Consider the following 144,179-nt stretch of genomic DNA (forward strand, 5'->3'; position numbering starts at 1 on the left):
GACCAATCAACACACACAACACCGCAGCCAATCACCAGTTAGAGCACACTCACTATAAAGACAGGGGGCATCAGAGTTCCCGCTCATTCGGGATGCAGCCTCTCAGAAGAACAGAGCTTGCAGCTTACAGCACAGATCTTCACCATGTGCTGAGTGCATAGACTTGTTAGGATAGGCATAGGTCTTTAGTTTAATCTAACATCGTGTTAACCCACAGTGAAAGTATGTTCAACAGTTTCTAGCTTAATAAAATAGTGTTGCACTATTTTAAGTGTTGGTAGCCTGTATGTGTTCCACGGATCCAAAGCACCCAACACATCAGTTAGGTGAATTGGATATTCTGAATTCTCCCTCTGTGTACCCGAACAGGCGCCGGAATGCGGCGACTAGGGGCTTTTCACAGTAACTTCATTGCAGTGTTAATGTAAGCCTACTTGAGACAATAAAGATTATTATTACAAATGCTGACCCGGCAAGCGACGCCCACATACCATGAACGAATAAAGAAAAAAAATTCAGTCATGGCTGATATGTTTTGCATCTCCATTATCCTTCCTTCTCCTCATAACCCCTGATCCTCTTATTAATCAAGAACCTATCTATCTCTGTCTTAAAGACACTCAGTGATTTGGCCTCCACAGCCTTCTACGGCAAAGAGTTCCACAGATTCACCACTCTCTGGCTGAAGAAAGCCCTCCTCATCACTTCATTCTGAGGCTATGCCCTCTGGTTCTAGTTTTTCCGACTAGTGGAAACATCCTCTCCGCATCCACACTAATCAGGCTTCTCAGTATACTGAAAGTTTAAATAAGTTCCCCATCATCTTTCTAAACTCCAACGAGTACAGACCCAGAGTCCTCAACCGTTCCTCATACAACAAGCTGTTCATTCCAGCGATCATTCTTGTGAACCTCCACTGGACCCTTTCCAAGGCCAGCACATCCTTCCTTAGATTTGGAGCCCAAACTGCTCACAGCACTCCAAATGGTGTCTGACCAGAGCCTTATACAGCCTCAGAAGTACATCCCTGGTCTTGTATTCTAGCCCTCTTGACAAGAATGCCAACATTGCATTTGCCTTCCTAACTGCTGACGGAACCTGCACGTTAACCTTAAGAGAATTTTGAACTTGGACTCCTAAGTCCCATTTATGCCCACCCCTCACACCCTTCTGACAGAGCACTGAGGCAGGTTGAAATATTGTGAACAAGTGTTTATTGTGAAAGGTTTGTGCCCTAGCCCCTAGCCCCTGCACCCGTGCCAACTTAACTGGTGTGTACCTTTCTGGCCTTACGGGCCCTAATGCTACGTTTAGGTGGATCCGCATGTGGTACATCAGGAGTGGAGGCTGCGGTTCCCGCCCTGTGACCTGGGTCCCATTTGGCGGCCGTCTTCGGGGGCGACCGGGCCTGGATTGGCCTGGCTGCTACTCGGCTGTCTCAAGTGGCGTGGTGCTGTCCTGTTCTGCCTGCTGCCCATGCGATGAGCCATGGACAGGAGCAGGGGAGTCCAAGGCGCTGTAGCGTTCCGGAACAACCCCTGTGGGAGTCACAGGCACGGGCCCCTCTCTCTGGGTGCCCGATGGCCCCCAAGCTACTCCTTGGGACGGGGATGTGAGCGAAGATAACCCCTGACACTGCTCCACCGCCTGGCGCTGCCAGTAGAGGCTCGATCCCGTCTTGATCAGGACCTCAATGCTCATGGCCATGGAGCACAGGGAGTGACCATCTCCCTCTGGGACTGTGTCACATCAGCCAGTGACTGCGTCACACCCTCTGGGTCTGTGCCACATCAGTCAGTGACTCTGCCATTTCCTTCTGTGCCTGACTCAGGTCGGCCAGTGACCGGATAATGCCACCGATGCTCTCAGCCATGACCCACTGTGTCAGGGCCAAGCTCTGAAGTGCCGCTACAATATCCAGGTGGTCCTTGTACATGGTTGCTTCCAACAGGGCAGCCCTGTCCTGTGCCTCGGCCACACAGTGCCTCGGCACTGTGCCCCAGGCCTTGGACTTCCTGACCTATGGTCGATACCTTCGCCCCCCCAAGGTCTCCACCGCGGACGCCACCCATGTGGTGTTGGCCTGGGTGGCATGCATGGTCGGCACAGCCCCCTATACCTGCAGGCAGTTGGATTCCTCCAACTGCACCTGCAGGCGCTGGATGACTGCTGACAATCCATCATGTAGTCCCCTCGGGGGTTCCTACCTCCACCTGATGTGTGTGGTGCGCATGTGCCCCAGGAGCCTCTTCACTAAAGTGTCCAACCAAGATGAATGTCTCTGGGATGGTGAAGGGTGTTGGAGACAGCTGTGAGGGGAAGTTAGTGTCGGACCCAGACTGGTACGCAGGGGTGTCTCAGGCTGTGGTTCGAGTGCTCATCTCACTGCCCGTTTCCTCTTTCTCACTGCTATCCGCTTGCTTGGGGTTGGGGTTGAGGGGGACACCAGAAGGGGCCGCCTCATCAGCAGCTGAGCCTGCAAGACACAAGACATATGATTAGATTGTGGTTGGGTTGGTGGGTGGTTGTGGCGGCGGCGGGGGGAGGTGGTGTGGGGTGTGTGGGGTAGGGTGGGGGTGGGGTTGTGAGTGGTGGTGGAGGAGGTTTGGGGGTGGTCTGGGTGGTGCTGTGGGGGTGGTGTGGGGGTGGTGGTGGCTGGATGGCAGTGGAGGGGGTGCGGGGGGGTTGTGGGGGTGGTGACACACGTGCCATGGAGAAGTGTAACTCAGTGGGGTCTCACTTGCTCACCTAATGCTGACCCCCACCTCAGCGACTGCCCTTTCTCCAGGTCCACCAATGAGGTCCAGTGCCCGCTGCTCCACTGCAGAGAGGTGTCACAGATCCAGCAGTCCCCCTCCGGTCTTTTCTCCCTCCCGGCGGTTGTGCGTGGCTTTCCTTCGGTCCAGGGGGGAGACAGAAAGCGCACAGTGTTAGGCAGTCAGATGCATTCAGCACAGGGGGTGTGCAGCTGGTGGCTTCGTGGCCATGTCACCTGGCCATGGTGGCTGGTATGGGTGCTGGCATGTGGTGCAGTGTGGGGTGAATGCACACTCCCTCCCGGTGGGGGATTACGAGTGTATGGGACGGGGATTAGTGCCAGGGGTACAGTGCTGCCTATTCATCCTGGCCACCCTGTGGAGGTCGTGCAGCTTCTTCCTGCACTGCTGGCCGGCCCTGGCAGTGGGGCCCACGGTGTTCACTGAGTCTGTCACCTGCACGCAGGCCTGATGTACAGCGGCGGGTGGCAGTCTCCTTCCCGGGGTACATGGTGGCCAGCCTCACCTCCACGGCGTCTAGCAAGGTCTCCGGTTCCACGTCCGCAAACTGGGGTGCCGCTCTCCGTGCTGCCATCTTGTTTGCTGCGTTGAGTGTGTGTGAGGTGTGGAGTGCTAATATGCAGCTGCAGCTTGTCAGCCTCTCGAGTGTCAATCCCGACCCCAGAGAATCAGACACCGTTTTTCATTGGAATCGCTCGTGTTAGAATTTTGTAATTTTCTATTAGACCCCCTCTCACTCTTCTAAACTCCAATGAATATAATCCTAACCCACTTAGTCTCTTCTCATATGCCAGTCCCGTCATCCCAGGAATCAGTCTGGTAAACTTCACTGAACTCCCTCCATAGCAAGAGCATTCTTCCTCCGATAAGAAAACGAAAACTGCACCCAATACTTTAGGTGTAGCCTCACCAATGCCCTATACAATTGCAGTAAAACACCTCTATACCTATACTCAAATCCTCTCACGATGAATGCCAACCATTTACCTTCTTTACTGCCTGCTGTATCTGCACTCTCATTTTCAGCGACTGATGCACAAGGATACAGAGATCTCGCTGAGTATCCACCTCTCTCAATTTACACCCATTCAAATAATACTCTGCCCTCCTATTTTTGTTTTTGAAGTGGATAACCTCACAGTTATCCACATTATACTGCATCTGCCATGCATGCGCCCACTCACTCAGCCTGTCCAAATCCCGCTGAAGCATCTCTGCATCCTCCACACAGATCACCCTCCCACCCAGCGCCAGTGCTAACCCATTAACGGTTGTTGAATTGCTCCTTGAGCGGTGTGAATTTTGCTGTCATAGAAGTCCACTGATTCTGTCCCAACGTCAACACTTAGTCTCTGAAACGGAGAATCCCAACCAAATGTCTAAATGTGCTCCTGTACTCGTGGTGTGTATGTATGTTCCAGTTCAAGTTGCAGTAAAAATCCCAAGTATTTGACACATATTATTTGCATTCATGTGACTCCTAAATCAGTCACACACGAAAGAAGTAAATAACATGGGCTGGATTCTCCGTTAGCCGACGCCGAAATCGCGAACTGCGATCGGGCAGAGAATAGCTTCCGACACCGAAATTGAGCCTGGCGCTGGTTTCACGCTAAATCGGCATTCTCCAATCCCCCCTAAACGCTGTCATCGCGGCACCCGCCATGCGGCCTGAAAGTACAATAGGCATATCATTCGCGGTCCTGACGACCAATTCTCCGGGGCCTTCGTGATTCCGCGCCTCGGATGGGCCGAATTCCCGACGGTGTGTTTCTAATATGCTATGAATTTTCGTGAACCTGGCGTGCTGGCTGCGATGCCAGAGAGAGGACGTAGGGCCCATCACCCTTTGGGACTGTGCCACATCAGCCAGTGACTCAGCCATCTCCTTCTGTGCCTGATTCACCTACCAACCATATAAACGTCTTCAGTTTAGATACTGCATTCATAGAACATACAGTGCAGAAGGAGGCCATTCGGTCCATCGAGTCTGCACCGACCCACTTAAGCCCTCAGTTCCACCCTATCCCCGTAACCCAATAACCCTTCCTAACCTTTTTGGACATTAAGGGCAATTTATCATGGCCAATCCACCTAACTTGCACGTCTTTGGACTGTGGGAGGAAACCGGAGCACCCGCAGGAAACCCACGCAGACACGGGGAGAACGTGCAGACTCCGCACAGACAGTGACCCAGCGGGGAATCGAACCTGGAACCCTGGTGCTGTGAAGCCACAGTGCTAACCACTTGTGCTACCATGCTGCCCCGGTAGCACAAGTGGTAGCACAAGTTTCACAGTAACTTAACTGAAGCTTACTTGTGACAATAAGCGATTATTATTATTATTAAGTGGCGTGGGGTGACTGCGGGCTTCTGGCTCAGACACCGGCCGTGCTTTCTGCGAGGAGAGGGGGTGGGGGCCTCCCAGGGCCAGGGGAGGGGAGGGGAAGGGGAGAGACAGGCGGAGCAGCTGGGAAGCCCCCCAACAGGACAGGGATGGTGCCCAGGCACAGACCGCCATTATGGCGACCATCTTGCTGGCCACCCACCGTGACCCTGGGTGCATGTAGTCACAATAGCCGTATGGATAGGCACCCCCACCGACTACCCCATCCAACCGGCAGCTACCCACCGAGGGACCACCCATGGCCACACTGATGGCAGCCCTCAGTGAAGGCAGTGCCATCCAACGTTACCCTTGGCAGCAGGGACGGGCGCCAGGACCGGGGGCACCGACAGGGCCCGAGTGCGGGGGTGGGGACATGCGTGGGTGGGGTTTGCATTACCAACCGGGGCCATCGTGTAGCAAACGGCACCTGGTTGGGCACGGGTATATGAGCCATGATAAATTGTTTGCCATTCGCCCACTGCAGAAAATAAATGCTTTCGGACATCAACCTGCGGTGGTGGCTGCCATGGCCATGGCTGTGGCCCTGGCCCTGTGGCAGCATGAGCGGGGGCCGCTCAGAGAGGAGGCGGAGGATGGCAGAGGAGTGGGCAGCCGCTCAGGATGGAGGGCAGGCTGCCCAACAGGCCGAGGAGGAGGTGCCAAGAAGGTGCCAGATGAGGCCACCTGTGTACCGCGACTGTATGTCCTTTGAGGACCTTCCGGACAGGGCATGCAGAAGGAAACTGCGGTTGAGCAGGGAGACTGTGTGACACATTTGCCAGATGATGGCACACCTGGCACCGCATGGGTATGGGGGAGGACACCCCCTCCCAGTGGCCGTCAAGGTGATGGTCTCGCTCAACTTCTACGCGACGGGGTCGTTCCAGTCGCCGAGTGGGGACCTGTCCGGCATCTCTCAGGCATCAGCACACAGGTGTATCCATGCCATCACCGACGCTCTGTATGCCCAGGCGGTGCGGTACATCCGGTATCCTGTGGACCGCGCCCATCAGGATGGCCAGGCAACGGGGTTCGCTGCCATCGCCGGGATGCCCCGGATCCAGGGGGTCATCGATGTGATGCATGTCACCCTACTGCCACAGGCGGATAACAGGCCGCTGTTCACCAACATGAAGGGCTACCATTCGATGAACATTGAGGTTGTCTGTGACCATCAGACACGGATCATGCATGCCTGCGCCCGATTCCCGGGCAGTGTACATGGCTCCTTCATCTTGGTGCACTCGGTGATCCACGACATGTTCAAGGGATAACCTTGATGTCGCTGAGTGACGGGTTACCCGTTGCAGCTGTCGCTGAGTGACAGGGGTTACCCGTTGCGGCTGTCGCTGATCACGCCTATATGGAGGCCACAGACCGACGTGGAGACCAGCTACAATGATACCCATTGTGCGACCAGGGGTGTGGTCGAGAGGTGCTTCGGGGACCTGAAGATGCGCTTCAGGTGCCTAGACCACTCTAGAGGGGCCCTCCAGTACGAGGCCCAGAGGATCGCCCGCACCGTGGTGGTAGCTGCGTCCTCCACAATATAGCCCAGCAGAGGAGCGATGCGCTGGAGGGGGATGAGGAGGAAGGGCAGGCCTCGTCAGATGAGGAGGATGAGGGGGAGGGGGACAATGAGCAGGACATGGGGCCTGGCCAGGCAGGGGAGGCCGCACAACACTATCGCCAGGGCCAGCGCGCATGGGACGCCCTCGTCGAGGCACGTTTCACAGACTAGGGGGGGAGGGGGGGTCGCTGGCTAGGGGCACGGACACCACCATACTGTCATATATGCACTCATGCATATATTAAGATACAGACAGGCAGTGACAGACACCCAGTACAGCCAATCAACACACAGGATAGAACACATCCAAACACCAGGCAGAACATTAGAGGGGGGTTTCCCACTACAAAACACACGAGGCATCAGCACTCCGCCTCTTTCCACTGGTGACAACTGTAGTGACAATCAGGGTGTATATATCAGTTAGCACCTTCTACACGTGGCTCAGAGCTAGTCTGGTCTAGTTAGTTATAGTTAGCACACTTAGATTAGTAGAGTGTCAACCCAAAGCAAGCTGTGTGCACTGTTACAGAAGTTCAATAAAACGTATTGAACTAACGTCTAAGTTTGGTGTCTACTTTACAGTACAACTGCATCCAGTTGCAGTCCGTGTTACCCCAGGGTGAATAACCAGTAGTCAACTTTATCTAAGTGGTTTACCTCGAGTGATGACCAGCGAGTGCCTTCCAGCGGCATGAAGAAGATCCAGGCCCCTCCACAGCTCCGGATCTCCGGCAATCCCGGCGCCAACTGGCGGGTCTTCAAGCAGACGTTCCTTCTCTACATTGAGGCCTCGGGCCTCGAGGATGTGTCCGATGCCAGAAAAATCGCGCTGCTCCTATCGACTGCGGGGGACCAAGCCATCCAAATTTTCAACTCACTCACTTTTGCCGACGGCGAGGACAAGACCAAATTCAAAACCTTTTTAGCTAAATTCGACAGTTACAGTGAAGTCGAAACGAGCGAGACCTTTGAGCACTATGTCTTCCAGCAACGCCTTCAGGGTAAGGATGAACCTTTCCAATCCTTTCTAACTCATCTCCGTATATTAGTGCAGTCCTGCAACTATGGTGACACCGCTGATTCCATCATCAGGGATCAGATCGTGTTTGGGGATCCACTCCGACTCTTTGCGGGAGCAGCTCCTCAAAATTAAAAACATGATGCTGCCAGTCGCAATTGAGACGTGTAAAGTGCATGAACAGGTGAGAAATCGGTACTTCCGTTTCAAATCGGCTGAACAAGAACAACTTGCCTCCCATGAGGCAGAGAGTGTACAGGCCATCGGCCGGATGCGGCGCCTCAGTATCGATGAAGGCGGCCATTTCGCGTGCATTTTCCGGGGTCCCACGCATGCGCACCACGAATGGGAGAACGAAGCGGCTGAAGACCAAACAGCGGAAGTGCAAATGTCGGCTGACCACACTGCGCATGTGCGACGTGCTCGGAGCGTAACGACGTAAACGTCATGACATGCCCGAACTGTGTCACCGCCCACTTAAAGTGGCAATGCCCTCAAAAGGCAGGCGATGTTTAAATTGTGGGAAGCCTGGACATTATGCAACCTTGTGCATGTCTGCACCACCGGTCAAGGGCCAGCGATCCCATTTCCAATGCAAACGCGTTTGATGTGCACAGCAAGGTCTACTGGATTCTGATCCTGATAGCATTACAGATCCAGAGGACGACTGCCTGGAGTCCCCATATCGTGTGGGCATCATCACTATATGTGAATATGCCTCCTCAAATTCAGCAAGACGCCTATCTATCCTCAATGTGGATTCTGCGGACGAATGGCGTGCTGTCGTACACATTAACCAATGCAGCATCCGGTTCAAGCTGGACACTGGTGCTTCAGCCAATCTCATCTCTCAAGCTGATTTTGACCGCATTAAAAAGCAACCCAAAATTCTTCCGCCATCCTGCCAGCTCCTTGATTATAATGGTAGTGCCATAACTGCATTAGGATCTTGTCATCTGTTTGTCTCTAACAAGACCATCAATGCCACACTGCGATTCGAAATCGTCAAGCCTGACAAGGCATCCCTGCTTGGTGCCCTTGCATGCAAGCTACTGAACCTCGAACAGCGAGTCCATGCCATGTCCTCTTCCAATGTGGATCTTCAGGCTGACATTGATGACATCCTGGCGCAATACCCGGATGTGTTTAGTGGGATGGGCACGCTGCCGTACTGCTACAAGATCTTACTCAGGCCTGATGCCACGCCTGTAATCCATGCACCACGCCGGGTGCCGGCTCCTCTGAAGGAACGTTTAAAGGCACAGCTACAGGAGCTCGAAGACCAGGGCATCATTTCCAAAGTGACAGAGCTGATTGACTGGGTCAGCTCGATGGTCTGTGTGAAGAAGCCCTCAGGAGTGTTGCGGATATGCATAGATCCAAAAGATCCTAACCTGAACATAATGCGGGAACACTACTCGATCCCGAAGCGGGACGAACTGACCAGTGCGATGGCACACGCCAAATTCTTCACAAAGCTAGATGCATCGCATGGTTTCTGGCAGATACAACTGGACGAGTCCAGCAGGAAGCTCTGCACGTTCAAAACACCTTTTGGAAGGTACTGTTATAACCAGATGACGTTCGACATTGTTTCAGCCTCTGAAATCTTCCACAGGATCATGGAACAGATGCTGGAGGGCATTGAGGGTGTGCGTGTTTACGTAGATGATGTAATCATATGGTCCATGACCCCCAAGGAACACATATCGCGTCTCAAACAAGTCTTTCATAGAATCATAGAATCATAGAATTTACAGTGCAGAAAGAGGCCATTCGGCCCATCGAGTCTGCACCGGCTCTTGGAAAGAGCACCCTACCCAAGCCCACACCCCATCCCCATAACCCAGTAACCCCACCCAACACTAAGGGCAATTTTGGACACTAAGGGCAATTTAGCATGGCCAATCCACCTAACCCGCACATCTTTGAACTGTGGGAGGAAACCGGAGCACCCGGAGGAAACCCACGCACACACGGGGAGGATGTGCAGACTCCGCACAGACAGTGACCCAGCAGGAAATTGAACCTGGGACCCTGGCGCTGTGAAGCAACTGTGCTAACCACTATGCTACCGTGCTGCCCAGGACATGTCCATGCAAACGGCCTCAAGTTGAACAAGGCCAAGTCCTCCTTTGGCATGTCATCCATCAAGTTCTTGGGCGACCAGATATCCCAGGGGGTGTGCAACCAGATTCGGACAAAGTCAAGGCCATTAACGCCACGAAGACCCCGGAAGACAAAAAGGCGGTACTACGCTTCCTCGGTATGGTAAACTTCTTGGGAAAGTTCATTCCCAACCTCGCATCACACACCACGGCTCTCAGGCATCTGGTGAAGAAGTCCACTGCCTTCCAGTGGCTACCCACACATTAAGCGGAGTGGCTCGAGCTAAAGGCAAAGCTCACCACTGCTCCGGTACTAGCGTTTTTTGACCCGGACAGCGAGACAAAAATCTCCACGGACGCAAGCCAGGACGGCATTGGTGCAGTGCTCCTCCAGAAGGATGACTCCTCGTCCTGGGCTCCAGTGGCTTATGCGTCAAGGGCCATGACTCCTACTGAACAGAGGTATGCCCAGAAAGAAAAAGAGTGCCTGGGCCTCCTAACCGGCATTGTAAAGTTCCATGACTACGTTTACGATCTACCAACCTTCACAGTGGAGACTGACCACAGACCCTTGTCCCATATCATTCAAAAGGACTTGGATGACATGATGCACAGGCTTCAGCGCATTCTCCTTCGACTCCGAAGGTACGATTTTGAGTTAGTATACACACCAGGCAAGGAGCTGATAATTGCGGATGCCCTGTCACGCTCCATCACCTCGCCCTGTGAACAGGTTGACTTCATCCGCCAAATTGAGGCGCAGGTGCAACTGTGTGCCAGCAACCTTGCGGCGTCAGATGAAAGAGTGATCAACATTTGAGAAGAGATGCCAAGGACCCTCTTCTGCAGCGTGTAATGCACCACCTCACAAATGGTTGGCAAAATCCTGTTCTTTAATGTCAAGGACGACCTGACAGGCGTCGAGGGGATCCTCCTCAAGCTATATCATATAGTTATTCCTCGCAGTCTCCAGAGCTTAGTGCTCAAACAAATCCACGAGGGACACCTCGGTGTCGAAAAGTGTAGGCGCAGTGCCCGGCAGGCTGTCTATTGGCCTGGAATCAACCAGGACATATCCAACGTTGTCCTCAATTGTGCGACCTGCCAGTGCTTCCAGCCTGTTCAGCCCAAAGAAACACTCCAGCAACACGAGAGCGTGACCTCTACGTGGTCCAAGGTGGGAATCGACCTTTTCCACGCCAATGGGCGTGACTATGCGTTCATCATAGATTACTTCTCAAGTTACCCGGAAGTTGTGAAGTTGTCAGACCTCAATCAAGGACAGTCATCAAGGCCTGCAAGGAGACATTTGCCAGGCATGGTATTCCACTCAATGTCATGAGTGACAATGGTCGCTGCTTCCACAGCCAAGAGTGGTCGAATTTCGCCAAGTCGTACTAATTCAAAAACATTACCTCAAGCCCACACTACCTGCAGTCCAATGGGAAGGTCGATAAAGGGGTCCATATAGTGAAGCAACTGCTCTGCAAGGCTGCGGACTCTGCTTCTGACTTTAACCTTGCGCTGTTGGCAAACAGGGCAACCACTCTGTCCACCGGTATGTCTCCGGCACAATTCCTCATGAATAGAGACCTGCGGACGACTGTTCCGGCCATACACTTACCAGACCTGGATCACCTCCCAGTCCTGCAATAGGTGCAGCAACTCAGAAACCGGCAAAAGCTGACATACGATGCTCATGCTACCGATTTGCCTGTGCTATAGTCATAGTCATAGTATTTACAGTGCAGAAGGAGGCCATTCGGCCCTTCGAGTCTGCACCGGCTTTTGGAAAGAACACCCTACCCAAGGTCAACACCTCCACCCCATCCCCATAATCCAGTAACCCCACCCAACACTAAGGGCAATTTTGGACACTAAGGGCAATTTATCATGGCCAATCCACCTAACCTGCACATCTTTGGACTGTGGGAGGAAACAGGAGCACCCGGAGGAAACCCACGCACACACGGGGAGGATGTGCAGTCTCCGCACAGGCAGTGACCCAAGCTGTAATCGAACCTGGGACCCTGGAGCTGTGAAGCAATTGTGCTATCCACAATGCTACCGTGCTGCCCCGGAAGGAGCCTGCAAGGAGACATTTGCCAGGCATGGTATTCCACTCACTGTCATGAGTGACAATGGTCGCTGCTTCCACAGCCAAGAGTGGTCGAATTTCGCCAAGTCGTACTAATTCAAAAACATTACCTCAAGCCCACACTACCTGCAGTCCAATGGGAAGGTCGATAAAGGGGTCCATATAGTGAAGCAACTGCTCCGGAAGATGCTGTTCGCATCAAGATACCTGATGGAGGCTGGTCAGCCCCAGCTGTTGTTGTTCGACAGGCTGCTCCCAGATCGTTTGTAGTTCGTATGGCTGATGGCTCCATTGTCAGGCGCAACAGAAGGGCACTACGCAAACTTGCCTGCCCACAACCAAATCTCACCTTTCCAGATGTTGTTATGCCTCCTCCGGATACCTCGCACCATGAGGCCACCAATCTAGCAGCAATCCCGCCTGTCAAGGCGCCGTCGTCCCCACCTCTCAGACGGTCGACAAGGATCCGACGCCAGCCCCAAAGATTGGACTTATAGACTTTTATCTTGTAAATATTGTTCTGTATCTGCACGCTAGACACCTTTCATGTACATATTCATTCACTCGCCATTTAATGTAAATAGTTATACATGTACATACAGTCGCATATGCTCTAAGCAACCGACAAATTTATTTTTTAAAAAGGGGGGGATGTCATGATATGCACTCATGCACATAATGAGATACAGACAGGCAGTGACAGACACCCAGTACAGCCAATCAACACACATTACAGAACACAACCAATCACCAGGCAGAACACTTGAGGGGGGTTTCCCACTATAAAACACACAAGGTATCTGCACTCTGCCTCTTTCCACTGGTGACAACTGTAGTGACAGTCAGGGTGTATATATCAGTTAGCACCTTCTACATGTGACTCAGAGCTAGTCTGGTCTAGTTCGTTATAGTTAGCACACTTAGATTAGTAAAGTGTGAACCCACAGCAAGCTGTGTGCACTGCTCGAGAAGTTCAATAAAACCTATTGAACTAACGTCTAAGTTTGGTGTCTACTTTACAGTACAACTGCATCCAGTTGCAGGCAATGTTACCCCAGCCTGAATAACACGACACATACCACACCCCCTCACCTCCCACACCACCGAACACCCACACCTCCCTCACCACCAAACCACCCGCATGCACACCGCCTCCGTTATATATACTTGCGGTCCTACAAGCTCGATGCACTGGGTTGGCAGTGACAGCGGGTCTGGTCCATGGGATGGAGGATGATGACAGCCCACTCTGTGATGAGCTCCGTGCTCAACATCGTTTGACAATGTCTGACTCATGCCCACAGTAGCTTCATCCACCGGGTGATCCCTGGTTGCGAGCTGGCCAGTCCATCACACGGGACGGGATGCTGGGGATGGTTCGGGTGGGGGTGGGGGGCGGGGCTACACGGCCCACCCACTGGGCCTCACTCATCCCATACCCCCACTCCCACCGGCCATCACTGACAGCCCCACCTCCACATCCATCAAACAGAGCACCAGGTCAGGTCTGAACGGTATGAAAGTGTTTATTATGAACAACTATATACAGCCTGTGTGTGTCCCAGCCCCTCTAACTAGACTATGCCCTGCACCCATGCCAACTTAACTAGTGTCTACTTTTCTGGCCTTACGGGCCCTACCACTACCCTTTGTGGTTCCCCAGATGGTACAGCAGGAGTGGAGACAAACTGCTGTGACTCCTGCTCTGCGACGAGGGCCCATGTTGGCGCATGTCTCCTGTGGCGGCCTGGCCTGGATGGGCCCGGCTGCTCCTTGGGTGTGCCGGGTGGCATGGTGCCGCCCTGTTCAGTCCGCTGTCCGCCAGATGCACCAGGGACGGGGGGGGCGGTGGGGGAGTCCGAGCTGTGGCGGTGTTCCAGCACCTCCACTGCTGGAGCCACCAGCACGGGCCCCAGCACCTTCTCCTCCCTTGGAGTGCCCAGTGGCCCCAGGCTTCTCCATGGGATGGGGGTGCGAGCGGAGCCATCCTCTGAGGCCCCCCTGACAACTGGTGCTGCCAGTCCTGGAGACCCTCTCTGATATCGAGAAGGGTCTGAACGCTCGTGGCCATGGAGCACAGGGAGTGGCCCATCTCCGACTGGGACTGCACCACATCACTCTGCGACTGTGCCATCACCCTGAGGGTCGGTGCCACATCAGCCAGTGAGTGGGTCGCGTCCCTCATGGTGTGGGCAACATCCCTCAGAGTGTGGGCCACATCAGCCAGAGCGTGGGCCACATCCCTCTGGGACTGGATCACCTCCCTCTGTGTCTGCGCCACGCCGGCCTGCACCTGGGCATTGCCGCCGATGCTCTCAGCAATGGCCTGCTGTGACTGGGCCACTCTGAGTAACGCCGCTGCAATCTCCAGCTGGCTCTGGCACATGGTTGCCTGTGAGAGGGCAGCCCTGTCCTGGGCCTCGGCCCCCGCCTGCACAGAATGCCCCAAGCCTTGCACGCGTTGACCCATACCCGACACCATCGCCCCCATTGCCTTCACCGCGGATGCCACCCGTGCGGTTTCGGCCTGGGTGGCATCCTGACGAGCACCAACCCTGTTTCTGCTCGCGAATGGATTCCTCCACCTCCCCCTGCAGGTGCTGGAAGCTGGCTGTTATCCCCTCCTGTAGTCCCTGGGGTTCTGACTGCACCTGCACTGTGGCCGGGACTGGATGTTCCAGGAGCCCGGGACCCGTCTCGGCGGCAGCTGGTTCTTGGGGCCGGACGGCCCTCCGACCGTCCGGCACCCCGGCTGCTACTACCTCCTTACCTCCTCCACCTGCTGTACCGGACCGACTGTGATGCGCCTTCTCGATCCTCGCTGGGCGTGATCCAGGTCAGCATATTTAGGCTCATTTAAATACCTGGAAGCTGCATTCACCCAGTACTCTGTCAGGTTGCCTGGATTGCACTGCGAGTGTGCCAGGCTGCCAGTGTTGGCTTTCCAGGTGCCAGTTTTACACTACCAGTGGTTGGGCACGGGAGGGCCTTTCCCATTGGGGTGGGGGTGGAGGGGTGGGGGGGTGGGGGGGGGGGGGGGGGGGGGGGGTGAGAGGATTCCCCAGGTGCCTCAACAATATTGGGGTGGGGAAGGCAGGGTCCATAAAGCAGCTGGGGGGTGCCTGAAAGAAGAATGTGTAGAGATTGAGGCTGCTGTTCAAAATGGCACCCCGATCTGTGGTGAGCCAACTAAAATTGACTGAAGTGTGGCCTCGGCCCAAAAACCACCAAAGTGCTGGTTGAATCATGGGGTGCAGCTGCCGAGAAATGCCCTGCCAAACCTGCCCAAAAGCAGACGTTAATTATTTTCCACAGAATCGCACCCAATAAGTGGAGAATTACTGAGGAAGTGAAGTCATGTATCACATGGGCGGCACAGTGGACAGTGGCACAGTGGTTAGCACTGTTGCATCACAGCGCCAGGGACCCGGGTTCAATTTCGGCTAAAAGCAAATTACTGTGGAAGCTGGAATCTGAAACGAAAGAGAAAATGCTTCAATTCCGGCCTTGGGTGACTGTTGGAGTTTGCACGTTCTCCCCACATCTGCGTAGGTTTCCTGCGGGTACTCCGGTTTCCTCCCATAGTCCAAAGATGTACAGCTTAGGTGGATTGGCCATGATAAATTGCCCCTTAGGGTCCAAAGATGTGCAGGTTAGGAACTTACAGGGATAGGGCAGGGGAGTGGCAGGGGTAGGGTGCTCTTTCGGAGGGTTGGTGCTGACTCGAATGGTCTTCTTCTGCTTTGTAAAAATTCTATGGTTCTATGACCCAAGAGTTCTGGGTATAGACTTACAGTGTAAGAAAAGTGTAAATATGTTCCGTATCTTCATGTTATATGTACATAGTGACATTATCTGGAATCTTGAAGTCAGCTTCTAACATGAATGCCAATAACACCCAACACTTCCTCATTGCTGAATTTATTTATTTTGCCATTAACCGGGCTCATTCTTGGAGATTACTATTTTCATCTTGTAATTTTGTGGGAGAAAAAGGTGATATTTATGGTTCTTACATATTGCTAACTGAACACTAGATGGCTGTCTGATGAGAGCGGTCGCACATTGCAGCAATTACACGTCTACATTCCTTGATGGAATATTCTAAAATGTCTGGAAATAGAAGCAGTTGCAGGTATATAGTACAGCACCTCGCGCTCTGATCCATCCACCCATCTTTTCACTTTCTCCTAAGCTCCACTCACTGGCTCTCTGTGGCTAGGATGAATGCAACATGCAAATCTAATATTGCTCCCTTACTCATAATAGAGGTCAGGTAAAGTTTTCAATAGTTTTTTGCAACTTCCTTTCTCTACAGTCAGCAGAATAGTGATAAAAGATGGCAAGAAACTTCAATGAAACAGCGCAAGCATTTAAAAAAAAAGTAGAGATTTGAACGCAAAAAAACGTGGAAGAAAGGGGCTCCTTTTTTATTTCTTAGCAATCACCCAGCTGCCACTCCTCGATGCTTAGTATTCTGAAAATTACTGGCACACAACATACATGACAAAACCACATATAAACAGATTATCCACCATACCTCTGCTGACGCTAGGGCAGTAAGGCGTGAACAACTCCCAAGAAATTCCTGATCAGCTTCACACTTTAAGTTGACTTAAACACTTAGTCCAATTTGGGGTTATTAAATCTAGTGGTTACACACAGCATTGTGCTGAAAATAGTAGCTAGGTTTTGTGCCGGGAGTAATGGACAGATATTATGCTGGAAATAGTAGGTAGGTTAACAAATAGAAAAGTTTAACACTGTGAATAATTGCAGACATTTGAGAGATAGACACCTTCAAGACAACCATCATTAATTTTACAATTCAAAAGCAGCCTTTACACCCTTGTGAATCCTGAATAACTAAATTCGCTTTCTGAATAATTTCTTCCAAAGTGGCCACCAGGGCAAAGATATCCAGAGGGATCCAGTATTTAGGTAAGAGCACTGATGCAAATTTCTGCACTGCCTCTGTCCCTGTTATATGCAACATGAATAGAAAAAAACTGTATCTCTACCTTCTGAGGAATGTCATATGCCTGCTCTACCCCCTTCTTGCCAGAGTGTGGTAGTATAGTTGTACGAGTTCTGTTGGCCCTCACATACTACTGTTCTGTTTTTTCACATTTATTCCCTTACCGTTGGAATACGAAAATATATTCAGGTCTTCCTTTCACTGATTTTAAAGAGATTTAGGATACCTTTTTGATAAAATATCTCACCATATGCTACCTATACTACAAATTAAATGTTTACAAAATTCTGACCTTGGGAATAGTGAGAATTAATATTTTTGGTAGGCTCGTCAGGTTTGTTTACTTCTCACATGGATGTAAAGTTTAAAAAAATATATTTTTATTCGATAGATTTTCATCATTTTCACCATACAAAAGAAACACAAGCACAACGCAACAAAATATTTAACAAAAACAATCCCAGCCTAACCCAAGAAACCCCCCCACCCCTCCACCCTACCGCCCCCCTCAACAGTCAATGGTAACCAATTCCCGAAAGTCCCTGATGAACAAATCCCATGAATTGTAGAATCCTCCTTTGTCCCCCTCAGCTCATCCTTCACCTTCTCCAGGGCCAAAAACTCCAGCAGGCCCCACCAAGGCACAGGGTGGAGAGACTGACCTCCACCCCAACAGGACCTGCCGACGAGCGATCAGTGAGGCAAGGCTAAAACATCAGCCCCTGCTCCCGCCTGCAACTCGGGCCAGTCCGACACCCCGAATATGGCTTCTAGGGGACCAGGCTCCACATCCAAATCCATACCCCGAGATTGTGCGAAATACCATCCTCCAGAACCTTTCTAGCTTCGGGCAGGACCAAAACATATGAACATGGTTTGGGGCCATCTCCCACATCGCTCACAGACATCCTCCACCCCCTGGAACAGCTGGTTCATCCTTGATTTTGTGAAGTGCGCCCTACACACTACCTTCAGCTGTATCAGCCCCAACCTCACAAACGAGGTTGAGGCATTTACCCTCCACAGCACCTCACACCACAGTTCCTCTTCCAACACCCCCCACCCCCAGGTCATCTTCCCACTTTGTCTTAATCCCATCCATTGACACACTGTCCTCCAGGATTCTCCCGTAGATCACTGAAACAACCCCCTTCTCCAGCCCTCCCGCTGACAGCACCGCCTCCACCAACGAAGAGGCCGGTGTTTTCTTGAAGGTCGGGGAAACCTTTCTTGCGGAATTTCGAACCTGCAGGTACCTAAACCCTTCCCCCTGCACCAATCCATATTTCTCTCCCAACTCCTCCAGGCTCGTGAATCTCCCCCGAAGGAACAATTCCTTCATCTCCTTGATCCCCCTCTCATCCCATCTCTGAAATCATCCTCCCTGGCCTAATCGGCATCCCCACTGACCCCCAGCTTAAAATGTTGCCTTCAAATCTTCAGTTTGGCCACTACCACCGGACTCACCGAGTGCTCTCCTGGAGCCATCGGAAGCGGTGCCATTGCCAGCGCCTGCAACACCGATACCCTGCACGAGCCCGCCTCCATCTTCACCCACTGGGCGACCCCACCTTGCTCTAGCCCCGCATCATCTCCATATTTGCCGCCCAATAACAGTACAGCAAGTTTGGGAAGCCTGTTGACCACTCTGCAGAACCACCCTCCTAATCCTGGCCACCTTCCCCGTACCCCCCAACCCCCCAAGATGAACGAGTAGACCCACTTGTCCACCACCCTGGAGAAGGACTTCAATAAAAAGACCGCAGGCACTGGAATAAGAACAAGGATCACGGAAAAACATTCATTTTAACTGCCTGCACCCGGCCCGCCAACGACAGAGGGAGGTTGTCCCACCTTAACAGGTCAGCTTTCACCCTCCCCACCAAACTAGCACAAATATATTTTCGGAGCCCTACCCAATCCCGGGCCAGCTGTAACCCAAGTACCCAAAATGGGTTGCCACCAAACTAATTGGCAGCCCCCCATCCCCGTCCCGACTCCCAGGAGACCTTAAAATACTCACTCTTGCCCAAATTCAATTTATACCCTGAGAACGCCCCGAATCGCTGGCATCCATTATACTCCCCACCAATGTGCTCAGTTCCAAGATATACAATAGCAGATCATCGGCATATAATGACACCCTATGTTCCCTCCCTTCCACATCCCCAAGCTCTTTAGCACGATGGCCAAGGGCTCTATAGTTAATGGAAACAACAGTGGGGGACATAGGGCACCCCTGTTTTGTACTCCGGTGCAGTGCAAAGTACCCCAAGTTCATGCTGTTAGTGCGAACACTCGCCATCAGTTATTTATACAACAGCTGTACCTATGCCACAAACCTCGGCCCAAAAACCCCAAATCTGGTTCACTAATGTCCTTTAGGGAAGGAAATCTGCCATCCTTACTTCGTCTGGCCTAAATATGACTCCAGACCCACAGCAATGTGGTTGATTCTTAACTGCCCCCTCAAGGTCAATTGGGGATGGACAATAAATGCTGGCACAGCCTGCGACACCCACAACCCATAAATACATTTTTTAAAATTCCAAATCTCTCTAATACCGCCATCAAGTAACCCCACTCTACCCAATCCTGCCCCCCCCCCCCCCCCCCCAGCCCCTCCAAACCTGCCCTAGCCTCCTCACCCAGCCTCGGATACTCCAACCCAGCCAGGAATTCCCTCATCTTCCACTCCTCCCCTGGTGGCTCCGACCTATATAGATCCTTATGAGATTCATCAAGTACTTTATTGATCTGCTCAGGGGCTTCCCCTTCTTGTCCCGTACCTGGACCTCCCTCCGGAGCTGGCTGGCCAATATACGCCCTGCCTTCTCCAGTGCTCGTAAAAAGCCCCCCTCACCCTTCTCATCTGGTGCACCGCTTTTCCTGTGGGCAACTGGTCGAACCTCGCTTGCAACCCATTCCTCTTGGCCAAGAGGCCTGGGTCTGGATCCCCCGCATTCCTCCCATCCGCCCCCAGAATCTCCTCCATCAGTTTTTGGCACTCCTCTCTCTCCTCCTTGGTCACCTTAGGTTTGAATGAGATCAATTCCCCCCTCACCACTGCCTTCAGACCCTCCCAAACTACCGACTGCGAAACCTCTCTGTACAGTTAAACCCCACATATTCCTCGATCACCTTCCCGATCTTATTAAATAAGCTCCAGTCCGTGAGCAACCACACGCCCATTCTGCACCCCAGCCTCTGGGCTTCTCCAAAACGACATCCAACCAATGCGGAGCATGGTCCGAAATTGCTATTACTGAATACTCGCACCTCCTAACCCCAGCCAATAGCGCCTTCCCCATCACGAAAAAATCTATCCTCGAGTACATCTTGTGTACCAGGGAGAAAAACAAGTCCTCCTGTTCCCTTGGGTGCAGGAACCTCCATGGGTCCAGTCCTCCCATCTCCCTCATGAGCCCAGCCAGATCCTTCGCCCCCCCCGACTGGGCCAGCGAGGGCGGCTGAGAACTGTCCACCTGCGGTTCCAACACCATGTTCCAATCCCCCCCTACTACCAACTCTTGGGTGTCCAAATCCGGTTGGCACCCAGCACTCTCTTCACAAACCCTGCATTATCCCAGTTGGGACCATATACGCTCGCTAGAGCACCAACCTCCCCTCTAACGCCCCTGTCACTATCACGTACCTGCTCCCCTGGTTCTCCACCACCTTCTCTATCTGAAACCTCACCCTCTTGCCCACCGATACCGCTACCCCCGAGCCCTGCTATCGACCCCCGAGTGGAAAACCTGACTCACCCAATCCTTCCTAAGCCCCATCTAATCCTTCACCTTCAGATGGGTCTCCTGCAACATTACCATGGCGGCCTTTAAGCTCTTAAAGTGTGTAAAAACCCTTGTTCTCTTCACCCCCCCACCACCACCCCCCACCCCCCCGCCCCCCAACCCCGTCATGTTCCATGTCACTATTCTGACCGGGGGTCTCTCATCCTCCCCGGCCCCTCCTATTCACCATCATCATAGACGTGGGCCCTGCCCATGGGACCTGACCCGCCCTATCTCTTTGTTACCGTCAAACCCCTCCCCCTCCCAGAATCCCCCCATCCACTTCCTCTTGAAAACACCTCTCCCAGTATTAATCCCATCCCCCCACCTTTCACACCTCCCAGGCCCATCGAAAACTGTTCGACCAAATTCCAATGACTGTGGTCCCTCCCCCCACCACACTGCGTTCACTAGTCAACTTTCACCTGCCCAGGGCCCCCCTACTCTCAATTACCTTCACCATGACCCAGTCCCTGAAAACAAAGACAAACAAACAAAACCCATGCAAAAACCACACCCCAGAAAACCGCCATAACCCCAAAGCCCAACATTATTGTAACCAACTGTAGACTATAACAAAGGCAAACTACCCTCCCCCAATCAACCAGCCCAAAATCCCAGCTGTTCCCCCCACAAATACAGAACAAGAAACAACCCAAAACAAGAGATAAAGGCACAGTCCCCATCCCCTCAGTCCAAGCCCCAATCCCAGCCTCATCTTTCATTTCAGTGCCAATTCGTCTGCCTTCACGAAAGCCTCCGCCGCTTCCACCGTCTCAAAGTAGAAGTCTCTCGAACTGTAGGTCACTCTCAGCTTCACCGGGTAGACCACGCCAAACCTCACCGTTGCTGTAGAGTGCCACCTCCACCAAATGTCATCAAACTGTCTTGTTTGCGTTATGACATGATTTCTGCTCGGCCTCAGTGGGAAATGGCACTTACCAAAGTCAGGAATGTGAGGTTGCTTCTCCCAACTCTACCCTATAACTCCCAAGATATCTGCAGTTCTTCCCTCTTCATCATCTCCAAGTTTATTCATGCCATCATTGGCAGCCATGCCATCACCTGCCAAGGCACTTAACCCTATAGTTCCCTCCATAGACCTCTCAGTCTCAGAACCATAGGATTGTTACAGTTGGCCCATCATGTCTACACTGGCTCTCCAAACGAGAATCATGATTTAGTGCCAGTCCCCTAGCTTTTCACCATACCCTGTGCATTGTTTCTATTCAAGTAATCATTTAATGCCCTCTTCGTTGAACATGCCTGCATTAAACTTTCGGGCAGTGCCTTCCAGACCTGAAGCACTCCTGTGAAAACATTCTTTCGCACGTAACATTTGCTTCTTTTGCAAATTACTTTAAATCTGTGCCCTCTCGTTCTTGATTCTTTTGTGAGCGGGAACAATTTCTCCCTATCTACTCTGTCTAGCCCCCTCAAGATTTTAAACAGCTCTATCAAATCTCCTCTTAGCCTCTTCTCGCCAAGGAGAACTGTCCCAACCTACCAAATCTATCCCCATAGCTAAAGTTGCTTATGAGTGAAACCATTCTTGCCCTTCTGCATTTTCTCCAATGTGTTCACATCCTTCCTATAGTGTGGCACCCAGAACTGGACACAATATTCCAGCTGAGGTCTAATTAATGTCTTGTGTAAGTTCAACATAACCACTTTGATCGTTTACTCATTGCCACTATTAATAAAGCCCAGGATACTGTATGCTTTATTAACTGCTCTCTCCGCTTGTCCCGCCACCTTCTATGTGGACAGATACCCAGGTCCCTCTGCTCCTGTACCGCCTTAAAAATGTTACCCCTTTTCCTTCCTCCTTAAAGGCACTCCTTTAAATCTATTTCTTTGACCAAGTTTTTGGTCATCTGCCCAATCTCAATATGTGGTTCAGTGTCAAACATTGTTCTTGCGAAGCACCTTGGAATATTTTACAATGTCAAAGCTGCTATGTAAATTCAAATTGTTATTTTCATCATAATAATTACTTTGTGTGATATTAGTTGGTAACTTAATTTTAACAGAGGGTTAACAGAGGCCAAACAATAAGGGGCAAAGTAGTGTAATATCAATATTTGAATTGTCCTTACACTAATATATCATGCAGTACTTTCTAGGCTGTGGTCATTTTGATAAATGGAGCACATTAATTGTGTAATAACATTAGGATTATTCCCAATTAAAAGCCAGTCAGGATCTTATTTATGATTATTTAAAGATGAAGTGCATAAACATATTTTCATTAATAAACAGAGGGAAATAAAAAAAATGAAATGGTATATATTCACATTCACTGTTACAACTAATAGTCTTTAAGATTTTGCAGTATCGTTCATTTTAACTTAAAAAGCAAAATATCTACATTAGAGGCAAATGTTCATGAAAATTAAATAACACAGAAAGATAAAGAGAACATCCATTTACTGTTACATAAATACTGATTAAATAATGGTTAAAACAGAGAGCACGTGTCGCCAAAATAAATATTAATCTCTTGGATTTCTAATAAAGACCCTTCTTGAATCTATTTATGTGAAGTTTGGAGACACACCAGTTCTGAACAAATATATATGATAAATGATTAATACTTTTCTTGAGCAGTATTGTGGGTGCTGATAGCTAGCCACTGCCCAGGGAAGAGGAGGACAGAACTATTTCAGTTATATTCTTGGTGAGACTTTATAATGAGGTTTAATCAGTCATTATTCACTAGTTTGAAATGGCAAGCATTGTGACAGCTAGAATCTGTAATGTTAAGGTAGCCATTTAGAGGTCGAGGATATGTGCTGATGATCAATGGAGAGTGAGGGCTTCTGGCAGATGAATTAGCATAGCCTCTGGGAAGGATGTGGGACACACTTAGAGGTGAATAGAAAAGGTAACTGGTAGTGGGATGTGATAAGGCAGTGTTGATCAGATCTCAAGGATTGAGCTTTTAAATGAAGGATGTTGCCAAAGGATGCCACATATATATGTTAACACCAAGAACAGTCTCTAAAATTCTGCACCAGTTAGTGAGTTGCTTTGCTAAATTTGTTAGCTGCATCTATGAAGAGCATATGGACGAAGCTCCAGAGCATTCGCGTCTATGACAAATACAGAGTGATCTTCAGCACTGGTCACTATTGAATGGTAACTTAACGGGATCAGCGACATACATGCTATGACTACAAGAGAAGGTCAGTGGATGGATATTCCCCAGCCAGTAACTTAAGTTAACACTTCCCAAAAATCTTTTCACCATTTCTACAAGGCCCAAATTAGGAGTGTGATGGAATACTCTCCATTTGCCTTCATGAGTGCAACTCCAGCAACACTTAAGAAATGAGACATCATCCAGGATAAAGCAGCTGGATTGATGGGCAGCCCACCCACCATTGGATGGCCCCACTACCCCACCACAATGCAAATCCTGACCCCCATCAGAGACCCATCAGGGACCCCTACCAGAGACCCACATCAGAGATTCCAGCAGAGACCACTAACAGAGACCCCCATCGGACACCCCCATCAGAGACCTCCATCAGAGACGTCCAACAGGGTTCCCTATCAGAGCCACCTGCCTCAAGGCTGAAGAGCAGTCTAGGCAGTAGAGTGAAAAATCATTGCATTTTCAATTATCCTTCCCTAACATCTACTGCCTCAGACAAAAGTGTTTAAAGCAGCAGCTGTTACAAGTGTCACAGGTTTCCTCAAAAGCCAAGTACACTTCAAAGAGCTTCAAATCCCTTGACAGCCTTTTAAATGTAAATCTTCCATTCAATTTCACACAACAATATATTGCTTTCACCAGTGATCGACAGTTTTATTACTGCAGAGACAGGTGCCTGGTGGATTGTTAATCTATCTTTCCTTTCATGCTTGAATGCATCACAAGTACCCTGCTTTGAAGCTGACCACAATGGGCGACATTCTCAGTTTAGGAGACTATGGGCTGGTTTCTCCATTTCCCGACTCCAATTTCGTAATCAGCAATCGGGCGGAGAATCCATTTCTACGACCGGATCGGGGGCGGTGCTTGTTTTACGCAGGTTGCAATGCTCCGCCCCCTCCAAAGCGGCATCATTGAGGCGCGTGCCACGCGCCGTTGGGATGGCCTCAGGATGTCACCTGAAGGACCTTCCCCGATGCTCCAACCCCGATGGGCCCAGTTCCCGACGCGGTTAGCGTGTGGTCTCAATGGTCGGGAACCTGGTGTGGTGGCTGCGGACTGTGTCCAGCGCCGCCAGAGTCGGGCAGGAGCTGTGATGCTGGCTGGGGAGGCTTCAGCGAGGACAGGGGGAACTGGTTGTGGGTGGGCAAGGGCTGTCTGACAGGTCGGGTCGCGCATGGCCGCGCCATGTTGTACAGCGCGACCGCTGCAGGTCGTAACCATGCGCATGCGCAGCCATGGACCCGGCAATTCTCAGGCCGTTTATTTTGTGGAGGCCGGGCGTTTTACATGGCATGGCTGCTAGCCCGTCACTGGTCGCTGCTGGGGCAGTGCTGATTTTTCCCACATAAAATGCCACGGATCCTCCGGACATAGCCTCAAAATCGGAAAATCCAGCCCAATGTTCTCCAGCCGGAGTTGAATTGCGTGTGATTTGCGCTCCCGCTGTGAGTGCAATTCAATATGTCTCGCCATTCAAATTTATGCATGGCAAGGAATACAAGGGATTTTCTAGAGAATCCCACTATTGGGCCTCCATTTTGAGCGGCCCAATAGCGTAGTCCCGTGGATGGCCACCCTGAATTTTCTGGATGTCCCCTTCCCCAAATATGAGGCAGAGTGGTGGTGGGGAGGGGGGGATGGTGGGCTGCCACCACCTCCCTCCCCCAGGTATCTTCTAAATAGGGAGACCGTCCACGGAAAACCCCTAAATAGGGAAACCCTCACAGGGACCCCTTAACTAAAGAAACACCCCACAGATGGAAATTAAGGCACTTAACTCTCTTTGGTGTAGTGAACGTTTATAAACATTGTGGGTTCAGCTCATCCGTGGAGGAGATGAATAGGGCAAGGCTCACAGCTGTCAATCACAGCCCACTACCAGAAATGAATGAATGGCTTGCCTCTAATGGATCTGAGGGGTTTAAACACAGGTCACAGATGTTCTCTTTCCAGGAATGGACATGTGGTGCCTCCAGGTAAGCATTATAACTGTAATTTATTGCACTGCCCCTGCCTGGACTGCTCGCTAGCTTCCAGACAGGTGTCTTTTTTATGGGGGTGTCTGTGGATCTTGTCCCTGACCTGAAGTGTGGTAATCCTCAGGTTAAATTACCACCAGTCGAATCGCTCCCTCAAAGGTGCTCCCTGAGCTAGTGCCATCTATGACTGTGGCAGCACGGTAGCATTGTGGATAGCACAATTGCTTCACAGCTCCACGGTCTCAGGTTCTATTCCGGCTTGGGTGACTGTCTGTGCGGAGTCTGCACATCCTCCCCGTGTGTGCGTGGGTTTCCTCCGGGTGCTCCGGTTTCCTCCCACAGTCCAAAGATGTGCAGGTTAGGTGGATTGGCCATGATAAATTGCCCTTAGTGTCCAAAATTGCCCTTAGTGTTGGGTGGGGTTACTGGGTTATGGGGATAGGATGGCGGTGTTGACCTTGGATAGGGTGCTCTTTCCAAGGGCCAGTGCAGACTCGATGGGCCAAATGGCCTCCTTCTGCACTGTAAATTCTATGATTTACTTTTACCTTTAAAAGTCTTATAATAAAGTGGTGTCAAAGTGTCTCCCCTCTTTTCTGTGATTTCATCAAATTTAAATTTCGATATCTGGCTCCTTTGCCTTTTCATTCCTGCCATACAAGAAACTGCCTGAACTCTTGTCTTTTTTCATACAAGAGTTTAGTGCATTACATGTGCAATGTCTGAAGTCATTCATTTTGTGTGCTCCATCTTTATCAAACAATAATCCCTGAATTTATATGCAGAGCAAAGCTAAGACAAAGGCCTTGCACTACATTATCTCACAAGCTCAAAGGTCCTTTTGCAATTTTGTGATAGGTATTTTGTGGTCTAAAATTGTGCAAAATCACGAAATCCTCCAATCATAAGCAAATATTGCGCAATTGCTTCCTGCATATTGTTTTATGGCAATAGCATTTCCTTGGCTTGGCAAGTTGGCAGGAAGGGTTAATCAAGGATAACGGGATGGATTAATTAGAACTTCTATCACTTTCTTATTCCAAAAAATTGCTTTGTATTCACTCTTACCATGTCATCAGCATGTCTTCCAGCTTGATTAATCAAGAGGACTTTGATTGTTGTGAAAAGGCACCTCCGTTGGTCGAGCGTGGCGGGCGGTGAGGAAGATGGCTGCCCCCACTGATAGCACGAGGCTGAGGCATCTGCAGGGGGTGGAGTCGGCAGACACGCTGCCACCCTGCGGGGTCTGCAGGCCTGTGAGTCTGAGGATCGGGTCTGTGAGTTAGAGTTCTTAGACCTGGCCAGGCAGACTTTGGCGAAATGTCCTTTTCTCCCGCAGCTGCTGCAGTTCGCGTTGCGGGCCGGGCAGTACTGTCGGGGGTGTTGAGACTGGCTGAAAAAATAGCAGGGTAGACCCCCATGATGGGCGGGCGGCCGCGCGGCTCAGGCCTGGGGTAGTCTTTGGTCGGGGGCCCACGAGGGGGTCGCGTGTAAGGCTCTGAAACGCAACCTCCAGAGAGGTGGCCAACTTTACCGTGTCGTCCAGATTCTGGGCCCCCTTTTCGAGCTGGCGCTGTCTCATATAATTCGACCGGACTCCCGCCACGTAGATGTCTCGGATGGCGAGTTCCATGTGCTGAGTGGCCGTAACGGCCTGGTAATTACAGTTGCGTGCGAGGGCTTTGAGCTCGCGTAGGTAATCATCTAGTGACTCCCCAGGGCGCTGGCTGCGAGTGGTGAAGATGTGTTGTGCGTAGGCCTCATTCACGGGCCGTACGTATAGGCGTTCGAGCATCGCGAGGGCATTTACATAGGAGGAGGCCTCGTCGAGCTGAACAGAAATGCGATGGCTCACCCATGCGTGGAGGAGGCTCAGCATCCGTTCATTGGTGGCGGATGGCGTGGAAGAGGCAGCGAGATAGGCCTTGAAGCATCGAAGCCAGTGCGAAAAAATTTATTTCGCCTCCGCAGCCTACGGGTCGAGTTCCAGTCGATCAGGTTTGAGGGCTGATTCCATAGTTGTGTTTAAGCTGATTAAATTGATGCGACCATCAATTCACTCAAAGACACGAGTAGAAGTAAACCGTGGTTTTAATCAGCTTAGAACAGTGCCTGCCTGCGACTGGTACAATACTGTGAACCGCCTACAGGTTAACTGGTCTTTATACTTCCTTTCAAGGGGAGGAGTCATGGGCTGAGCCCGTACATGCCCCAACATATCCCCCTGTGGGTGAAGCCACACAATGGCCCATAGGTGGAGCCCACAAGGTCAACAACATAACATAGCTGTAACACAATGGCAGAACATGATACTAATACGCTGGTGAATTACTAGGACTATACATTCACCACACACTAGGACACCCAGGTCTCTCTGCACAGCAGCATGTTTTAATATTTTATCATTTAGATAATAATCCCTTTTGCTGTTATTCCTTCCAAAATGGATAACCTCACATTTGTCAACATTGTATTCCATCTGCCAGACCCTAGCCCATTCACTTAAACTATCCAAATCCCCCTGCAGACTTCCAGTATCCTCTATACTTTTTGCTTTACCACTCACCTTCATGTCGTCTGCAAACCTGGATACACTGCACCACTCAGATGAAGCGCTGCAGTGTCACAGAGAGTCTCCAAGGAAGTTGATGTGCATGAGGGAGTGGATTGTGCGGTTCTAGCTACGGATACCAGGATGGTGGAGTGACAGGTCTCTGACAAGCTAATTGCATCCAGATTCCAGCCAGAATGAGGCACCTGCAAGATCTCTAGATCTCTTCATGAAATTTCACTGTGCAAGTGTCAGCAGATCTGGCACACACCCTCCAGACCAATGCTTGCGGTCTCTGCCACATAGAAAGAAAAATGCTGCAGGTCCTTGGCATGAATAGACCCGTATGTATGGTTCTGTCAAATCCACATAGACTTTTGAATTGCAAGGCAGTCACCCATGAGTCAATGACACGTACTCACTCTGTGTGCTCACCATTTAATAAGATCATGGTTTATTGGGTTTGTGTTTTGAACTCCACATTCCTATCTATCCCCCATAACCCTTGATTGCCTTGCCTAATGAGAATCCATTTACCTCTGTCTTAAAAATATTCATTGACTCCGCCTTCACTGCCTTCCAAAGCAGAAAGTTCCAAAGTCGCATAACCTTCCGAGAGAAACAAATTTTCCTAATCTCTATACTAAAAGGGAGACTCCTGGGCCGAAATTCTCCATCCCGCCGTGCCACATTTCTGCCCCATCCCGCCAGCGGGATGCTCCGTTACACCGGCCGGTCAATGGGGTTTCCCATTGTGGGGCAGCCCCACGCCGTTGGGAAAACCCCGGGCGCCGGCAAAACAGAGACTCCCGCCGGCGGAGAATGACGCCCCAGATTTAAAAGTGGCCCCTAGTTTTGGACCCCTGCACACGAGGAAACATAATTTCCACGTCCACCTTGTCAATACCATTCAAGATCTTAAATACTTCAATCAAGTCATCCCTCAGTTTTCTAAACTCCAGTGGAAACAAGCCCAGTCTTTCCAGCCTTTCCTCATAAGACAACTTGTTCATTCCAGGTAGAAATCTGATAAACTTTAATCTGAACCGATCTCAACACATTTACCACATTCCTTATATAAAGAGACCAAAACTGCACAAAGTATTCAAGAGAATATGCACAGAGAACACCTAGAAAATTAAATTCCTGGGGATGCTGGAATCTGAATCAAAAACGGGGGGCAGAATTCTCTGACCCCCCGCTGGGTCGGAGAATCGGCACAACGCCGCGCGAATCGCGCCACGCTGCCCCGATGCTGGGACGCGACTCTCCGCAGAGTGGAGAATCGGCGCCACTGTGGCCGGCGTGGTCGGCGCACTGCTGGTTGGGGTATGCGCCAACTCTCCGGCCGTCAACAAAATGCCGAGTCCCACCGGCGCCGTTCTAACATCCTCTGAGCCGGCGGGACCTCGGCCTTGAAGGGTCCGGGGGCGGCCTGTGGGGGGGAAGGGGGGGGTCCGACCCCGGGGGTGGCCTCCGTAGTGGCCTGGCCCGCGATCGGGGTCCACCAATCAGCGGGCCGGCCACTCTGTCGGGGGGCCTCCTTTCCTCCGCGCCAGCTCCATTTGGCGTCGGGGCTGGCGTGGGGAAGAAGGCCACTGCACATGCACTAGTTGGCGCCAGGCCAACTGCACATGCGCAGACCCCGTGGCACCGGGTTCACGCAGGGATCGGCAGCTGGAGCGGCGTGGGCCGCTCCAGCGCCGTGCTACCCCACTGTGGTCCGGAGAATCGGGTCTCGGAACGGGCGCCGACGCCAGAGTAAAACACTCCCGTTTTAATGCCGGCGTCGGGACTGAGCCGCCCGATGGGTGAATCCCGCCCAGAAAATACTTGATAATCTCAGTAGGTCTGACAGCATCTGTGGAGAGAGAAGGGAGCTAACGTTTCGAGCCTCGATAATTCTGTCTCTCTACTTTTGACAAAGAGTCACCCAGACTCAAAGCGTTATCTCCCTTCTTTCTCCACAGATGCTTACTTTTATGTTCAATTCAACTTGTAATAAAAGATAGAATTCCATTAGCCTGCTTAATTACTCGCTGTACCTGCGTACTAATATTTGTGACTCATGCAGTAGAACACTTAGATCCCTCTGCATCTCGGAATTCTTCAGTTGCTCTCTGTATAATACTCTGTCTTTTTATTTTTCCTGCCAAAGTGAACAACTTCACATTTTCCCACATTGTACTCCATTTTGTGTATTCACTCAGCCTATCTATGTCCATCTGCAAAGTCCTTTTGTCCTCTTCACAACATAATTTCCTACCTATCTTTGTGTCATCTGCAAATTTCACTACTGCGTCTTCGTTTTCCTCAAATAAGTCATTGGCATAAATTGTAAAACACTGAGGCCCTAGCATAGACTCCTGCGGGACTCCACTTATCACATCCTGCCAATCAGACCAGGACCCATTTATGCATACTCGCTGTTCACTGTCAGCCAACCAATCTTCTATCCATGCTAATATATTAACCCCTATACCATGAGCTCCTACTTTGAGCAATAACTATTTATGTGCCTTCTAGAAATCCAAATACAGTACGCCAACAGGCTTCCTTTATTTACAACTCATCTTACTCCTTCAAAGACCTCAATAAATTGGTTAAACATGATATCCCTTTCCCAGAACCAGGCTGAGTCTTCCCAAATACCTTGAGTTTTATTGTGCTCAGCTATAACTTCCTTGATGGTTCGACAACAACTTCTCATGGATGATGGGGTGAGTATTATGTGCTGGTTTCTCAACCTGGTTCCAAATCCCTTAACCAACAAGGGGTGACAAAAAATAATTTTAAAAAAATTATGGGCAGGATTCACCATTGCGTGACACCGACATCGTCATCGGCGATCGGGCGGAGCATTCCTTCTGATGCCCAAATCGGGGATGACACCGTTTTGAGTCCGGATTTATATCCTCTGCCCCCTCTGAAATGGTGTCATCGCGCCGTATGCCATTGGAACGGCATTGGCGCATCACTTGAAGGCCTTCCCCCGAAGCTCCACCCCCAATGGACTGAGCTCCCGACCGCGCGGCTGATGAGTGGTCTCAGCGGTCGGGAACCCGGTGTGGCTGCTGCGGACTGTGTCCAGCGCTGTCATCGTCGGCCAGGAGCCGTACTGCTAGCTGGCTGGGCTTCCATCAGGGCTGGGGGGACTGGTGGAGGGTGGCCAGGGGGTAGCTATGGGAGTAGTATTTGGCAGGTTGGCTCCGCACATGGCTGGCGCCATATCTTATACCATCACCGCTGCAGGCCGCCACCGTGTGCATGCGCAGCCACGGACCTAGCCAATCTCCAGCTGTTTTTGTCGGGAGAGCTGGGAGTTTTACCCGGCGCAGCTGCTTGCCCCTCACCTGTTGCAGGATCGGTGAGTGTTCGCCGACGACTTTGACGTTGTAAAATGCCAAAGTTCCACACCGGCGTCAGCACTTGGCCTCCAAATCGGTGAATCCAGCCCGATAAATATGTAGTACCCAATTCTTTTTTTACAATTAAGGGGCTATTTAGCATGGCCAATCCACCTATCCTGCACATCCTTTTGGGTTGTGGGGATGAGACCCATGCAGACACGGGGAGAATGTGCAAACTCCCTGGGCCAGGATCGAACCCTGGTCCTCGGCAACGTGAGGCAAAGAAATAAAATTGCACATGTCAAGAGACACAAAGATGCCACTACTTCCAAGGTCCCACAATAAATGGTGTGTAAATGGCCCCACATCATCAATTATTGATTGTCAAGGAAGCGCCACCCCCTTAAAAGCCTCCATCCATTAGCAAAGCTCCAAAATTCATGAATGCTCAACACAGAAACATAGTGATTCTAAATATATTGAAACAACTCAACACATCAAGAAATGAGTGAACACTTATGGCCCCTTTGTGCCATTGCAATTCTTTCAGCTTACATTTACTAATACTACCCATTGATGCAACCACAACATCTGCAATTGAGCGTGGGGGCAGTCTGCTGTGTGCTATTCCCTATTGCATGAGATGACCTTGACTGTTATCCTCTAGTGGTCCGAGGTCTAGAGGGCCCTTGGCTACTGAGGGTCTACTCTTAAATCTCTATTGCTGGAGGCACTGGCGTCACTGGCACATGGGAGAAGGAGCAGCAGTGCACCCTTGGAGTGCCCTGAGAAGACACCCTGGCACTCCTGCTCACTACTGGTGTGCCATGTCACCACCGGCAATCTAGAAGGCAAAGGGGCTCCTGGAGGGTGATCAGGGTCCTTTGTCACTCACTTGCCTCTCCACCGCTATAAACAGGTCCTGGAACAAGTTGGTAAAGGGCTTCCATGTCTTGTGGAAACACTCTTCCAACCCTCGGATAGTGAATTTGATCTTCTCCAGCTGAACTGCTGATCGCCAGCTGATCTGTTTTCTTTGGCGGGCGATTAGGGAGGCAAAGGCAAGGGCGTCGGCCCACCTCCCCATAGAGAGTTCTGGCTGATCCGAACTAGTGGAGTCCACTCTCGGACACAGCTCCACAACCATGGACATCGTATTTGAAGAAGGCTGTTCAGAACCCAACAAGTCTGGGGCATACCTAGAACATGTGGGCGTGGTTGGCCAGGCCTCCCTGGCACTGTTTACATTTGTCCTGCACCTCCGGGAAGAACCTGATCATTCGGGTTTTGGTTAGGTGTTCCCTGTGCACCTCTTGTATTCGGATTAGACTTGTGCATGTGGAGGTGGAGTTGACCCTGTTCAGTGCTTCGCTCCAGAGTCCCCATCCTATTTCAATCGTTAGCTCTGTGGTAATACCAGGTATTGCGGTACCTGAGAGGTGGATGACCATTGGCTAGACCCAGGAGTCTACCATTGGCTGATGTACATAGCCCCGCCCTGAGAGGCGGGGTATAAGAACCAATGCCGTCCCAGCAGCCTTCATTTTCTGCTTCGAAGCTGCTGGGGAACAGTTCTAGCAGATTAAAGCCTGTTAGTTATGACTCACCTTGTCTCGAGAGTAATTGATTGCGCATCAAGCTCTTCCTGCAGTTTTTCTCTCGTCCCGTCCAGTGGGGAGCATGCCTTCCCCAGTAATCCATACAGGTCCCTGCAGTTTCTCCCCGCTAAGTCGTCTAGTCGTTGTTCTAATAGTGATTGTTTTGGCGCCATGGATATGTCTTAGTTTCCCTATGTAGGAAGTTTTTAATTTGCATGTATCTTAGCTCGTTTCGTCGATCACTCGGAACTTCTCTGTCAGTCCCTCTATCAGTAGGTTGTCGGTGTAGAAGTCCTATGATAGTTGCAGGGGCCTTGATGGATATTTCAGTCAGACCGAAGTGTTGTCTCAGGTGGTTCCACGACCAGACCATGCACCATGGGAGCGCTGTACAGGAGTTTCACCCGGGCGGTGAACCCAGCTTCAGGCTGGAACCGCTCCAGTACCTCTATGAGTTACTTCCATTTGGCTCTGTCGAAAGCCTTTTCTGCATCCAGGGAGATGGTCACCTCCAGTGTTCTCTCCGCGGGTGGGGTCATTATCACGTTTAGCAGATGCCTAATATTTGATGTTAGCTGTCTACCCTTAAAAAATCCTCTCTGCCACAACCTCTGATACACAGTTCTCCAGTTGGTTAGCTAGGATATTGGCAAGTATTTTGGGTCTACGTTGAGCAGCGAGATGCGGATAGGACCCGCATTCCGTTAGGTCTTTGTCCTTCTTGGGTATCAGAGAGATTGAGGTTTATTAGCGCAGACAAAGTGCCCCTCGGCAACAAGTCCGTGAACATCTCCCGCTGTGCGGGACCAATGCTGTCAGTAATTTTTTGTAGAAATTCGCTGGGAGTTCATCCAGTCCTGCCGCCTTCCCCGCCTACATGGAGTTGATTGTCTCCATGACTTCTCCCAGTTCTAATGGTGCTTCCAGTCCCCATTTTCTATCCTCCCCCATGACTGGCATGTCTAGTCCATCGAGGAACTGCTTAATCCTAGAGTGGAGGGTGAGACCTCCCTGTTCTGGTTGTTGGTAATATACCCGTCAATGGCCTGTGATATTTTCTCACAGAAAGCTCTGCTGGCGAGGAGGGCAGTGTCCAACCTGCATGGGGCCGTTGGGCATGGCCCGTCTCCAATCTCACATCTATGTAATGTGGAGCATGGTCGGAGATTATGATCGTGGAATATTCCTCTCTTACTATCCCTGGAAGCACTGATTTCCCCACTACAAAGAAGTCAATCCGGGTGTATACATTATGTACCTGGCAGAAAAAGGAGAACTCCTCCTCCCCTGGGTGCATGAACATCCATGGGTCCACTGCCCCCATCTGTTGTATTAATGTGCTGAGTTCTTTCGTCATGCTAGAGGTCTTCCCTGTTTTGGGGTTCGACCTGTCTGTCCTTGGGTCCTGTACACAGTTAAAGTTCCCTCCATGACAAGTCGGTGTGCGCCAATGTCGGAGATTTCCCCATGTTTTGATTTTATAGTTGTGTTCCAGTTGGGAACATACACTTTAACCAGGACCAGTGGCGCCCCGTCCAGGACACCATTGACCATGACGTACTGTCGCCCTTGGTCGGTAACCGTGCTCGTCGCAGTAAATACCGTCCTCTTATTTATCAGTATGGCTGTCATGATATGCAGACATGCAGATAATGATATACAGAAAGGCACAGACAGGCAGCTAATGAACACAGAGAACAGGACATGACCAATGAGCAGGCAGGACACTCAGGGGTGGTATCTCACTATAAAATCACGAGGCACTCACACTCCGCCTCTTTCCACTGATGAATATCGACACAGTGAGTCAGGGTGTATTTACAGTATCACACCTCCAGCACGTGGCTAAGAGCTAGTCTGGTTCAGTCAGACAGAGTAACCACACTTAGATTAGCAGAGAGTCGAACTCATAGAGAACTGTGCTAACTGTGCTACTGGTTCAATAAATCAGATTGAACTAACTTCAAGGTCTGGAGTATCTTTTGGTTAAAGCTGAATCCAGTTGCAGCCTGTGTTATCCCAGAGTATACAACACGACAATTGCTACCCCTGGCTCTCATCCCTTAGCAAGAATGGTAGGTCTGGAACACCCAGCCCTTCCTTACCCACAGTGGGTCCTTCTCCCTCAGGTGCGTCTCTTGGAGGAAGCTTTCATACTTTTCAGGTGGGTGAAGACTCTGGATCTTTTCACTGGGCCGTTAAGTCCTCTGCCATTCCAGGTGACTATTCTAATGCGGAGTTTCTGTCCCTCCCCTCCTGCTGGATTAACCATACTTGCCTTGTGGTTGCGCCCCTGCAGTCCGGGAGCCATCCAAAATGGCCACAATCACCGTACTCACCATGAAGCTGGGTCCCTGCGCTCCGGGTTGCCCTTTGTCCAGGGGCCACCCAATATGGTCGGCAACTATATGTACGTCATGTGCATGTACCTGTCATGATATTCAAGCACACACATCATGATGGACACACCAACAGACAAATCAGAGCACACAACACCACAACCAATCACACACAAGGACAGCAACCACATAAAAGCACGAGCACGACACCTAGTGGACAGTAGGTCTGGGGACAAAGACACGGACAAGACCTGTTACAAGATCACAAACAGGGAATCCCCACGTGCAGAGTATCAAGACAAAACTGTACATAGAAAGTTTAAATAAAATAGCGTTGTACCATATACAACCGTGTTGGCTCATCTGTGTGTCAGAACGCCCAACACCACATGGTACAGGAGTGGATCGATACCTGCCAACTAACCTGCCATTCTGGACATGGACCGCACCGACAAACCGCAGCCGTTGCAAGTCGCGGGGAACCTAGGTACCAATTGGAAGCTCTTCAGGCAGCGATTTGACCTGTACATCCGAGCCAACGAAAAACAGAGTGCCTCGGATGAAACGAAGATTGCAATGCTCCTCTTCTACGCAGGTCAGCACGCCCTCGACGTCTTCAACTCACTGGTGTTCGAAGAAGGCGAAAACCAATCCAAGTATGACACGGTCATCCTCAAACTGGACCAGCACTTTAAGGTTGAAGTGAATGAAAGTTTTGAAAGATACCTCTTTCAGAAACGCCTGCAAGGTAAGGAGGAGCTTTTTCAACCCTTTTTGACGCACCTCCGAAGTCTAGCGCAGTCCTGCGGTTACCGCAGCACCACAGAGTCCATGATCAGGGACCAGATTGTTTTTGGCGTTGCCTCTAGTGGCCTACGCCAGCAGCTTCTTAAAATAAAAAGCCTCACCTTAGCGTCTGCTGTGGAAGCCTGTGTCCTCCACGAGAATGCAACCTGCCGTTTTGCCCGATTTCAGGCGTCCGAGTCGGCACGGACGGGGTCCCCAGCCGTCGAATCGGCAAGCCAGGCCGCCCACGACGCCGAACGCATCCAGGCCGTCGATTACTTCCCGACCCACGGCCCGGACGACAGCGGCCGCTTCCCGCGCTTTTCGCGGTCTCCTGCGCTGGTGCGTGCCAAAAATAACGGCCACATCGAGGGACGCACTGCGCAGGCGCGCGCACCGCAAGATCGCACTGCGCATGCGCAGTGGCGCAACGAACGCCGTGACGTCATGACATGCGGCAATTGTGGAGCTGTACACTTAAAAGGGCAATGTCCTGCTAAAAACCGACAGTGCCTCAGATGTGGCAAGATGGGCCACTATGCTGCCCACTGTCGTTCGGCTCAACCCATGGATCCTGCACACCCCAGACAATCTCGCAGACAAGTCAGGACCGTCCAGCTCACGCATCAAGACTTACAGTTGAGTGATGCAGATGACCAGGATGCCTTCCGCGTTTCCGTCATCGATGTCAACAAGGTCAATGCCATCAATCCAGCCGATGAGTGGTGTGCCACCCTGACGGTCAACCAATCGCGCGTCACCTTCCGTCTGGACGCCGGCGCATCCGCCAACCTGATTGCATATTCTGCATTCCAGGCCATGAAGGTCAAACCACCCATCACGCCATCCCGGATCAAGATGGTTGATTATAACGGGAACGTCATCCCGTCCATAGGATCTTGCCAGCTACAGATAACTCACAAGATTCACACGGCCACACTCCCCTTCGAAGTTGTCGGCTCATCAAAAGACTCGTTACTGGGCGCACAGGCGTGTAAGGTCCTTCACCTGGTACAGCGCATTATGTCTCTCTCTCCAGATGAGATATCCGGCTTCCCGGATGCTGAGTTCCACGCAAATCTCCATTCCCTCCTTGCTCACAACCAGGAGGTTTTTGAAGGCATGGGGACATTGCCATACACGTACAAGATTCGACTCAAACCGGACGCCATCCCTGTCGTTCACGCACCTCGCAGGGTTCCTGCGCCACTCAAAGACCGCCTCAAGTTGCAGCTGCAGGCTCTTCAGGACCAAGAGGTCCTATCCAGGGTCACGGAGCCCACGCCATGGGTCAGCTCCATGGTCTGTGTAAAGAAGCCCTCTGGCGAGCTCCGCATATGTATAGATCCTAAAGATCTGAATAACAACATCATGCGGGAACACTATCCTATCCCGAAACGAGAGGACCTCACCAGCGAGATGGCGCAAGCCAAAATATTTGCCAAACTGGATGCGTCCAAAGGATTTTGGCAGATACAATTGGACCCGGCCAGCCGAAGGCTATGCACGTTCAACACCCCTTTTGGCAGATTCTGCTACAACCGGTTGCCATTCGGCATCATTTCAGCATCTGAAGTTTTCCACCGCATTATGGAGCAGATGATGGAAGGCATCGAAGGGGTACGTGTATATGTGGACGATATCATCATTTGGTCCACCACTCCGCAGGAACACACGCATCGTCTACGACGTGTCTTCACCCGCATACGACAAAATGGCCTGCGTCTCAACCGCGCCAAGTGTGCCTTCGGCCAGATGGAGCTGAAATTCCTCGGGGACCACACCTCACGATCAGGGGTCCGTCCCGATGCAGACAAAGTTAGCGCCATCACAGCCATGCCACGGCCGGCTGACAAGAAGGCTGTCCTAAGATTCCTGGGCATGGTCAACTTCCTTGGGAAGTTCATTCCCAACCTGGCTTCTCATACAACGAATATGCGCCATCTCGTAAAAAAATCAACAGAATTCCACTGGCAGCAATCGCATCAGCTGGAATGGGAGGAGCTCACGCACAAACTGGTCACGGCACCAGTGCTGGCGTTCTTTGACACGACTCGCCCTACAAAGATCTCAACAGACGCCAGTCAATCTGGTATTGGAGCGGTACTCCTGCAAAAAGACAGCACGTCGTCATGGGCCCCGGTTGCATATGCCTCACGAGCCATGACCCCTACCGAACAGCGCTACGCGCAAATAGAAAAAGAATGCCTGGGCTTGTTAACTGGACTGGACAAGTTCCACGACTATGTGTATGGCCTGCCACGATTTACGGTTGAAACTGACCACCGCCCCCTGGTCAACATCATTAACAAAGACCTGAACGACATGACCCCTCGCCTTCAGCGCATCTTACTTAAACTCAGGAGGTAAGATTTCGAACTGATCTACACTCCGGGGAAGGATCTCATCGTGGCGGACATGCTCTCCCGAGCAGTGAGCACACCACCAGATGTGGAGGGGTTCGTGCGTCAAATTGAGGCACACGTGACTCTGACAGCAGCAAATCTGCCAGCTGATGATCCAAGTCTGGCCCACATACGCGCAGAGACGGCGACTGACCCCCTTCTGCAGCGAGTGATGCGCCACATGACGGAAGGGTGGCTCAAAGGGCAGTGCCCCCAGTTTTATAATGTGCGAGCCGACCTTACCAACATAGACGGGGTCCTTATGAAATTAGACAGGATCGTTATTCCGCACAGCATGCGCCAGATGATTCTTAATCAACTACACGAAGGCCACTTGGGCGTCAAAAAATGCAGACGAAGGGCCCGAGAGGCGGTATATTGGCCGGGTATTAATGAAGACATAGCCAACATGGTGCTCAATTGCACAACCTGTCAGAGGTTTCAGCCGGCGCAACCTCCGGAGACGCTTCTACCACACGAGTTGGTGACGTCCCCCTGGGCAAAGGTGGGTGTTGACCTATTTCACGCGCTCGGCAGAGATCACATCGTTATTATAGACTACTTCTCAAACTACCCGGAAGTCATGCCTCTCCATGATCTGACGTCGTCCGCAGTCATTGGGGCCTGCAAGGAAACATTTGCTCGCCATGGCATTCCAAGGACTGTCATGTCAGACAATGGACCCTGCTTCGCCAGCCGTGAATGGTCGTCCTTTGCCGCAGCATATGGTTTCACTCATGTGACATCCAGCCCTCTACATCCACAGTCGAACGGGAAGGCTGAAAACGGCGTCCACATTGCCAAGCGGCTCCTGTGCAAGGCGGCTGCTGCCGGATCGGACTTTAACCTCGCCTTGCTGGCCTATCGATCGGCCCCGCTATCCACGGGTCTCTCGCCAGCGCAGCTCCTAATGGGTCGCTCCCTCAGGACGACGGTACCGTCCATCCTGGCACCAACAACAGACCATGAGACGGTTCTTCGGAACATGCAAATGCAGCGTGATCGCCAGAAAAGTCGGTACGACACACGAGCGACGGACCTGCCCCCCCTGTCCTCCGGAGACAAAGTACGCGTCCATCAACCGTATGGTGGCTGGTCAGCACCGGCCGAAGTCCTCCGACATGTGGCTCCCCGCTCGTTCCTGGTTCGCATGCCGGATGGTTCAGTGCGTCGCCGCAATCGGCGCGCCCTTCGCCGACTTCCCGCTCGCAGCCACACAGTACGCACACGCCAGATCCTCAACAGGCTTCCGAGGATGACTTTGTGGAGCTGCCGCAGATCACGCCCTCTCCATCGCCACCCATGTCCACGCTTGCACATCAGCCGGTGGTTCTTGACCCACCCTTGAGGCGGTCAACCCGAACTCGTCGCAAGCCCATTAGACTGGACTTATAACACCGTTCATATGTCTAACAAGTTACACAATTTTATATGATAACCTGTTGTTGTTTATCGTTCCAGATATCGTCTGACTGGACCACTGTTCAAGTTTTTTTTTCTCGTTCGCATTCATGTTCTGTTATGGTACAACCTTGTTCATGTGACGCACCCGACATCGCCCCATGTAAATAGTTACGTCATATGCACATGCTGTACACAACAAACACACACTCTTAGATGCACTCACGACGCGATCATATTTATTACCACGTAGGCACATATCTTTGTAAAAAGGGGGGATGTCATGATATTCAAACACACACATCATGATGGACACACCAACAGACAAATCAGAGCACACAACACCACAACCAATCACACACAAGGACAGCAACCACATAAAAGCACGAGCACGACACCTAGTGGACAGTAGGTCTGGGGACAAAGACACGGACAATACCTGTTACAAGATCACAAACAGGGAATCCCCACGTGCAGAGTATCAAGACAAAACTGTACATAGAAAGTTTAAATAAAATAGCGTTGTACCATATACAACCGTGTTGGCTCATCTGTGTGTCAGAATGCCCAACACCACACCCCTGTAATCCAGGGTTCCCCTTTGTTTGCGGACCCTCCAAAGTGATTGTCTGCAGTGCCATCTTGTTACATGTTGCCATATATGGCCTGCTTTTGCCAGCCTAGAGCATTTCCCCTCCTTGTCCCTTTCTTCCCCCTATGGTTCTGCGCTTCTCCCCCCTTCTGCTAGTGTCAGCCCTCCTCTTCCCCCCTTTTCTGTTCCCCTGCTTTTCTCCCTTCTGTGATGTTTACCCCCCCCCCCCCACACTCACCAGGCACTCTCCGCCCCAGAGTATACGCCATGGCTCCCCTTCTCTCTCATACCTCCTGGCGCTAGCTTTCCTGCTCGTGGGGTGATTCCTCTCTGGAGTTGCTCTAAGTTTTCCCCATATCTGCTGCTTTTCTTCCCTTACCCCTCTTCCTCTCTCTTCCCTGTTTCTGCACTGTGCTGTTCTCACCCCCTCTTCCCCTGCCTTAGCTTTCGGTTTTAGAACGAGACGATACAGTCCCATGCAAATTGTCTCTCTGTTTCTCAGTCTTTTTAAGGTGACGGGTTCACCTCTGCTTCTGCTGCTTTCCCAGGTCGTTCTTTTTGTCAAACTCATCCGCTTCTGCCACGCCTGCAAAGTAATGCTCCTTGTGCTGGTAGGTTACCCAAAGCTTTGCAGTGTAAAGCATCCCAAACTTTACCCCACTTTTGCACAGGCTGTTGCAACAGTTCCAGGAATTGCAAAGTCCTCACAAACAACCAGAATGATGTCGCAAGGAGTTGATCACTGTCCAGGTACCATTTAAATATGGCACCTGGGCCATCAAACACATAAGCCCTGTCACATGATCGGCTGAGGCCCATGTCTGTGCATGTCTAATTGGCTGGCCATTATGTGATTGCATGTGGTCAGGCACTCTGCCTATGAGCAGAAGTGCCATGCACTTCTCGTCTTGCTGTCAAAATCTTCAAAGTCGGAAGAAGGTCCCCCCCCCCTCCCACCCCGAGGAGTGGAGGTCAGATACCCTTGTGGAGACCCACTGGCTAGGCCAGCAGCTACTGAAAGATGCAGTCAGACATTTCAGTCTCAGTATAGCATTCACTAGAAGCTGTTGCCTTCTATTAAGTAGAACATTTTAATTTCGAACCATGATTCTAATCAGACTGCAGCTCAAACATTTATGTATTATTATATGTGTTAAATAAATCAAGCAACTCCAATTAATCTGCATGTTTAGAATGGTGTTCAGCCAGAGAAAACTATTTTTAAACACTGTTTTGAACTAATGAGCACCCGCAAAGAGGAATGATCCATGGAGACTGTCCATTAGTGAAATCTTGCTGAAGTGTTGTCATTCAGAGCTCTTGGGCTGCTGGGAAAATACTGTGACAGGAATAATTCTATTGGCCAAACCATAGCCTTCAATGTTCTAAACCGAGAAACAAGCTGCCTTGAGGGTAGAGTTAACTCTGGATGTTGCACTGTTGAATATCTAGGGCGTACGTCTTTGCAAGCAGCAACTGTTCTGCCTGGCCTTTATTGAATCTTCATTTTAAACCCCATTGTGACACCCTGAATGCTTTTGCAGCTGTATTTATACTTTGTCTGGCTGTAGTATTTACTGCAGATGTCTATGTTGTTGTATTGTGATCCAAGGCAATTTACATATCTGAGGAACTTTGATGCACTATTGTGTTTATCTGCTTGACAGTAGTGGTAAGATAAGGCGGCACGGTGGTGCACTGCTGCCTCACGACGCTGAGGACCCGGGTTCGATTCCGGCCCCGGGTGACTGTCCATGTGGAGTTTGTACATTCTCTCTGTGTCTGCGTGGGTCTCACCCCCACAACCCAAAAAAATGTGCAGGTCAGGTGGATTGGCCACACTAATTTGCCCCTTAATTGGAAAAAAAAAGAATTGGATACTCTAAATTAATTTTTTTAAAAGGTAGCAGTGGTATGATTTGCAAAGTATATGGACCAGAGCACATTTGCCTGTACAATGAACCATATGATATGTTCAGTAGTTGATAGGAAGCCTTGCGGTGATGTGGTAGTACCCCTATCGCTGGACCAGAAGCTCTGGGTTTGAGTTCAATGTTAGGACTTGTTGGGCACAGAAGGCGCATTCAACGTGATTCAATGGGCTGATAATCAGCTCAGAAATACTGCCACTATTCCCCAAAAGGAATATAAAAAGCAGTATATGGGTGTGAAGATGTGCCAAAAACGGCAATTGATGTTCAGTAAGATTATCCATTTTCTTGGTGGGGCCATGAAGTTATAACAATGAGGTGATTCTGTATATCCTATAACCATGAAGAAACCCCACTTTACAATAAAGGATAAACGTAGTCTGGGTGACCACTTTGTAGAACATCTTTACTCAGTCTGCAAGCATAAACCCGACCTTCCATTTCAGTTCACCATCTTGCTCTCATGCTGACATTTCTGTGCTCGGCCTACTACAATGTTCCAGGAAGCCCAATCCAAGCTGGAGGAACAGCACCTCATCTTCCTTTTCGGCACTTTACAGTCTGTATCTTTTTCTCATGTTTTTTGCTGTCAGACAGTGCTGACTCTTCCATTACATATTCTGCTATTTTGTTTTTAGTCAATGCTGACCTTTATTCAGCAATTAACACCTACTCTCGGCCAAATCTTTCAGGCGGAATGCTCCATTGGCGGGATCCTCTGCACCGCCGGCAGTCCATCCACACCTGGGTTTCCTGACGGCGTGGGATGGCCACACTTTTTCAATAGCATGAAACCTATCACATTTCCATCTTTTTCCGGATCCGAAGAAGAGTCATACAGGACTCAAAACGTTAATTCTGCTTCTCTCTCCGCAGATGCTGCCTGACCTGCTGAGTTGTTGCAGCATTTTCCATTTTTACTCCACTTTACAATGGTAAGCCATCTTCAGCATCCAACCAAATGTTTTCCTCACCTGTGATACATATTCACTCTACTCTCCCTGTTGAAAATTAGTACAAGCTGGGGATTATGTGTGTCAGACTGCTGCATATTTGAATCTTCTGAGTGATCTTGACTGCTGAGGTAAGTCATGTAGCAATGAGATAGAGATCTCCTCTTTCTGCACCTGTCAGTCTGCCTCCGCGCTTGGTGTACCAGCCAACCACTGTCTGTCACATGAGTGTTGGGGAAATCCCAAACCTGGAAGCCCTTTGCCCGGCAATACTCCTTTTGCCTGATGGGGTTCCACAAACAAAACCCCATGAACACTGGTGAGGGAGGTCAGGACCTGGACTGAATCCCAGCCTAATTTCTGCCCCTTTCAAATTTATCATGGGCATGCACCAGGAAGACTATTTTTAGCAATAGCTCGTAAAACAGAAATGGTGAGTAAATGCCATTAATATAGTGAATGTATATTTATATTTGTGTTCTAGTTTCAGTTAGTTTCCCCTGCCGCTTGCAGCAATATGAGACCACAACCGTTTTAACTAATGGATCAGTTTGCTTGGCTGCTGGTCTCTGAAAAATCAGGTAACCTTTGGTCTCCCACCTGCAGTTATAGAGGTGTGTCAAAATTGGTTCTGGGGAAGGAATCCCCCTGCTCCTCTTGGCCAAGCAACAGAAAATCTAAACAATGATCTGGACAGCCTTGCCTGTTCCTTGATCCCCTTCACATAGACCGTCAAATAGCAGGAAATCTGCGACTGCTTCCCCACTCAGATTAAGGTTAGAATTGCTTTGGGGGCTAGGCCCTCTGATATCTTGGGATTCTGATGAGCAAATGTGGATTCTGACCTTGTTACCTTTGGGCATATGGCTTAACTATTAAAATGATAAAGCTCGGGGCCTGGGCAACTTTCTGGTGGGTTAGTAACAATACGGGTAGGGCCATGATTTCACATGCTAAGAACATTGTCAATTTTTCTAATATCAAGGATCCTTGAGCCATGAATATACTCACAGTAATATCTTCCATGAGGGCTTTCTTAAAGGGCTAAGAATTTCCAGCCCGAGGCCAGTTATTTTGCTTTGAATGCAGATTTCCTTTGCAAAGATGAGTACATTGCACATTTGGATGAAACGAGATTTGTGAATTATTATGGTACTAGTGAAGTGTCCCTAACATTGTGTATGCTTAGTCTGAGGAGCTGCTATGTTATTTAACTGTGTTTGTATTGCCATGTGAGTGTTCCTTTAAGAAAAGTTTTGTTTAGCACATGGCTTGTAGCACGGCTTCAGTGATGTCATTTGTGGGTGGAGCTGGGCTGTGGCTGTCAGGTGAGAGGGGGTTTCGCGTTTTGGTTTCATTCACGGTTTGTTGGTTTGGACTGCAGAAAAAGAAGCACTGTGTTAAGTTGCAGGAAGTTTCCCTGTTTCCTCTGTTTTGTTTTAAAGCTGTTCTAGTGAACTGAAAGCACATTAAGTGTGGCAAACTGCCTTGGTAACTTTAAAGCTTTAGAGTTACTTTCCAGAAGGAGTTTTGAATCTGCTGGTTGGAACTGGATCAGAATCTCGGGGAAAGGACCAGTCCCATTCAAGTGAGATTACAGTGTGCTGGGCCACGCCCTTGAAAGGGGTTTTGGTTTTATTGGATTTTGTATTGGATTGGAACAGCTAGGGGGGATTCATTAAGAATTATATACATAGATTACTGTAGCTGTTGTGTGTTTCTTCATGTTTTTAATTGGTAACAAAAAAAAGCTAAGAGTTTTATATATGTTAACTACATTCTTATAACAAACTTTGTTTTGATAAAAGCGCCTAGGAAGTCTGATGAATCACACCTGAAGGGAAGGCTCTCGTGCTCATCCTAGCCAAATTCAACATAAAGATTATTGGTCAGATGAGCTTCATAATACACTTTGGCATTTCTAAGCCTTGGCCCATAATAGTATTGGGAGAAAAAGAAAAATAACCGATGGCCACAGTACCTCCAATGTAAGGAGGACCTAATTCAGACATTGCAGTGTTATCTATGAAAAAAATTAGAAACAGGTATTGGTTACTCATCAGGTGTTGCACCACCTTCTCTGGTAAGAGGTATAATTAGAGTTGGCAAGTTTACATAAGCAGCTCCAGGAATTAATCAAGTAAAATGTTGATGAATGTGGACACAAGAGTAAAGTTACTCGTATATTATAGATATGACAGTTTGAAATGTAATGTACTTTGTTTGATAAAGTTCAGAAAATATAAATTTCTTAAATTAATTTATTTAGAATGTATATTGCTATAGGTACAGCAATCGCTTCCCTTTGCAACACCTCCTGAATAGATTTAGTGATCTGTTGTAACCTTTGCAAAAGTCCAAATTGCCTTTCTTATCTTGCACCTGGTAACTCCTTAGATGGGGATTTTTAAGTATATTTATAATTGATCAACTAGCACTAGACAATAGCTAAAATAAAGTGACATTTTCCTTCATTCCGAGACTATGTCGGAAATATTCTTGGTTATTCTCCTGATTGGTTGCTGTAACTTGGGCAAACAAATTAGCAGAATCCCTGCTTACAGGCCTCTCCATGATTTCCACGGATATTCCAGAGGTGATAGATTGAGGAAACTTCCCGGGGAACTTCTCTGAATTCGTGGTCACACCATTCTGTGCGCTATTGTTGATAATGTGTTGAGTTACCTTGCACACATTTAAAGGACCTTTTCTTATAGTTTATTGTGTATGTGCTAATGTCAAGGCCAGCATTTATTGCCCATCCCTAATTGCCCTTGAGGAAGTGGTGTTAAACCATCTTCTTGATCGCTGAATGGCTGGCTAGGCAATTTCAGAGCACAGTTAAGGGTCAACCATATTGCTGTGGGCAATGAATAGACCTGGCTGGATAGAGATGGCTTATTGCCTTCCCCAAAGTATATGAATGAACTAGATAGTTTCATATGGTCACCATTACTGATACCAGCTTTTAATTCCAAATGTATTTAAGGAATTCAATTTAAATCCCTTAGCTGATGTGGTGGAATTTAATTAAAAATTATATATATTTTAATACAAGTTTTTGATATTTTAACATTTTAAACACACAACATAGCAAAGAAAAAACAACACAAACCCCCAACCCCCTCCCCCAGTAACCCCAATTTTGCCCCCCTCCCCCTGAGCAGCTGATGGTAAACGGCTCCTTGAAATGTAGTACAATCAAACCCCATTTCTTGTGGAACCCCTCACTCAAAGTAAATTTCAAATCCTCGCACATGAAGCTGAGGCATTCACCCTCCGCAGTACCTCACACCACAACCGCTCCTCCAGCTCCTCCTCCCACTTGGCCTCAGCCTCTTCCAGAGACGCCAGATCCTCCTCCAAATGTGGTGGGATTTAAACCTGTGTCTCTGGATCATTGGTTCAAGCCAGTGGATTACAAATAAAAACAGAGCCATGTTTGTGATCTGGGGTTTTCTGGTTCACCTTGCAATCCACTAGGGCGCACCTTGATTTAAAACATTTTTATTCCTTTCTCAGGGTTACAAAGTCAATGGGCAGAGTGGACAGGGCAAGCCCTAAACCATCAACTTGCCTTCTCAAAAAACCTGAGTGGATCAACATCAGTTAGCCAGTTAATCGCACAGTAAGAAGTCTTACAACACCAGGTTAAAGTCCAACAGGTTTGTTTCGAATCACTAGCTTTCGGAGTGCAGCTCCTTCCTCAGGTGAATCCTCATTCACCTGAGGAAGGTGCAGTGTTCCGAAAGCTAGTGAATCGAAACAAACCTGTTGGACTTTAATCTAGTGTTGTAAGACTTCTGGCTGTGTTTACCCCAGTCCAATGCCGGCTTCTCCACATCATAGTTAACAGCACAACATTGTATAATTTTGTACACTGAAGGAGGGAGGCAAGTGGATCAGAAAACCCACTTCACAAATGCAGCCCTGCCGATTATTGTGGAGACCAAACATCCATGTCACTGGGCTGCTTGGGATGTGATAACCTTATTGTACATTGCAAAATTGTTCTAATTTTTAAAATGGGAAATGATTTGGAATTTAAAGCGAATAAATGCAAAGTATAGAAATAGACACGAGTATTTACATTTACCGAAAAAAAAGAGTCACACCCTTTATTTAAAACATTGCCTTCCCATTTTTCACTGCAAGAAATTGCCTCTTGAAAGGCAACATCCGCAGGATTCCCTAATCCCGCGGCAGAGTGTCCATGCCATCGTAAACGCCGTTGCGTTTTACAACGGCGTGAACGGGCCGACCCCATGAATAATTCTGGACCCTAAAATGGGTCATCACGGCACTGGAGTGGTTCATGCCGCTCCAGCTGCTGATCCCAGTGCGAACTGGGCACCGCGGGATCCGCGCATGCGCAGTGGCTTCCTTCAACGCGTCAGCCCCGCCGCAACATGGTGCAGGACTACAGGGGCTGGCGCGGAGGAAAGGAGGCCACCAGCCAGAGAGGCCGGCCCGCCGATTGGTGGGCCCCGATCGCGGGCCAGGCCACATCGGAGGCCCCCCCCAGGGTCAGCCCCCCCCTCTCCCCCGCCCCCCCCGAGAGGCCGCCCCCCGACCCTTCCACGCCGCGTTCCTGCTGACTGAGAGCAGGTGTGGACGGCGCTGGCAGGACTCGCCGCTTTCACGACGGCTGCTCAGCCCATCCCGGGCCGACAATCGGCTGGCCGGCCGCGTAGAGCCGCCCCCAACCGGCGCCGCACCAACGACGCCAGTGCCAATGGTGCCGATTCTCCGCTCTGCAGAGAATCGCGTGCCGGCATCGGGGCGGCGTGATTCGCGCCGGTCGCGGGGATTCTCCAGCCCGGCCCCGGGCTGAGAGAATCCCGCCCCATGTGTTTGATGCTGTGGTCACGATTCTCCCAAAAGGGAATAAATTCCCCTAATGAGCGTGTTTAGCCACATGTATTCCGGCACTCACTAGGGGAATTTGACTTGCGTTGAATAAGGGGCCTGAATAGGGAACACGCAGCCTGCGCCGCACATAGCCCCGTTTTGTAAAGTGGGGAGCCCCCTCACTGGCGCCCCGATCTTCGGGGCCTCTGAAACAATCCCAATCTCTCCCCCAGCCCGAACGCACTATGGGAGGGTCCCCGGCCCCCCGACCCCCCTCCCACACACTCCCAACACTCACGCTGGGCAACCCCGACCTGATAGCATGTGCACAAAGATGCCAGCTTGGCAGTGCCAACCTGGCACCTCCCATGCCATCTGGCAGTGCCACCTGGATTCTGGGTGGGAAGGGGTGAAGGGGGGAAATAGGTGGGGAGGTGAGATGACGGACAAAACCCCGGAAGCGGGTGGGGATGAGAGCCTCCCTCGTCCTCCGGGCATGCCGGACCCTCGCTGCCATCTGTCCTCCATCCTCCGGCTGCTCTCACAGGTCCTTCCCGGGATCATCCTCCAGCTTCTCCTGGTCCGGCTACTCTCACCCCCTCCTCAGCCAAGGCCGCTTGTCCCTCCTCCTCCATGTCCAGCACCTCGCCCCACGACTGTGCCAGGTTGTGGAGAGCACAGCAGACCACCACAAAGTGGGCGGCCCTCTGGGAGGTATACTGGAGTGTACCACCAGAGCGGTCGAGGCATCGGAACCGCATGCTGAACAGTCCGACGCACCGCTCAATGACAGCCCGGGTGGCCACATGGGTCTCGTTATATCGGGTCTCTGCATCGGTCTATGGCCTCCGTGCTGGCGTCATTAGCAAGGACCTCAGTGGGTACCCCTTATCCCCCAAGAGCCGGCCTGTTAACCTGGGGTGGTCCTTAGATATGCCAGGGATCTCCGAGTGTCCCAGGATGTTGCTGTCACGCACACCCCTTGGGAAGCATGCACACGTGCATGATATGGAGGTTGTGTTCGCATACGAGTTGGACATTCAGGGAGTGGAACCCTTTCCTGTTGATGAAGAACACACTCTATTGACCCAATGTGTGCAGAGCGACATGTGTGCCATCAATTAGCCCCTGGACCTGGGGCATCCCGGCTGTTGTGTTGGATATTCAGTACCGTGCAAAGGAATCCACCAAACACCTTGACTTGTCCAAATTAGGATCTTTATTGAGTCTCCTGTGGCAAGATAGCAATCTGTTACAAAGCACGTTATCATGGAGTCTTCTTATTACTCCTCTGGAACTACACCGAGCACCAATCATTCACGTGTATGTCTCACTACAATTTGCAACCATCTGATGATGGCCAGATGTGCCTCCGCTTATATGGGAGTAGCTGGTCACTTGACCATGGTGTGTCTCCATTGCCACCTGCTGGTTGGAGGTCACACACCATCTATCTATGATATTGCCCATAGGCATATCACCACACCGGTGATGGTAGAGAATCCTGCTGCCCGGATATCTTGATGGGCTTGGTCAGCTGCCTGGAAATACAGGGTATCCGTGACTTCACAGATGCACTTCTGGGATGTAGGTTGGGAAATGCTGCACAAGCTCCCGCTTGAGCCCTAGAATGAACCCGAAGCATAGGAGTTCACAGTAGGGGTGACCTTGATGGCCACCGGGAGCAGGCATCCTCCTCTTCCATGTGGTGCCATGTCCGCAAGGACACGGCACAGGAATGGCACGAGGGCAGCACGGTGGTGCAGTGGGTTAGCACTGCAGCCTCACGGCGCTGAGGTCCCAGGTTCAATCCCGGCTCTGGGTCACTGTCCGTGTGGAGTTTGCACATTCTCCCCGTGTTTGCGTGGGTTTCGCCCCCACAACCCAAAGATGTGCAGCATAGGTGGATTGGCCACGTGAAATTTCCCCTTAATTGGAAAAAATGAATTGGGTACTCTAAATTTAAAAAAAAAAGGAATGGCACAACCCCCTTGTTGAGCCTCCTATGGCACATGCTGTCCAGCATCTCTTTAAATGACTAAAATGCTTGTACACCTTGAGTCATCGCTGGCCTCCCCCTCTGGGTCCCTTCCTGGCCTGATGGGCAGCCGGATCTTCAGGATGTGAGATGGGCCCCTGTGCATGGGCTGCCGCCTCGAGCCGGGTTGGCGCTGCTGCCGTCGCATTCCCTGGCATCTGGCCAGCTAGACTGCCAACATCATTGTGAGGGCGGTTGCTGCGGGGTCCACGATACCATCCATAATGTGAGATCTGTAAGGAATTGGAGAAGTGGAGACACCAACAATCAGTTGTGGCTTCCACCCTGGGACCCTCAAAGCCCCCAAGCCTGCCCCACCATCATGTTCCCCGCCTTCCCTCAGCGTGCCATCCAACGAGCCGGTTGTGCTGGGGGACCATGCCCATCCCATGCACCCCTGGCCACAACAGGAGCCCCGGACACCAGATCTCAAATCCTGGCCCACAGACACCAGAACACTGCTAAGGACATAACTTGGACTGGGCTCAGGTTCCCTCCCCGATCCACACACACACTCTCTGGCCACGGTGATTGCCCCAGTGCTGAAGCCCAGCTCCAGAGTGTTTGATTGTTGGCCGTTGCATCTGTGGTGTTGACACCTCCAACGTTCAGGCAAAGTGTCTGGGCCTCACAGTTTGATTGGAATGCTGGGAAATACCACTACCTGTGCCATTGGATTCCACTCGCGAGCTGTGAAGTGCTTATATAACAATGCCAATTCCCTCTTAGCAATAGCCTTCAGGTGTGTGGTCAGAGGCTGCTCATGGTCAGAGATTGTTAAAGTGGCCTTCACCACATTACCATGGACATGGCTCACCCTGGGGGCGTTCGGTTGGATGGACAGGCAGCAGCTTAAGTTGCCCCTGTTAAGGGTGTACAAGATCCGGGGGGGGGTGCCTTTTAGGACCCGCGGGCGCCGAGCCCTTCACCCGTCCAGGGGCGCTAGCTTCCCATTGTTAAATAGTTGTGCTAAAGGGCACCCGCGTGACCTCCCGCTGGGGAGTCAGTTAGATCTCAGGTGACCGTTAGATAGAGATAGGGCGTCTGTCCCATTAATGAGATGGAAATTGCCTCCAATTAGTGTTAATTAGAACAACGGGAGCTGGTCCGTTAGATCAGAAACCAATCAGTGTCCGACATTGAACCCAATTTTGGCCTCTCTCACTCTCTAACTGGCTCACTAGGATCCATTAGATTGTGCCTATTGTCTCTGTTTCTATTTAACAGATCACAGGTTCTTGATACAAAGCGCGGTAAAGAATGTGCATTTAACTGTATTTCTCTTGCTTGACCTTCATACATTTTATTGTCATTTCTTTATTGCCAGTACAAGCCCTCTGCCAATCAAATCTAATTGTTGTGGGTCATCCATAGATCTGATACAGCTCTCCCACCGGCAGGCAAAGCAATTGAACATGAGTCACTTGCAAGGGCAGATCAGGAAAAAAACATAACAAGTAGGCACTGAGGGAGCTGGTGTAGACTTTCATAAATATTTACAGGCATTCAGTATCTCTCTTTATTTTGAACACAGCTGGACCCCTCCCCATCCCCTTAACCTGCCACTTTCACTGCAACGCTGGTTTCAATTAAATATGTTCAGTTTACTTTTTCTTATTTAGCAGCAAACCGGGTGCTTTCGTCATTGCAATGCCCCTTCTTACTCTGTCAATACTGAAAGCCATTGACTGTGCCAAGTACTAATCCTGCTTATGTTTTCAGCAATCATCTGATTTGACTGGAATTTAGTATAAATCACTGGTTTGGATTTTGAATCACTGGTAAATGTTGGGCGGGATTCAGCTGTGGGTCGACACTATACTGAACTGACTGGAGACCTTGTACTAGCCTGACCAGACTTACTAGCTACCACATGGTGTTTGCACTTGCTAGCTCGTGGAGTCCGACTGTCTCAGTGGCTGTGTCCAGAGAGAGCGGGAAACCTTGTGCCCTCTGGCTTTATCGTGGTAGTGTCCTGTCTGGTGATTGGCTGCACTGTGTTGTGTGCTTACTGGTCATCCTGTGTGTCAATCACTGCATGTCTGCAACTCATTATATACATGAGTGGATATTATGACAGTGCCTTCCTGGGCTCCATGTCCCGCCCACTCTCTCTTCCCCCACATCTTCCTTGTCGGACGAGTCCTGGCGTTCCGCCTCCTCCCCCAACACATCGCCCCTCTGCTGTGCGATGTTGTGGAGGATGCAGCAGGCCACCATAATGTGGGTGAAGATGAGTCACATATTCAGGAGGTCGAACCACCGCTCGATGACGCTCCTGGTTGCTGCATGGGCTTCATTGTAGCGGGTCTCCGTGTCGGTCTGTGGCCGCCTGATAGGCGTCATCAGCCATGATCGCATTGGATAACCCCTGTCACCCAAGAGCCAACCGACGGCATGTCGGTCCAGCAGGTCCTCGATGACAGGCCTGCCGGTACACACTAGGCCTCATGCGGTGCCTCCTTTTCACCTCCTCCTCCTCGGCCTGTTGGACAACCTGGGCAGCTGCCATCTGCTCCTCCGCTGCTGCAGCTTTCTTCTCCTTCTCTTCAAGCAGCTCCAGCTTGTACAGCCGCAGGGCTTTCCCCAGGGCTGCGGCCACTAGCAGGAAGGACATCTTTGCTGGTTGAATTCCAATGCCCATTGTCTGCAGGGGGTGAAAGGCTGCCTTGTTAGCATGGTGCGTACCTTCATGCCCATCGGGCTACAAGGGGCCCCTGAGGGCACGAGGGTCCCCACCCCCGCAGGTCACTCTCCTCCCCTCTACTGATCCCTGAATCCCTGGCCCCATCGGTGGCCGGCACCGTGGGGGCCTGTGGCCCTGGCACTGTACCTGATGCCAGGGGTACCTTGGCTAGCACTGCCCTTGCCAGGTGTAGGCGCCGCGGCCCCCATAGGGGTTACTGTGGGTGTTGCCCTGGATGGGTCACCGGCGGGTGGTGGTCGTGTGTGGGGGGGGTGGAAGGGTGGGAGCACCCATATGGTCGGTGTCAATCTGCAGAACCAGGGGCCAAGGTGGGTGGTTAGTGAGGTGCGCAGCAAGATGGCCACCTTGCAGGCCACGGTAATGGCAGTCCGAGCCTGGACACTATCCCAGTCCTGTGGGGGGGGGGTCACTCAGCCTGTTCCCTCTGTTATCCCCCCCCGCCACTGGCCCTGTAAAGGCCACCCCCACCCCAGCCAGCCCGGACAGTGTCTGGCCCGGCAGCCCACAGTCATTCCTTCCTGTGTCCTACCTCCTCTCTCTCTCCTTCATCTGTCACAATGCCGGTTTCATGACTTTTAAAAGCACAAGTAACCCACGCCGTCGCGAACTTGGCCATCTGAGGAGGAGATTCGCGGAATACCGGGTCAGCACCTATAATGATATGCAAAGGGTGTTTACTGTCTGTGCATTCCGGTACGTATTGACGCCGCTGTCGAGGTGACAGAGAATTGCGATTTGCCATCAAATCGGTGCCCGATGTGATTTTGCCGTCGGAAGCGATTCTCCACCCATTCGCGATTTCAGCATCGGCTAATTGAGAATCCCGCCCATGATTTCTAGTGAAGATAAGAATAGTCACAACATAATAATTATAATCTTTATTATTGTCACAAGTAGGCTTACATTAACACTGCAATGAAGTTACTGTGAAAGGCCCTCAGTCGCCACATTCCAGCACCTGTTTGGGTACACGGAGGGAGAATTCAGAATGTCCAAATTACCTAACAGCATGTCGTTCGGGTCTTGTGGGAAGAAACCGGAGCACTCGTAGGAAACCCATGCACACACGGGGGGACCATGCAGACTCCACACAGACAGTGACCCAAGCCGGGAATCAAACCTGGGGCCCTGGTACTGTGAAGCAACAGTGCTAGACACCGTGACATGCAAGCAGACAAAGCTTTAAAGCAGATTTGGAGTAACAGTGCTGCGAATGCAAGTGTTCAAAGAGGTAACGGGACAGTTCCTCTGATGATTAATAACACATTAACTAATTTCAAGCTCGACATGGGAACTAGGGCCAATCTGATCAGTTTGTCAGATTTGAAAGAAATGAAAATTAAAGCACAAGTTTTAAATAAAGCAGGACTGCTGAAGGATTACAACAGCAAAAAAATTAATACTCTGGGAGAATGTGAGCTTGAAGTCAACGTAAAGAACAAGGCTCATGAAGTGATGTTTTCCATTGTAGAGGCTGAGCGTGAATCATTACTGGGTTCATGAAGTGATGTTTTCCATTGTAGAGGGTGAGCGTGAATCATTACAGGGCGTGGAAGCATGTGAAGCACTTGAGTTAGTTAAAAGAGTCAGGGCAGCAAGGTGGCGTAGTGGTAGCACTGCTGCCTCACGGCGCTGAGCTCCCAGGTTCGATCCCGGCTCTGGGTCACTGTCCATGTGGAGTTTGCACATTCTCCCAGTGTTTGCATGGGTTTCGCCCCCACACCCCAAAGATGTGCAGGCTAGGTGGATTGGCCACACTAAATTGGCCCTTAATTGGAAAAAAAATTGGGTACACTACATTTTAAAAAAAAGAGTCGACAGCACAGACTGTGCCGTAACCAGGCAATGTGCATTAGTGGATTCAATCCTGAAAGAATTTCCTGAAATATTTCAAGGCTTTGGCTCTTTACCATTCACTTATCGAATCCAGCTGAAAGAGAATGCGCAATCATTCATACACACACCAAGGCGAGTACCAGCTCCATTAAAGGAATGACTAAAAAATGAGCAAGAGAGAATGACGAATCTGGGGGTGATCAAACGAATTGAAAAACCAACAGATTGGGTAAACTCTATGGTCTACGTTAAGGAAAGAAATAACGACCTAAGAATGTGTATGGATCCCAAAGATCTCAATTTAAACATCAAAAGAGAGCATCAGCCTATTCTGAAGAAAGAAGAAATCACGGGCGTCATTCTCCGACCCCCCGCCGGGTGGGAGAATGGCCGTTGGCCGCCGTGAATCCCGCCCCCGCCGAAGTCTCCGCTCCCGGGGGCGGGAATCCGGCCGCGCCGGTTGGCGGGACCCCCCGCTGGATTCTCCGGCCCGGATGGGCCGAAGTTCCGCCCAGGAATTGCCTGTCCCGCCGGCGTAAATCAAACCTGGTATTTACCGGCGGGACCAGGCGGCGTGGGCGGGCTCCGGGGTCCTGTGGGGGGGCGCGGGGTGATCTGACCCCGGGGGTGCCCCCACGGTGGCCTGGCCTGCGATCGGGGCCCACCGATCCGCGGGCGGGCCTGTGCCGTGGGGGCACTCTTTCCCTTCCTCCTCCGCTACGGCCTCCACCATGGCGGAGACGGAAGAGACTCTCCCCACTGCGCATGCGCGGGAAACTGACAGCGGCCGCTGACGCTCCCGCGCATGCGCCGCATTTCCGCGCCAGCTGGCGGGGAAACAAACGCCATTTCCGCCAGCTGCGGGGCGGAAATCCCTCCGGCGTCGGCCTAGCCCCTCAATGTTGGGGCTAGACCGCCAAAGATGCGGAGCCTTCCGCACCTTTGGGCCGGCGTGATGCCCGTCTGATTGGCGCCGGCTTTGGCGCCAGTCGGCGGACATCCCGCCTTTGGGGGAGAATTTCGCCCCACATGTGAGATGTCAGGAGCAACAAGTTTTCGCAAACTAGATGCATCACAGGGTTTTTGGCAACTCAATTTGGATAAGGAGAGCACAAAGCTGAGCACCTTTAACACTCCATTTGGGCAATATTGTTTTCTCAGAATGCCATTTGGTATTATTTCAGCATCGGAAATTTTCCATAGGGCAACGGAACACGTTGTAGAAGGAATTCCAGGCATCAGAGTATACGTTGACAATATTATCGTTTGGGGCTCAACAAGAGGAGAGCACGACGAAAGGCTTCTCAAAGTGTTGTAAAGCAACAAGAAAAATGATTTGAAGTTGAATAAAACCAAATACCAATTTGGTGTCGACAATGTCATATTCTTGGGAGATAAACTTTCTGCAAAAGGTATGGCGACCATGAAGGAATGGCGATATATTTCCAAGTCAGGATGATGAGTGACTTGGAGCGGATCTTCCAGGTGGTGGTGTTCCCATGGATCTGCTGCCCTTGTCCTTCTAGATGGCAGTGGTCATTGCAATGATATCTAGTATATCATCTTTGTATATATGAATGATCATGTCGGATAGTGTGTAATTACAGCATCCAACCATTAGATGGAGTAAGAGCATATCTCACAACCCATACAGTGGTCCACATGATTTTGAGTGAGATAGTAGAGAGGGTAGTAGAGATAGTAGATCAAATACTTAGCTTTTTCGGCATACTTAATTCACAATTTATCGCGTTGTGTAAATAAATTGACTTTAATTTAGTACAAAGTGTGCATGTTCTTTGTAGCAACACTACAACCTTAATAATATTAATGTAAACACACAAAGAACATCACAGTCATGGGTTTGGAAGGTGCTGCATAAGGAGCCTTGGTGAGTTTCTGCAGTGCCTCTTGTAGTTGGTACACACGGCTGCTACTATGCGGTGGCAGTGGAGGAAGTGAATGTTTATGGAAGGGGGAACAATCAAGCGGGCTGCTTTGTCCTGGATGGTGTTGAACTTCTTTAATGTTGTTGGAGCTGTATTCATCCAAGGGAGTGTTCCATCACACTCCTGACTTGTGCCTAGTAGATGGTGGACAGGCTTGGCCAGCCAGCAGGTGAGTTATTCACCACAGGATTCCTAGCCTCTGATCTGTTCTTGTAGCCCACAGTCTTTTATGGCTAGTCAAGTTCATTTTCTGGTTAATGGTAACCCCCCATGATTTTGATAGTGGGGGGGGGGGGGGATTCAGTGATGGTAATGCCATTGAATATCGAAGAGTGATGGTTAGATTCTCACTTGTTGGAGATGGTCATTGTCTGACACTTGTGTGGCACAAATGTTACTTGCCACTTGTCAGCCCAAGCCTAGATATTATCCAGGTCTTGCTGCATTTGCATGTGGACTTCTTCATTATCTGAGGAGTCATGATTGGTGCTGAACACTGTGCAGTCATTAGCAACTATCCCCACATCTGACCTTTTGTTGGAAGCAAGGTCATCGATGAAGCAGCTGAAGACAGTTGGGCCTAGGACACTACTCTGAGGAACTCCTGCAGTGATGTCCTGGGACTGAAATGACTGACCTCCAGTAATCACAACCATCTTCCCTTGTGCTAGGTATGACTCCAACCAGTGGAGATTTTCCTAGATTCTCATCGACTCCAGTTTTGCTAGGGCTCCTTGATGCAATACTTGATCAAATGCTGCCTTGATGTCAAAGGCAGCACGGTAGCACATTGGTTAGCACTGTTGCTTCACAGCTCTAGGGTCCCAGGTTCGATTGGGTCACTGTCTGTGCGGAGTCTGCACGTCCTCTCCGTGTCTGCGTGGGTTTCCCCCGGGTGCTCCAGTTTCCTCCCACAGTCCAAAGATGTGCAGGTTAGGTGGATTGGCCATGATAAATTGCCCTTAGTGTCCAAAATTGCCCTTGGTGTTGGGTGGAGGTGTTGAGTTTGGGTAGGGTGCTCTTTCCAAGAGCCGGTGCAGACTCAAAGGGCCGAATGGCCTCTTTCTGCACTGTAAATTCAATGATAAATTGCCCTTAGTGTCCAAAAAAGGTTAGGTGGGGTTACTGGGTTACAGGGATAGAGTGAAAGTGTGGGGTTAATAGGGTGCTCTTTCCAAGGGCCGGTGCAGACTCAATGGGCCGAATGGCCTCCTTCTACACTGTAAATTCGATGGTCTATGGATTCTCAACTCACCTCTGGAGTTTAGCTCTTTTGTCCATATTTAAACCAAGGCTGTAATCACGTCAGGAGCTGAGTGACCCTGGGGGAACCTAAACTAAGCATCAGTGAGCAGGTTATTGCTAAGTAAGTGCCGCTTGATAGCACTGTTGATAACCCCTTCCAGTACTTTATTGATGATTGAGAATAGACAGTCAGGGCGGTAATTGGCCTGGTTGGATATGTCCTGTTTCTTATGTACAGGACATACCTGAGCAATTTTCCACTGTACAGTCTTGTAGCTGTACTGGAACAGCTTGGCTAGGGGTGCAGCAAATTCTGGAGCACAAGGCTGCAGTACAATTGCTGGAATATTATCAGGACCCATAGCCTTTGCAGTATCCAATGCCTTCAACCATTTCTTGATATCATGTGGGTGAATCAAATTGGCTGAAGACTGGCACCCGTGATGCTGGGGACTTCTGGAGGAGACCGAGATGAATCATTCACTCAACACTTCTGGCTGAAGGTTATTGTAAATGCTTTAGTCTTGTCTTTAGCACAACTGCAGTGATGTGTTGGGCTCCTCCATTATTGGGGATGGGGATATTTGTGGAGCCTCCTCCTCCAGTGAGCTGTTTAATTGTCCACCACCATTCACAGCTGGATGTGGCAGGACTGCAGAACTTAGACCCAATCCAATGGTTGTGGGATCGCTTAGCTCTGTTTATCCCTTGCTACTTATGCTACTTGGCATGCAAGTAGTCCTGTGTTGTAGCTTCACCAGGTTGATACCTCAGTAGGCCTGGTGCTGCTCCTGGCATGCCCAGGGTTGATCCTCTGGCTAGGTGGTAATGGTAGAGTGAGAGATATGCCAGGCCATGGGGTTGTTGTGGGAAAAATCAACCACTTCAAGAGTCAGACTTGCTGTGATCAGATAAATGCAGTTTTATCGTTACACGAAGCTTCGGGAGAAAGCGTATGTACCCTGCAGTACAGTAACCTGCCTTTCTCCCGGTTTGAATGGCAGTCATTCATTTTATACTTTGGGTTCACAATGAGCCCAGATACAAAACAATTATCACCTTGTTATCTTTAAACATAGAACCTAGACAATACAGCACAGAATAGGCCCTTCGGCCCACGATGTTGTGCCGAACCTTTGTCCTAGATTAATCATAGATTATCATTGAATTTACAGTGCAGAAGGAGGCCATTCGGCCCTTTGAGTCTGCACCGGCTCTTGGAAAGAGCACCCTACCCAAACTCAACACCTCCACCCAACACCAAGGGCAATTTTGGACACTAAGGGCAATTTATCATGGCCAATCCACCTAACCTGCACATCTTTGGACTGTGGGAGGAAACCGGAGCACCCAGAGGAAACCCACGCAGACACGGGGAGGACGTGCAGAAGCAATTGTGCTATCCACAATGCTACCATGCTGCCCTTAAGAACAAATAAATCTACACAATATCATTTTACCATAATCCATGTACCTATCCAATAGCTGCTTGAAGGTCCCTAATGTTTCCGACTCAACTACTTCCACAGGCAGTGCATTCCATGCCCCCACTACTCTCTGGGTAAAGAACCTACCTCTGATATCCCTCCTATATCTTCCACCTTTCACCTTAAATTTATGTCCCCTTGTAATGGTTTGTTCCACCCGGGGAAAAAGTCTCTGACTGTCTACTCTATCTATTCCCCTGATCATCTTATAAACCTCTATCAAGTCGCCCCTCATCCTTCTCCGTTCTAATGAGAAAAGGCCTAGCACCCTCAACCTTTCCTCGTAAGACCTACTCTCCATTCCAGGCAACATCCTGGTAAATCTTCTTTGCACCCTTTCCAAAGCTTCCACATCCTTCCTAAAATGAGGCGACCAGAACTGTACACAGTATTCCAAATGTGGCCTTACCAAAGTTTTGTACAGCTGCATCATCACCTCACGGCTCTTAAATTCAATCCCTCTGTTAATGAACGCGAGCACACCATAGGCCTTCTTCACAGCTCTATCCACTTGAGTGGCAACTTTCAAAGATGTATGAACATAGACCCCAAGATCTCTCTGCTCCTCCACATTGCCAAGAACTCTACCGTTAACCCTGTATTCCGCATTCATATTTGTCCTTCCAAAATGGACAACCTCACACTTTTCAGGGTTAAACTCCATCTGCCACTTCTCAGCCCAGCTCTGCATCCTATCTATGTCTCTTTGCAGCCGTCAACAGCCCTCCTTACTATCCACAACTCCACCAATCTTCGTATCGACTGCAAATTTACTGACCCACCCTTCAACTCCCTCATCCAAGTCATTAATGAAAATCACAAACAGCAGAGGGCCCAGAACTGATCCCTGCAGTACGCCACTGGTAACTGGGATCCAGGCTGAATATTTGCCATCCACCACCACTCTCTGACTTCTATTGGTTAGCCAGTTCGTTATCCAACTGGCCAAATTTCCCACTATCCCATGCCTCCTTACTTTCTGCATAAGCCTACCATGGGGAACCCTATCAAATGCCTTACTAAAATCCATGTACACTACATCCACTGCTTTACCTTCATCCACATGCTTGGCCACCTCCTTAAAGAATTCAATAAGACTTGTAAGGCAAGACCTACCCCTCACAAATCCGTGCTGACTATCCCTAATCAAGCAGTGTATTTCCAGATGCTCAGAAATCCTATCCTTCAGTACCCTTTCCATTACTTTGCCTACCACCGAAGTAAGACTAACTGGCCTGTAATTCCCAGGGTTATCCCTAGTCCCTTTTTTGAACAGGGGCACGACATTCGCCACTCTCCAATCCCCTGGTACCACCCCTGTTGACAGTGAGGACGAAAAGATCATTGCCAACGGCTCTGCAATTTCATCTCTTGCTTCCCATAGAATCCTTGGATATATCCCGTCAGGCCCGGGGGACTTGTCTATCCTCAAGTTTTTCAAAATGCCCAACACATCTTCCTTCCTAACAAGTATTTCCTCGAGCTTAGCAATCTGTTTCACACTGTCCTCTCCAACAATATCGCCCCTCTCATTTGTAAATACAGAAGAAAAGTACTCATTCAAGACCTCTCCTATCTCTTCAGACTCAATACACAATCTCCCGCTACTGTCCTTGATCGGACCTACCCTCGCTCTAGTCATTCTCATATTTCTCACATATGTGTAAAAGGCCTTGGGGTTTTCCTTGATCCTACCCGCCAAAGATTGTTCATGCCCTCTCTTAGCTCTCCTAATCCCTTTCTTCAGTTCCCTCCTGGCTATCTTGTATCCCTCCAATGCCCTGTCTGAACCTTGTTTCCTCGGCCTTACATAAGTCACCTTTTTCCTCTTAACAAGACATTCAACCTCTCTTGTCAACCATGGTTCCCTCACTCGACCATCTCTTCCCTGCCTGACAGGGACATACATATCAAGAACACGTAGTACCTGTTCCTTGAACAAGTTCCACATTTCACTTGTGTCCTTCCCTGAGAGCCGATGTTCATTTCATAGATTGTACATCGCTATCATAATGAGCCCAGATACAAAACAATTATCACCTTGTTATCTTTAAACAGCCCCTTCGGATTCACAATGAGCCCAGATACAAAACAATTATCACTTTGTTATCTTTAAACATTTTATAGATTGTACATTGCTATTTGTAAGCATTTTGCCATTTACACATGGCCACAGTCAAAGAGGTCTAACAGGTTACAGGCAGCGGCAGGAAGGTAGTATCGATTGTCCCTTTGTTTTAGAAAATGGCCCAAGACATTCGTATTAGCATATCATTATGTACACCTTGGCTGAAGTCAGCTTTATTCAAGTGGTGTCCTGCATTTATGTATTTCTTAATCTTCCTGTCTGGCTTCCTTTTTCCTGGATCTGTTCCTATCTGTCCCACTGGCTGGACTCCAGGCATCAGTTATGTCTGCTTTATTCTCTGTGTCTCCATCTTGTGTGTCAGGCTGCCATCTTCTGTGCCAAGTGCCCTTTTGAACCATTTCCCACTTCAGGGTAAATCCTCTTAACATATGCCACTGACAGTCAATAAGAGTGGGAGATATTCTTGGTCAGCCATGTGATGGGAAGAAATTGGAGCCTCTATCATCACTATTCATAGCTCCAGACTACCACATGCATGTAAAAATGCAAGTTAACACAGCAACATGAGCTGCTCCAGTGGAGGGTTTGATTGACTTGGATGGCTAGTATGCATCAGGTTGGTGCCAACAGCTGCTCCAGCTGCAGCAGATTGAGGGCTTGCCTCCTTGCCCTATCTGTGGTGCAAATTGTGGCACTGTGTCTCCGACCTGCCTATGGGCAGAGAATCAAAGATGACACGTTTAAGCAAACAATACAGATACATTTATTTATATTGGTTTGTGCCAGACTGAGATAATAAATCATTTTCTTGCATCAATGTAAATAGAAGCAAAGTGTAACTGCTGATGCTGTTCCTAAGTCACAGCTTCTTTATTTTCAGTTCCTTTCATGTAAATCTGAGTGTATTCTGCTTCAAACACCCGTTTGAACTACTCCTGAGATCATATTGCCCAAGCTGGCAACATCATAAGCCCATATATTTCAAAGATTCCCTTCTGTGCATGCCATCAAGTAAAGATACAAAGACCTTCCATCAAAGAATGCAATTTCAATCCATAGTTCTCTATCTTATTTTTTGCCTTGTTCACGACTCTTGTATTTATTCTGTGCCTCAGAAAGTCAGATTTTACTAAATGATGCATAAGCGAATACACCCTTAGCTATAATAAGCCCCGAGGCAATCATTTTCAAACAGGGCAGGAAATGTCTCTGAAGTTAATTTGTGTTGCTGCTGGATTGTCATGTGACATTGAGTGTTAAAGTGCTTGATTCGCTTTAGATGTTTTAACATCAACATTTTAAGCTGTCTGAAGATCATTTTGCATTCACTACTTTGGAAAGTATAAACTGCTTTCTTTTGCCTGTGCCACTTTCCTGGCAAACCTGCCAGACTGCTTCAGCACTAATTTTCTGGAAGGATGGCACATCTCTTCACACTGATGAGTTGAGGGGAAATCTTTCATTTAATTTTCTTTATAGGCCTCGCTCTTCGGCACCAGTGGGGCTCTCTGAATGATTTGTTTTAGTGTTTAAGGCTTCTCCGGATGATTTTCTTCAGTTTATAATAGCTCCCTGGGTGAATGTTTTTCTGCCCTCGTGTGAGACTGGCTAACTGCACCACATCTCTGGAACAATGTAATAAGCAGTTCCTTAATGGAGAGGAGTATAGTTCCTTTGAAAATACCAAACATGGCTTCCTGAATCAAAATCAAGACTGGACAGTGTTCAGTTGAAGGCAGCAGAAAGCTACAGTGCCTGTTCGATATCCAGCCACAGGAAAGGTATACATTTACAGGCAGGTGAGACAGAACATCCTTCAAATTAATTAACCCTTCAGTTGTGATTCTTGCTAAGACTAAGATACAACTTCAGTGACTCAACCATAAGCAAAGCAGTCCTTCTATTCAAAAGCTTTTTTCATTTATCTTTTTAAGTGATTGACTGGAGTATTGTTAACAGCGTTTATGCAAGAAGTGTTGATTTTAATTTACTCTATTACGTAATTTCATCAATTCAGTGTCGCAGTCATTCCCCCCCTCACACAGTTATATGAGTGAGACCTAGGCAGCCCATTCGTCCTCATCTCAAGCCCTTAAGTGGCCAATTCGTGTTTCCTTAAGGGCTGTTTCCAGCCCAGTCACAATTTTGAGTCCTGTGGGATAGAGATCAAGGATAGGGGGAAATACCAGCCGGGGAGCCTGCTCCAACCTCATTTGGGAAAAAGAGGGGGCCACATCCCTTATAACTGACCTTTCCTTATCAGGGCTCTCCCTCCCACATGTCTGCTCCGCATAGGTTCTCACTCCCCCTTGATCCTTTACAACCTGACCTCCAACTCCCTTACTTTCCCCTGCCCAATCAGATTGGCAGGCAGCTCTTTAATGTGGAACCCCCGCCAGGTAGTAGACTCCTTCCCCGTCCATTAATGTTTTCATAGGTTTTGACGGTTCTGTCAAAGGAGCCTTGGTGAGTTGCTACAGTGTACCCCGCGGTGCTGGCTTCACGCCGGGATTGGCAGCTGGAGCGGCGTGGGCCACTCCAGCTCCATGCTAGCCCCCTGTGGGCTGGAGAATGGGGTCCCGGAACGGGCGGCGATGCCGGAGTAACACGCTCCTGTTTTTACGCCGGCGTCGACACTTAGCCGCCCGATGGGAGAATCGCGCCCCAAATCTTTTAGTGTCTTAATCCCCTTCTCCTCCCATTTCCGAAAATTTCCATCCCACCTCCCTGGCTCAAATCTGTGGTTCCCCCGAATCGGCTTTTCCCTAGACCCTGCACCCAATTCGAAGTGTTGCCGAAACTGCCTCCAAATTCTCAATGAAGCTATTATTACCGACGCCCTGAGTATTTCCGTGGGGCCCCCACACAAACTCTCCTCCATTCTGACCCACTGGGAGTCAACCCCTCTGACCCAGCTCCGCACCGTCTGCACATTCGCCGTCCAGTAATAATACATCAGGTTCGGAAGACCCAAACCCCTTGCCTGTCCAGTGTCTGAGGATTCATGAATGATGCTGAACACTGTGCAATCATCAGCGAACATCCCTACGTCTGACCTTATGATGAAAGGTAGGTCCACTCTTTCGCACCGTTTTACCGCTTCTTTCAGTCTTTTTTTAATTTGACGAAAACAACAGCTGCTCCTTTGAAATCCTGCAATCCTTTTATGACATTTAGCTCCTCTACACATTTTTAACCCGACACATTGATGTTTTTCACTTTCTTTTGAGTACTTTCTTTACCATATCCCCAGCTTCATTCTCTATGATGCACAGGATTTTCAGTTCTTTTGTAGAGCCATTACAAGTGCTGTTGTTTTCAACCATATCTGTTATTCCAATCTAATTCCACAGTCAGTGTTTGTTGCTATCACTCCCACCCCACTCAGCCAGCCTTTTATAAACTTGCAGCCATTATAGGTATTCTTCAGACCTGTTTTGGGCAGCAAGGTAGCACAGTGGTTAGCACAGTTGCTTCACAGCTCCAGGGTCCCAGGTTTGATTCCCGGCAGGGTCACTGTCTGCGCGGAGTTTGCGTGTTCTCCTCGTGTCTGCGTGGGTTTCCTCCCGGTGCTCCGGTTTCCTCCCACAGTCCAAAGATGTGCAGGTTAGGTGGATTGGCCATGATAAATTGACCTTAGTGTCCAAAAAATGTTAATGGTGTTATTGGGTTACGGGGATAGGGTAGATACGTGGGCTTCGGTAGGGTGCTCTTTGTAAGGGCTGGTGCAGACTCGATGGGCTGAATGGCCTCCTTCTGCACTGTCCATTCTATGATTCTATGAATTGCTAACCTTTCTTTTTGAAACTCCATGCACAATAATATTTCTTTGGACTCTCATCCCCAATCCCTTTCCTTGCTACGGGCAGAAAACTGAAGGGATTTGATTGACCACCCATTTTTGACTTCACCCAATTTTAGTTTCAATTGACTTCAAATGGTTTTCAGTGGAGTTGAAATAATAGCTGGGATTTTGCATTAGCAATGACACTGAGGCAAACAGCACTTGCCGTTATTTATGGGGAAATTTCTGGGGACCACATCAATGCAATTAAACGCAGAATTCATGAATCAGTTGTCCGAGTTGCACTGTTAGAATCATATAGTAATAGAGGTCCACAGTACAGAAAAGGTCCTTCGGCCCATTACGTCTGCATTGGTTAAAAACAACCACCTATCTGTGCTACTCCCATTTTCCAGCACTTGGCCCATAGCTTGTATGCCTTGGCATCGCAAGTGCACATCTATAATAGTAATAATCAAAATAATCTTTATTGTCACAAGTCGGCTTACATTAACACTGCAATGAAGTTACTGTGAAAATCCCCTAGTCGTCACACTCCGGTGCCTGTTCAGGTACACTGAAGGAGAATTCAGAATGCCTGATTCACCTAACAAGCACGTCTTTCGGGACTTATGGGAGGAAACCGGAACACCCAGAGGAAACCCAATCAGACACAGAGAGAATGTGCAGTCTCCGCACAAATAGTGATCCAAGCCGGGAATCGTACCCGGGTCCCTGGCGCTGTGAAGCAACGGCGCTAACCACTGTGCTACCATGCCTTCTAAATACTTCTTAAAAGTTATGAGAGTCTCTGCCTCCACCATCCTTTCAGACAGCGAGTTCCAGACTCCCACCACCCTCTGGGTGAAAAAGCTTTTCCTCACATCCCATCTAACCCTCCTGCCCCTTACCTTAAATCTATGCCCCCTTGGGCAGCATGGTTGTGCAGTGGTTAACACTGCTGCCTATGGTGTTGAGGACCCGGGTTCAATCCCGACCCTGGGTCACTGCCTGTGTGCAGTTTGCACGTTCTCCTCATATCTGCGTGGTTTCACCCCCACAACCCAAAGATGTGCAGGTTAGGTGGATTGGCCATGCTAAATTGCTCTTTTAATTGGAAAAAAATAATTGGGACTCTAAATTTATTACAAAAAAAACTATGCCTCCTTGTCATTTATCCTGTCACCAAGGGGAAAGGTTTCTTCCTGTCTTTTCATAGAATCATAGAATCATAGAAGTTTACAGCATGGAAACAGGCCCTTTGGCCCAACCAGTCCATGCCGCCCAGTTTTTACCATTAAGCGAGTCCCAGTTGCCCGCACTTGGCCCATAACCCTCTATACCCATCTTACCCATGTAACTATCTAAATGCTTTTTAAAAGACACAATTGTACCCACCTCTACTACTACCTCTGGCAGCACATTCCAGACACCCACTACCCTCTGAGTGAAGAAATTGCCCCTCTGGGCCCTTCTGAATCTCTCCCCTCTCACCTTAAACCTATGCTCTCTAGTTTTAGACTCCCCTACCTTTGGGAAAAGATGTTGACTATCTACCTTATCTATGCCCCTCATTATTTTATAGACCTCTATAAGATCACCCCTAAGCCTCCTACGCTCCAGGGAAAAAAGTCCCAGTCTATCCAGCCTCTCCTTATAACTCAAACCATCAAGTCCCGGTAACATCCCAGTAAATCTTTTCTGCACTCTTTCTAGTTTAATAATATCCTTTCTATAATAGGGTGACCAGAACTGCACACAGTATTCCAAGTGTGGCCGTACCAATGTCTTGTACAACTTCAACAAGACGTCCCAACTCCTGTATTCAATGTTCTGACCAATGAAACCAAGCATGCCGAATGCCTTCTTCACCACCCTGTCCACCTGCGACTCCACCTTCAAGGAGCTATGAACCTGTACTCCTAGATCTCTTTGTTCTATAACTCTCCCAACGCCATACCATTAACTGAGTAGGTCCTGGCCTGATTCGATCTGCCAAAATGCATCACCTCACATTTATCTAAATTAAACTCCATCTGCCATTCGTCGGCCCACTGGCCTAATTGATCAAGATCCCGTTGCAATCCTAGATAACCTTCTTCACTATCCACTGTGCCACCAATCTTGGTGTCATCTGCAAACTTACTAACCATGCCTCCTAAATTCTCATCCAAATCATTAATATAAATCACAAATAACAGTGGACCCAGCACCGATCCCTGAGGCACACCACTGGTCACAGGCCTCCAGTTTGAAAAACAACCCTCTACATCCAGCCAATTTTGAATCCAATTGGCAACCTCACCCTGGATCCCGTGAGCTTTAACCTTCTGCAACAACCTACCATGCGGTACCTTGTCAAAGGCTTTGCTAAAGTCCATGTAGACAACGTCTACTGCACTTCCCTCATCTACCTTCTTGGTCGCCCCCTCAAAAAACTCAATCAAATTTGTGAGACATGATTTTCCACGCACAAAGCCATGCTGACTGCCCCGAATCAGTCCTTGCCTCTCTAAATGCTTGTAGATCCTGTCTCTCAGAATACCTTCTAGCAACCTACCTACTACAGACGTTAGGCTCACCGGTCTGTAGTTCCCAGGCTTTTCCCTGCTGCCCTTCTTAAACAAGGGCACAACATTCGCTACTCTCCAATCTTCAGGCACCTCACCTGTGGCAGCCGATGATTCAAATATCTCTGTTAGGGGACCCGCAATTTCCTCCCTAGCCTCCCACAACATCCTGGGATACATTTCATCAGGTCCCGGGGATTTATCTACCTTTATGTGCTTTAAGACTTCCAGCACCTCCTCCTCTGTAATATGCACACTTCTCAAGACATCACTATTTATTTCCCTTAGTTTCCTAACATCCATGCCTTTCTCCACCGTGAATACCGATGAGAAATATTCATTCAGGATCTCACCCAACTCTTGTGGCTCTGCACATAGATGTCCTTGTTGATCCTTAAGAGGCCCTACTCTGTCCCTAGTTACTCTTTTTCCCTTTATGTATCTGTCGAAGCTCTTTGGATTCTCCTTTGCATTATTTGCCAAAGCAATTTCATGTCCCCTTTTTGCCCTCCTGATTTCCCTCTTAACTCTATTTCGACAATCTCTATACTCTTCAAGGGATCCACTTGATCCCAGTTGTTTATGTACGTCATATGCCTCCTTCTTCTTTTTGACCAGAGTCTCAATATCTCGAGTCATCCAGGGTTCCCTACTTCTACCAGCCTTGCCCTTCACTCTAAAGGGAATGTGCTTAACCTGAACCCTGGTTAACACATTTTTAAAAGCCTCCCATTTACCAGCCGACCCTTTGCCTGCCAACAGTCTCCCCCAATCTACCTCTGAAAGTTCCTGTCTGATACCATCAAAATTGGCCTTGCCCCAATTAAGAATTTTAACTCTTGGGCCAGACCTATCATTCTCCATAGCTATCTTAAAACTAATAGAGTTATGGTCACTTGTCCCAAAGTGATCCCTCACTCACACGTCTGTCACTTGCCCTTCCTTATTTCCCAAGACGAGGTCAAGTTTTGCCCCCTCGCTAGTCGGTCCATCCACATACTGAATGAGAAATTCCTCCTGAATACACTCAACAAATTTCCCTCCATCCAAGCCCCTAATGCTATGGCTGTCCCAGTCAATGTTGGGAAAGTTAAAGTCCCCTACTATTACCACCCTATTTTTCTTGCAGCTATCTGTAATCTCCTTACATATTAGCTCCTCAATTTCCCCGCTGACTATTTGGGGGCCTGTAGTACAGTCCTATCAAGGTGATCTCTCCCTTCTTATTTTTCAGTTCCACCCATATAGACTCAGTGGGCGAACCCTTGTTTTCCAATTAAGGGTTAATTTAGCGTGGTCAATCCACCTGACCTGCACATCTTTGGTTTGTGGGGGTGAAACCCACGCAGGCACGGGGAGAATGTGTTCTTCCTGTCTACTCTATCTTTGGCACTCATAATTATTTACATCTCGATCCTGTTCCCCATCAGCCTCCTCTACTCCAAGAAAAACAACCCCAGTTTAACCAATCTTTTGTCATAACTAAAACTCTCTAGCCTAGGCAATATCCAAGTAAATCTCCTCTGCACCCTGTCAAGTGCTCTCACACCCCTCCTATAATTTGGTTTCCAGACTGCACGCAATACCCTAGCTGTGGCTTACCTAACGTTTTATACTGTTCCAGCATAACCTCCCTGCTCTTAAACTCATTGTGCGCGATCTACCAGCCGCGTTACACCTGAAAGGCATTACAGCACAGCTGGTAGATGCTGGGAGATCCCTTTTCTGGGATCTACCCAGCTCATCACAACTCACAAGGTCTGACCCCTCGCCTCGGAGACCTCGGGGAAGTGCTGTTCAGTGCTGGTCTCCACTGATGGAATTGCACTTGTGAAGGTCTTCCAGGGGATCAGAGATCCCTAGGTGCTTGCCCCTTGGGCAGGGTGGCACCCTGGCGCTGCTGGTGCCAGCCTAACAACTTAGCACTGCAAGCCTGGCACTCTGGCAGTGCCAACCTGATACCCTGGCAGTGCCACCTGGATGCCAGCCTGGCACGTCCATTTGACACTGATCAGCCCATCTGACCAGCCCCTTTATATCCTTCTGTGATCTAAGGCTATTGTTCACACTATTTACCACCCCACCAATTTTCATATCATCTTTGAACTTACTGATCAACGCTCCTACATTCAAATCTAAATAATTTTTAAAAACCACAAACAGCAAACAGGGCCCCAACACTGATCCCTGCAGGACCCCATTGGACACAGGCTTCCAGTTAGAAAAATACTCCTCACCCACCACCCTTTGCTTCCTGCCACTCAGCCTATTCTGGATCCAATTTACCAAATTTCCTTGGATCCCATGGGTTCTTAGCTTTACTATCAGTATCCCACATGGGAGTTTATCAAATGCCTTGCTTAAGTCCAAGAAACTACGCCAATTGCATTGCCCTCATCTACACACCTGGTCACCTCTTCAAAACATTCAATCAAGTTGGTCAGTCATGACCTTGCCTTCACAAAACCAAGCTGACTGTTCTTGATGAATCCCTGCCTCTCCAAATGCAGATTAATTCTGTCTCTCAGAATTGCTTCCAATATTTTCCCCATACTGAAGTGAGACTGATTGGCCTGTAGTTTCCTTTCTCCCTTCCTCCCTTCTTGAATAATGGTACCACATCAGCTATCCTCCAGTCCTCTGGCACCAGGGGCTGGTTTAGGACACTCGGCTAAATCGCTGGCTTTTAAAAGCAGACTAAAGCAGGTCAGCAGCATGGTTTGATTCCCCAAACCGGCACTGGAATGTGGCGACTAGGGGCTTTTCACAGTAACTTCATTGAAGCCTACTTGTGACAATAAGCAATTTTCATTTCACCTCTCCTGTGACCAGAGAGGAATTGCAAATTATTGCCAGCTATTTCCTCCGGCACCTCCCTCAACAGCCTGGGCTACATTTCATCTGGCCCTGGAAATTTATCTACTTTTAAGTCTGCAAGACCACTCACAGCCTCCTCTCTGCCTATATTCATTTCATTAATGTTATCACAGTCCTTCTCCCTGATTTATATACTTGCCACATCCCTCTCACGAGTGAACACCCACACAAAGTATTCATTTATAACCCAACCTACAACCTTCCGCTCCACACACAAATTACCACTGTGATCCTTCATGGGTCCTAATATTTCCCTAGTTATCCTTTTATCCTTAATATACTTGTGAAACAACATAGGATTTTCCTTTATTTTACCTGCCAGTATCCTTTCATGTTCCCTTTTTGCTCTACTAATTTCCTTTTTAAGTTTCCTCTTGTACATTCTATACTCCTCTATGGCTTCTGCTGTTTTGAGCCCTCGCTATCTGACATAAGCCTTTCTTTTCTCTTTATACAATGCTGTACATCCATCGATATCCAGGGTTCATTGGATTTGTTGGTCCCACAGTGAGTCTCACTCTAATATGTGTTCCCGAGAACTAACCAAGGCATCGTATCTAGCTCCCTTGCCTTGGAGACCTCAGTTGCGCGCTGCCCAACACAAATGAGGACCAATGTAATGGCACTCATGGGGGTCTCCCAGGGGACTGGAGGCCTCAGGTGCTGCCCTCTGAGCAGGGTGGCACCCTGCCACTGCTGGTGCCAGCTGGGCACCCTTGCACTTCCAGCCTGGGTGCCTGCCTGACGCTGCCAATGTATGCAGGTGGTAGTGGCAGCTGGCAGGGGCACTGCCAGGGTGCCAGGCTGCCATTTTGTGCTCAACGGGGATTGGGCCTCGTGGGGACTTGTAGTGGGTGTAGGGAGCAGATGATCCCCTTATAGGTGAGTTGGGACTGGGGTGGGGAGGGGATTTGCGTCAGGGGTTTAAGAGATCTGGTCGCCATTTAAAAATGGCGTCCCGATCTCTCCCTGAATTGAGGAGTTCCGGTGAGCGGAGCTCCTCAATGTAGAAAATGGGACTAAGTGCGGCCACGGCTGCGCATTCCCCGCTGAGGCCGCTGATCTACCCGAATGGTCGTTCAATAGCATGGTGTTTCTCGGTGCTCTGAGTGCTCGGAAACACTGACTAATTGCGCTATGGGACTCTATTCCCATCCGGGTAGTTCCCGCCCTTTGTTTAATTTTTTTCTCCATCTCTTTTATCTTTGTCTTAATCCAATTTTAATTCCCCTCTTATCCTGTTTACCGTACCTCACTGGACATCAATGTAAATATTTTAACTGACATTTCCTGATTGACAGTCTGCTCTGATCATTAATAATTCTTCAACTGATTGGTTAAGGACTTGCTCTTCAGCAAGTTTATATAGTTCTTTGATTCCTTATGGAGGGTGATTCACTTTTCGATTGCTGGTTAACAGGGACATTCCTGCAAAGGCCCATAAAATGTCTCCAGCTCATTGTAAGTGTAAAGAACGGGTTGGATTCTTCCGCCTCGCCCACCGCAAGATCGCCATGTAAGTTCCAGGACAAAAGCCTCTTGCTTGCTGACAGGATGGCATAATAAGCAGTCTTAAACACCAGGTTAAAGTCCAACAGGTTTGTTTCGAATCACTAGCTTTCGGAGCGCTGCTCCTTCCTCAGGTCCCCACATCCTGTAAAAAAAAATGAATTTAAAAAATGTTCATGCTCAACCTGAGTTGAATGCATTGTGGATTCACCTTCCTCAGCCGTCAAGTCCTGGGGTGGGACTTGAACCTCGAGCTTCTGGTCAGAGGCAGGGCCAATACCAGCTGCACCACAAGACCTCCGCTTAAACATACTGGGCGGGATTCTGTTTGCCTATGGCGAAATCGCGAAATGCAATAGCCTCTGACGCTGAAATCGCGGTAGGCGGTATGACGCCAAATCAGGATGCTCCGGCACCCTGAAAATGGCGTAAATGCGTCACTCGCATATCATTACCGGGTCTGACACCCTATTCTCCAGGGCATCCCGAGATTCACCACCTCCAATGGGCCGAGTTCTCATGGCGTGATTCACTTGTGCTCTCGAAAGTCATGAACCTGGCATCGTGGTTGCTGAGTGAGAGAGAGGAGCTAGGAACTGACGTGGAGTGACAGCGGCCTGCCGGCCTGGACACAGGTCATGCTGACTGCAGCGAGGGAGCCCCTGACAGGGCTGGAGGAGTGGAGGGATGGCAGGGAACAAGCTGGGCAACTGGGGTCCTCTACCACAGGACTGGGCGGTGCCTGGGCACCGACTGCCATTACGGCAGCCATCTTGCTGCGCACCCACTGACCACCCACCCCGGTCCCTGGTTCTACGCAGTGACACCGGCTGTATGGTTGCGCCCACACCCGCACCCCACCCCCCGCCACAGCGCCACCCGCCCCCAAACACCCCGCCCAACCGGCCGCCTCCCACCAGCGGACAACCCAGGCAACACCCAATTTTCCCCCCCGTGAGGGCCATGGTACCCCTGGCAAGAGGGACGGGCACCAGGACCGTGGGCCCCCATGATGCCGGACACCGACGCGGCAGGGGTGCGGGGTTGGGGGAGGGACATGCGTGGGCGGGGCCCACAATGCCAACTGAGGCCACCGTGCAGACCATGGAACCTAGCTGGTCACGGGAGTATGCACCATGCTAACATGTTGGCATTTCACACCCTGCAAACACTGGCATTTGGCTTTCAACTGCAATGCTGGCTTCCCTGGTGATGGTCGCAGCCCTGCGAGATGCTCTGTGGCCGTGTGAGCGGGGGCCGCTCGGAGAGGAAGGGGAAGCTGCAGAAGCGGAGCGGACAGCAGCAGAGCAGGCAGCAGCAGAGCGGGCAGCAGCGGAATGGCAAGCAGAGGACTGGGCTGCAGAGGAATGGGCTGCAGAGGGGCAGGTGACGGCCGCACAGGCTGGAGGGGCGACCGCCCAATAGGCCGAGGAGGAAGAGGTGCCAAGGTGGCACCCCATGAGGCCTCGTGTGTACTGGCACCGCCTGTCATTCGAGGAGCTGTCGAACCAGGCATGCCTTCGGAGACTTCAGCTGAGCAGAGAGACAGTGCAACACATCTGCCAGATGATGGCACACCTGGAACCGTAGGGGAATGGGGGAGGACACCTGCTCCAGGTGACCGTCAAGGTAACGGTCGCCCTGAACATCTACGCCACAGGGTCCTTCCAGTCACCGAGTTGAGACCTGTCCGGGATCTCACAGGCCTCGGTGCACAGGTTAATCCACGCCATCACGAAGGCCCTATATGCCTTGGCGCCTCAATACATCTAGTTCCATTTGGATCGAGCCAACCAGAGTGCCCGGGCAGCGGGGTTCGCTGCCATCGGCGGGATGCCCCGGGACCAGAGGGCGATAGACGGGATACATGTCGCCCTACGGGCACTGGCGGATAACAGGCCGCTCTACACTAACCGCAAGGGGTACCACTCGATGACTATCCAGCTGGTCTGTGACAATCAGCTGCGCATTATACACCTCTGCGCCTGATACCCAGGCAGTGTGCACGACTCCTTCTTCCTGGCACACTCGGTCATTCCTGACATGTTCGAGGGGCATGCCCCCAGCTGCAGGGTTGGCTCCTGGGCAACAGGGGTTACCATCTGCGGCCGTGGATGATGACACCGATCCGAAGGCCACAGACTGACGTGGAGACCCACTACAATGATGTCCATACACCAACCAGGAGTATGATCAAGCGATGCTTCGGCATCCAGGGCCAGCGCGCACAGGCTGCCCTGATCGCGACACGGTTCACCGACTAGGAGGGTGGGGGTGGAGAGGGGGTGCTGGTCAGCTGCATGGACACCACATCCCAAACTCACACCCCTGTGGTGAACGTATTGCTGCTACAATTCACCACTGTATTGTATTGTATTATGTTGATGCCCTTGTGCGCTCCGCCCATGGCTCCGCCCCCTCGGGGAGGTATACAGATCTGCAGCCTGTAGGCGGGACTCAGTACAGAGAAGTCGCAGGCAGGCACACATCTCGCTTATTAGAACCACTGTTCACTTCTACTAACCGTCTCGTGTGAATTGATGGTCACATCAACCCCCTCACCTCCACACCGCCAATCCGCCTGCTTGCACAGCCCTCCGTTATACATACCTACAGCGCTACGAGCTGGGGACTCTGAGTTGGCAGTGACAGCAAGTCTGGTCCATGGGATGGAGGATGATGACAACCTGCTCTGCGATGAGCTCCGGTACTCCACATCGTATGACAACATCTGACTCAGGCCCACAGTAGCACCTTCCACCTGGGAGATCCCTTCATGCGATCTGGCCAGTCCATCGCACGGTCCTATCGAATCCCTGGGCTGGGGGCGCTAGGGACAGTCGGGGCACGGGGGAGAGGGGGGGAGGGAGGGGGGAGCACGGTCCCCCCACAGAGCCTGCAATGGCCCCCTGCCACCCCCTCCCCCCTCCACCCCAGGCCATACCGGACCAGCCCACCCCCACACCTATCAGACAGAGCAACGAGGCAGGTTTCAATGGTGTTATCAGGTGTTTATTGTGGAGTCTGTGCCCTAACACCTATGACTGAACTGCGCCCTGTACCTGTGTCACGCTAACTGGTGTCTAACCTTCTGGCCTGACGGGCCCTTACACTACGCCGAGGTGGTTCCCCAGATGATACAGCGGGAGTGGAGGCAGCCTGCTGTGACTCCTGCCCAGCGACAAGGGTCCCCGATAGGGCGCATGTCCTGGGGCGACCCAGCATAGATGAGCCCAGCTGCTGCTCGGGTGTCCCGCTTGGTGTGATGCTGCCTTGTACTGCCCGCTGTCCACCAGATGCACCAGGGACAGGCAAAGGGTGGGTGGGGGGGGGGGGGGGGGGGAGTCCGAGGTGCTACTTTGTTCTGGCACCTCCCCTGCAGGAGGCACCGGCAGGGGCCCCATCATTTCCTCCTCCTCCTTCGGAGTGCCTGATGGCCCCCGGGCTACTCCATGGATCGGGGGTGCGAACGAAACCATCCTTGAGGCCCCCCCGCCACTTGGGTCCACTGCCAGTCCTGGAGGCCCGTCCTAGTCTCGACCAGGGTCTGCATGCTCACGGACATGGAGCACAGGGAGTGGACCATTTCCGTCTGGGACTGCACCACATCACACTGTGACTGTGCCACCACCTTCTGGGTTTGTGTTACATCAGCCAGTGACTGGGCCACCTCCCTCTGGGACTGGGCCACACCCCCCAGTATCTGCGCCATGCTGCCCAGCGCCTGGGCAATGCCGCCGACGTTTTCAACCATGGCCTGCTGTGACTGGGCCATGCTGAGGAGCGTCGCTGCAATGCCCAGGTGGCTCTGGCACATGGCTGCCTGTGAGAGGGCAGCCCTGTCCTGGGCCTCGGTCACCGCCTGCACAGAATGCCCCAGGCCTTGGACATGCTGATCCATATCCAAAACCGTCGCCCCAATGCCTCCACCGCGGACGCCACCCGTGCGGTGTCGGCCTGGTGGCATGCATGACCGGCACCACCCCTTGCTCCTGCACGTGGATGGACTCCTCCACCTGCGCCCGTAGTTGCTGGACACCGGCTGTCATCCTCTCTTGTAGTCCTTGGGTCTCTGACTGCACCTGCTCTGTGGTTGGGACAGGACGTTCCAGGAGCCCGGGACCCATCTGGACAGAAGCTGGTTCCTGGAGCCGGCCTGCCCTCTGACCGTCCGACCTCTCGGCTGCTCCTACCTCCACCTGCTGTACCGGACCGACTGTGTGGTGCGCACCAGATAGTGTCCCAGGAGCCTCTTCAATAATGCGTCCAACCGAGGTGATAGTCTCTGGGATGGTGGAGGGTGTTGGAGATAGCTGTGACGGAATGTCCGTATCCTCCTCCGAACCGAACTCTGGGATATCCTGAGTCTCGGGCAGGAGGGCTGGTGTTCGGGCTGCTCGTCCCGTCAGTGCTTGGTCATCTGGGGGGCACTGGCTCTGACAGTAGCTGGGGGCGGTGGGATCCGGATGGACCACCCCATCTCCGGCAGGTCCTGCGAGACACAAGATGACATGTATGGTTAGAAAGTGGACCGGGGGGGAGGTCATGGGTGGGTATGGGGGGGAGTTGGGTTGCGGGGATGCAGGGGGTGAGGAAGGTGAGAGGGGTGCGGGTTGAGGAGGGGGTGAGAGTGTGGGGTGGGGTGAGAGGTTGCGAGTATCATAGAATTTACAGTGCAGAAGGAGGCCATTCGGCCCATCGAGTCTGCACTGGCCCTTACAAAGAGCACCCTACTCAAGCCCACATATCTACCCTATCCCCGTAACCCAGTAACCGCCACCTAACCTTTTTGGACACTAAAGGCAATTTAGCATGGCCAGTCCACCTAACCCACACATCTTTGGACACATCTTTGGACTGTGGGAGGAAACTGGAGCACCCGGAGGAAACCCACGCAGACACGGGGAGAACGTGCAGACGCTGCACAGACAGTGACTCAAGCTGGGAATTGAGCCTGGGACCCTGGCGCTGTGAAGCAACTGTGCTAACCACTATGCTACCGTGCTGCCCACAATGTGGGTGAGGGGGTTGCGGGGTGGGTTGTGGGGGGTCGGGGGGAGGGGTTGTTGGGTGAGGGGGGTGTGGGGTGAGGGAGTTGGGGGTGTGTGGGGGGGCACACATGTGTCATGGGGATCTGCAACTAAGCAGGGTCTCGCTCGCCGGCCACTGAATTCCGCCTCGGCGACTTCCCTTTCCTCCGGGCCGCCGATCACGTCCAGTGCCCTCTGCTTGGGCATGGTGAGGGGGCCCTAGTTCTGGTGGTCCCCCTCCCGTCTTCTCCCGCTCTCGGCGGTTGTGCGTGGCCTTCTCCTGGGGGGAGGGGGAAACACAAACAGAAAACCCGTTAGATGTTCCGACACATGCAACCCAGGGGTTGGGTATATGGTGGCCTCAGTGGCCAGGGCACACAGCCATGGCGGCTGGCAGGTGGGGCAGGCCTGGGGTTCGGCTGTCCCCCATAGGGGGGTGGAGAGGCCTTGTACGGTTATGTGGGGGCTGGCTGGAGTTAGTGCCAGGGATGCACCACTGCCATCTCACCCTGGCTGCCCTGAGGAGGTTGTGGTGTTTCTTCCTGTACTGCTTGCCAGTCTGGGCGACATTGCCAAGGCGCTGACCGCCTCTGCCACCTGAGCCCAGGCATGGTGAACGGCGGCGCCTGGCGGCCTTCCTCCCGGGCCGGGGTACAGGGTCATCCTCCTCTCCTTTACGGTGTCTATGAGGGGGTCCAGCTCAGCGTCCCTGAACCGTGGCGCTGTTCCCCTTCCAGCCATCTTGTTGGCTGGGACGGTGTGTGTGGGGGGATGGATCGTTTAAGTACGGCTGCGGCGTGTGAGCCTCATGTGCGTCAATCACGGTCCCGGCAAATCTGGCACCGTTTTGCATGGAATTGGTTGTGCTCCGATGGCGATGCTGCTAGCCCATTTAAAGCAGCTGAATTAGTGCAGCTGTTGCCATCCAGTCGGGTGTTCCGGTCGGGTGTTCCGGTCGGGTGGGGGGGAGCAGCGCCTCCTTATGAGCCGTCACGCCGTGCGGCGTGTATGACGCTGCACGGCGTGAACCACGTGCGCAAGCGCGGATCCCGTCACGTCGCTGCTAGCCCATTTCGGGCCGGAGACTTTTCAACCATTTGTCGTAAAAGCCGGTGTCGGCACTTAGTCTCAAAATCGGAAAATCCAGCCCATTGTTTTTTTTGGTATATAACACATGTTGGGCAGACAATGGACGGGAGCCTTGGTCAATTTTCATGTTTGGTCTCATTTCAAAACAAGAGGACAGCTGCCAGCACTAATTATGCTCCATTGGCAGCTTGCTAATTGAAGAAGCAAGAGCTATGTGGTAACTATTTAAAGGTAGTCGATGGATGCCCCATAAAATTCAACAGCAGCAATGAAGAGAGGTGGCTGAGTAAATACACTCCAGTACACCACCTGGAGGGTCTCACACTTTACGGTGGTCTGATGCATCCTCCACAACCTGGCACAGCAGTTGGGGATGAGGAGCATGTGCCCCACTCCAAGGAGGATGATGATGGGGCATCCATTGTGGCATCCTCGGAGCTCTCCTCTGAGGTGGTCTCATGGGTCGGTTGGAGGACCTGTGGGACTATGGACACTGGGGCCGCAAATCTCTGGCTGCGTTGGGGTCTCGCTTCAGCGCAACGTGGCCGGAGAACGCCGGGAATGCCATCCAGCGAGCCTCCTGACAGCTTCCGTGCCTCACACAATTCTCCAAGGTCCCACGAGATGTCGGAGTCGGAAACCCGCCCCAAATGGGCGGGACTGAATGACACCCGCGGAAGTAGGTCTTAAACCTACTGACGACCTACCTGCCCAGGATCCAGCGGCCTCCCTTGATTCATCGGCCTCCCCAGCGAGGCCGCAGCCAGGCGGCGATCGGTGCTGGCCCACACAAACGTGAACCAGGTGGAACGGCACCCGGGGGCTCTCCTGGCCACTGGAACCCTAGCGTGGTCAGGGTAAGTTCAAGGTGGCTCCCTGGCCCTCTTCCTGGAACACGGGCACCTTGGCACTGCCCACCATGCACCTTGGCACTGCCACTCTAACACTGCCAAGGTGCCCGGATGGCACTGCCAAGCAGCAGGAGCACTGTCTGGTTGCCAGGGTGGCAGTGCAAGGGTGCCCAAGTGTCAGGATGGCACTGCCAAGGGTCAGAGGTGGATTTTGCCCATGAAATAAGGGTGGAGGGGGGTTTAAAGGGTGGGGGAGTACAGGGCAGGTAAGCAGGGGCCTCTGGGAAGTTGGGGGTGATAGTTGGGGGTCCTGGAATGGAGAGGGTTCCATAAGGGTCCTTGGGGGGACCTGAAGAGGGGAGGCCCCAGGGACCCCATAGCAGGGTGTCCTCACTTGGGGGAGTGTGGAGTAGTGTCCATGTGATAGGGGGGGGTGACATTGCCAATGGGTGGGGGGTGTGGGGAACCCAAAGCTTACTTAGTGACTGGGACACACTTTCGAAATGGCAGCCCAATCTCTGAGTTCAGCTCCCAGGGCTGAACAAAATTCTAAGTGTGGGCTAAACTGATGAGAAACTCCCCAGGGCCCAAAAAGTGACAAAGTGTCATTGAATAGAGGCGGAGGGAACTCGTCGGCAGAGCTTGCGGGAAACCCCCTGAAAAAATCCAGTGTAGGTCATTGACCTTCTTGCGGCATGGAAGACCAGTCCTCCTGGTGATGCTTACTGAGCTGACGGCTGCTGCCAGTTCGTCACAGGCATTACTGGCTGCCCTGTGGCTGACCCTCTGGGACCCTCGGGGGAACAGGACATCCCTCTTGGCCTCCACCACATGTAGCGGTCTCCCTAGGTCAGCATCCCCCAATCTTGGGGCCGGTTCTCTTGGCGCCATGGCTGCGAGCTGATTGGAGTTGGCTGTGCAAGTGCTGCTTAAGTACTGCTCGATCTTGTTCGTGGGGTTGGGGGAGCTGGCATGCTCAATCCCGGCGAATCAGCTGGAGAGCCGACATTTGCGGCATGAAGCCTGTGGGGCCTCAGTAAGTGGACCAATTAACGTTGTATTGCGTTGCCGGCCTCACAGGGCCAAGCACAGGGAAGCTCACAGTAGCTCCCGCTCGCTACCAAACTTAGAAATCTTTTTGGAGAATTGTGCCCAGAGACTTTATGATTAGAGCAGGGTGGTAAGTGGATTGATTTTAACCACTTAATCAATATGTTTCCATCAGGCAGGTTGGGTTAAAATGGGGCAGGATTCTCCGCCCCGCCTCACCTGTTTTCTGGTCCAGCGCGCCCCCTACGGCAACAGGATCCTCAGTCCTGGCAGCCGGCCAATGGGGTTTCCCATTGTGGACACCCCCATGTCGTCAGGAAATCCGTGGGCATGAGTGCGCTGCATGTGAAGCGGAGGATCCCACCGACGGAGAATCCAGCCCCAGGGTCTTTATCTGCAATTGGTAAGAACTAAAAGTGGAGAGTGAAGATCATTGTTACTTCAAACAAGAGATGTGTTTCCGCATTTTGATTCCCTTGACAATAATGTGCAACTTGCCGACATGGATTAAGCTTCCTTTAATCCTTTCTGCTTTCACTAGATACAATTAGTGTCATAATATTGGTGCTAACCCTATTTACCCATATTTATGTGAGTCTTAAAATCCCTCATCCAGTACCAGTCAAGCAGCATTCTCTTCAGATTTCTTGCTTTGTGTGATAACATTCCCCCAGGCCTTGTTTGAAACTGGGAATTAATACTAATGCACGCATCCTGCCCAAATTATAATTTCTATTTTGGCAAGGTGGAATGAAAAAGCTCCCTTTGAATTGAGCACTACAAATTATGAAAATACAATCTAGCATCATTCTCCTCGAATTTCAGGCACATTTCTGATGAATATCCTACTTTGAGTATATAATGTAAAATATCCCTTTGAGTACTGAAGCTTTAGGTGTACATTGTCATTGCACAGCAAATATTCTTTTAAAACACGGAAATACCATTTTGTCGATTGTTCATTGACTATGGTAAAATCAATTCATCTATCTTTTAGTATCTTTCTGTATCTACCTGATAGAGATGCTACATTTTAAACTCTTGGGGTGTGATTCAACGACATCATTGCGCTCAGTGTGTGATCCCCAAGTCGGACTTCGTACTGGGCCGATCATGAGTCACCTGATTCACTCCACCCAGCAAGATCTGGATCTCAGTCTCACTGGGTGAGATCCTGGATCTGAATATTTAAATGAGCCGTACCCGGACTCCGGATTCACCCAGCGCATGGGACCTATTGGCTGCGCCCTGGAGACCTCACCAGGGCGATGTTTAGTATTGGTTCACACAAATATGAACCAGTTGTGACAGCACCTGCGTGGGCCTCCTAGGCCATTGGAGACCTCCTGGTGGTTGGGGACATGCACCCTGGCACTCCCCATGGCACCTGGGCACTTTGGCACTGCCAGCCTGGCAGCCTGGCAATGCCTGGCACTGCCAAGGTGCTAGGGGCACTACCAGGGTGCCCAGATAGCAGTGCCAGGGTGCCCATGTGTCAGGTTGGCACTGCATGGTCCCGAGGGGCCTTGGCAGATAGAGGGAGGGGGTTGTTTCCTGGGGGTGGGGCTGAAGGGGGAGGGAGAAAAGAACGGGGCTGCCGGACAAAATGGCACCCTGATCTGCGAGGAGCGCCAGCACGAAATCCCTCTAAATGCAGCCTCAGCGGGGAGAAACCTTCTGAGGCCAAAATTACAGCAAAGTCCCATTGGATAGCGAGGTGTGCCTTTGCATTGCAGCCACCAAGAAACACCCTGCTAAATGTGCCATTCTGCAGACTTTAACTTGAATGCGCTGAATCGCGCCCCAACTGTTGTGTTATTTAGAATATTAAACCTAATTTTTTCAGTTTCATGTCAATGCTGCAATCTATTTATATGTGCTACACATAAACCCCTTAGAAAATGTCAACAGAATTATAGAAATATTGAAGAGGGTCACACAGCACTCATTCAGTATCAGTGTTGACATCTGCAGAACTGGTGTAATAATAAATCCAGAATGATTTCTGAACGTTTTGCAGTAAAAAAAACTGTTCAATATATTACCACAGCAGTTTGCTATGTTCCAACTTGTTGACAGTTTTGCAAACTTGTTGGGTTTTTTGTTCAAATAAAATTTGCAAAAGTTAAGCGAGGAACGTCACCTTTAATTTTTTGGAGCACAATTCCATCACGTTGTAACTATCATGTGAAAGCCTTCGCCAGAAAAGGAAGCAGAACACTAGAAGCTTGCCGAGATCCTGAATTGTTTATCCTATCTGAGTTTCATTTTTTTTCCTCAAATGTAACCTTTGTCTTCTCAGAAGTTTGTAAAAGTGGCCCTTGGTATTTAGTGGTTTATACTATAATTACATCGAATTATTGCATTTAATAGAGTTTTGGGAAAATTGCTGTAAAAATAAATGGAAGATTTGATTCAATCCAGATTTCCAATTAGCAAGAATCTTTCGCTTCACTTTCAGTTAAAAAAAAAACCTTGCATGTATCGTTTGACTTGTGGCGTGAAATAGTTATGCTTACTGTGTGGTGAACTGTAAATTGAGTTTTGTACATTTTTATGTATCTCGTTGAAATGCCATTTAAAAAGTTACATTTGTGAATGGAATCATATCATAGGTGTCTGGTCTTTTTCTCTTAGTGTTTAAAAGTTGAAAAACTTGTTTTGTGGCAAAGGAATGAACAAAATTTACTAATGTCATCTGTCCTATTCATCTTGATTGGCTTTTCCATGTAATATGACTTTTGTGTGTAGGGTTTTAGTATTTATGAGGTGATTCTATGTTATCACATGGTGCAGAGGAATGATATGGTAATTTAAAACTGGGCTTAAATTGTAGCTCAATGTAAATTATATGGGATTACTGCCTTGGCTATCTCAATGAAGAAAAGACTGTAATTTGAAAAACAGAAAGTCAGCCTTAGCTCTAAATTAGCACTTGTAAAATGGTTGTTTTAGGATCAAACAAGAAGCAGTTTTACAATAGGACAATGACATAAAGGTTTGTAAGAAACTGACAGCATCAACTTAAATAATGAAGAGTTAACTAATTCACATCAGCTTCTTTGTAAAAATGGTCTATGAATAATTCTTAATTCATTCACATTGACAGAATAAAGACACTGGATTTAAAGGTTTTCATGATTCAAATTCTGTCAGATAAATGTCAAGGAATCCAGTTACCATCCACAAAAGTAGAGGAATATCATTAATGACCTGTAAGTGCTTGCAGTTACATTCGTTTGGTTACCGTATTACTGCATAGTACCATTCTTTACAGATTAGATGAGGTTCTGTTTTTATACTTTAACCCTTGCTTAATGGCGCTGGTATTTTGTAGAGTATTCCATGTTCTTTAACATCTGCATGAACAATATAGTAAAGTGAAATAAAATATTAAAGTTATAATGATGAACAGTGTGAAGAATGATCATATATAAATAATGTGAGCATGCCACTCCTTGTTATATCTGTGGAAATGGTGCAAAAATATTACTTGCTCAGCTTCGAAAATTTTATGATATTTTCTGAGAATATACAAAAGGCTCACCAAAAGCAAGCCTGTAGTTAACATTATTTATTGGCGGAGATTGATCCTGAGCTAAATACCCAAAGTCTTTTGGAAAATATTAATTATAAATGCTTAACAAACAGGCTCATTACAGAAAGATTCAAACTGTATGTCATAGTTTTCATTTGATTAGACTGGTCTGAAGACAGGGTTATAATTTGACTTGAACTCTTTAACAGCTTATATATCAAGAAATCACCATTGCTAATATATTCTGTGTTGATATTAAGTAAAAATTAATCCTTATATCTAGGTATAGTCTTTATTTTCCATGATTTTGTCACAGGTTTTTTAAAAGTTTGTAATGATTTCAGCTTTATGCAGCTTTTCTAATATGTTGTAAGACGACACAAGGATGTTCAATAGTTATGTGATTAATTCTATCACAGAGAGCTTAGGAACATGCTAATCAGTGTCTAGAATTAAAATAACAACAGTGGATTGGTGTAATTTGCATAGAGGTCATGTTTTTTCTAATATGTGTCTTGTAGTAATAGTTAGCATGTAAAAGAGGCTGGTAAAATTTGACCCACTGACATTTTTAAATTTCAAATTATGCATAAAGTGTGCATTAAATTAATTAGGGAATTCATTAAGAAATAAAGGTACAAGAAACAGTCTAGCAGCTTGTAATATCTTAGTAATGTAAAGTCATTTAGTATAATTGTTGAAGTCAAATTGTTTCATAAAAAATTTCATTGTTAAATTACTATATTAGTATAGAATTTATGAAGCTGATTAACATTACTATTAATTACTATTAGAAGAAGACAGTAGATCTTTTAGTGATAATAAAAAAAGTGTTCAGCCAGATGGTTGAAATTACAGGAACATGTTCATTGTAATATATTGATTCTGCAATATGGGAAATTCATAAAAACAGTTATCTATTCCTCCTGTCACAAAAATTGACATCCAAGAGACTGATATAACAACAGGAAAGATTTATTGCAGCATAATAGTACCTTTTTACCTGAATGGAGCAGCTACATTTCGAAGAAAATGACAGAATAATTGGCATTCAGCAAAACCGTGATTATCAATAGGTCATGGTACTGGATTAAAATGATTGTTGTATGATCACAGATCTGATTGTGACATCCATAATGATTAGTTTTACTAATATAATGTTTAATCAGATCTCAAAATCAAGAATAAGACATAAACTAAGACGAAACAAAATACAGTTAAATTTTTCATATTAATAGTATTAAATATTTCACATTATACATCAATAAATATAAAATATCACCTCTTCCAGCATTCATTTCTATATAGACATATTGAAAATCTATTAAACAGGACTTGAATTAGCTAAAATGCATTTAAAAGTTGTGATAAATGGGGTATATAGTCAGCAACAATGGATATGTAGGTGATTGCTCATTGCAATTTTTAAAAATATGTTTTTTGTGAGCCAAAAATGCAATGCAGGCTCTTGCAACGAGCTCGGTAAGGAAGCTGGTGACTGACATAATGCAGCGTTGGACTGTCCAAACAAAACATTGGCTCTCAGTAATTTAAACTCCGGACTAGTCTATAATCAGTAGGGTTCTGTACTTTTTCATGATTATAATCCATAAAACTAGAATTTTAAGGCAATTTCCCATAAAAATGCCTGGTAGAATGAGTGAATTTCTTACCTACAGGTTGTTAAAATGGTAGAATTTTATCTTAGTGATATATAATAATCACTTGCTCAGGGACGGTGCAAAAGCTTGTCATTCTGGAGGAAAAGGACTGTGGAGACTTTGAAAACTATTTGTACTTTTCTAAATGAGCACCAAGGGGATGAAATCTTCACAGTGAATTGAAAGATGCATTGCTGTGGTGAAGCTCTTAAGTGTAATTGTAAATCCAAAGCAACCATAAAATTTCTTGTTTAATGTTGTTAGCAGAATTTTAATGTTGTATTGCTGTGTTTAACTTTTTAATCAATTTGCTAGTTCAGCCAGTTTGGTTTTGCATCACTGCAATTTCTGTTTTTTCTTCATCTTGCAAGTATTAATCCTTTCAAATTAAACCATGTTCCATTCCTCGGAGGAGAATTTGAGTTAAGTATTCAATGAATGAGGAAGGAAGTGAATAAGAGTATAATCAGATGTATTGGTTTAGGTTACCAACCTCTTTTAATTAACATTTAACATAAATCTGCACATACATTTTGGCAGGATCTCATCAAAGTCCAGAAAGTACTGTGATTTAAGGGCTTCATTTTCCCACCTACCTATCATTTTTACTTTGTGATGGTGTGTGAGTAAAGGGGGGGGGGTGACTATTATTCTGCAGGACTTGTTTCACCCATCTTATTTCAGTTAATATCTTAGTTCATTTCTATCTGATGAGTAATCCAATGACGATAACGGCAATCTGATTGTTGGGAAGAAAGTCAACCTCTAGCTCTTTCGTTCCGAGTGCATTAATGATAATAACATGCATATATTTTAGCCCATTTAAATTAGCCCATGCAAAATGCCAGTTTGACCATATTAAATTTTGCAAACTAATGGAAAATATCCTTAATTCTTCTTAGAAACATATTTTCTGAAAGGGTATCAAAGTATAGGTAAACATCAATGGTTCTTCAATGGTTAACTGTGCTTATTAGAAATTACTGTGAATATTTTTAAGGGGTTATATAGATAGCCTTTTCTCAGCAATCTAAGATGTTGATCCTACTTAAGTCAACATATTGCTCTGTATGTTTAGGCATAAAAGCTTACATTAATAGAAAGGTTTTTAATCAATTTATTCGATGCACACTTTTTAGTGCAAATGTTTAAAATGAGCTACTACAGGGCTAAATCGCTGGCTTTGAAAGCAGACCAAGGCAGGCCAGCAGCACGGTTCAATTCCCGTAACAGCCTCCCCGAACAGGCGCCGGAGTGTGGCGACTAGGGGCTTTTCACAATAACTTCATTTGAAGCCTACTTGTGACAATAAGCGATTTTCATTCATTTCATTTCACTTAGTATTTTAACAGGCAATTACTATTTTGAAAACTAACAATGATCAAATTTACCTTTTTTTAAAGATTCTTCCTACTCTCCCTGTCTTCTCCCAAGGCAATGAATGCAGGACTGACATTACCTGGGTACAATGTTCATTGATCAAATAGTACACCAGTTACTTCCTCTGTATGACTGACTTAAGATCTGCATTGCTTTAGATGTCCTGCAATGTGATTGATGTATGGCACCTATCTTTGAAGAATTTAGAAGATTGCAACTAAACAATGAATTATAATTTGAAAATGTTTATTGCTTTTTTGTTCATGTGTCACTTTAAAAATGTTACCTGTCTTATGAATAAATCAGAAGAGAAGGACTTTAGTTTTCTTGAAAGTTGAATGCTTTTGTTAAATTTTTATGAAGGCAATTCGCAAACAAGTGATTTATATTATCTCATCATTACAAAGGCGACCTGAGAATATACTATTCAAATTAACTTTTTCACAAATGAAATCATTCTTTTCTTTATGCTACTTTTCATCTGGCTTTTGTCTTGTTGCAGAATCTTTTTTCTATTTCTGTTGCAGTCATCTATTGTGCCCTTTCCTTGATCTGATAGCATTAAACATATAATTAAGTCATAAAGGAGTGAACTGATGAGTATAGCAGATGGTAATTGCCTCCTACATTTGAATTAAATGATATGCATTGCTACAATTTACAGCCCTTGCCTCATATTTTATTCAGCAACCTTTTATCTCTTTTCCTGCAGAATTATTCTGCAATAAATTTAGACATCTTATCAATAACTCTACTGATATCAGCAGCAGAAATTCAACACAACAGAGAGGAAAATGGAACCTGTACATTTTAATGCTGTTTTAAATAATTTTCCATAATAATTGAATTATCAGCTGATGAAAATCTCACTGGGTACCTCAATGGTTTTTACATTTGAATTAGGGGACGTAAGTGGAAATTTTTTGTTGTAATTAAGACAGAGGGAACGACATTAAAATTAGTTTGATGTTTTATTTGTTTGCACACGCTGGCTGTCTGCTTGTAATTTATTTGGTAATTTTTTTTCTCTAAAATCCTACTCATGGGAACTTCCTACACTTAAATGATTAGCAATCAGCCTTCCAATAAATAATATAAACAGCTTGAAAAAGGAGAGTGTTCAAGTAGATTTCATCTTGTTGATTGCAGGTAACAGTATAAATCAGAATTAAGTGTGAAAGTTAACAATAGGACAATCTGTCTGAGTTCCATTGAATTCTCCAAAAATATGTTACGCGGGGATGAGAAAATAAGACAAAAAGAATAGAAGACGGGCAGAAAGAGAAGGAAACAAGTGAAATTCAGAAAACAAGAGAGGGAAACAGATAGAAAAGAGAAAGTAAAGGGGCCCAAGAGGAATTACAAATATGCTGTTGCCTTATGTCTTCTTCAGTAACATTTTTATCATTGGCAAATTCAGTAGTTTACTTACCAGAACTTTGAAAACAGTAACTGAAGTACTGCACATATTGGACACGACACAGCGACCCTGTACACCTGGCACGGATCCAGGTACAACGGGTGAATCTCGTAAGATTCCCAAATCGGGCTCCACACTGGGCGCCGGGCTGATCGCGAGTCACTCAACTCACATTGCCCGGTGCGACCTCCGTATTTAAACTTGCCCGGTCGTCAGATTCACCCAGCACCTGGGACGCAACGGCCATGCGATTACGTTTACTTTAGTGATGGAAAAGGATAGGTATATACCGCAGGGCAAGAGTTATATCTGGGGGAAAGGCAATTATGATGCGATGAGGCAAGACTTAGGATGCATCGGATGGAAAGGAAAACTGCAGGGGATGGCACAATGGAAATGTGGAGCTTGTTCAAGGAACAGCTACTGCGTGTCCTTGATATGGAACTGGTCGAGCGAGGGAACCGTGGTTTACTAAAGCAGTCAAAACACTTGTCAAGAGGAAGAAGGAGGCTTATGTAAAGATGAGACATGAAGGTTCAGTTAGGGCGCTCGAGAGTTACAAGTTAGCTAGGAAGGACCTAAAGAGAGAGCTAAGAAGAGCCAGGAGGGGACATGAGAAGTCTTTGGCGGGTAGGATCAAGGATAACCCTAAAGCTTTCTATGGATATGTCAGGAATAAAAGAATGACTAGGGTAAGAGTAGGGCCAGTCAAGAACAGAAGTGGGAAGTTGTTATGGAGTCCGAGGAGATAGGAGAGGTGCTAAATGAATATTTTTCATCAGTATTCACACAGGAAAAAGACAATGTTGTCGAGGAGAATACTGAGGTTCAGGCTTCTAGACTAGGAGGGCATGAGGTTCATAAGGAGGAGGTGTTAGCAATTCTGGAAAGTGTGAAAATAGATATGTCCCCTGGGCCGGATGGGATTTATCCTAGGATGCTCTGGGAAGCTTGGGAGGAGATTGCTCAGCCTTTGGCTTTGATCTTTAAGTCATCTTTGTCTACAGGAATAGTGCCAGAAGACTGGAGGATAGCAAATGTTGTCCCCTTGTTCAAGAAGGGGAGTAGAGACAACCCCGGTAACTATAGACCAGTGAGCCTTACTTCTATTGTGGGCAAAGTCTTGGAAAGGTTTATAAGAGATAGGGGGTGCAATTCTCCGTTATCGGCGCGATATCCGGCGACCGGCGCCAAAAACGGCGCAAATCAGTCCGGCATCGCGCCGCCCCAAAGGTGCGGAATCCTCCGCATCTTGAGGGGCCGAGCCCTAACCTTGAGGGGCTAGGCCCGCGCCGGTCTGATTTCTGCCCCGCCAGCTGGCGGGAAAGGCCTTTGGTGCCCCGCCAGCTGGCGCGAAACTGACTTTGCCGGGCGGCGCATGCGCGGGAGCGTTAGCGGCCGCTCACGGCATCCCCGTGCATGCGCAGTGGAGGGGGTCTCTTCCGCCTCCGCCATGGTGGAGACCGTGGTGAAGGCGGAGAGAAAAGAGTGCCCCCACGGCACAGGCCCGCACGCGGATCGGTGGGCCCCGATCGTGGGCCAGACCACCGTGGGGGCACCCCCCCGGGGCCAGATCACCCCGCGCCCCCCCCCCCCCCCCAGGACCCCGGAGCCCGCCCACGCCGCCTTGTCCCACCAGTAAGAGAGGTGGTTTAATCCACGCCGGCGGGACAGGCATTCCAGCAGCGGGACTTCGGCCCATCTGGGCCAGAGAATCGCCGGGGGGGGCCCACCAACCGGCGCGGAACGATTCCCGCCCCGCCGAATATCCGGTGCCGGAGAATTCGGCAACCGGCGGGGGCGGGATTCACGCCAGCCCCTGGCGATTCTCCGACCCGGCGGGGTGTCGGAGAATCTCGCCCAGGATGTATAATCATCTGGAAAGGAATAATTTGATTAGAGATAGTCAACATGGTTTTGTGAAGCGTAGGTCGTGCCTCACAAACCTTATTGAGTTCTTTGAGAAGGTGTTCAAACAGGTGGATGAGGGTAAAGCAGTTGATGTGGTGTATATGGATTTCAGTAAAGCGTTTGATAAGGTTCCCCACGGTAGGCTACTGCAGAAAATATGGAGGCATGGGATTCAGGGTGATTTAGCAGTTTGGATCAGAAATTGGCTAGCTGGAAGAAAACAAAGGGTGGTGGTTGATGGGAAATGTTCAGACTGGAGTCCAGTTACTAGCGGTGTACCACAAGGATCTGTTTTGGGGCCACTGCTGTTTGTAATTTTTATAGATGTCCTGGAGGAGGGCGTAGAAGGATGGGTGAGTAAATTTGCAGATGACACTAAAGTCGGTGGAGTTGTGGACAGTGCGGAAGGATGTTACAAGTTACAGAGGGACATAGATAAGCTGCAGCGCTGGGCTGAGAGGTGGCAAATGGAGTTTAATGCAGAAAAGGGTGAGGTGATTCATTTTGGAAGGAATAACAGGAAGACTGAGTACTGGGCTAATGGTAAGATTCTTGGTAGTGTGGATAAGCAGAGAGATCTCGGTGTCCATGTACATAGATCCCTAAAAGTTGGCACCCAGGTTGAGAGGGTTGTTAAGAAGACTAACGGTGTGTTAGCTTTTATTGGTAGAGGGATTGAGTTTCGGAGCCATGAGGTCATGTTGCAGCTGTACAAAGCTCTGGTGCGGCCGCATTTGGAGTATTGCGTGCAATTCTGGTAGCCGCATTATAGGAAGGATGTGGAAGCATTGGAAAGGGTGCAGAGGAGATTTACCAGAATGTTGCCTGGTATGGAGGGAAGATCTCATGACGGAAGGCTGAGGGACTTGAAGCTGTTTTCGTTAGAGAGAAGAAGATTAAGAGGTGATGTAATTGAGGCATACAAGATGATCAGAGGATTAGATAGGGTGGACAGTGAGAGCCTTTTTCCTCAGATGATGATGTCTAGCACAAGGGGACATAGCTTTAAATTGAGGGGAGATAGATATAGGACAGATGTCAAAGGTAGGTTCTTTACTCAGAGAGTAGTAAAGGCATGGAATGCCCTGCCTGCAACAGTAGTGGACTCGCCAACACTAAGGGCATTCAAATGGTCATTGGATAGACATATGGACGATAAGGGAATAGTGTAGATGGGCTTTAGAGTGGTTTCACAGGTTGGTGCAACATCGAGCGCCGAAGGGCCTGTACTGCGCTGTAATGTTCGATGTTCTATGCCTGTGAGACCTCATCAAAGCGCCGTTTAGTACTGGTGAAAGCAAACGTGGACCAGGTGTAACAGCACCTCGCGGGGGGGGGGGGGGGGCGTCAACAGCTATTGGACACTCCCAGGTGTTCGGGAACAGGATGGGCTGATACCCTGGCACTCTCTACGCACCTGCGTACCTTGGCACTGCCAGCTGACACCCCGGCAGTGCCACCATGGTACCTCCATGGTTGTCGGGTGGTACTGCCAGAGCACCAGAGGCACTGCCAGGGTGCCAGCCTGGCAGTGTAAGGATGCCCAGGTGCCAGGTTGGCACTTCTGTAGCCATCTCAGATGGCCACCTGCAAAGGACCATGGGAATTATGGCCAACCCAGGACTCGGACAGACTCAGAGCTTGTGTGTGTATTTGCAACCCAGATAGCTAGACGCGATCGAAACCCCCGCTCGTTTGCATTCTAATGGACCATTTCCCCAGAACAAAAGAACTGTACTCAGGTAACCGATACAGATACAGACTAATCGGCGCCACTCCCTTTACTCAGGGAGCCCAAACAGCCAAGGTCAATGACCGCTGAGGACACGCCCAGCCATCAAGGCACCCGCCCCTTTATTGGCCAAAATCGGAGGCAGTGATCGAAGCCTGTCGAATTATTGGGTCCAAGTTAAGGACCGCCCCAAAGAGCACAAAATCCCAGAGGGATAAGAAGAGACATAGCCATGTGCTTGGTCTCTCTTGGATCCGGCCTATGCCAACCCAAGTGCAGCACAATGACCAGACAGACAAGTTCAAGACCAGCGATCGCTACCAGATGGATGAGCCCAGCAGAAACACAGCTACTTCTTCCACCCAGCCACGCAAGATCCGGACAAAACCCTTGTCCATCTGCACAGAGCCGGTTGCCCTGAAGTTAAGTATAAGTTATTGTAGTTGTTAAGTGTAGTTTAACTTGTAGTGTTTTGTGTTGCATGTCGAAGTAATCCTTGTGTGTAAATAAATCATCTTTGAACTTGAACTGACGAACTGGTTGTGTGGTCCTTTGATCGATAGCCGGTAAAGCCTTGTGGTGGTATCATTTTATACCTGGCAACTCTAAAGAGCATCATTATTAAGTGGCAACATTATTCCGGTGCCGATTGGCAACACTTCCACAGGTTGGGGGGCCTTGCCAATTGGAGGGAGGGTGAGAGGGAGTTCCCAGGGGCCTAGAGAAGGTGGGGGAGAAGGTTGAGGGGAGGGGGAGTCGAAAAAGCGGGAGGTCATGAAATGGAGGGGAAAGATCAAAATGGCACCCCGATCTGCAAACAGCGCGGCCTCGGCACGATGAAACACTCCAACGGCAAAACAACCCATCAAAGTGCCATTGAACAGCTTGGTGTTACTTGGCACTGCAGCCATTGAGAAACACCCCTTTAAACGTGCCCTAAAGCGGACTTTAGCATTTGTCCGCTGAATCACGCCCATTATCTACAGTTTCAATTTTATTTCTATTATTAACAATGACAGTAATGTCATTGTCCAGAGACAATAAATTTCACTAAAAATTGGTGGTATGGGTCATTAAATTGTAAGTTAGGCTACAAGCACTTTACACTGTCTTCAGTAATGGTCCATGCAGGGTCACTGTGACAGTGCATAATTTGCCTAAATGTTAGGTGTTAATGAAACGAATTTAGAAACCAAAGAACACTTGTGTCAGTGGAATATTCTGCTGCGTGTTTACTGTCTGATTATTGTAAGATTATATTAAACACTATGAAATCTAATACACTGACCAAGTTATTAACAGGTATCTTGGAAAGTTTAAAATGTTATATTACAATAAATAGAGTTCAAATAATACCATAAATCACATAACTAATGTTTGAGTAATGTATAAAACCCCTTGAAGCCTCCAGGTTTTATGGGTGCCTTGACATTGCTCTTGGGTGGTTACTTTTAAATGAACAGTGTTAATATTTTCAACTGTTAGCTGTTATTAAGTTGCAATGTATTTGCATTGAAATATCATGGATTGAGAAGTTATTACAGCAGGTTTATCTTCAGAAAATTTGAACTCAATGCCTGGCAAATTCGATACCATATATTAAATGTCCACTATTACTTCCCTCTGCTCAACTTCTGTTAAAGTTATTTACATGTATTTTGGTACTCTCCCAATGACTCTGCTAAAAGGATTTCCCAGATGTTGCTTAATATCATATTTAAATATTTGATTAAATAGGTAAGCTAAATTTCTTCTGTTTAGTTTCCTACTTAAGGCAAATAGTTTCTGCTGAATGTTTGGGACCAGGAACTGAGGAATTATCCCAAATGTGAAAGGCAGATTGCAATGGTAACTTTTGCAAGGACCTGAACCTACATTCACTCAAGCATGATACAATGGAATCTTACTTTGATATAAGGGGCTGGCATATAAAGAGTTAACACGGGACTGAGTATAGTACCGCCCACACAGTGATGTATGAGAATTCATGACTCATGCCAAGGGGTCAGTCTAATGTTGGACAGAGCCGTGTGCACAAGCAAGCATGGAGACAACTCCTAACTTGAACCCTGTATATATTTTCGTAGTTCTTGCAGTTAATGAATAGATACAGTTAACCTACTTAAGACTGAAAAGGTTCCATTAATGGTTTCGAACACCGCAGCTCAGTTAGCTGCGAGTTTCATTAATTTAAATGAAGGCAAAAAGACTCTTGTCTCAAAGAAACTTTCAAATTAAATTTTAAGAGTTGCTGATTATTGAATATACAGAAACCAATGAATCATTGAGTAATAGACTGGTTTCAATAAAGAAGGAGGCTATTCAGTCTGTCATGTTTGTGCCTGTTCTCTGCAAGAGCAATCCAATTAGTTCCACTTCCCACTTTCCACACAGTCCTGCATTTTTTCTTTAGCCACTTATGCAATTGCCTTTTGAAAGCCACAATTAAATCTGCCTCCACCATCACTCTCAGGCAGTTCATTCCAGACCCTAACCACTCCCCAAGTTAAAACTGATGTTGCTTAGGTTGCTGATGATTCTTTTGTGATTCACCTTATATCCACATCCTCTCGTTCTCGAGCCTCCTGCCAATGGGAACAATTTCTCTCTATCTACTCTGTCTAGACCCCTCATGATTTTGAAAACCTTCATCAAAATTTCTCTCAACCTGCCCTCCTCGAAGGGAAACAACCCAATTTCTCCAAACCAGCCACATGATTAAAGCCCCTCATTCCTAGAATCATTTTTGTAAATGTTTTCTGTCCTCTTTCTAAAGTGTTCACATCCTTCCTAATGCGTAGTGTCCAGAATTGGGAGCAATACTCCAATTGAGGCTGAACCAGTATTTTCTAAAGGTTCATCACAGCCTCTTTGCTTTCGTATTCTATACTGTCATAATATACACCAGTATATCATGGTGCAGATACACACACACTGATGGACACACAGCGGGACCAATCAACACACACAACACCGCAGCCAATCACCAGTTAGAGCACACTCACTATAAAGATAGGGGGCATGAGAATTCCCGCTCATTCGGGATGCAGCCTCCTAGAAGGACAGAGCTTACAGCACAGATCTTCACCATGTGCTGAGTGCATAGACTGGTTAGGACAGGCATAGGTCTTTAGTTTAATCTAACACCGTGTTAACCCACAGTGAAAGTATGTTCAACAGTTTCTAACTTAAGAAAATAGTGTTGCACTATTTTAAGTGTTGGTGGCCTGTATGTGTTCCACGGATCCAGAGCACCCAACACAACATATACTTCTATTTGTGAAGCTTGGGATCATGTCTGACCTTTTAACCACTTAGCTTGTTACCTTCATTGATTGCCCATATATTTTGTCAGGTCTCTTTGTTCCTGCACCATCCTTTAGAATTGTATCTTTTATTTAACAGTGGCTTTCCTCATTCTTCCTACCAAATTGTATCACTTCACAATTTTTTGCACTAATGTTTTAAAAAGTATTTTTATTCCAATTTTCAACATTTTACATTTTACAAGAACAAAAAACCATAACCACCATATTAAACCCCCCCACACAAAACAACCCCTCCCATCAAACCACCCCCCTTAACGGTCGAGGATAACCAGCTCTCCAAAATGCAAAATGAACAAATCCCAACTCTTGTTGTACCCATCATTCGCCCCCGCCCCCCCCCCCCCACCCCAGAGCAAATTGCACCTTCTCCAGTGATAAGAACTCCATTAGATCCCCCAGCCACGCCAAAGCACAGGGTGGAAAAGCTGACCTCCACCCGAACAGAACCCACCTGTGAGCGACCAGCGAAGCAAAGGCTAAAGCATCTTCCCCCACACCCGCCTGAAATGCTGGCTGGTTCAACACCCATAATATGGCCCCCAGGGGACCGGGCTCCATGTCTACATGTAAGACAGCTGATATGATGTAGAAAATGACCTCCAGGGCAGCACGGCATCTCAGTGGCTAGCACTGATGCCTTATGGCGCCGAGGACCCGGGTTCAATCCTGGTCCCGGGTCACTGTCTGTGTGGAGTTTGCACATTCTCCCCGTCTCTGTGTGGGTCTCACCTCACAACCCAAACATGTGCAGGGTAGGTCGATTGGCCACGCTAAATTGCCTCTTAATTGGAAAAATAATAAATACATTTTAAGAGAAATAACCTCCAAAACCTTTCCAGCTACGGGCAAGACCAGAACACATGTACATGTTTAGCAGGTCCCCTCCCACACTGATTGCAATTGTCCTCTATCCCCTCAAACAACTGGCTTATCCTTGACTTTGTCAGATGTGCCCTGTGCACCACCTTCAGCTATACCAGCCCAGCCTCACACACGAGGTTGAGGCATTTACCCTCCACAGCACCTCACACCATAATCCCTCCTCTAAAGCCGTTCCCAAGTCCTCTTCCCACTTGGCCTTAATCCCCTCCATGGACACCGGATCCTCCTCCAGAATCCTTCCATAAATAGCCGAGACACCGTCCCTTCCAGCCTCCCCACTGACAGTACCTCCTCCAACAATGAGGAGACAGGCGCTATTGGAAAGGTCGGAAAGACCTCCTTCGCAAAGTCCTGCACCTGCATGTACCGAAAGCTCCCCTCCCACGCCAGTCCAAACTTCTCATTCAGCTTCTTTTGCTTTACATTTAACCTGCCACTTGTCCTCCCATCTCACCAGCTGGTCTCTGTCCTCCTGAGGTCTGCCACCATCCTCCTCATAGTTCACAATTTTTCCAAGTTTTACTTTCATCTGCAAATTTTGAAATTGTTCCCACAGCAGGTCATATCAAGAAAAAGGGTGGTACTGATAACATTGTGCACAATCTCCTTTAAAAACACTTGTCTTTGCAGGAGCAGGCCAGTCGATTTCAGCGGAAGCGGAGCAGGTTAGTCAATTTCAGCGGGAGCAGTGCGCAAGTGATTGCTGGGAGGTAAGTTTCTCCTTTAAAAACACTTGTCTTTGCAGGAGCAGGCCAGTCGATTTCAGCGGGAGCGGTGCGTTAGTGATTTCTGGGAGACCTTCACAGGAGCAGGCTAGTCAATTTCAGCGGTAAACACTTACCTGGTCCCGTTTTCGGTCCCTCTTTGCTGTTTTTAAAAAAAATTTAGTGTTTAAGGCGGGAACAGGAAGTTCGACCCGCGGACTTCTGGGAAGACCCTCACCAATAAATTCTGGTGGAGAGGAAACCCGAGACACTACACGTGTAGTGTCTCCCACCCGCCCTCCTCCTCTAACCTAATAATAAAACCCATTGGTGTGAGGTAAGTACCATATTTTATTATTATTATTTTTTTCTAATTTAATTTAGTTGTTAGCCAGATCTTGGTAGAAAGTTAGAGGGATGGCAGGGAAGGGAGTGCAATGTTCCTCCTGCAGGATGTTTGAGGTGAGGGATGCTGTTAGTGTCCCTGCTGATTTTACCTGCAGGAAGTGCTGCCATCTCCAGCTCCTCCAAGACCGAGTTAGGGAACTGGAGCTGGAGTTGGAAGAACTTCGGATCATTCGGGAGGCAGAGGGGGTCATAGATAGCAGCTTCAGGGAATTAGTTACATCAAAGATTGGAGATAGATGGGTAACTGTAAGAGGGACTGGGAAGAAGCAGTCAGTGCAGGGATCCCCTGCGGTCGTTCCCCTGAGAAAGAAGTATACCGCTTTGGATACTTGTGGGGGGGGGGGACTTACCAGGGGTAAGCCATGGGGTACGGGCCTCTGGCACGGAGTCTGTCCCTATTGCTCAGAAGGGAAGGGGGGAGAGGAGCAGAGCATTAGTAATTGGGGACTCGATAGTCAGGGGCACAGATAGGAGATTTTGTGGGAGCGTGAGAGACTCACGTTTGGTATGTTGCCTCCCAGGTGCAAGGGTACGTGATGTCTCGGATCGTGTTTTCCGGGTCCTTAGGGGGGAGGGGGAGCAGCCCCAAGTCGTGGTCCACATTGGCACTAACGACATAGGTAGGAAAGGGGACAAGGATGTCAGGCAGGCTTTCAGGGAGCTAGGATGGAAGCTCAGAACTAGAACAAACAGAGTTGTTATCTCTGGGTTGTTGCCCATGCCACGTGATAGTGAGATGAGGAATAGGGAGAGAGAGCAATTAAACACGTGGCTACAGGGATGGTGCAGGCGGGAGGGATTCAGATTTCTGGATAACTGGGGCTCTTTCTGGGGAAGGTGGGACCTCTACAGACAGGATGGTCTACATCTGAACCTGAGGGGCACAAATATCCTGGGGGGGAGATTTGTTAGTGCTCTTTGGGGGGGGTTTAAACTAATGCAGCAGGGGCATGGGAACCTGGATTGTAGTTTTAGGGTAAGGGAGAATGAGAGTATAGATGTCAGGAGCACAGATTTGATGTCGCAGGAGGGGGCCAGTGTTCAGGTAGGTGGTTTGAAGTGTGTCTACTTCAATGCCAGGAGTATACGAAATAAGGTAGGGGAACTGGCAGCATGGGTTGGTACCTGGGACTTCGATGTTGTGGCCATTTCGGAGACATGGATAGAGCAGCGACAGGAATGGATGTTGCAGGTTCCGGGGTTTAGGTGTTTTAGTAAGCTCAGAGAAGGAGGCAAAAGAGGGGGGGGTGTGGCGCTGCTAGTCAAGAGCAGTATTACGGTGGCGGAGAGGATGCTAGATGGGGACTCATCTTCCGAGGTAGTATGGGCTGAGGTTAGAAACATGAAAGGAGAGGTCACCCTGTTGGGAGTCTTCTATAGGCCTCCAAATAGTTCTAGGGATGTAGAGGAAAGGATGGCGAGGATGATCCTGGATAAGAGCGAAAGTAACAGGGTAGTTATTATGGGAGACTTTAACTTTCCAAATATTGACTGGAAAAGATATAGTTCGAGTACATTAGATGGGTCGTTTTTTGTACAGTGTGTGCAGGAGGGTTTCCTGACACAATATGTTGACAGGCCAACAAGAGGCGAGGCCACGTTGAATTTGGTTTTGGGTAATGAACCAGGCCAGGTGTTGGATTTGGAGGTAGGAGAGCACTTTGGGGAGAGTGACCACAATTCGGTGACGTTTACGTTAATGATGGAAAGGGATAAGTATACACCGCAGGGCAAGAGTTATAGCTGGGGGAAGGGCAATTCTGATGCCATTAGACGTGACTTGGGGGGGATAAGGTGGAGAAGTAGGCTGCAAGTGTTGGGCACACTGGATAAGTGGAGCTTGTTCAAGGATCAGCTACTGCGTGTTCTTGATAAGTATGTACCGGTCAGGCAGGGAGGAAGGCGTCGAGCGAGGGAACCGTGGTTTACCAAAGAAGTGGAATCTCTTGTTAAGAGGAAGAAGGAGGCCTATGTGAAGATGAGGTGTGAAGTTTCAGTTGGGGCGATGGATAGTTACAAGGTAGCAAGGAAGGATCTAAAGAGAGAGCTAAGACGAGCAAGGAGGGGACACGAGAAGTATTTGGCATGTAGGATCAAGGAAAACCCAAAAGCTTTCTATAGGTATGTCAGGAATAAGCAAATGACTAGGGAAAGAGTAGGACCAGTCAAGGACAGGGATGGGAAGTTGTGTGTGGATTCTGAAGAGATAGGCGAGATACTAAATGAATATTTTTCGTCAGTATTCACTCAGGAAAAAGATAATGTTGTGGAGGAGAATGCTGAGACCCAGGCTAATAGAATAGATGGCATTGAGGTACGTAGGGAAGAGGTGTTGGCAATTCTGGACAGGCTGAAAATAGATAAGTCCCCGGGTCCTGATGGGATTTATCCTAGGATTCTCTGGGAGGCCAGGGAAGAGATTGCTGGACCTTTGGCTTTGATTTTTATGTCATCATTGGCTACAGGAATAGTGCCAGAGGACTGGAGGATAGCAAATGTGGTCCCTTTGTTCAAAAAGGGGAGCAGAGACAACCCAGGCAACTATAGACCGGTGAGCCTCATGTCTGTAGTGGGTAAAGTCTTGGAGGGGATTATAAGAGACAAGATTTATAATCATCTAGATAGGAATAATATGATCAGGGATAGTCAGCATGGCTTTGTGAAGGGTAGGTCATGCCTCACAAACCTTATCGAGTTCTTTGAGAAGGTGACTGAACAGGTAGACGAGGGTAGAGCAGTTGATGTGGTGTATATGGATTTCAGTAAAGCGTTTGATAAGGTTCCCCACGGTAGGCTATTGCAGAAAATACGGAGGCTGGGGATTGAGGGTGATTTAGAGATGTGGATCAGAAATTGGCTAGCTGAAAGAAGACAGAGGGTGGTGGTTGATGGGAAATGTTCAGAATGGAGTTCAGTTACAAGTGGAGTACCACAAGGATCTGTTCTGGGGCCGTTGCTGTTTGTCATTTTTATCAATGACCTAGAGGAAGGCGCAGAAGGGTGGGTGAGTAAATTTGCAGACGATACTAAAGTCGGTGGTGTTGTCGATAGTGTGGAAGAATGTAGCAGGTTACAGAGGGATATAGATAAGCTGCAGAGCTGGGCTGAGAGGTGGCAAATGGAGTTTAATGTAGAGAAGTGTGAGGTGATTCACTTTGGAAGGAATAACAGGAATACGGAATATTTGGCTCATGGTAAAGTTCTTGGAAGTGTGGATGAGCAGAGGGATCTAGGTGTCCATGTACATAGATCCCTGAAAGTTGCCACCCAGGTTGATAGGGTTGTGAAGAAGGCCTATGGAGTGTTGGCCTTCATTGGTAGAGGGATTGAGTTCCGGAGTCAGGAGGTCATGTTGCAGCTGTACAGAACTCTGGTACGGCCGTATTTGGAGTATTGCGTACAGTTCTGGTCACCGCATTATAGGAAGGACGGGGAGGCTTTGGAGCGGGTGCAGAGGAGATTTACCAGGATGTTGCCTGGTATGGAGGGAAAATCTTATGAGGAAAGGCTGATGGACTTGAGGTTGTTTTCGTTGGAGAGAAGAAGGTTAAGAGGAGACTTAATAGAGGCATACAAAATGATCAGGGGGTGAGATAGGGTGGACAGTGAGAGCCTTCTCCCGCGGATGGAAATGGCTGGCACGAGGGGACATAGCTTTAAACTGAGGGGTAATAGATATAGGACAGAGGTCAGAGGTAGGTTCTTTACGCAAAGAGTAGTGAGGCCGTGGAATGCCCTACCTGCTACAGTAGTGAACTCGCCAACATTGAGGGCATTTAAAAGTTTATTGGATAAACATATGGATGATAATTGCATAGTGTAGGTTAGATGGCTTTTGTTTCGGTGCAACATCGTGGGCCGAAGGGCCTGTACTGCGCTGTATCGTTCTATGTTCTAATCAAAGCTTGGAATAAACATAAAGAAATACGCTTTTGCATATTATCAAAATAAGGAACCACCAGATAACAATCGCTGTTAGCAGATGAACAACAGCAGGAGATTGCAGAACCAGTATATGCCATTGAAAAAAGGAGACAGCTTCCATTTTGAAACATGGTAAAAAATTAGAGATCAAAGAAACAAATATATGTGTCAGCATTATATGCTTCCCCTAGGTGGGGCTTTAGGTGGGTAGGAGCATGATATTGCAGGGACGGGAGTCCCTCCAAGTTTCCTCCCACCCTGATCTATTAGAGATTTTACGCTGGGGTGGGCAGTGGCACAGAGAGGAGGCTCGCTGTTGACCCAATTGAAGCCCTTAAGTGGCCAATTAATGGCTGTCCCCTATCAATTTTTAGGTTGGCTCCATGGGGGAAATCTGGAAATAAAGCAAGTTAAATCTTGGGAAGGAAGTGGGGGAGGAGGGGGGAGTCTCTCTCCCCCTAATACCTAATGCTTAATGACCTCTAGGCGTCTCTTCCCCCACCCCAGCCAATCACCCAATATCCTGATCGCTCCCTCATGATTCCCCCCAGGTCTTTCCTGTCTTCCCTTTTATTGGACCCCTTACACTTGCCTGGTCTCCAGTTCCTGGGTCTTAGGTAGCTCCGCGCAATTCCTCTTCCAGCCACTGCAGCAGTGTTTTTTGGAGGGACTCGAGAGCTACCAACCAATCAGATGCTGGCAGCTCTCCCAAGGTGGGAATTCCTCCTGAGTGAGGGGTGGAGTAGGACTGTCCCCAAACCATCCTGTCATGGATCAGTTGAGATTTTTGTATTTTCAGCTGGGTCAAAAAACGTGAGAACTGGCGCCGTGGTGAGCGAAATCTGCAATGCCTGCCACTCTTGTTCATGGTTGCTGGACCACTGGAATGTTACATTTTTCTTTATGGTCTCCCTCAGGTGTGCTGTTTTGGCTGCCAAGTCGGGAATAAACTTGCCCACAAAATTGATCATACCTCGCATTCGTAAAAAGCCTTTTTTATTTGTAGGGCGTGGCATCTGCAGAATTGCCCTTACCATGTCTTTACCGGGCCGATCAGCTTGTGCGGACAGCTTATCTCTTAGGAAGGTGATGCTGTGCACCACGACTTGACATTTCACTCTGTTCAACTTCAGACTGTTTTTCTTGATACTTTTTAGGACCCTGAGAAGCTGAACGATATTCTTAAAAAGCAATATCTCCTGAAGGGTATGTTGAATGTGCACATTTTGGTGCTTTCTTTATCTAGTTTCAGTTGCCAGAAGCGTTGTGATGCATCCAATTTGCTGAAACAGGTTGCTCCTGCCATTTCACATGTTATCTCATCCCTTTTTTGTATAGGTAGTGTTCTATTTTAATATTGAGATTCAAATCCTTTGGATCCATACAGATTCTTAAGTCCCCATTGCGCTTCTTTACACAGACCATGGAATTAACCCAGCCTGTCGGGACTTCAATATGCTGACTGACACCCAAGGTCTCTCGAGCTCTCCCTTTAGTTTAACGCTTAATGGCGCCGCACACGTCTCGGCGCATGAATCACAGGCTTTGCATCTTTCTTTAATTGAAACTTGTACGTGTATGGTAATGTACCAAAACCTTGGAAAATTTCAGGCAAATCATTCGGTATGGAGTCTCCTGAGGGATGAGGGCCTGTTTGAGCATTGTCTGCACTATTGGACAAGCTGTAGCTCCTCACACACCTCAACTCCAACTAAAGACTCGTGGTCCACCGCCACTACAGAAAATGTCAACTTGTGCATTTTGTTTTTTACATCGACATCAAGCTCACAAGCTCCTAAAGACGAGATTTTGTTACCATTGTAAACTCTTAACAATACCGTTCTGGTAACTAATTTTGGTTGAACCCGCAGCTTTTTTACATCGGACAGGCTGATGGGGTTGGCCCTTGCAATAGTGTGGAGCTTGACTATTATCACTGTCATTTATCTTTAATGGCACTGTCCATTTATCTTCATGATTAGCTGCCTTCAATTCACTATTGCTGCAGATTGGTACAAATACATTGTTATTTGGTTCGTCTTGAGTCTCCTTGTCTTCGCTGGAGATAATGTCTCCATTAATAGCACTGATACTCTTTCTTTCTTCAGGCTTTCTCCTTGAATAACATTGGGTTGCAAAATGATTCCTGCCATTACAGATGGCATATGTTTTTCCATAAGCAGGGCATTGTCATGGCAAATGCCATTTGCCACATTGCGGACACAAAATGGAGGATCGGGTCAGCCGCTCAAAATGGCCACCCACACTGGGATCACATTTCTTATTCAGCTGCATCACCACACTAATGAAATGAAATGAAATGAAAATCGCTTATTGTCACAAGTAGGCTTCAAATGAAGTTACTGTGAAAAGCCCCTCGTCGCCACATTCCGGCGCCTGTTCGGGGAGGCTGTTACGGGAATTGAGCCATGCTGCTGGCCTGCCTTGGTCTGCTTTCAAAGCCAGCGATTTAGCCCTGTGCTAAACAGCCCCTTTGGCATCTGCCATCTCTTCTGCCTTCGCACCAAAATGCTGGAGATTCAACGTGTTGAGCTGCTTTGCTGCCAACTCACTCGTGTGACATATTTGAATCGCACTTTCTAGTTGCAGGTCTGTTTCCCGCAGAAGCTGCTCGCCCACTATATCATTGGCGAATCCGAAAACTATCTGATCGCGTATCATTGATGCCTGGAGTGTGCTGAAGTTGCACGACTGCACCCTCTATCGCAAGTCAGTGAGGAAGCTCTCGAATACTTCCCCCGCGTTCTGGGTGCACGTACAGAATGTCTAACGCTCAAAGGTTTCATTTCTTTTTTAGGGGAACAATGCCAATCGAATTGTTTAAGAACTTCGTCAAAGCTTTTGCTGCCAACATTGTTTCAAAGACAAAAGTGTTCAACATTTCAATTGCTTGGGGGCCTGCTACAGTGAGCAGCAACGCGATACACCTCTCATCGGGCTGTGCCTGCAGACCAAGGTCTGCAACAGAGAGTTTAAACTGTTGCTTAAACACCCTCCAATTCCCATCTACATTATCGGTAATCCAGAGCTGTTGAGGTGCCTGGATGCCTTCCACCCCAGGCTATGAAGTTTTATCACGGGTTGAGCACCAGATGCCAGAAGCTAGCAAGGTTAGTAGCAAAGATGCATTTTCTTCCTTATCCTATAAAGTTATCTTTAGTGGTTTGGATTTTTTTTGTACAGAATCTTCGAGTTCTTAGTAAATCATCAAACCTGATACCATGTCATGTTCTATAGATTGGCCGAAATGAATGATGAACTACAGAACATCTAGTTTAAATAATTTATTATGAAACAACTGCATGATGAGATAACTAGGATAAATTAAATAATAAACTACTAACACTAATTAACTATTGTAGAGCTACTGCAAAACATGTCTCTCCTCCAGCACGACTTACATGCTGGGTTTACACTGACACCTAGTGGTCGGGAGGTTGTGCATAACATTATGTACAAACTTGCTTTATGCATATCATCACAGGACCGAGCCACTTGTTTACCTGTAAAGACTCACATCCCAACCATTCTCCACATTCCACTCTGTAATTATCTTGCAATTGTGTCTCTCCTCTTTATGCTGTGATTGTGAACCTGCCTCCACTTCACCTGATGAAGGAGTAGCGCTCCAAAAGCTTGTGATTTCAAATAAACCTGTTGGACTTTAACCTGGTGTTGTGAGGCTTCTTACTAAAAATTAAAGCCATAGGGTTCATGGTGTTATGGGCCAGGGTTTAGAGAACCCCAAAGTATATCATGGAGTTCACCTGACCCACAACTTTTAATAGATTGTGGTATGGGGAGCACACGGCCCACTCTACAGTTGTGGTACAGCAGAAATGGAAAAGTATTTTTTAAAGCAAAACAATATTTATTCTATGAACTCAAGTTAACCTTTTTAAAACATACAGTGAACATCTTAGCAACCATTAATTCAAATACAACCCCCAAAGAATACAACACTAAGTAATCCTTTAAGCTTTCCTTTTAACATCCATAAGACTTAAAACACCTTTTACCAGAAGCACATCAGGTTAAAGTCACTACTGTTATTAGTTTTAAATCACCAGGATCGATTTACAGTCTTTAGATTACAGAGAGAGATTCATACACCTTCTGGCTGTGACTGCAGCTATCCAGCTCTGAAAATGAAACTAAAACACACCCTGCAGCAAACAGCCTAAAACAAAAGTAAAAAGCTGACAGACAGCCCAGCTCCACCCACTCTCTGACATCATTGCAGTAATAAATACCCATTTCTTAAAGGTACTCTCACTATAGATATGTATATACACACCCATTTATAAACACCTATTGCTTAAAGGTACTCTCACATGACAATGGGTATGATGAAAATAAGAGGCACAAATTCAAGAAATGAATAATAAGGAGATTCTGACATTCAGGGTTGGGCTAGACTGAAGGTTTCTTTGAGTGCTTGAACAGAGCATTTCTGACCCCTCTTGCCCACACGGAGTGCAGGAAAGGCACTTACCTTGTGGAACTGGCAACTTCACTAATAACACCCCACATGATGGGGAGGAGTGAGGGGAGAGGGAAATTAAAATTTAAAATGATTAATGTATCCCTGAACCACTGATGCCATTTTATAGTGTTTAATATTGAGGCATACTATTGGGAAACAGTGCAGTAAGTTAACATACTTAAATCCTACAGTGCAAACAGGAGGCTGATTTAAAATTCACCCCAATCTCAATACCTTAGCACCACCTGATTCTCCTCTGACCCTGTTACCCATGAAGTGACCTGACTAGTCCTGCCACCATACTCTCCCCTTGACCACCCTACTCTCCCCCGATGTCTTGACTCCCTCTAAACCCTCCAATTCCTCCAGACCTCCGACTATAGCCCCACTACCAGACTCACTCTCCCCGTCCAATGCCCCAACGTCCCCAACGCCACCTGGCCCAACCTCAGCACCCCACCCTCCTACCTTACCACCCTACCCTCTCACCCACCCTATCTCCTTACCTTTTTATCTGACCCACCCTACCCTCTCATTCACCGCACCAACTTACCATCCAACCATACCCCCTCACCCATCCTACCCACTTACCCACTTACCAAACCAACCCTATCCTCTCACCTACCCTACCTCCTTACCCACTTACCTTACTCACCCTATCCTCTCACCCACCCTACCACCTTACAGACTTAACTTCTCTCTGTGTCTTTTCAAACAAACTTTGAGACATTTAAATTCTACTTACAGAATATGGCAGTTAGTGCCATAAAAAGTGGGCTGAGTATTCCTGTATCTGGGAGTTTGGAAGGATCCTCCTTTGAAGATTGTCCTGAAATACCCTGGAAGGTAAGTGCATTTTGTTTTGTCTGATCAGGGTTGGAAATGTGGATTCAATCCTTGAAACGAAGATGCGGGTCTATGGATTAGGAATACAGTTCATGTAAAGGATAAACAAAAAGGCTGACTGCTTGGGCTAAGGAGTTGGTTTCTGACTGGATTTTCTCCATAATACTATGTATAAACTAGTAATAATACAGAAAATTGAGCAAGTATTCATACACAATCTGCAAACGTTCTGAAACAATTTGCCACAAGATTTAGAGGGGAAAACACATACAATTTGAAAAGTGTGATTTTACAGCTCAGTAGTTCCAGAAGCACAAACTTCACCTTCAGTTTTCAGACCAAAACGCTCAGAGATTGTTGGCAATGCAGAATTTCAAATATGCTCTGCTGATGGATAAGGCAGTTTGCAACTTCACCATTGGGTGTCAGTACCGCAGCTGGAGCACTCACCCCGATAGGACTCAGCTGCTTTTTGTCCAGTTCTTTTGAATGGAAATTTCTGCAGTGGCCGGTCAAAATGCTCCACCACATTACCCCACAGCATGTGAATCTGGAAAGTGTACTCGTTATTTGAGAAAATTACCTCCTTACCAAGAATTTTACTTTGTTCTAGATTATTGATTGTTCCCCAGTCATATTAAGCTTTTGTTGAATGTGCACCATATTATAATATGTACAGACATCATTTATATACAATAATTGATTTGATACACAGGTTATATGTGCTTATTCCTTTTACATGGTACCTAGAGATAATTGTTCTGAAGCTAACAAGGGAGTTTTACTGTGTTAATAGATGGAAATCAATACATTCAAGATTAAAGAAAGGAATATGTTGGTACTGTGGTACGGTCATCTTTCAGCTGTGACATACTGAGGTCCAATATTGAGGACCAATAAGGCATAAGAATGCTGCCTTTGCTGCCATATTACATCAAGTGACCCTTGGGGGCTTACAGTGTGCACCAGAAAGATGCAAAAACTTTATTATAATATATTAAAAGTGTCCTATACTGGTTGTAGGTCCCTTTTGTGAAACAGTTTTGATTCACGATGTGATAAACTCAGCAAATATAGGCGCTAACTGGTAAGAAGAACCCTTCACCCCTTCCATGCAGGTTTATCCTGTTAGGCCGCCTGTCAATTTCTACTGTTCTTTTGAGCAACTTTACCCATTGTTATGTACAGCTTTGGTTTCCTTATTTGAGGAAGGATACACTTGCATTGGAAGCAGGTCAGAGAAGTTCACTTGACTGATTCCTGGGATGAAGGCATTGTCTTATGAGGAAAAATTGAGCAGGTTTGGCCTACACTCTGTGGCGCACAAAGACTCCATGAGACAAATAGAGTGAAGTCGATGAGGCTTTATTAAGCATGTCTGTTCCCCAGCAGCCCGGTAGTAAACTGGCATGCGGGGGAAGGCACCGGCTTCTTATACTTCGCCTTCAGGGCGGAGTATGAGGTCAACGGCCAACCAGGACCCGGGATCTGTCAGCCAATGACATTAGGGCTTCCAGTCCCACATGACCCCCAATACATACTACCACATTCACCCCTTGTCAAAAATGAACCCGGCGGGGTGATGCTTCGTATGGTGGTAAGGGTTTACAGTACTGGTCCTGGGAGGAGAGAACAGTTACATGGTAGTACTGTATTGGACAGTATCGTCCTGTTACAACTATTTACAGAGGATATAGGAAAACAAAATGTTCATTGGACAGTCCATCTTTGTTTTACATCGACGCCACGAGTCGGTCGGGCGGTCTGGTCGTCCGTGTCGATCGCCTCGGCCCCGGCGGTGGTGGTAGTGCTTGTACCAGTGTTGTTGCCTCCGGGAACCGCACGGTTTTAGCTGTCGGTGCAAAAGGGAGGGGGACTGATCCTCCTGGGAAGGGGGCGGTCGCGGGGTGCGGCGGTGGCAGGAAGGGGGGCGGTTGGGTTGATGGTGCCGGGGGGGTGTGCGTGGTGCCGGCGGGCGCCAGATCCCGCAGGGAGACCGTGTCCTGTCGGCCGTCGGGGTACTCCACGTAGGCGTACTGGGGGTTTGCGTGGAGGAGGTGAACCCTTTCGACCAACGGGTCCGCCTTATGTGCCCGCACGTGCTTTCGGAGCAGGATGGGTCCTGGGGCCGCCAGCCAGGTCGGCAGCGACGTTCCAGAGGAGGACCTCCTAGGGAAGACAAGGAGACGCTCGTGAGGCGTTTGATTAGTGCTCGTACATAATAACGACCGGATGGAATGGAGAGCGTCCGGGAGGACCTCCTGCCACCGTGAAACTGGGAGATCCCTGGACCGTAGGGCCAGTAGGACGGCCTTCCAGACCGTGCCGTTCTCCCTTTCTACTTGCCCGTTCCCCCGGGGGTTGTAGCTGGTCGTCCTGCTTGAAGCTATACCCTTGCTGAGCAGGAACTGGCGCAGCTCGTCACTCATGAAAGAGGACCCCCTGTCGCTGTGGACGTATGCGGCGGAACCGAACAGTGTGAATATGCTGTTCAGGGCTTTAATGACTGTGGCCGCGGTCATGTCGGAGCAGGGAATGGCAAAAGGGAAGCGGGAGTATTCGTCCACTACATTAAGGAAATACGCGTTGCGGTCGGTGGAGGAGAGGGGCCCTTTGAAATCGAGACTGAGCCGTTCAAAGGGACGGGAAGCCTTAATCAGGTGCGCTCCATCTGGCCTGAAAAAATGCGGTTTGCATTCTGCGCAGATGTGGCAGTCTCTTGTGACTGTACGGACCTCCTCTAAGGAGTAGGGGAGATTGCGGGACTTGATGAAGTGGTAAAACCGAGTGACCCCCGGGTGGCAGAGGTCCTCGTGGAGGGCTTGGAGGCGGTCAATTTGTGCGTTGGCACATGTCCCGCGGGATAGGGCATCAGACGGCTCGTTCAGCTTTCCGGGCCGGTACAAGATCTCATAGTTGAAGGTGGAGAGTTCGATCCTCCACCGCAAGATCTTGTCGTTCTTGATCTTGCCCCGCTGTGCATTATCGAACATGAAGGCAACCGACCGTTGGTCAGTGAGGAGAGTGAATCTCCTGCCGGCCAGGTAATGCCTCCAATGTCGCACAGCCTCCACTATGGCTTGGGCTTCCTTTTCCACTGAGGAGTGGCGGATTTCTGAGGCGTGGAGGGTTCGGGAGAAAAAGGCCACGGGTCTGCCCGCTTGGTTAAGGGTAGCCGCGAGAGCTATGTCAGAGGCGTCGCTCTCGACCTGGAAGGGGAGGGACTCGTCGATGGCGCGCATCGTGGCCTTTGCGATGTCCGCTTTGATGCGCCTGAAAGCCTGGCAAGCCTCTGTCAAGTCGTGGTCTGTATTAGGGGGCGGGCCTTGTCTGCGTACTGGGGGACCCACTGGGCGTAGTATGAAAAGAACCCCAGGCAGCGTTTTAGGGCTTTTGGGCAGTGCGGGAGGGGAAATTCCATGAGTGCGCGCATACGTTCGGGGTCGGGGCCTATTATCCCATTGCGCACTATGTAGCCCAGAATGGCTAGCCGATCGGTGCTAAAAACGCACTTGTCCTCGTTGTACGTGAGGTTCAAGGCTTTGGCAGTCTGGAGGAATTTTTGGAGGTTGGCGTCGTGGTCCTGCTGATCGTGGCCGCAGATGGTTACATTGTCGAGGTACGGGAACGTGGCCCGTAACCCATGTTGATCAACCATTCGGTCCATTTCCCGTTGGAAGACCGAGACGCCGTTTGTGACGCCAAAAGGGACCCTTAGGAAGTGGTATAATCGCCCGTCTGCCTCGAAGGCTGTGTACTTGCGGTCACTTGGGTGGATGGGGAGCTGATGATAGGCGGACTTGAGGTCCACGGTGGAGAAGACTTTATACTGGGCAATCCGATTGACCATGTCGGATATGCGGGGGAGAGGGTACGCGTCTAGTTGTGTGTACCTGTTGATGGTCTGGCTATAGTCAATGACCATCCTTTGTTTCTCCCCTGTCTTCACTACTACCACCTGCGCTCTCCAGGGACTATTGCTGGCCTGGATTATGCCCTCCTTTAGTAGCCGCTGGACTTCGGAGCGAATGAAGGTCCGGTCCTGGGCGCTGTACCGTCTGCTCCTAGTGGCGACGGGTTTGCAATCCGGGGTGAGGTTCGCAAACAAGGACGGGGGTTGCACCTTGAGGGTGGCGAGGCCGCAGATAGTGAGTGGGGGTATGGGGCCGCCGAATTTAAACGTAAGGCTCTGTAGGTTACATTGAAAATCTAAGCCCAGCAAGGTGGGGGCACAGAGTTGGGGAAGGACGTTAAGTTTGTAGTTTTTGAATTCCCTCCCCTGTACCGTTAGGGTAACTATGCAGAATCCCTGGATCTGTACGGAGTGGGATCCTGCAGCTAGGCAAATCTTTTGTGCGCTGGGGTAGGTAGTTAAGGAACAGCGTCTTACCGTGTCGGGATGTATAAAACTTTCCGTGCTCCCGGAGTCGACGAGGCATGGCGTCTCGTGGCCGTTAATTAGGACCGTTGTCGTCGTCGTCTGGAGAGTCCGGGGCCGAGCCTGATCGAGTGTAACCGAAGCGAGCCGTGGTTGTAGTAGTGGGGTGGAGTCCGTTGTTGCCGTCCAAGATGACGTCGGGGATGGATAAAATGGCCGCCCCCATACCTCGCCCGTAGATGAGGGGTCACAAGATGGCGTCGGGGGTGGACAAAATGGCCGCCCCCATGCGTCGTACAGGTCGGGGGCGGTCCAAGATGGCGGGGCCCCTCCTCCCCTCGTGGTGGTCGGGACCCAAAATGGCGGCGTCTGCGGGTCGCACATTGAGTGCTGTGGGGTCTGGGGGGCGCTAGGACCGCGCGGAGTTCCCGGGCCGCGGGCGCTAGGACCGCGCGGAGTTCCTTTGCTGCGAGCGCCAGGGCCGCGGGCGCTAGGACCGCGCGGAGCTCCCTTGCTGGGGACCGCGGCTTTCGGGGCCAAGGCATCAGTACTGCGAGCGCTGGGACCGTGAGGAGGTCCCTCGCCGGGGACGGAGATCGGGGTCCAGGTAAGTTGTATTGCCGGCGGGTCAGGCGTGGGGCGCGGGACGGGGGTGAGGGACCAGGTCGGCGGCGCTGACGGGTCAGGCGTGGGGCGCGGGACGGGGGCGAGGGCCCAGGTCGGCGGCGCTGGCGGGTCAGGCGTGGGGCGCGGGACGGGGGCGAGGGCCCAGGTCGGCGGCGCTGGCGGGTCAGACGTGGGGCGCGGGACGGGGGCGAGGGCCCAGGTCGGCGGCGCTGGCGGGTCAGGCGTGGGGCGCGGGACGGGGGCGAGGGCCCAGGTTGGCGGCGCTGGCGGGTCAGGCGTGGGGCGCGGGACGGGGGTGAGGGCCCAGGTCGGCGGCGCTGGCGGGTCAGCCGTGGGGCCGCGAGCGCTGGCACCGCGCGGAGCTCCATCGCCGGGGACAGCGGTGGTCGGGGTCAAGGTAGGTGGCGCCGGCGGGTCAGGCGTGGGGCGCGGGACGGGGGTGAGGGTGGCGTTCGGGATACGAAAAACCCCTTCCTCTCCGTGGAGAGTGTTGGCCGGCACCCAAATCGGGAGCGCCGGCGGCGGGTCATACATGGGCTGCGGGGAGGGGGGTTGGGGAGCGTAGGCGGCGTGCAGGGCTCCCAGTTCTCCCGGGGCCGCGGTGGTCGGGACCCAAAATGGCGGCGCCTGGGGGTCGCACATGGCGTGCTGGGGGGGTAGGGAGGCATAGACTGCCTGTAGGGCTCCCTGTTCTCCCGGGACGGCGGCGACCACGCGGGACCGGCACACCACCGCATAGTGGCCCTTTTTCCCGCAGCTTTTGCAGATGGCTGCGCGGGCCGGACAGCGTTGTCGGGGGTGCTTCGCCTGGCCGCAGAAATAACAGCGGGCGCCCCCGGTGCGACTCGGTGTTTGGACTGCGCAAGCCTGTGGGGTGTCCGGGGGGGGGGGTAGGGGGTTTGCCGCGGCGGGTACGTACGGGGCCCAATGGCCTGCCGCGCGGTCGGGGCCGTAGGCGCGGGTATTACGCGCGGCTACGTCCAGCGAGGCTGCCAGGGCCCGTGCCTCTGAGAGTCCTAGTGACTCTTTTTCTAGAAGTCTTTGGCGGATTTGGGAGGATTGTATACCTGCAACAAAAGCATCGCGCATTAACATGTCTGTGTTCATTTGCGTTCAGCGAAGGGCAGCTGCAGGCTCGTCCCAAAATCAGCAGCGCGGCGTAGAACTCGTCCATCGATTCTCCGGGAGCTTGCCGTCTTGTCGCGAGCTGGTAGCGAGCGTAGATTTGGTTAACTGGGCGAACGTAGAGACTTCTCAGTGCTGCGAACGCCGTCTGGAAATCGCGGGTGTCTTCAATGAGGGTGAAAATCTCCGTGCTCACCCTCGAGTGCAGGACCTGCAGTTTTTGTTCATCTGAGACGCGGCCTGTGGTCGATGTGATGTAGGCCTCAAAGCAAGTCTGCCAGTGTTTGAAGGCTGCTACCGCATTCACTGCGTGGGGGCTGATCCTCAGGCATTCTGGAATGATCCTGAGCTCCATAGTCCTTTTTAGGCACGCTTAATAAATTGTGGCGCACAAAGACTCCATGAGACAAATAGAGTGAAGTCGATGAGGCTTTATTAAGCGTGTCTGTTCCCCAGCAGCCCGATAGTAAACTGGCATGCGGGGGAAGGCACCGGCTTCTTATACTTCGCCTTCAGGGCGGGGCTTGAGGTCAACGGCCAACCAGGACCCGGGATCTGTCAGCCAATGACATTAGGGCTTCCAGTCCCACATGACCCCCAATACATACTACCACACACTCATTAAGAAGTGATCTGACTGAAAGATACAGGGCGGGATTCTCTGTCGGCCGATGCCGAAATCAGGAAACACGATTGGGCGGAGAATTGGTTCCAAAGCTGAAATTGCGGCATGTGCCGATTTGATGCCAAATCCCAATTCTCCGTCATCTCAACAGCGGCATCAATGCGTTCCGGAATGCACGCACAGTAAACACCGTTTGCATATTATTAGTGGGCTTGACCTGGTATTCTCCGGGACCTCAGCGATTCTCCGCCTCTGATGGGCCGAATTCCCAACGTTGCGGTTCACTTGTGTTTTTAAAAAGCGTGAAACTGACGTCGTAGCTGATGAGGGAGAGAGAGCGGGTACGGAAAGTGTCCAACATCGTTGTGGTTTGCTGAAAATTGTGCCGCTGACTGGGGGGTTTCTGCCAGGGCCGGTCGGAGTAGTGGGGTGGTGGCCAGGAGGTGGGGTCGGGGTGGATGGGCATGGAACACCATTGCCGCAGCTGAAAAGGCAGCCATGCAGCTGCGCATGCTGCTGACAGCCCACTGTGAACTTAGGGCCACGGGTCGTATGCATGTCCCGCCAGGAAACCCACCTATGTGCCCTCTAGCCCAGCCAACCCATTAGCAGGATGGGCGCGATCCAGCACAACCAGTGCCAACTTGTTGGCTGGGATGGTGTGTGTGGGGAGTGAAGTGTGTATATGCGGCTGCAGCTTGTCAGCCTCCTGAGTGTCAATCGAGAATCCGGTGAATTCAGCACCGTTTCTCATTGGAATCGGTTGTGTTCCACTTGGCATCGGTGCTAACCCCTCCACAGTCGCTGAATTGGCCCAGGTTCGGCGCCAGTTTTGCTGTTGTGGAACTCCACGAGACCCGCGCAGACGTCGACACTTAGTCTCAGGAACAGAGAGTCCAGCCCCCAAGGTTCAGAGGGGAGTTAACAGGGTGGATACTGGGAGGATGTTTCCCCTTGTGGACGGGGTGAGTATAGAACTATGGAGGCATAATTTAAAGATATGGGGCAGGATTCTCCGTTCCTGAGACTAAGTGTTGATGCCGGGGCAGGATTCGTGGACTTCTATGGCGGCAAAACTGGCGGCGCACCTGGACTAATTCAGTGACTGTTAAGGGGCTAGCACCGGCGCCACATGTAACACAATCGTGCCGGACTCTCGGGTTTGCGATTGGGGGGAAGCGGTGGAATAGTGGCATTGTCGCTGGACTAGAAATCCAGAGACCCAGGGTAATGATCTGGGGGCCCAGGTTCGAATCCCACAATGGGAGCTGATGGAATTTAACTCAATAAGATATCTGGAATTAAAAGTCTAATGATGACCATGAAACCATGGGAAAAACCCATCTGGTTCACTAATGTCTTTTAGGGAAGGGAATCTGCCATTCTCACCTGGTCTGGCCTACATGTGATTCCAGACCCACAGCAATGGGGTTGACTCTGAACTACCCCCTCAAGTGAAGTTATGGATGGGCAATAAATGCTGGCACAGCCTGCAACGCCCATGGCCATGAACAAATAAAAAAAAACCCAGGAGGCTGACAAGCTGCAGCTGCGTATACACACTTCACTCCCAATGCACACAGCCCAGCCAATAAGATGGCAGCAAGACGCACGGCACCAGAATTCACCGGCGTCGAGCTCGAGACCCTCCTGGACGCAGTGGAGGAGTGGCAGGCCATCCTGTACCACGGCCTGAGAAGGAGGCTGCCAGCTGCTGCCATTCACCGTGCTTGGGTGCAGGTGGCAGAGACGGTCAGCACCACCACCAATACCATCCAGACTGGCCTGCAGTGCCGTAAAATACAGCACAACCTCCTCAGGGCGGTCAGGGCGAGTAGGCAGCACTGTGCCCCTGGCACCAACCCTCATCCCACGCACCGTCCCCGTCCCCCCCCACCAGGAGAGTGGCCTACCTTGTACCACATGCCGGCATCCATACCAGCCGCCACGGCCGGGTGCCCTGGCCACTGAGACCACCAGCTACCCACCCCCTGGGCTGCATGCATCGGACTGTCCAACGCTGTTGTTTTGGTCGCACCCCCCCTGCAAAGAGAAGACCGCCGATAACTAAACCGCCGGGAGCGGGAGAAAACTGGGGACTGCCGGAACTGCGGCCCCTCACCATGGCTGAGCAAAGGGTCCTGGGCGTGGTCTGTGGGCCAGAAGAAAGGGAAGTCGCCAGGGTGGAGGTCGGCTGCGAGCAAGGGCCCCGCATAGTTCATAGAATTATAGACTTTATCATAGAATTTACAGTGCAGAAGGAGGCCATTCGGCCCATCGAGTCTGTACCGGACCCAGGAAAGAGCAACTACCTAAGCCCACACCTCCACCCTATCCCCATAACCCCACCTAACTTTTTTTGGACACTAAGGGCAATTTTAGCGTAGCCAATCTACCTACCCTGCACGTCTTTGGACTGTGGGAGGAAACAGGAGCACCGGAGGAAACCCACGCAAACACAGGGAGAACGTGCAGACTCCGCACAGACATGATCCAAGCTGGGAATCGAACCTGCGCATCTGGTGGGCAGCGGGCAGAACAGGATGGCATCACCCCACTTGGGACACCCGAGCAGCAGCCGATCCATCCAGGCCCGGTCGCCCCAGAAGACGGCCGCCAACAGAGACCCAGGTCACAGGGTGGGAATCACAGCAGGCTGCCTCCACTCCTGCTGCACCATCTGGGGATCCACCGAGACATTGTGTTAGGGCCCATAAGGCCAGAAAGTTAGACACCAGTTAGGTTGGTGCGGGTGCATGGCACAGTTTAGTTATGGGGGCTGCAGCACGTAGCTGCATATATTTGTGTACATTAAATACCTGTTACAACCTGCCTCAATGCCCTCAGATGGGTGTGAGGGGTGGGCTCCCCACCCTCCCCACCCTCCCCACCCTCCCCACCCTCCCCACCCACCTCCACCCTACCCCTCAACCATCCCCAGAAACGCCACCGCAGGGATCCAATGACACTGTGTGATGGAATGGCCAGCACGCATGCAGGGATCGCCCAGGTGGACGGTGGAAAGTGGTACGGTAGAAAGTGGGTGGCACGGTGGCACAGTGGTTAGCACTATTGCTTCACAGTGCAGGGACCCGGCTTCGGTTCACCTGGTCAGTCCCACACCCCCTCCCCCCACTCCCAGTTGGTGAACCTTGAGGTGATCAGAGCGTCCCGTGTGCGTTGGCCCCGGCGCACATGGTGAGCGGCCTCCTGTGCCAGCCTGGCCCCTTGTCCTGCCCATCCTCACCCTACCCCCCATCCTCCTCATCGGACGAGGTCTGGCTCTCATCCTCCTCCTCCAGCACCACACCCCACTGCTGCACGATGTTGTGGAGGACGCAGCAGGCCGCCACGATGCGGGCAGCCTCTCAGCATCATACTGGATGGCCCTCCAGAGCGGTTCAGGCACCTGAACTACATCTTCAGGAGCTCGAAGCACCGCTCGATCAAGCTCCTGGTTGCTGTATGGGCATCCTTGTAGCGGTTCTCTTAGTCGGTCTGTGGCCTCTGGAGAGGTGTCAACAGCCATGACCGCAGTGGATAACCCCTGTCACCCAGGAGCCAACGCCCCAGCCGGGAGTGGGGTAGGCGTCTCGAACATGTCAGGAATCATCGAGTGTCCCAGGATGAAGGCGTTGTGCACACTGCCCGGGTATCGGGCGCAGACATGCGTAATGAGCAGCTGATGGTCACATGTGAGCGACACATTCATCAAGTGGAACCCCTTTCGGTTTGTGTAGAGCAGCCTGTCATCTGCAGGTGCTCGTAGGGGGGGGCGTGCATTCCATAAATCAACCCCTAGTGCATCCCATGGATGGCAGCGAACCCCACTCCCCGGGCATCCTGGTGGGCTCAGTCTACATTGAAGTGCATGTGGGGATATAGGGCCTCCGTGATGACGCAGATGCACCTGTGCACCGGCAACAGCTCGGCGCCTGGAAGGGCCCCATGGCTTGGAAGTTCAGGGCGACCATCAGCTTGATGGCATGGAAGCGGGTGTCCTCCCCCATACCCCTGGGGTACCAGGTGTGCCATCATCTGGCAGATATGTCGCACTGTCTCTCTGCTCAGTCTGAGGCTCGAATGGCATGCCCAGTCTGGCAGGTCCTCGAATGACAGGCGCTGCCATTGCACACGAGGCCTCATGGGGTGCCACCTCTGCACCTCTTCCTCCTTGGCCTGTTGGGTGGCTGGCTCTCCACCCTGGGTGGCTGCCCTCTGTTCCTCTGTAGCACGGTCCACTGCTGGTTGTATTCCAACATCCATTGTCTGCAGGGGGTGAAAGGTCGGCATGTTAGCACAGTGCTGCATGATGGCCCCGGTTGGCTCTGCGAGCTCTGCCCCCACATGTACCCCCCGCACCCCTGGCCCCATCGGTGGCTGCATCATGGGGGCCTCAGGTCCTGGTGCAGCCCTTGATGCCAGGGGTACCATTGGCTGGCACAGAACTTGCCAGCGGTGCATTCCGCAGCACCCGCCCATGGCCCCATAGGGGCTACTGTGGGCGTGGCCTTGGCTGGGCCGCCAGCTGGTGGCGGTCTGGTTGGGGGGGTATGGCGGAGGATCGGGTGCGGGGAGGGCAGTTGGAGGCACCCATATGGCCGGGGTCACTCTGCAGAACCAGGGGTCAAGATGGGTTGTCACTGGGTGCGCAACAAGATGGCTTTCTTGTAGACTGCAGCAATGGCGGTCCGTGACTGGACACCGATCCAGTTCCATGGGGGTTTACCCCTGTTGTGTTATGTAATTTGGAATAACACAAGCTGCCACTTGATGCAGTTTTGAGTAAAAGATGCTCCAGACTTTGAAGTGAGTTCAGTGTGTTTTATTGAACTATTAGCACAGTTCTCAATGAGTTCGACTCTCTGCTAATCTAAATGTAGTAACTCAGTCTGACTGAACCAGCCTTGCTCTAAACCACGTGCTGGGGTGTGATGCTGAGGATACACCCTGTCTCACTCTGCAGATGTTGGTCTGTGGAAAGAGGCGGGGTGTGAGTGCCTCATCCCTTTTATAGTGAGATACCACCCCTGACTGTCCTGACTGCTCATTGGTTGTGTCCTATTCTATGTGTTCATTAGCTGCATGTTTGCATATCATGACAACCCCTGCCACTCGGCCTTTTTCCCCTTTACCCACCCCAGCCAGTCTGGCCAGTGTATGGCTCGGCAGCCCACAGTCGCGCCTCTGTGTCCTATTTCCTCTCCCTCATTAGCCATGACGCTGGTTTCATGATTTTTAAAAGCACAAGTGAACCGCGCTATCTGGAACTCAGCCCATTAGAGGTGGAGAATCGCGGAGGCCCCGGAGCATAGCGGGTCAGGCCCGCTAATATGTAAACGTTTACTGTACGTGCATTCCTGACCGCATTGACGCCGCTGTCAAGGCGATGGAGAATTGAGATTTGACGTCATATTGGTACCCGCCGTGATTTAGGAATCGGAACCTAATCTCTGCCAATCGCATTCCACAATTTTGGCGTCAACCAACAGAGAATCCCGCTCAAGAGCGTGGTCATGATTTGTTGTTATCTGCTGCATACTGCACACTATTGCTGTAATGAACTCGGAATTCTGCAGAGGCATTTTCTGAAAGTGGTGGGAGTAGATAGAGGTGGCACTTAATGCCAGGACTTTAACCATGAGGGCCTAGATGCAGTGTTGCAAAATGATTTCACAAAAGTAAGCAAAGTCAGTGAATCAAATTTTCAAATGTTATATCCTACCAACTGCACTACTAGCCTCAATGCACCACACGCCCATCACTCATTGGCAGACAGGAAACAAACATTAGGGAGAAACACGTCTTTATCCAAATGGGAGGTGTCATGATATGCAGACATGCACAAAATGAGATACAGACAGGCAGCTAATGAACACAGAGAACAGGACATAACCAATCAGCAGGCAGAATACTTTGGGGTGGTTTCCCACTATAAAAGGCACGAGGCACTCACACTCCGCCTCTTTCCACTGTGGACATCTACAAAGTGAGTCAGGGTGTATATATCACATAACACCTCCAGCACGTGGCTAAGAGCTGGTCTGGTTCAGTCAGACAGAATAATCACACTTAGGTTAGCAGAGAGTCGAACTCACAGAGAACTGTATTATCTGTGCTACTGGTTTAATAAAATCAGATTGAACTAACCTCAAGGTCTGGAGTATCTTTCAGTTAAAGCTGCATCCAGTTGCAGCCTGTGTTATACCTGTGTGCTTAACACGACATGGTACCAGAAGGCTGCTATCCCTAGGTGGTTTACCTCAATTTGTTCCGTGACGACCAGCAAATGTATCCCGGCACCATGGAGAAGATCCAGGCTCCTCAACAGCTGCGGACCTCCGGCAATCTCAATGCCAATTTGCAGAATTTCAAGCAAAGGTTTCTGCTGTACAGCGAAGCCTCAGACTTCGAGGGTGCGTCTGATACAAGAAAGATTGCGCTTCTCCTCTCAACTGCGGGGGATCAAGCCTTCCAACTCTTCAACTCGTTTAACTTCACCGAAGGCCAGGACAAGACAAAGTTTCAGATCATCCTGGACAAGTTTGAAAGTCATTGTGAAGTGGACACCAATGAAATCTTCGAGTGCTATATATTCAAACAACGCCTCAAGGTAAAGATGAATCTTCCAACTCCTTCTGAACTAATCTCCGTCTACTAGCGCTGACCTGCAACTTTGGCGATATTGCTGACTCCATGCTCAGAGACCAAATCGTTTTTGGAGTTCACTCTGATCCTCTGAGAGAGCAGCTTTTAAAAATCTAGCATATGACCCTGTCAGTCGCGATTGAAACATGTGCAGTGCATGAGCGTGCCGAAAATCGGTATTCCCAATACAAATCGGCTGAAAATGAGAAACTTGCCTCCCACGAGGCAGAGAGTGTGCAGGCCATCTCCCGGATGCAGCGCCTCAGCATTGATGAAAGCGGCCATTTCGCGCGCTCTTCCCGGAGCCCCACGCATGCGCGAAGTGAATGGGATAGCGAAGCGGCCGATCACCACACTGTGCACGTGCGAACGTTTGCTGACCGCACTGCGCATGTGCGACGATGCACGGAGTGTAACGACGTCATGACATGCCCGAACTGCGGCACCGCCCACTTAAAGAAACACTGCCCTGCAAGAGGCAGGCGATGTTTAAATTGCGGAAAGCCTGGACACTATGCAGCCTTGTGCAGATCTGCACCACCGGTCAAGGGCCAGCGATCCCAACTCCAACGCAGGCGCGTTCGGAGTGTCCAGCAAGGTTTACAGGATTCTGATCCTGGCAGTACAACGGATCCAGAGGACGATTGCCTGGAGTCCCCCTACCGTGTGGGCATCATTACCGCACGTGAACATGTCTCACCGACATCATCACGAAGCCTGTCCATCCTCACTGTGGATTCTGTGGACGAATGGCGAGCGGTGATGCAAGTAAATCAATGCTCTACCCAGTTCAAGCTGGACACAGGTGCTTTTGCCAACCTCCTTTCACAGGCAGATTTCAACCACATCAAGAAGCCACCCAAGCTCCTTCCAGCAGCCTGCCAGTTCCTGGACTATAACGGCAATGCCATCACTGCACTGGGATCCTGCCATCTGCTCGTCTCCAACAGGAGCATTCACGGAAGGCTAAGGTTTGAAATCATCAAGCCAGACAGGGCCTCCCTGCTCGGCGCACATGATTGCAGGCAGCTAAACCTTGAGCAGCGGGTCTACACAATGACCTCCCCCAACGTGGATCTTCAAGCCGGCATTGACGACATCCTCGCTCAGTACCTGGATGTGTTTGACGGGATGGGCACTTTGCCATATCGGTACAAGATCCTGCTACGGCCTGATGCCACGCCTGTGGTCCACGCACCACACCGGAACCCGGCTCCACTGAAGGAGCGCCTGAAGGCGCAGCTAAAGGATCTTCAGGACCAGGGCATCATTTCCAAAGTTACAGAACGGACTGACTGGGTCAGCTCGATGGTATGTGTAAAAAGCCTTTGGGGGAGCTGCGCATCTGCATTGATCCCAAGGATCTCAACCAGAATATAATGCGAGAACACTACCCCATCCCGAAGCGGGAGGAACTAACAAGTGAGATGGCACACGCATGTTTTTTTCACAAAGTTAGATGCGTCACATGGATTCTGGCAAATCCAGCTGGATGAGTCCAGCAGAAGGCTCTGCACCTTCAACACACCGTTTGGCAGGTACTGCAATAACCGTATGCCGTTCGGCATTGTCTCGGCCTCGGAGATCTTCCATAGAATCATGGTGCAGATGATGGAGGGCATTGAATGGGTTTGTATGTTTGTGGACGATGTTATCTTATGATCCACGACCCCCGAAGAGCACATCTCTCGTCTGCAGCAGGTATTCCGCCGTGTCCATGCCAATGGCCTCAAGCTGAACAGGGCCAGGTGTTGCTTTGGCATGTCGACACTTAAGTTCTTAGGTGACCAGATATCTCAGCAGCGTGTGCGCCCGGACACAGGCAAGGTCAAGGCCGTCGAAGCCATGAAGACCCCTGAAGACAAGAAGGCAGTGCTGCACTTCCTAGGCACGGTAAACATTTTGGGCAAGTTTATCCCAAACCTGGCGTCACACACCACGGCCCTCAGACACCTGGTGGAAATGTCCACTGCCTTTGAGTGGCAGGCAGCTCATCAAGCAGAGTGGTTGGAGCTAAAAGCCAAGCTCACCACTGCACCTGTATTGGCATTTTTTGACCCTGACAGGGAAATCTTGCCCAGTGAACCGCCGGCATTCATCCAACAGATTGAATCACAGGTGCAGCTATGGGCCAGCAACCTCCCGGCGTCGGATGAAAAGGTGATCCGCATTCGCGACGAGACAGCCAAAGACCCGCTTCTGCAGCGTGTCATGCGCCATCTCGCCAATGGCTGGCAAAAAGGGCAGTGCCCTCAATTATTTAATGTGAAGGACGACCTGACGGTGGTTGATGGTAGCCTCCTCAAGCTGGACTGCATTGTCATTCCACTCAGTCTCCAGAGCTTGGTGCTCTGGCAAATCCACGAGGGGCATCTGGGTGTCGAGAAGTGCAGGCGCCGAGCCAGGCAAGCTGTCTACTGGCCTGGGATTAGTCAGGACATCTCGAATATGGTCCTCAACTGTCCGACCTGTCAACGCTTCCAGCCAGCACAGAGTAAGGAGACGCTTCAGCAGCACAAAATCATGACCTCCCCGTGGTCCAAGGTGGGCTACGACCTCTTTCACGCCAATGGTCATAATTATGTGTTAATCATTGATTATTTTTCCAACTACCCAGAAGTCGTGAAGCTCTCGGACCTCACATCCAAGACCGTCATCAAGGCCTGTAAGGAGACGTTCTCCAGGAATGGTATTCCACTCACTGTCATGAGTGACAACGGTCCTTGCTTCAGCAGCCAAGAGTGGTCAAGATTTGCCCAGTTATATCAGTTTAACCACGTTACTTCCAGCCCACATTACCCGCAGTCCAACGGGAAAGTTGAGAAAGGGGTGCACATAGTGAAGCAGCTCATCTGCAAGGCCGCGGATTCTGCTTCTGACGTCAACCTTGCGCTGCTTGCATACAGGGCAACCCCTCTGTCTACCGGCATGTCACCAGCTCAACTCCTGATGAACAGGGACCTGCGGACGACTTCCAGCCATACACTTGCCTGACCTGGATCACCTCCCGGTGTGCAGAAAGTGCAGAAACTCAGGGACCGGCAGAAGCAGGGCTATGACGCTCATGCCACCGATTTGCCTGTGCTATCCCCGGCGGATGCTGTTCGGATCAAGCTACCTGATGGAGGCTGGTCAGCTCCAGCTGTTGTTGTTCGACAGGCTGCTCCTCGATCGTACGTTGTGCGTATGGCTGATGGCTCTGTTGTGCGGCGAAACAGACGGGCACTGCGCACAGTTGCCTGCCCGCAACCACATTCTTCGTTGTTTCCATCTGTTATTGTGCCACCTCCTGATACCTCGAACCACGAGGCCACCAGTCAGGCTTCCATCCCGCCTGTCAAGGTGCCGCCGCCCCCACCACCACCTCTCTGGCGGTCGACCAGGATCAGACGCAAGCCCCAGAGACTGGACTTATGAACATTTGTTTTGTTTGCTATGTTCTGTTTTCGCACATTAGACACCTGTTTTCACATGTACATATGTTCCCATCTGCCATAGTATGTAAATAAGTTAGTTTTTCGGCCTACACATGTAAATACTTTCACATATGCTACAGAAAAACATTTCAAAAGGGGCGATGTCATGATATGCAGACATGCACATAATGAGATACAGACAGGCAGCTAATGAACACAGAGAACAGGACATAACCAATCAGCAGGCAGAACACTTGGGGGTGGTTTCCCACTATAAAAGGCATGAGGCACTCACACTCCGCCTCTTTCCACTGGGGACATCGACAGAGTGAGTCAGGGTGTATATATCACATAACACCTTCAGCACGTGGCTAAGAGCTAGTCTGGTTCAGTCAGAATAATCACACTTAGGTTAGCAGAGAGTCAAACTCACAGAGAACTGTGCTAACTGTGTGACAGGTTCAATAAATCAGATTGAACTAACTTCAAGGTCTGGAGTATCTTTCAGTTAAAGCTGCATCCAGTTGCAGCCTGTGTTATCTCAGTGTGCTTAACACGACAGGAGGCAGTGACCAGTGGGGTATCTCAAGGATCGGCTGTTCATAATATATTTAATGATTTAGATGAGGAACTCAATGGAATACCTCCAATTTTGCAGCTAACACAAATCTGGGTGGGAGGGTGAACTGTGAGGAGTATGCAGAGACGCTTCAGTGTGATTTAGACAAGCTGAGTGAGTGGAAAAATGCATTGATGATGCAGTATAATGTGGATAAATGTGAAGTTATCAACTTTGGGATCAATGTGCAATGAGGCCTGGGTGTCCTCGTACACTAGTCACTGAAGGTAGGCATGCAGGTGCAGCAGGCGGAAAAGAAGGCAAATTATATGTTGGCCTTCATAGCGAGATAATTCAAGTACAGGGGCAGGGATGTCTTGCTGCAGGGCCTTGGTAAGGCCACACCTGGAATATTATGTGCCGTTTTGGTGTTCTTATCTGAGGAAGCATCTTCTTACTCAAGAGGGAGTGCAGCGAAGTTTTACCAGAATGAATCCTGAGATTGCAGGACTGACATATGAGGAGAGATTGAGTCAGTTAGGATTATATTTGCTGGAGCCCAGAACCAGGGGTCACAGTCTGAGGATACGGGGTAGACCATTTAGGACTAAGATGAGCAGACATTTCTTCACCCAGAGAGTGCTAAACTGTGGAATTCATTACCACAGAAAGTGGTATCACCTTGGGAATATGAAACTCCTTCAAGAAGAAGTCTGACAACACTGGTTAAAGTCCAACAGGTTTGTTTTGAATCACTAGCTTTCGGAATGCAGCTCCTTCATCAAGAAGAGTTAGATATAGCTCTTGGGGTGAAAGGGATCAAAGGATATGGGGTGAAGGCGGGAACAGTTTACTAAGTTGGATGATTAGCCATGATCCTAACTAATGGCGGAGCTGACTCAAAAGGGCTGAATGGCCTATCCTGTTTCTATTTTCTGTGTTTCTATCTACCAATCACTTCTATCAATCATAACTCAAGCTTTACATTCTTATTCCTCACCTCGACTTCATGTACTTTGGACTGGTGTAAGGTGTGGGACTGTTGTTCCATGAGGAATTGAGGCTGTATTTACTGGCATTGCAGGTGCTGAGACAATCATGGACAAAAATGATGTGTAGGTTGCCTCGTTCCTCCCTCTTCCTCCTCCTTCCCTTTCTTCTCCTCGTATGCCTCTGCTAACTGCCTTATAACCGATAGAAAGGGTTGTGCCTTCATTACAGCAAGGATGTGCAGTATGCAACATTTAACAACAAATCTTGACACACACTCTACCGAGTGCTGCAGGGCCTCTCCAGAGTGATCCAGCCACCGGAAGCATTGTTTAAGCATACAAGTGATCTGCTCTATCACATTTCCTGTGGAAGCATGGCTTTTATTGTGTGCATTCTTCTCACATGTGCATGGATTACTCACTGGAGTCATAGGTCATGGCATCAAAGGATAGTCATTATCACACAGTCACCTCCCTCTCACTTGTTGTGGTGCTCAAATGCAGAAGACACAGAAAGCTGCTGCAAAATGAACGCATTGTAACTATTTCCAGAATACTGTGCATTAATCTGCATGGTTCACTGCCTTTGGTCACACGCAATCTGGATGTTAAGAGAATTGAAACCATTGCTATTATGGAATATCTCTTGGTTGAAAGGCAGTGCCTGCGAAATGACACACAGGCAGTCAATAGCAGTTTGCACCATAGGGATGTCTGCAATCTTGCAAAACCATGTGCTCACTCCACCTGTTTTTCTCTGGTAAGAGAGAATGAAATCCATTCTGTTCTCTTGGAATATGGAGCCTCAGCAACCTTCCTTCTGCAATAATGGATGGAAACTGAGAGATGCTACAAATATCACCTACTCTAACCTAGAAGGAGCCCAACATATAGAAGATCATGGCCACAGTCACCTTCACAGACACATGCGTTTCTGTCCATACCCTGCTTTGAGGTTGCAATTGTGGCTGCAGCAAGAGGAAGATTTTAGTGAGGGCATCCTTATTGAAACAATAGCTATCTGAAGTATTGTTCCTCACTGAGGTTCAGGGAAGAGAATTGCTCCCTGAACACCCTGGGGATATGGACTCCTGCAAAACGCTGCTCTTCCCTTCCTCCTCCCTCTCCCAGAAGCTTATCCTGCTCTCTGTTGATTCTGCTCATTCTCCCTGGCATAGCATAGATCAAAGAGAATGCAAACTACTGCACCCATGTCTGGGAGCACGTGGCTTGGATAGAATCTTTGAAGTGAGGATAAATTCCTTCAGCACCTGTCACACCGCTCCCTGTCACATTTAGCAACTTTAGCTCTGAAGCTACCAGGCACTTCCACAAACCTAGCAAAAGCTAGTAATATTCCCTGAAAGTAGTTGATGATCCTGATAAGAGTGCTGGTGAGGGGTCCTTCCTGCTTCTAGACACTTTTCAGTTGTGCAGTATTAATACAGGGAATGAGCTTGTGGACTGAGCTCTAAAATGACAACACTGGCATCAAATCGGTATTGCACACTAATTGATATGTTGATCTGTCTGCTCTGCAAACTTCTGGTCAAAGCTCTCCAATTCACTGGATATAAATTCTGAGTATTATAAATTATTCTGAGTAAAAGGACTATCTATGGTGAATCCCAATATATGGGGTTGAATTGAGTAAATTAGCCGAATGGATGGACAATCTTTGAGAATCCCGAGTCCATTTCCACTTAAGCTGCCTTTGGAAGCTTCAGAAGATCAGATGGAAGGATAAAATGCCAGGTGCTGAGGTGCAAACCTGACATGTCAAGTATGCACATATTGAGACAGTCACAATTGAGCTGGGCTGATAATGTAGGCAGAATGCCTGACAATTGCTTTCCCAAAGCAAACCTTTTACAGAACTTCAGTCTAAGGTGTGCTCTTATGGGGATCAAAGGAAGCACTACAGGTACACGCTGAGGGATTCACTTATGAGTTTTGATATCAAAATCTAGCCCTGGGAGAAGTTCGCTCAGGATCCTTGCAGCTGACAAATCTGGACAAATGCGAGGTGATGCATTTTGGAAGATCAAATTCAGGTGTGAATTATACAGTGCCATGTGAGAGTACCTTTAAGAAATGGGTGTTTATGAAATGGGTGTTTATAAAAATAGCTGTAGTGGATGTACCTTTAAGAAATGGGTGTTTATCAGTGATGTCAGAGTGTGGGTGGAGCTGGGCTGTCTGTCTGCTTTACTTTAGTTTTAGGCTGTTTGCTACAGGGTGTCTTTAGTTTTGTTTTGAGAGCTGGCAAAACAAGGAGCTGTATAAGGATCTCTCTCTGCAAACTAAAGACTGTCCCCAGATTAATTGGGTAATTTCAAAGTGCTGACTGCTCTCAGTAGTGAATTGAAACCTGATCTCTGTGTTAAAAAGGGTCTGTTGTCTTATGGATGTTAATAAGGAAAGATTAAGGTTTACTTATAGAATATTGTGCCTGTGGGGAGGATTGGGTGTTGATAGTTGTTAAGATGTTTACTGTGGGTTTATAAAGTGTTAACTGGTTTCATAAATAAACATTGTTTTAATTTAAAGGTACTGTGGATCTCTGGTGCATCACACCTGTAAGGTACGCCCGTGTGCTCCCCATAACCACAATCTATTAAACGTTGTGGGTCAGGTGAACTCCATGATACACTTTGGGGTTCTCTAAACCCTGGCCCATAACAACAGTAAATGGCAGAATCCTTTGGAGCATTGACATACAGAGGGATCTGGGCATTCAGGTCTATAATTCCATGGAAGTGGCAATGCAGGTGGATAAGGTGATGAACAAGGCATACGGCATGCTTGCCTTCATTGGCCGGGAAATTGAGTACAAGAGTTGGCAGGTCACATTACAGTTGTATAAAACTTTTGTTAGGCCACGTTTGGAATACTGCATGCAGTTCTGGTCGCCACATTACCAGAAGGATGTGGATGCTTTGCAGAGAGTGCAAGGAAGGTTTACCAGGATGTTGCTTGGTCTGGAGGGTGCTAGCTATGAGGAGAGGTTGAATAAACTTGGATTGTTTTCGTTGGAAAGATGGAGGCTGAGGGAAGACCTGATTGAGGTCGACAAAATTACGAGATGTATAGACAGGGTGAATAGTCAGAAGCTTTTTCCAGGTGGAGGACTCAATTGCAAGGGGACACAGGTTCAACGTGAGAGGCGGAAAGTTTAGGGGAGATGTGCGGGGAACGTTCTTCATGCAGAGGGCAGTGAGTGGCTGGAACACGTTGCCAGTGGAGGTGTTGGAGGCAGGCACGATAGCAATGTTTATGATGTATCTTGATAGACATATGAACGGGTGGGGAATGGAAGGTACAGATCGTTAGGGCAATAAGTAGTAAGTCGAAATAAGGAATCCGGATCAGCACAGGCTTGGTGAGCCAAAAGGTCTCTTCCTATGCTTTGTTCTTTGTTCTTTGACACAACCAAATAAAAAATGGTGTGGCCTCCTTTGAAAGCAAATGCATCTCAGAGTATTACAATCTTGATCGAAAAGAAGAAATCTAAAATTCCAGTTATTTACTGAAAGAATGAGGTCACAAAATGTCACAGTTTAAAACAGAAGAACTTGTACGACACCAGTGTCAAACAAAGCAAACACTCAATACTATCTGAGGGGTAGTGAGCGCTAAAACCAAAATCAATGCAAGTTAAACCTGAATAAACAGGAAAATTGTAGCCAATTATAAAGTATAAATGGCACATTAAATGGCATATCCAACTAAAATGGGTCTTACAAATTTACTTAACAGTTCACTCAACCTATATATAATCAATCTCAGTCAGAAAGTGCTCAAAACTCCGTCTTCCTCACAACGAATTTCAGCGCTTTTTCTTCTAGGATTTAGCCTGATCACTAGTTGGCAGTGGCCTGAGTTCCATGGACATAGTCTTCACCATAAATGAGGAACATTGAGCGAGATATAACGGCCCCATTGACCACGGGCGCAAATCCCGTTATGGCCGCTAAATCTTGCAAGCGGGTCAAAACGCAATTTGCGCCAGCGAGATCTTGGTTTGAGCCCGCACCAGTGATGTGATCAAGTTTGAGCCCAGAGAGGGCATGGACCTGAATTCCATGATTTCACACAAATGTTAATATAATTAAAGGTCTTCACTTTGTAGTGTCTGCTCACAGTGTATCCTCCATCCCCGGAGGTGTGACGTCACTGTTGCGAATCATTACTGGTTTTCAAAAGCAAAAACAAGTTGTGATGACCACGTGGGGGGCACGGTGATGCCTGGAGGCCCTGAGAGTTGAGGAAAGGCTGGGAATTGCCGCTGGCAGTGACAAATGGGCACTGCCAAGTGGGCACTGCCAAGTGGACACATTAAGGGGCAGTGCCATGGAGGTAGCCCTCCCCATTGCGGGAGGTGGGTGTTCCCCTTAAATATGGCCGGGGGAAAGTCCTCATGATATCAAGCAAGAGAGGAGGGGTGGGAGGAGGGGGGGTGTTCCCCGATGGTTGGTGCGGGTGCCGATCTCTGTGGCAGGCGAGGAGGGCCTTAAATGTAATTTTGAGATTGGGGCTTCTTTTAAGGAGGGTGCCCCGATCTCAGAATCCAGGCTTTGCCGGCATGTTTAGGACCCGCTTCCCATAGCTGGCTGTGTGATTCTCACCCAGCACTCTGAAATTGCACAGAGTGAAATTGCACAGTGCCATTTAATCAGGCGAGAAAATGTGTAGCTGCCGAGTTTCACACAGCTTTTCTCACCTGATCCAACACTGCAATTTTGTGTCAATTTTACCTTGGAGGATGAACAAGCAAGCAAGCAGGATTTGAGCATGATAAATTATTCAAAATCAAGAGGTCTCTTGTGAGAACCCAGTATATAAGCTCACAGTATTATAAATTACCTGTATATAGGGACCATCTGGGTGTAAACACATTCCCTCTATGCAGTTCAAGTTAGAAAATTGCCCTGTATAAAGAGGCCCAAATGATCTGAGTACAGTGAATTACATCTAGTGTAGATCTTTATGTGTCTATGAGCATAGTAATATCCCATTGAAATTAATTTCCTGTGCACTAAGGAAACAAACTGAAAGTTTGGGGCTGATCACCTAACCCTGCTAATTAGTCCCTGATATATTAGTCTCCTGTCATGTCATCTGGGCTCTGCCCAGAAGACAAGGGGCGAAATTCTCCGTTATCGGCGGAAAGTCCGCCGATCGGCGCAAAAAACGGCGCAAATCCGACTTGCGTCACGTCGGAAAAATGGGTCGAAAGTCTCCGGTCCGAAATGGGCTAGCAGCGACGTAACGGGATCCGCGCTTGCGCACGTGGTTCATGCCGTGCGGCGCGTATGACGCTCATAAGGCCGCGCTGCTCCCCCCCACCCGACCGGAACACCCGACCGGAACACCCGACTGGATGTCTGGCCGCCGCTCAGCCCCGAGGTTCGAGTCACGGGATGTGGAGGCGCTCCTGGACGCAGTGGAGCAGAGGAGGGACGCCCTGTATCCCGGGCACGGCCGCAGAGTTGCCCCACGCCACAGCCGGCGTCTGTGGAGGGAAGTGGCAGAGGCCGTCACCGCTGTGGCCCTGACACCACGGACAGGCACCCAGTGCCACAAGAAGCTGAACGACCTCATCAGAGCAGGCAGGGTGAGCCTCCCCCATATCCCCCCTCCCCCATATCCCCCCTCCCCAATATTCCCCTCCCCCATATCCCCCATATCCCTCCTCCCCCATATCCCCCCTCCCCCATATCCACCCTCCTCCATATCCCCCCTCCCCCATATCCCCCATATCCCCCCTCCCCCATATCCCCCATATCCCAAGTGAATACAGCCCTAACCTTAACCTCTGCAATGCATGCGCAACCGATGGCGTGCATTCATATACCTGCCTAACAGTGTTGCCTTTTACCCCTGCCACCACCCCCACCCTGCCCCCACCCCCACAGGAGAAGCGCGCACACAACAATAGGGAGCATGTGAGGACTGGAGGAGGCCCCGCTGATGAGAGGCCACTGACCGAACACCAGGAAAGGGCCCTGGAACTGGCTGGCGGACCTGAGGACCGGGAGGTTGCTGATGCAGAGGTCGGGGGCGTACTAGCAAGTGAGCCTCCGACAGCTCGTCCCCATATCCCCCTCCCCTATATCCCCCTCCCCCATATCACCTGATCACTGCCTGATGTCTAACCATGCATGCTTCATTGTGTATCGCAAACGTCCAGGCACCCATCCCCGCAGATGCAGACCGCCCGCAGGATGCCCCTCGGAGGCCACGGGAGACAGAGAGACCCGGACCCTCCAGCATGCGATGCCCGCAGGATGCCCCTCAGAGGCCACGGGAGACAGAGAGACCCGGACCCTCCAGCATGCGACGCCCGCAGGATGCCCCTCGCACACCACGGGAGACGGAGAGACCTGGAGCAACAGGGAGACGACACCCCCGTCACGTGCGGGAGCGACCACCCAGCGACGAGGGGGGCAGCCACAGGCCCCCGTCACATCCGAGCCAGGACACCACTACCCAGGACACCACTACCCAGGATACCACTACCTAGGACACCACTACCCAGGACAGCACTGCCCAGGACACCCCTACCCGGGACAGCACTACCCAGGAAGACGAAATACCGGACAGTGACTCAGAGTGGATGGGTGGAGACGAACCCCCACCCCAAAGTGCCATGGACTCAGAGTGGGACGAAGAGCACGACACAACGCCACTGCTGTCACCAACACCCTCCACCATCGCAGAAACACTCACCTCTGTTCGGCACTTTAGTGATGAGGCGTCTGCTACACTCACTGGTGCGCACAACACAGCCGTCCCGGTACAGCAGGTGGAGGTAGGAGCAGCAGAGGGGCCGGACGGTCGGAGGGCAGCCCAGCCCAAGCGAACATCTGCCGCCCAGATGGATCCCGGGTTCCTGGAGTTACCACACCCACACATAGATCCGATGCAACCACCGACCCGGAGACGAGCGAAGAGGGTGACGGCCGGCTTGCGGCGGCTGCAGTCGCAGGTGGAGGAGTCCACCCGCGTCCAGGAGCTGGGAGTGGTGCCGGTCATGCGTGCCACCCAGGCCGACACCGCACGGGTGGCGTCCGCGGTGGAGGCAATGGGTGCGACGGTGTCAGACATGGGGAACGGTTTGCGAGGCCTGGGGCTTTCCGTGCAGGCGGAGTCTGTGGCCCAGGACATGGCTGCCCTCTCACAGGAGGCCATGAGCCAGTGCCAACGCCAGATGGCAGAGGCGCTCAACACCATAGCCCAGTCTCAGCAGGCCATAGCCCAGTCTCAGCAGGCCATGGCCCGGTCTCAGCAGGCCATGGCCCAGTCTCTGCAGGCCATGGCCCAGTCTCTGCAGATCATCGCTGAGGGCATCGGCGCCAGTGGCCATGTGCGAGCCGGCGTCGCACTGTCACAGACAGGGTTTGCCAACCCCCTGGGCTCCATGGCTGCAAACCTGCAGACCCCTGTCGATACCAGCACGGGCCTCCAGGACTGGCAGCGCCAGATGTCGGGGGGGGCGTCGGATGGCCAGTCATTTCGCATCCCCCACCCATGTAGAGGCCTGGGAGCCATCGGGCACCCCGAGGGAGGAGGAGGTGGTGTGGTCCGTCCCGGCTCCCCCTGTAGGGGAGGTCCCGGAACACAGCGAAACCTCGGACTCCCCCCCTTCCGTCCCAGGTGCATCGGGTGGGCAACGGGCAGGACAGGCTGGCAGCTCGCCATCCCAGTCGCCCGGGCCGTAGCCTGGCCCATCTAGGCCAGGACGCCCCAGGAAACAGCCGCCAAAGGGATCCAGTGTCAGAGGGCAGGAATCACAGGAGTCCACCTCCAGTTCTGCTGTACCGTCTGGGGAACCACGTAGACATAGTCAAAGGGCCCGTAAGGCCAAACAATTAGACACTGAGTAAGTTGGCACGGGTGCAGGGCACAGATGAGTTTTAGGGGCTAGGGCACGTGCATGAACTCCTTTGGTTATTAAAGTCAATGTTACACCTACAGAAGCTGCCTTTGTGCTCTGTCCAAAGCGTGCGGGGGTGTCATGTGCGCTGAGCGCAAGTGTGTGTGTGTGAGGGGTGGTCTTACCTCAGCCCCAGGTGAGCCTGCCCCGTTCCCCCTGGGCCGCCATCAACATCCCCCCGGGCAGAGGACGGGACCGTGCGCTGCAGTGTCACAGCCGCATGCAGGGATGGTCTGGGTGGATGGTGGTACTGTGGCCATGGGTCAGACATAGTCCAACGATGTGGAGCCAGGAGCTCACCGCAGGGCGGGTTGTCATCATCCTCCATGGCCTGCAATAGACACGCGTCCACCCTCAACTGTGTGAGCCCGTCCCGTTGTGCCGCAGGTGGATCGGCAATGGGGGGGGTGTGCATGCGGGTGGGGTGGGTGGGGTTGGGGAGGGCGGTGAGGGTGCTGGGTGGGTGGATGGGTGGGGGGTGTGGGTGGTCGGCTGTTGCCATGGTGTGCGGTCTGTGGCCATACTACCCGATTCCCACGCCCATCTAGTCAGTGAAGCGGGCGGCTATCAGTCTGTCCCGTGCCCGCTGGGCCAGCCGGTAACGGTGGACAGCCACCCGCCTGTGTCTACCCCGTCTGCCCTGAGAATTGCCCCCATCCCCCTCATCTGGGGAGGACTGCGCCTCTTCCTGCTGCTCCTCCACTCCGCCTTCCTCTGCCTGCGGCACATCGCCCCTCTGCTGGGCTATGTTGTGCAGGACGCAGCACACCACAATGATGCGGCCGACCCTATCTGACCGATACTGGAGGGCGCCCCCAGAGAGGTCCAGGCACCTGAAACGCATCTTCAGCACGCCAAAGCACCTCTCCATCACTCCCCTTGTCGCTACATGGGCATCATTGTAGCGGTTCTCCGCCTCATTGCGTGGCCTCCGTATAGGCGTCATCAGCCACGATCGCAATGGGTAGCCCCTGTCGCCCAGCAACCAGCCCCTCAGCCGGGGATGGCGTCCCTCGTACATGCCGGGGATGGATGACCGCGACAACACGTATGAGTCGTGTACACTGCCTGGGTAACGGGCGCAGACGTGCAGGATCATCATGCGGTGGTTGCAGACCACCTGTATGTTCATCGAATAGGTCCCCTTCCTATTGGTGAACACGGCCCTGTTATCTGCAGGTGGCCGCACGGCGACGTGCATCCCATCGATCGCGCCCTGGACCATGGGGAACCCGGCCACGGCAGAGAAGCCCACGGCCCGGGCATCTTTGCTGGCCCGGTCCACAGGGAAGCGGATGTAGCGGTGCGCCATAGCATATAGGGCGTCTGTCACTGCCCGGATGCACCGATGCAACGATGTCTGCGATATGCCGGACAGGTCCCCACTCGGTGCCTGGAATGACCCCGTTGCATAAAAGTTCAGGGCCACCGTAACCTTGACGGACACGGGGATAGGGTGTCCCCCGCCAGTGCCACGCGGTGACGGGTGTGCCAGCAGGTGGCAGATGTGTGCCACGGTTTCCCGCCTCATCCGGAGTCTCATCCTGCATTCCCGGTCCGTGAGGTCCTGGTATGACTGCCGAGGCCGGTACACAAGGGGCACCCTCGGGTGCCTCCGTTGCCGTGGGGCCGCGACGTCCTCCTCCCCCTCCTCGTCCTGTCGGTCAGGTGTCCCTCCAGCTTGGGCGGCTGCCGCCTGCCCCTCTGCGGCAGCCTGCGCCGCCTCTCTGGCACGCTCCTCCTCCTCCTCATCCAGGGCAACATAGACATTAGCGGCTGCCGCCACGGCGGCCAACATCGTTGGATGATCGGAAAACATGACGGCCTGGTGGGGGGGAGGGGAACGACGACATGTCATCATTGCCCATATCCCCTCCTCCCCCCAGCCAGGTGGCATGGACCGCATGGGTCCAACTGTTGGAGGCTGGCACCTGGACAGGTGGACCAACTCACTTGCCCTCGCATCCCCCTCCCCGGCACGGACCCCCCATCCCCCTCCCCGGCATGGACCCCCCCCAACCTCCTCCCCGGCACGGATCCCCCCAAACCTCCTCCCCGGCACGGACCCCCCCCAACCTCCTCCCCGGCACGGACCCCCCCCCAACATCCTCCCCGGCACGGACCCCCCATCCCCCTCCCCGGCACGGACCCCCCCCAACCTCCTCCCCGGCACGGTCCCCCCCCCCAACCACCTCCCCGGCACGGACCCCCCCAACCTCCTCCCCGGCACGGACCCCCCATCCCCATCCCCGGCACGGACCCCCCCCCCCAACCTCCTCCCCGGCACGGACCCCCCTCCAACCTCCTCCCCGGCACGGACCCCAACCTCCTCCCCGGCACAGACTCCAACCTCCTCCCCGGCACGGACCCCCCATCCCCCTCCCCGGCACGGACCCCCCCATCCCCCTCCCCGGCACGGACCCCCCCAACCTCCTCCCCGGCACGGACCCCCCCCAACCTCCTCCCTGGCACGGACCCCCCATCCCCCTCCCCGGCACGGACCCCCCCCAACCTCCTCCTCGGCACGGTCCCCCCCCCAACCTCCTCCCCGGCACGGACCCCCCATCCCCCTCCCCGGCATGGACGCCCCCCAACCTCCTCCCCGGCACGGACCCCCCCAACCTCCTCCCCGGCACGGACCCCAACTCCTCCCCGGCACAGACTCCAACCTCCTCCCCGGCACGGACCCCCCATCCCCCTCCCCGGCACGGACCCCCCCATCCCCCTCCCCGGCACGGACCCCCCCCCCATCCCCCTCCCCGGCATGGACCCCCCCCAACCTCCTCCCCGGCACGGACCCCCCCAAACCTCCTCCCCGGCACGGACCCCCCCCAACCTCCTCCCCGGCACGGACCCCCCCCCAACATCCTCCCCGGCACGGACCCCCCATCCCCCTCCCCGGCACGGACCCCCCCCAACCTCCTCCCCGGCACGGTCCCCCCCCCCCAACCACCTCCCCGGCACGGACCCCCCCAACCTCCTCCCCGGCACGGACCCCCCATCCCCATCCCCGGCACGGACCCCCCCCCCCAACCTCCTCCCCGGCACGGACCCCCCTCCAACCTCCTCCCCGGCACGGACCCCAACCTCCTCCCCGGCACAGACTCCAACCTCCTCCCCGGCACGGACCCCCCATCCCCCTCCCCGGCACGGACCCCCCCATCCCCCTCCCCGGCACGGACCCCCCCAACCTCCTCCCCGGCACGGACCCCCCCCAACCTCCTCCCTGGCACGGACCCCCCATCCCCCTCCCCGGCACGGACCCCCCCCAACCTCCTCCTCGGCACGGTCCCCCCCCCAACCTCCTCCCCGGCACGGACCCCCCATCCCCCTCCCCGGCATGGACGCCCCCCAACCTCCTCCCCGGCACGGACCCCCCCAACCTCCTCCCCGGCACGGACCCCAACTCCTCCCCGGCACAGACTCCAACCTCCTCCCCGGCACGGACCCCCCATCCCCCTCCCCGGCACGGACCCCCCCATCCCCCTCCCCGGCACGGACCCCCCCCCAACCTCCTCCCCGGCACGGACCCCAACCTCCTCCCCGTCACGGACCCCAACCTCCTCCCCGGCACGGACCCCCCATCCCCCTCCCCGGCACGGACCCCCCCTTCCCCCTCCCCGGCACGGACCCCCCCCAACCTCCTCCCCGGCACGGACCCCAACCTCCTCCCCGGCACGGACCCCAACCTCCTCCCCGGCACGGACCCCCCATCCCCCTCCCCGGCACGGACCCCCCTCCCGGCAATCCCCCGGAGCCCAGCCCACTCTAACCACCCCCCCTCCCACAGCACACACACACACACACACAACCCGAGACACACCTCTCCCCACACATTCAGACTGCGGCCACGCCATCGTCTGCCCAGAGCCAACCCCCCAGGCCGTCACTCACCTCCACGCTGGTCGGCGTGAACCTGGAGCACAGGGTCACGCCGATGAAAAGGAGGTTTAATTTACGTCGACGTGAACGGTCACCTCGTCGACGGGACATCGGCCCATCCGGAAGGGAGAATATCGGCAGGCCAAAAATCGGCTGCCTTGTGCAGACTCGTGCCATTCTCCGACGGCAGCGGCGCCATTAACGCCCCGCCGACTTTTCTCCCTTCGGAGACTTCGGCAACCGGCGGGGGCGGGATTCACGGCGGCCAACGGCCACTCTCCGACCCTCTGACGCCCAAGGTCCTGGCTCATTGTCTGCTGATGTTTCATCCTGAACTGTTCTCCTTTGTGGAATGTAGTGGCAAACCATCACAATCACAGGGAGGGTGAGGAGGCAGATCCACTTCAGCCAGTACTGGAATCAAACCCACGCTGTTGTCAACTGAGCTACCCAGCCCCCACAAAATACTGTGCCTCAGATAAATGTTATGTTGTCCCTGCCCATTGCAGACCTAGTTATGTGTTCCTCTAATTAAAGAAAGCAAAGGAAAAAATATATGTTTCCCATCTACCTAAATTGGTGCCCTGGTATTCCTTTGTATAAAACCTATATTGAAATCTGGTAAAGCATGCCCTTTTGAATTAACTTTAAGTATTTCATCCAGATCATTTTTCTTTCAAAGATAAATTATATTTATTGGATTTATCTATTTATTAATAGCCCTGTTTCCAAATCAGTTTATTCAGATAGGCATTCCCTTTGTAAGTTTGGCTGTTGTATTATGATGTCTAATATTAAAGTAACCTTTCTCTATGGTTCTTTCATTAACCAAGATGCTGTATAAAATACCCAGTGTGTGCTACCCTTATTTAAACAGTTTGAATCTCTAAAATGACACGACACTGGGGTGAGATGGGGGTGGGGAGGGAGTGTCTACTCTATTATATGACCTCATTTTATTAAGAGGCCCCTAATATATTCCACTAGTTCCTACCTCTTACTGCGCTGCTGTACTAAAAAACTCATTACAATACCATTTTTAAAAAATCCTCTGGAATCCCAGTACCCGGAATCATTTGACTTCAAATGTCAGCAGGTAAAATATATAGAAATGACCTAAAAATTACAATGCGATCAGTGGAAGAGGTATACTGCAACTTCATGTGTCATGTGCAAGTACAACTGCATTTGGGACTATTTAAAAATACAGTAATTTCCCACAAACCAGTTTAAATTAACACAATGACAGTATTGGTAATGAAAATAGCAGACTGGGCTATTTCACTGGAAATTACAATCATGCCTTCAGATTAGTCCATTAGATTTCAATGAAGCAAAGTTATTGCATGAGAATTTAATTGCATCATAATTACCGCCTGCCATTGCAATTTGACCACAGGAAAAAGCAAGCTTCCAGAATGACCAATCTGAAATAAGCAGCTGTCAATTGGTTTGCAAAATGAGTGAGGGTCTGTCGAGTAGGTACTAGCAACTAGACATTTAAAAACAATTTAGACCTGTCCGGTGCTCTGTTTAATTGGCAAAAAATTGGATTATTAGCGACAGTTCTCCTGATGCCATTAATGCCCTAAGAAATCCAAAATTGCATCTGCATTCCATGTACGCAATTGTGGGGAAAATTGCAGTGGATGTCATTATTGGTAAGGATGTTAGCATGTACACAGTGAACTTTGTCTGGAGGTATGCAGAACAACCCCGATTTGAGCCTTACAATTCCATTTTGGAGATCAATGTTCCAACTAAAGTCTCTTCAGAACCTCATGCAGTTGAACATCTGTTCAGCAGCAAGGAGGAACCCCCAACAGTGCTACTTAAAGAGATCATCAACGATTTACATGTTAGTAGCTGGTTGATTTCTTATAGCTATTGCTACAAGTGTTTGCCGAGCTCTATAATTCTTTCAAATTGCAACGGTCTACAGGGATTGATACAGCAAGTATTGAAGGACTATTTGCTGAATCAAAGGCTTCTACACAAACCAGTCGCTCCCCGACTTGGGTGGATAGTAGCAAATCCCCTTGGCATACAGCATGGCTTGGAGAATAAGCAGTAAACTATACAGAGCTTGACATGCTGCTAGAGAGGCAAGAGGAAGATGTGGAGAAAAGGAAAAGATCATGGGCGGGATTCTCCGTCAGCTGATGCTGTAATTGGGAAAGGCGATTGGCCGGAGAATCATTCCTGAAGCCGAAATTGTGGCAAGCGCCGGGTTCGCGCCAAATCGCAATTCTCCGGTGCCTCTACTGCAGCGTCAATGAGTTCCACTCAGCACGTGCAGTAAACTCCGTTCGCATATCATTAACCAAAAAATGGCTACTGGGCAACAAGTACCATCTGGCCGATGCATGCCTGATGACCCCGATACACAAGCCACATATGCTTGTGTATAATGAGAGCCAAACTATAATAATAATCTTTATTATTGTGACAAGTAGGCTGTCAGAACTGCCATACAAAGTGTGATAGAACAGGCATTTGGCCTGCTGAAACAATGCTTCTGCTGCCTGGGCTGCTCTGGAGTATCTCTGGATTACTCAGCAGAGTTGGTGTGAAGATTCATTGTGGTAAGCTGCATAATAATAACATAATAATCTTTATTATTGTCACAAGTAGGCTCACATAACACTGCAATGACGTTACTGTGAAAATACCCTAGTCGCCACATTCCAGCACCTGTTCGGGTGCACTGAGGAAGAATTCAGAATGTCCAATTTACCTAACAAGCAAGTCTTTCCTCACCTATCATGAGCAGACGGCTCTTTTCCATTACCTATATGATGAGTGGGCGCATGCTGAATAGGAGGAGGAGAAGGGGGGAGACAACCTGGACAGCCCCTTTCATGGCCAGGCTCTCTGTGACAAACTCAGTTGAATGTGATACCACAACACAACTGCACTCCAAAACCCATTCACCAAATGGAAAAGGAAGAGAATGGATGTATACAAATAGAAAGGATGGGACCTGAACTGTATAAAAGGGAAGCCAGTGATCCTGTCATTGGCACGAGTGAAAGATCACAAAGTGACCTCACAGCACAAACAACTCAATGTCAACCTGCACTTTTTTTTAAAGCTTTTACGGTAAACTTTTACAGCAAAAAAATCATTTTAATTCACCCAAATGCAAAACAAAGTTCAATTAACTCAGGAAAAAAATCTAAAAATATATGCTAAATTGATTTAATACATTAACTTTATTTCATTGAATAAATAAAACATTGTTATATAGAAAAGGTTGTTATAGTTATATTATTCCAATATGATATAGGAACTATGTCCATGCATATCATAGAATCCCTAATGTGTAGAAGGAGGCTATTCGGTCCATCGAGTCTGCACCAACCCTCTGAAAAAGCATGCCACTCAAGGCCACTTCCCTGCCCTATTTCTACAACCCCTTAACCTAACCTACACATTCCTAGACACCAAGGGGCAATTCAGCATGGCCAAACCACCTAACCTGCACATCTTGGACTGTGGGAGGAAACTGGAGCGCCCGGAGGAAACCCACACAGACACGGGGAGAAAGTGCAAACTCCACAGAGTGATCCGAGCTGGAATTGAACCCGGGTCACTGGCGCTGTGAGGCAGCAGTGCTAACGACTGTGCCACCGTACTGCCCATAAATAAATACAAAAGTATCCAGAATGTCACATCATATACACAATATATCATTCACTACAGCTTGTGTATCAAACGGACAATACACTGGTTCTGCTGCACATGGTGTCATACGAAAAATACATTTGATAAGGTTCCAGCATTCAAGTTTAAAAGTGTGATTGTTTTAAACTTCTGGGAACCACACAACATGGTGGCAGGTGTCTATAAATAAAACCCTAATATTTTGAATTATTTTAATACTGAATGAGGTTGAGGAAAAAAAATCAACCTAAATTAATGCCAGAGAGAAAACTGAGTGAATTGTACAAAAACAAAATGGCCACCATTGCAGCAATGATGCACAGCTCCAGCTCAGGATGAATTGTGAGGTTGATGATGTTGTCGAAGAATTTTAAATGTTCAAACAAAAGTGCAGGTTGACATTCAATAGTTTTCCAAAAGGAACTAGTGAAGAGGAAAGGGTCAGCTGTATCCTTCTGTGGGCAGGAAGAAAAGGTTTAATAGCTGTGAGAATGACTGTTAAAGTACAGACAACTGTTTTGAGAAGTTCAACACGTAACTCCAGCCTAAGCCAAACCATCGGGTCCCTCAACTTGAATTTCAAAGAACTTCAATGACGTCGGCATTGCTGCAACAGCCTCAGTACTCAACACTGACAACTGCCAATCTCCAGATGCAATTCTTCAACTCATCCGCTTCATTCTGGATCACGTCTTCATCTTCGACAACAAGTTCTTCATCCACACACACGGAACAGCCATGGGGACCAAATTCACACCTCAATATGCCAACATCTTCACGCACAATTTTGAACAAGACCTCCTCACCGCACAGGACCTTCAGCCGACGTTATACACCAGATACATGAATGATATTTTTTCCTTTGGACCCACGGCGAAGATTCACTGAAACGACTACACAATGACATCAAAAAGTTCCATCCCACTCTCAGACTCACCATAGACTAATCTCCAAAATCTGTTGCATTCTTGGACACACTCGTCTCCATCAAGGACGGTCACCTCAGCACTTTGCTTTACCGCAGGCCCATGGATAACCTCACGATGCTCCACTTCTCCAGCTTCCACCCTAAACACATTAAAGAAGCCATCCACTATGGACAAGCCCTTCGTATACACAGGATCTGCTCAGACGAGGAGGAGCGTAACAGACATCTACAGACGTTGAAGGATGCCCTCGTACAAACGGCATATGGCGCTCGACTCATCGATCGACAGTTCCAACGCACCACAGCAAAAAACCGTACTGACCTCCTCAGAAGACAAACACTGGACACAACCGACAGAATACCCTTCATCGTCCAGTACTTCCCCAGAGCGAAGAAACTACGACATCTTCTTCGCAGCCTTCAACACGTCATCGATGAAGATGAACATCTTGCCAAGGTCATCCCAATACCCCCACTACATGCCTTCAAACAACCACACAACCTCAAACAAACCATTGTTTGCAGCAAACTACCGAGCCTTCAGAACAGCGACCACGACGCCACACAACCCTCCCATGGCAATCTCTGCAAGACGTGCCAGATCATCGACATGGGTACCACCATTACACGTGAGAACACCACCCACCAGATACACAGTACATACTCGTGCGACTCGGCCAATGTTGTCTACCTCATACGCTGCAGGAAAGGATGTCCCGTGGTAATTTGGCGAGACCATGCAGACGCTTCGACAATGGATGAACGGACACCGCGCGACAATCGCCAGGCAGGAATGTTCCCTTCCAGTCAGGGAACACTTCAGCAGTCAAGGGCATTCAGCCTCTACTCTTTGGGTAAACGTTCTCCAAGGCCTTTAGGGCATGCGACAAGGCAGAATCGCCGAGCAGAAACCTATAGTCAAGTTCCGCACACGTGAACCAGGACCTTGGATTCATGTCGCATTACATTCATCCCCCACCATCTGGCCTGGGCTTGTGAAATCCTACCAACTGTCCTGGCTTGAGACAATTCGCACCTCTTGAACCTGGGGTTACCCCTCTCTCTGGATCTGTAAAGACTTAATTACCTGCAAATGCTCGCATTCAAAGTATCATCTTGCATCTTTGACTTCGTCTGTATATATGTTTCTGGAATCTACATCTTCATTCACCTGAGGAAGGAGCAGCGCTCCGAAAGCCTAGTGATTTGAAACAAACCTGTTGGACTTTAACCTGGTGTTGTAAGACTTCTTACTGAATTTCAAAGCCCAAGGCAGCGATGAGCCTATTGATAATTTCTTACTGAGATTGAGAACTGCAGCCAGCGAAGTAAATTCAAGGAAAGGGATGAAAGACGGGTGCAGCAGCTTAAATGTGGCTCTGCACACCCTGATATAAGAAATCCCTGATTGAAAAGAACCAACTCACAATATTGAAGATTGGAGCCAATGTCAGGTCAAATGAAACCAAGAGTAGACAGATTAAGATGCTGACTACCAAAATGGCTAGCCTTCAGTTAAGTCAAGGGAAAGACAGGAGGGTTAATTCAGTGAAACAGCAATAAAATAATGTACACCAGACAGAGCAAACGTTGTGCAAGAGCTGTGGACAACCACATGAGTTCACAGACAGAAGGAAATGACCCACATACGGATCAAACTGCAAAACTTGTGGAAAGCATAATAACTGGAGCAAGATGCGCAGAACAAGGAAAGAAGATGGTAAAGTGGTTATCAGAGGCAGAGCAATAGGGAAAATGAGACAGAAAAGAAACCAAAACATCCATACCCTGGAAGTTGACAATGAATTTGAGAACAGAATAGAGATAGGAACTGTAGCGTTCTCTGTGTGTAGTAATACATGATCAAGTAATGTTAAGCAAGTACAGGCAAATGAACACCAGATGGCCACACTACCAAGACCTATAAAGGTTTTCCCGCTCTTTCCTAAGGAGAGTGTGTTCGGAGTATGGAGAATACAGAAGGGAAACAACTAGAGAGAAGACGTCAATAGATCTTAGTATATAGCATTACCTTATTTAATAGTTTAATCTATAGTTAATTGTGTGGTGGTATGTATTAGGGGTAGTACGGTACCCAGTGATGCCGAGAGGCTATTGGTGGACAGACACTGGGTTCTGATTGGATCTGCCGCCTGCTGGCTCCACCCAGTAAGGCAGAGTATAAGAACACGGGTTCTCCCAGCAGCCGCATTCTGTAACCGAGCTGCTGGGGAACAAGTCTGCATAATAAAGCCATCGATTGACTTCATCTCTTCTCGCCTCGTGAGCGATTGATTGTGCTACAATTTATTATGCACACTTTAAAGGACTATGGAGCTCCGGATCGCCCCAGAGTGTCTGCGAATCAGCCCGCAAGCAGCAAACTCAGCGGCCACATTTAAACAC

Source organism: Scyliorhinus torazame, chromosome 2 (assembly GCF_047496885.1).
Source record: "Scyliorhinus torazame isolate Kashiwa2021f chromosome 2, sScyTor2.1, whole genome shotgun sequence".
Classification (NCBI taxonomy): domain Eukaryota; kingdom Metazoa; phylum Chordata; class Chondrichthyes; order Carcharhiniformes; family Scyliorhinidae; genus Scyliorhinus; species Scyliorhinus torazame.